Source organism: Vitis vinifera, chromosome 4 (assembly GCF_030704535.1).
Source record: "Vitis vinifera cultivar Pinot Noir 40024 chromosome 4, ASM3070453v1".
Lineage (NCBI taxonomy): Eukaryota > Viridiplantae > Streptophyta > Magnoliopsida > Vitales > Vitaceae > Vitis > Vitis vinifera.
The window spans coordinates 9,910,353-10,033,181 of NC_081808.1; the positions used below are offsets into that span (position 1 = coordinate 9,910,353).

At 31.9% G+C, this 122,829-nt stretch overlaps 2 protein-coding genes across 2 annotated transcripts; both read left to right on the forward strand.

Annotated features, from left to right (window-relative positions):
* Positions 1-72,526: 72,526 nt before the first annotated feature.
* LOC104879076 (uncharacterized) lies at positions 72,527-95,326 on the forward strand. The gene is made up of 5 exons (XM_010650569.3): positions 72,527-72,613; positions 74,563-74,605; positions 79,798-79,859; positions 80,932-81,031; positions 94,584-95,326. Exons 2-5 carry the CDS (start codon positions 74,575-74,577, stop codon positions 95,162-95,164), a joined length of 774 nt encoding a protein of 257 aa, XP_010648871.1. The 5' UTR covers positions 72,527-72,613; positions 74,563-74,574; the 3' UTR covers positions 95,165-95,326.
* A 15,661-nt stretch (positions 95,327-110,987) lies between these two features.
* Positions 110,988-120,934, forward strand: LOC100251247 (protein LEAD-SENSITIVE 1). Its single transcript, XM_002264592.5, has 2 exons — positions 110,988-111,280; positions 119,904-120,934. Exons 1-2 carry the CDS (start codon positions 111,187-111,189, stop codon positions 120,710-120,712), a joined length of 903 nt encoding a protein of 300 aa, XP_002264628.1. The 5' UTR covers positions 110,988-111,186; the 3' UTR covers positions 120,713-120,934.
* The last annotated feature ends 1,895 nt before the right edge of the window (positions 120,935-122,829 follow it).

Below are 122,829 nucleotides of genomic sequence, written 5' to 3' on the forward strand. Positions count from 1 at the left end.
ATGGAAAGCTCAGAAACATGAAGAACCAAAGCTTTGAAGTCCTTTGCCATAAGCAAATCCGGAATGCAAGGAGGGGAAGCAAAGAGAAATCTGCCATGAAGCATTTTTTTATGACAGTCATGTCAGCCACTTTTGGAGCACTTCCTGAAGTCCAATTTATGCATGCTATATGTTGTTTCAAAGATCAGGAAGTCAACAATCCAATGCTTCAAACGGTGCACGATTCGGAGTTGAAATGAAGGAGTTACAGCCATTGCAAGCAGATCACTCCAAGCTGAAGGAAGATTTTTGCACGGCTGTGAAATCAGCCTTTTGTTGCGAGAATTTCGCAGCCATTTTGCACAGTGCACGGGTGTTCTCCTGAAGCTTCCCGATAGTTGCGACCGACATTGTGAGATATTTTTCTTTAGATTTTTTGATATCTAAATCTCCATTTTATTCTTGTAACCCACCAATTATAGGATTCCTTAGTTATTAAGTTTGGAAAAGGGGTGAATAACCTCAGATATTTTGTTTTGTAATTTTCTTTATATATAGCTCTCGGGAGCTTGTTCTCGAGAGGATCATGTAATCCAATGGGATATAGATATATAAATATATAGAATATACAGAGCCTTGCTCTGTTTTTTTTCCTTCTCTTTCATTTTCATTTTCTTGCTAGCCAAACATTCTCTGAGGATTTTTTTTCAGAAGATGAGAGGCTAGGCTTTTCGTCTCTTGGAGTGAGGAAAGCCGGGTAAGTTTCCACATGCATAAATTGGAAGTTTTGTTGTTTTAGTTTTTAATGAAGAGAAAGTGTGACCCGTTAATGGTTTTTATCTTTTTAGTTAACTTAAAACGCCTTTAAATCACCTGGGCTAACACTTGGTAAGGCAAGTGATCTCCGTCCATGGAGATTCACTAGTTTATCTCTTACGAGCTTTTGGGAGGTGACTTGAAGGTAGGATTTTCTAGAATAGCCAACACTTGGTAAGCTTTTGGACTCCAAGGAGACATCCATTAGTTATCTTTTGCGAGCTTTTGACGGGTAATCCAAGGTTAAAGATCACCTTGAATGGCAAGTGCTAGGTGAGAGGTATGAGCCATTGCAAGGTGCATCAGTGAGAGGGATTTAGTGTTTGAACCCATTAATGGGAAGCATTTGTATCGCACCGGTTAGAGAATTAACTATATGTTAATTCTCTAATGCGAGGAAAAGAAACAAGTGACCGGAACTCTCTTTTTTTGTAAGGAATCTGAGCCTAGTGATCTAAACTCCAAGAAACACTTTTCTTTGTAAGTAAAATCAGTTACTATTTTTGGTTAGTTTAAAACCAAACCTTTTTTTTCATTCAAATATCTTTATGTTTTCTTTTAAAGCTAACCTTGAAATGAAAAGGCACCAATTCAGCTTTGAATTAATATCATTTGCAAAGTGAAAACCCATCCCAGTGAACGATCCTAGAGCCACTATGCTATAGTAGCTTTGTCTTTGCTACCCTAGTATATGGTGTAATAGGTTATAAATTTTGTTGATTACTCCCTCAATCAAGGAGCACCAGCTGGACACGAATCAGCTGATACACCAATTGGGCACGAATCAATTGGCCTCTCTACTCGTGGCCTATCTTGAGGGGGCATATAGAAGTAGTCACAATTTCTGGTGTATATCAGCTTTAGTAGTTCCAACTGCAATAGTATATTGAATGTAGTCTACCAAATATCTTTCTGTTAGTATTCCTTAAGAATAGTTCAGCTTGAATATTGCTGAAATATAGGATATAGTTATTGTTTTCTGTTTTGCTTCAATGTATTATTTATACGATTTGTTTTTTTTTTATTAATGAAAACAGAGTTCACACAATTATCAACCTCTTTAAAGCTTATGGAATCAATCGAGAATCTTCGGGAGGTGCAGAACCAATACACCATAAAATAAAGGGTCATATGGGAATGAACTCTTTTAAAATATATCGAGAAACACCTATAGGTCCAAATCCAATACATGACTAGAATGACGAATCAGTTTAAGGTCTAAGGAAAAGACACCAAGAAGAACCAATCATTTACATTACTCCTTGCATATTTGTCTATTCTTAGATCAAATAAATAAATAAATAAACTGTTTATGTGATTCTCTAGAAATCTTATTTAGAGTAGTCATTGAAGTGGTATGCGTGGCAAATATGCGTTCTTGATTATATGGGCTATCAATTTCGAAGTAAAAATATAAATTCTAAGTAAAATATACATAAATGATGTTATTATTAAAATAAATTAGTCGACGATAGTGTCGGAAGGCTCTCCATTCAAAGATTTCTTTATATCTCTCTTGCATCTGACATAATTGATTCTTGAAAATCACTTTGAATGTTTTCCTTATGGTGAGGTGATTCAATTTGATCCATTATGTGTAGATATTTTACTGGGTTAAGAATCATCAAAGTTATAAATTTAGTATGGAACTCGAATTCTATATGTGCAATTGAGCTATACTAAGAATTAATCCTATTCAAGTTTACATATAAACCTACGCAAGACTCTATATATATTTAAATAATGTTTAGTCCATTGCAAGATCTATTTTCTTTCTTTTCATCCAAGTCTTGATAATTACTATTTCAGTAATGAATTCTACATCTTATCGGACAAGTTTGCTTCTAATCAAACTAGGTTCATTTCTAAGTACATCTACTAAATTTTCATGAATTATATTCAATATCTTAATCAAACATGACCAATCCCAGATGAGGCAATTGAACACTATGCCATAATTGTGTGTCTTTTCAAAATAAAATAGTTTTTTTTTTTCTTCAGAAATGAATAATGGAAAAAAATCAAACATTGATGTTGATTACCATTTGGAAACACGGAATTACAAAAATTTAAAATCATTTCATAAGTCTATTCAATACCTGTGCAAAAAAGAAAAAGCAAACCCTAACGCTACTACTTCAAAGGAGCATGCTTTTTTTGTGTGATAATCATAATTTCTATATCACTTCTTTGTTCATTTATAATATAAATGATTTAATTGTTTTTTTGCTTTACAATTTTATTAGATATTTAAGGGTGCCATTAATGTAACATTAGAGGGTTTTAAAATTATCCATTATTTTTTAAAGTTACATATAATAATTGATATCATTTAATTAATATGGTATTTAGATTGTAATATAAGATTTTAATTTTAGTATTTGATGCATATGGTATTGAAGGATTGAAAAAACCATCTTTCAAATTTCAACATGTATGACTTCCATTCCCAAACAAATGAATCACAAAAAGGTAGAAGGAAATGAGTCCTTTAGATTTACATTAGGAAAAATTAACACATTTCTATTACCTTATTTTATCAACCAAACATGACCTAATTTTAACAAACATTTAAATGAAATTCACCATGATTCAAATTTCGAGATATCAATTAGTAAAATATTGTATTTTTCCTTTGACTTTCTTATAGATATCGAAATTTATAGAAATAATTCATCATGATTATCAAGTAATTAGTATTCAAGGAGGAACAAATGAAAAAAAAAAAAAAAAGGAAGAACGTCTTGCTAAAGGGGACTTTCCTAATGGTATTTTGTTCTAGTGTGAGAGGTAAAATAATTGCCTAGTTTAAAACTTATGGTAAAAAATGGAATTTTATATTTTTTTTATTGTAAGCATCACATTTTTATTGTTATCTTTAATTGTTATGTAATTAAGCGGCATATCACGACTGCAAGAAAAAAAGGAAAAAAATTGCCCATAAATATCTTCCCTAAAATTCTTTTCTTATCATATCATATGGTATTAATAGAAAAGTATCTCTTACATTTTGGATAATAAATAAAAGATTTTCTCCCAAATTTTCTCTCATATGTGGGAACATTACACTATATAGAAGCCCAAATCCAGATGGATTACTTACGATTCTTTGGGATTTAAAATTTAAGTACAAGAAAATAGTAGAAGAACAAAGATATCCTTTAGTTGAATTCTTAGATCTAATTCTTAATGTTTCGCATCTAATTCTCAAATCTAAAAATCTAAACTTATATTCTCAATAAAAATCCCTTTGTGTCATTTAAATTTGACTTATAAATAGAGAAACTTGTTACCATTCCACTCAAATCCAAATTTAGCTAATCTTCAATAATACCATGGGGCAAGTTCCAAAACCATTGATTATTTTCCTCCTAACACTCATTGTGTGTTCCTATTCACAAGCTCATCGAAATCTTCGAGAATCACCTGGAGGTCCTGACCCAATACATCATGGAATTGAGGATCCAATGAATAGTGAAGCTTATGGAATCTATCGAGAATCTTCCGAAGATGCAAACTCAATACATCAGAAAATAAAGGATCATATGGGAGCGAATGCCTTTAAAATATATCGAGAAACACCTACAGGTCCAAATCCAATACATGACTAGAATGACGAATCAGCTTAGGATCTAAGGAAAAGACACCAAGAAGAACCGATCATTTACATTAATCCTTGCATATTTGTCTATTCTTAGATCAAATAAATAAATAAATAAACTGTTTATGTGATTCTCTAAAAATCTTATTTAGAGTAGTCATTGAAGTGGTATGCATGGAAAATATGCGTTCTTGATAATATGGGCTATCAATTTCGAAGCAAAAATATAAATTCTAAGGAAAATATACATCAATGATGTTATTATTAAACTAAATTAGTCGATGATAGTGTCAGAAGGCTCTCCATTCAAATATCTGTTCATATCTCTCTTGCACCCGACATAATTGATTCTTGAAAATCACTTTGAATGTTTTCCTTACGGTGAGGTGATTCATTTTGATCCATTATGTGTAGATATTTGATTGGGTTAAGAATTATCAAAGCTATAAATTTAGTATGGAACTTGAATTCTATATGTGCGATTGAGTTATACTAAGAATTAATCCTATTCAAGTTTATATTTAAACCTACGCAAGACTCTACATATATTTAAATAATGTTTAGTCCATTGCAAGATCTATTTTCTTTCTTTTCATCTAGGTCTTGATAATTACTATTTCAGTAATGAATTCTACATCTTATCAGACAAGTTTGCTACTAATCAAACTAGGTTCATTTCTAAGTACATCTACTAAATTTTCATAAATTATATTCAATATCTTAATCAAACATGACCAATCCCGAATGAGGTAATTGAACACTATGCCATAATTGTGTCTTTTCAAAATAAAATAGTTTTTTTTCTTCATAAATGAATAATAGAAAAATTAAACATTGATGTTGATTACCATTTGGAAACACAGAATTACAAAAAATTAAAATCATTTCATAAGTTTAATCAATACCTGTGCAAAAAAGAAAAAGCAAACCCTAACGCCGCCACTACTTCAAATGAGCATGCTTTTTTCGTGTGATAATCATAATTTCTATATCACTTCTTTGTTCATTTATAATATAAATGATTTAATTGTTTTTTCGCTTTACAATTTTATTAGATATTTAAGGGTGCCATTAATGCAACATTAGAGGGTTTTAAAATTATCCATTATTTTTTAAAGACACATATAATAACTGATATTGTTTAATTAATATGGTATTTGGATTGTAATATAAGATATTAATTTTAATATTTGATGCATATGGTATTGATGGATTGAAAAATTCATCTTTCAAATTTCAACATGTATGACTTCCATTCCCAGACAAATGAATCACCAAAAGGTAGAAGGAAATTAATCATTTAGATTTACATTAGGAAAAACTAACACATTTCTGTTACCTTATTTTATCAACCAAACATGACCTAATTTTAACAAACATTTAAATGAAATTCACCATGATTCAAATTTCGAGATATCAATTAGTAAAATATTGTATTTTTCCATTGACTTTCTTATAGATATCGAAATTTATAGAAATAACTCATCATGATTATCAAGTAATTAGTATTAAAGGTGGAACAAATGAAAAAAAGAAAAGGGATGTCTTGCCAAATGGGACTTTCCTAATTGTATTTTGTTCTAGTGTGAAAGGTAAAATAATTTCCTATTTTAAAACTTTTTGGCCGACCTTGGATTCACTAAGCTAGAGCTATTCCATCTTCCCTTCATCAGAAGATGAAGTTTATCCATGATGGGCAGGTTATTATAGTACAGTCTACCAGGGACATGATTTCATCCTCTGAGCCAGTATTGCAGATCAGTCACAGTGGTGATGATTTTTTTGCTGACAAGATTCACATTCGATGAAGTATAGACCCTTGAGATTCAATATTTTTACATAGATTTCGTGGCCATGTCATTTGACTAGCATTGTAGTGCCTTTGTTCTTGATATGATGAGGGACATGTCCTTTTTACTTGGTTTTGGGTTAGGATGATGCCAGCATGGATCTAGTGAGTTTTTTTTACTATAGTTGATCATGATACTCCTTTATGTCTTGGTTTTGTTCCTACTGAGGCCGATTACAGATACATGGTGTTTTTGCGCAAGGAGAGACTCAGAGCTTGATTGCTCCACATGCTATTTGACTATCGTATTCGCCCATACAAGATGAGCTTAGTAGATTATTTGATTAGGGCACCAGAGGGCACTGCATGGTTGATGAATCTAGATGGAAATCGATTCTCGGAGCCGGCCAATGTAGAACAACTAAAGTAGTATTATGTTTGAGACTATGGTCGCAGGATGGGTGGCCATCATTTTGGTTAGCCGCATACCTTGTTATCCCCTTTTGACATACAGACCATTGTTAGCCCATTGAGCCTCGCATGTGCATCAAAGTCTTGATTTCTTATTACCTTGCTTACACTTCTATACCAGGATAGGGGCCCTTTAATGTATGCATGCTTCATTTAAAATTTTCATGAGCTTTGGGCCTATGGGCACATCTTTCTCTCATTATTTTTCCTACCATCATACTATTGCATTCTATCATATCTCATTGGTTGTGTTCTTCATTTTTTTTTGTCTCATTTGCTACTTGTTCTGCTTCATTTTTTCTCCACCCTGGGCTCTGATTCTTCTTAGTTCATTACATGGAGAAAGGTCACATCATTTCCACTATCTAACCCATGGACACTGATTTAGAGATCCTTAGTTTGAGAAGGTCATCTTGTTAGAGAGAGTTTATGTTACTTTAGCACTTGAGAGTGTGTCTATCTATTATTGATATCATATTTGGGGACTATTTTGTTCATGTTCCGGGTATGTTCAGTTGTATATATGTAAAAAAGAAAAAAAAAACACGTGTATGTGCATAGTATTCTTCATCATTGAGCATGTATATTGATATCCAATGGTCATTTTATCGAGTATGTTTGTTGGTGAAAGTTTGTATGTGAGCTTTCTGAGATCATTTTTTATTTGTATTCACTTCGTCACATATTTTCTTTGAGAGTGAGATGAGTGACCTTCTCCTAGGGGCTCTGGGTCATTGTCCTTTCCATCATTACATTCATTGTTAATGTGACTTCACTTCATGTTTGATTTGGGTTGATCATCACTTTTTCTTCGTATATTCATTGTTCGTTATCATACTCGTCATTGCATTTGGTTCATCTCCTTCGCTTCACCTTCTTGTTTTTCTCTTACACTGACCTATTCCAGGTTTGATATTTCCCTTGCATCATTCTTACACATCTCATTATCAGTTTGATTTGCTTCATTGTCTCATTATTGATATTTTATTCACATTGGGCACCCTCAGGTCCATGGCTCACGAGCTCTACTATACATGTTGCATTTTATACACGAGGGCATGGATTCTTTATCATTGGGTATTTGGGCTTAGTTTCCCTTCATTTTAGTTACCCTATCACCCTAGCCTACGTTACATCCCATGTCTTAAGACCACCTTGAGGCCATGGGATCAGATGTAGTATTCGACAACCCCTACTTGGATAGGTGTTTGAGATTTGGTTGATATTTAGATACCATCATGCTTCTTCTTTTAGGAGATGCCTCTAGGATGTTTGGACCCAATTCAGTTGTGGATATGGATGACTGGGATTGCACATTTGATGATGGATGACCCGATGTTGTTTGATTTTTTCGATCTACCATACATCTGATGCCATACTAAGGCATATTTTTCTTTTGGTTGGGATTTATATATCTTCATGGAGTTACATGATCATCTCTACTTATGAGATACACACCGAGACGATGACCTATTTGTTATCTTATCATGATCCCCTAATGGAGCCTCTTTTGGGCCTTTCAGTCAGGCCCACACTTTTTGATATTTAGATGTGCTCATGCTTCTTCTTTTGAGATACGCCTTTTGATATGTGGATTCGATTAAGCTATGGACATGGATGACTACCATTACACACTTGGTGATAGATGATTTGGTGCCATATGATTTTTCGACCTACCACACATCTGATGCCATACTGGGACATATTTCCATTTTGGTTGAGATTTGTAGATGTCCATTGATTTGCATGATCATTCCTATTTATGAGATGCATATCGAGTTGATGATCTGTTTTTATTTTACGATGATTCCCTAAGGGAGCCTTTCTTGAGTCATTCAGTCAGGCTCATACTTTCTGATATTTTCATGATTCTTTGATGGAGTTATGTCAGGCGCATAGACTCACATATCATCATTTTAGTGGAATACATGTCAGATCCTTATACATCCCCATTGAGTTATTCTCAAGTCATCAGGATGGACCAGATATACTAGTTGATATACTAGGGCATATTTTCTTCGGTTACCCACATGGTAGGATGCGTCAGTTTCTGTACTGGGGCATATTTCCCCTTTTCTATTGTGGAGATGATTGTTTTCTCACTGAGCTGTTACCATTTTCTTTATTCCGCTGAGGGATATTTATTCACATTAATGGTCATGATATCAATGATTTATGCCGAGATGAGCTTGACCTTTGGGTTTTGACTGTCTCATTACCTATGACTCTTTAGTAGATCATTATGTTAAGGCAATGACAGTTGCCCTAGTGGACCTTTTTTCTTGAGACCTGCTAGTAGATTGTTCCTTTGAGATGATGACAGATTCCTCCAGCACGGTATCTCGAGTTAAAGGCATCTGGATTATTATGACACTTTGTCAGGCCTCGTGATTTAGTCAAATGGGTTGTGAGACTTTATTTTATAGTTGATTTGATAATTCTGAATCATCACCGGAGCATCTTTTGAGACTCATGGAGTCTTTTTCAGACCCTTTCAGTGGATTGAGAGTTGTGGCGGCACACTACACTAGCATATTCCCCTCCTCATAGCATATTCTCCTCGTAGCTAGGCGTTCAGAGTTGTTATCTCAGTTTGGCGTTCAAAGCCATCATTTTTTTTTTTTAGTTTAGCATTCAAAGCCACCATTTTCTTTAGGCGTTCAAAGCCACCATTTGCATAGGCGTTTAGAGCCACCATTTACATAGGCATTCAAAGCCACCACTTGCATAGGCATTTAGAGCCACCATTTGCATAGGCGTTTAAAGCCACCATTTTCTTTAGGCATTCAGAGCCACCATTTTCTTTAGGCGTTCAGAGCCACCATTTTAGTTTGGCGTTTAGAGCCACCATTTTAGCATAAGCGTTCAGAGTCATCATTTGCATAGGCGTTCAGAGCCACCATTTCAGTTTGGCGTTCAGAGCCATCGTTTTCATATGCGTTTAAAGCCATCATTTGCATAGGCGTTTAGAGCCACCATTTCAGTTTGGCGTTTAGAGCCACCATTTGCATAGACGTTCAGAGCCACCATTTCAATTTAGCGTTTAGAGCCACCATTTCAGTTTATAGGCGTTGAGAGCCATCATTTGTATAGGCGTTTAGAGGCACCATTTTCATAGGCGTTCAGAGCCATAATTTTCTTTAGGCGTTCAGAGCCACCATTTCAGTTTGGTGTTCAGAGCCACCATTTTCTTTAAACGTTTAGAGCCACCATTTACATAGGCGTTCAGAGCCACCATCATTTGCATAGGCATTCAAAGCCACCATTTACATAGGTGTTCAAATCCACCATTTTAGTTTGGTGTTTAGCGCCACCATTTGCATAGGCGTTTAGAGCCACCATTTTCTTTAGGCATTCAGAGCCACCATTTTAGTTTGGCGTCCAGAGCCACCATTTTCAGTTTGGCGTTCAAAGCCACCACTTACATAGGCGTTCAGAGCCATCATTTTCATAGGCGAACAGAGCCACCATTTGCATAGGCATTCAGAGCCACCATCATTTTCATAGGCGTTCAGAGTCACCACCATTTGCATAGGCGTTCGGAGACATCATTTTCGTAGGCGTTCAGAGCCACCATTCATAGGCATTTAGAGCCATCATTTTCATAGGCGTTCAAAGCCACCATTCATAGGCATTCAGAGCCATCATTTTCACAGGCGTTCAGAGCCACCATCATTTGTATAGGCGTTCAGAGCCATTGTCTCAGTTTGGCGTTCAGAACCACAATTTTTATTTTTATTTTTCAGTTTGGCGTTCAGAGCCACCACCACTTGCATAGGCGTTCAGAGCCACCATTTGCATAGGCGTTCAGAGCCACCATTTGCATAGGCATTCAAAGCCATCATTTTCATAGGCGTTCAGAACCACCATCATTTTCATAGGCATTCAGAGCCACCATCATTTGCATAGGCCTTCAGAGCCATCGTTTTCATAGGCGTTCAGAGCCACCATCATTTTCATAGGTGTTCAGAGCCACCATCATTTTCATAGGCATTCAGAGCCACCACCATTTGCATAGGCGCTCAAAGTTGTTGTCTCAGTTTGGCATTCAGAGCCACAATTTTATTATTTTTTTTTTAGTTTGGCATTCAGAGCTACCATTTTCATAGGCGTTCAAAGCCATCATTTTCATAGGCGTTCAGAGCCATCATTTGCATAGGCGTTCAGAGCCACCATTTTTCATAGGCGTTTAGTGTCACTTCCTATAAACCTCTTATTTATGGTATTTCTTTCCTTGTATATGGTTTATCTTGGAATTTATTGCATCATGTGCTAGGATAAAATTCTGGTCCTTTCTTAGTTCTTTGGTGTAGTTCATTTCATTCCACTCATTACTCGTGTTTCCACTCATGATCTCTATCGAAGAGGGGTATATTTGTAAACCCTCTATTTTGTCCTACTAGCACATGTCCTATTATGTGTCCGTTTGATACTTTACAATAATTCTTTGGTGACCCATTGGGCACCACCTTAGGCCCGCTTTTGCACCCTAGGCCCATTTAGATGCACTTGGCCCATTAGGTACACTCCTAGGTCACTTGACATATTTCTAATCACCCTACATCACTTAGGTCACTTAGATGTTTTTTAGGCTTAATTCCCTAAGATTAATTTCTTGATTGCTTGATTTTTGAGATTAGGTGAGTATTTGGCTTGATTTTGATTTTGATTACTTGAGATGAATTTTCGATATTTAATTGTATCAATTTGATATTTTGTTTTTTTAAAATTTTAATTTCTTATTGTGTTTTAGTTTAATATTTAGATTACTAATTATATGCATTTGATATTTATTTATTTATTTTTTGTATTCATTTATTTTTTTATTTTTAGAAAATTGCACGTGGTTAGTAATCTTATCTTATTGTTATTATTATTATCAATACTATTATTATTATTATTATCCTTATCATTCTTATAATTATTATTATTATTTTTATCATTATCTTTGTTATTTTAGTCCATTTTATTTTTTATTTTGTATTATATTATGCTTTCATTACTGTATTTACTAAAAAGAAAAAGAAAAAAAAAAAGAGCCAACAGAATGCATGGGAAGAATGACTTTTTTTTTTTAAAAAAAATTAAGAGTGGAAAATGGAGTTGAGAGGCAAGCTTAAAAGAGAAGATATATATATATATATATCTGGAAGGAGAGGTTTTCCAAGGAGCTGCATGGGAAAGAGATGGGAGGCATTTTCAAGATGAAATGGAGAGGTTTTCAAAGGAGGATATAAAAGGGAGACTTAGGGGAAAAGAAAAAAGAAAAAAGTCTGAGAAGAGAAGGTGGGGAGGTTTGGAAGAGGGACAAATTCGGGGAGAATGGAGATTTGAAGAGGAGAAAATAGAGAGTGGGAGAAGAGTAGGGGAGAGAAAGGGAAGTTGATTTTGCGGTGGTTTTGTTGGAGTTTTAAAACAAGAAACAAAGCAGCTTGGAGCCCAATTGTTCTTGTTGGAAGGAACATTTCCAGCATGTTTTTAGTATGTTTCATAGTGGTGGAAAAATGCGTTGTGAAAATTATAAGTTGAGGGGAATCTTGGAATTTTTTTTTTAATATGAATAGTATCGGCTCAACTCACCATCAACAAGGCAGCCACCTTGCACCCTGAGCCCCACTTTTGCATGGCCATGCATGGTCACCCTCCAATGCGCCACTCAAAGACCACATTTCATCCTTTTTTAATATTCTTCATCTTTGATATCAAAACTTAATTTTTCAAAATTCCATTTTTTTTTAAATTTAAATTTCCAAAATTTCCATTCTCGAAATTCCAATTTTTTAAATTTAATTTTTTTTAGATTCCATTTCCAAAATTTCCAAAAGTCCAAACTTATTTTTTTAAGATTCCATTTCCAAATTTTCATTTTTAAAAACACCATTATTAAAATTAATTTTCCAAAATTCTACAACTCACAAAATTCCGCAATTTCATTTTTTTTAATACCATTTTTAAATTAATTTTTTAAATTCCCAAAAGTCAAAATCCCAAGGTTTCGTTTTAAATACTTTCCTCAACATTTATTTTTTCAAAGTTCCACAATTTCATTTTTAAATACTATCCTCAAAGCTTTATTTCCAAAGTTCTCAAGTTTCCAAGATTCAGAATTTATTTTTTAAGTTTCTATTACCAAAATTCCCGAATTCCCAAATTTAATTCTTTAAGTTTCCGCTACCAAATTTTCCAAAACTAACTCTAAAAATTCAAGGTTTCTAAAATTTCGAAAATTCCGGATATAATTTTTTTAAGTGTCCATTTCCAAAGTTTCGAAAAATTCTGGATTTATTTATTTTTAAGTGTCTATTTCCAAAGTTTCCAAAATTTCAAAATTTTCAGACTTAGTTTTTTTAATGTCTATTCCCAAAAGTTTCCAAAATTTCAAAAAATTATGAATTTATTTTTTTAAGTGTCCATTTCCAAAAGTTTCCAATTTAAAAATTTTCAGATTTAATTTTTTAGTTTCCGTTTCCAAGGTTTCCAATTTCAAAAATTCCAGATTCGATTTTTTTTTTTAAAGTTTCTAAAATTCCCAAAATTTTGAAAATTCCAGAATTTAGTTTTTTTAGTGTCTATTCCCAAAAGTTTCCAGATTTTCAAAAAATTCCAGATTTATTTTTTTAAGTGTCCATTTCCAAAGTTTCCAAAATTTCGAAAAATTTCGGATTTATTTTTTTTAAGTGCATATTTCCAAAGTTTCCAAAATTTCGAAAATTTTGGACTTACTTTTCTTTAGTGTCTATTCCCAAAAGTTTCCAAAATTTAAAAAAATTCCAAATTTATTTTTTTAAGTGTCCACTTTCAAAAGTTTTCAATTTCAAAAATTCTGAATTTAATTTTTTTGTTTTCCTTTCCAAGGTTTCCAATTTAAAAAAAATTTGGATTCAATTTTTTTTTTTTTTAAGTTTCCAAAATTCCCAAAATTTTGAAAATTCTGGATTTAGTTTTTTTTAGTGTCTATTCCCAAAAGTTTCCAAAATTTCAAAAAATTCCGGATTTATTTTTTTAAGTATCCATTTCCAAAGTTTCCAAATTTTCGGATTTAATTTTTTTAATTGTCCATTTCCAAAGTTTCCAAAATTTTGAAAAATTCCGGATTTATTTTTTTTAAGTGTCCATTTTCAAAGTTTCCGAAAATTTGAAAATTCCGGACTTAGTTTTCTTTATTGTATATTCCCAAAAGTTTCCAAATTTTCAAAAAATTCCAAATTTATTTTTTTAAGTGTCCATTTCCAAGAGTTTCCAATTTCAAAAATTTCAAATTTAATTTTTTTAGTTTCCGTTTCCAAGGTTTCCAATTTCAAAAATTCTGGATTCAATTTTTTTTAAGTTTTCAAAATTCTCAAAATTTTGAAAATTCCTGATTTAGTTTTTTTAGTGTACCCAAAAGTTTCCAAATTTTCAAAAAATTATGGATTTATTTTTTTAAGTGTCCATTTCCAAAGTTTCCAAAATTTCAAAAATTCCGAATTTAATTTTTTTAATTGTCCATTTCCAAAGTTTCCAAAATTTTGAAAATTTCCGGATTTATTTTTTTTAAGTGTCCATTTCCAAAGTTTCCAAATTTTCAAAAATTCCGGACTTAATATTTTAGTTTCCATTCCCAAGGTTTCCAATTTCAAAAATTCCGGATTCAATTTTTTTTTTTTAAGTTTCCAAAATTCCTAAAATTTTGAAAATTCGGATTTAGTTTTTTTAGCGTTTATTCCTAAAAGTTTCCAAAATTTCAAAAAATTCCGGATTTATTTTTTTAAGTGTCCATTTCCAACGTTTCCAAAATTTCAAAAATTCCGGATTTTTTTTTTAAGTGTCAATTTCCAAAGTTTCTAAAATTTCGAAAATTCTGGACTTAGTTTTCTTTAGTGTCTTTTCCCAAAAGTTTACAAAATTTCAAAAATTCCGGATTTATTTTTTTAAATGTCCATTTCAAAAATTTTCCAATTTCAAAAATTCCGGATTTAATTTTTTTGTTTTCGTTTCCAAGGTTTCCAATTTCAAAAATTCCGGATTCAATTTTATTTTTAAGTTTCTAAAATTCCCAAAATTTCAAAAATTCCGGATTTAGTGTTTTTTTTAGTGTCTATTCCCAAAAGTTTCCAAAATTTCGGATTTAATTTTTTAGTTTCCGTTTCCAAGGTTTCCAATTTCGAAAATCCCGGATTCAATTTTTTTTAAAGTCTTCGAAATTCCTAAAATTTCAAAAACTCCTAATTTATTTTTTTCAAGTATCCGTTCCCAAAATTTCCAAAAATCTCGAAATTCCGAATTTAATTTTTTAAGTTTCCATTTTGATGGTCATTTGGTAGAGATTAGAGATTACATGTATAGGGTCCGGTCATGACTAGAAATTCTATCTGTTCGAGTAGGAATGCGACTAAATTTTAGTAAATCTCAGGGTTGTATATGTTGTATGCTTGTGCTTATTGAGTGTCCTGCTTTTGCAGCGCATGACTGGGGACCTCAGGTACGCATCATTGTTTTGATTGTCAATTTCCTAAGCATGCCGAATACCAACTAGAATTGCACGAGTCTTATCATCCTTGTAGCCCGGGGGAAATTGACTAATCTTTGACCCATATGCTCCAATGTACCCAATTCACTAGTAGAGACCGAATCTCTGGCCTAGAAAGGTGCTACCTCGCATAAGGTACCTTCCTAATAAGTAACCTGATCCTCGGACCCAGAAATCTAGTTTTGCAGACTACTTTTTCCTAACTGGAGTCATTGAGGGGTTTTTGTTCTTACTTAATTTTCCCCATTTCAAAAAAATAAAAATAAAAAGTAAGTGGCGACTCCAAACAAAATCGTTCCTCATTAGGGACCGATTTTCCAAAACTAGAAAATCGCTTTTTCTCCACACAATTTTTTTTTAAAAATCACGAGTTGCGTCAGTCGATGGATCGGGGGAGGGTTCACAGATTCATGTTGATCCATTATGTGCAGATATTTGACTGGGTTAGGGATAATCAAACTGTAAATTTAGTATGGAACTTGAATTCTATATGTGCAATTGAGCTATGCTAAGAATTATTCCTATTCAAGTTTATATTTAAACCTACACAAGACTATCTATATATATTTAAATAATGTTTCGTCCATTGCAAGATCTATTTTCTTTCTTTTCATCCAGGTCCTGATCATTACTATTTCAGTAATGAATTCTACATCTTATCAGACAAGTTTGCTTCTAATCAAACTAAGTTCATTTCTAAGTACTTCGTATACTAAATTTTCATGAATTGTATTCAATATCTTAATCTTACATGCCCAATCTCGGATGAGGCCATTGAACACTATGCCATAATTGTGTGTCTTTTCAAAATAAAATAGTTTTTTTTCTTAAGAAATGAATAATAAAAAAATCAAACATTGATGTTGATTATCATTTGGAAACACAGAATTAAAAAATAAAATAAAAATCACTTCATAAGTCTAATCAATACTTGTGCAAAAAAGAAAAAGCAAACCCTAATGTCACTACTTCAAATAAGCATGCTTTTTTTTGTGTGATAATCATAATTTCTGTATCACTTCTTTGTTCATTTATAATATAAATGATTTAATTATTTTTTTACTTTACAATTTTATTAGATATTTAAGGATGCCATTAATGCAACATTAGAGGGTTTTAAAATTATCTATTATTTTTTAAAGATACATATAATAAGTGATATCATTTACTTAACATGGTATTTGCATTGTAATATAAGATATTACCTTATTTTATCAACCAAACATGACCTAATTTTAACAAACATTTAAATGAAATTCACCATGATTCAAATTTCAAGATATCAATTAGTAAAATATTGTATTTTTCCTTTGAGTTTCTTATAGATATCGAAATTTATAGAAATAACTCATCATGATTATCAAGGAATTAGTATTAAAGGAGGAACAAATGAAAAAAAAAAAAGGGATGTCTTGCCAAATGAGACTTTCCTAATTGTATTTTGTTCTAGTGAGAGGTAAAATAATTGCCTAATTTAAAACTTATGGTGAAAAATGGAATTTTATATTTTTTTATAGTAAAAATCACATTTTTATCCTTATCTTCAATTGTTATGTAATTAAGCGGCATATCATGATTGCAGCAAAAACAAGAAAAAAATTCCCTGCAAATATCTTCCCTAAAATTCTTTTCTTATCATATCAATATGTTATTAATAAAAAAAAGGATCTCTTACATTTTGAATAATAAATAAAATATTTTCTCCCAAATTATCTCTCATATGTGTGTGCATTACACTATATAGAAACCCAAATCCAAAAGGATAATTACTTACGATTCTTTGGGATTTAAAATTGAAGTAAAAGAAAATAGTAGAAGAACAAAAATATCCTAGACTTGAATTCTTAGATCTAATTCTTAATGTTTCCTATCTAATTCTCAAATCGAAAAATCTAAACTTATATTCTTGATAAAAATCCCTTTAGTATCATTTTAATTTGACTTATAAATAGTGACACTTGTTACCATTCCACTCAAATCCAAATTTAGCTAATCTTCAATAATACCATAGGGTAAGTTCCAAAACCATTGATGGCTGTCATCCTGACAGTCATTGTGTGTTCCTGTTCACAAGCTCATCAAAATCTTTGACGATCACCTAGAGGTCTTGGCCCAATACATCATGACATGGAGGATCCAATGAAAAGTGAAGCTTATGGAATCTATGAAGAATCACCAAAATGTTCTAATGCAATTCATTCTAAAATGGAGGATCAAATAGGAAATGGTACTTATAAACCTTGTCGAGAAACTCCAGATGGACCAAATCAAATACACAACAAAATGGAGGGTCAAGGAAGAACGAACACTTATGGAATTTATCGAACAACTCTAGAAGGACCAAATCCAATACATAACAAAGTTGAGGGTCGTTTCAAAAACAATGCTTATGACATCTATCGAGAATCATCAGGAGGTGCAAACCCAATACATCATAAAACAAAGGGTCATATGGGAACGAACACTTTTAAAATATATCGAGAAGTGCCTATAGGTCCAAATCCAATACATGACTAGAATGACGAGTCAATTTAAGGTCTAAGGAAAAGACACTAAGAAGAACCAAACATTTTGTGGACCCTCCCTCGATCCACTGACCGACGCGACTCGCGATTTAAAAAAAAATAATTGTGTGGAGAAAAAACGGTTTTTGAGTTTTGGAAAATCCGTTCCCGATGAGGAACGATTTTGTTTGGAGTCACCACTTACTTTTTATTTTTATTTTTTTTGAAATGGGTAAAATTAAGTAAGAACAAAAACCCCTCAATGACTCCAGTTAGGAAAAAGCAGTCCGCAAAACTAGATTTCTAGGTCCAGGGATCAAGTTACCTATTAGGAAGGTACCTCATGCGAGGTAGCACCCTTCTAAGCTCGAGATCCGGTCTCTACTAGTGAATTGGGTACATTGCAGCATATGGGTCAAAGATCAGTTAATTCCCTCCCCCCCGGACTACATGGATGACAAGACTCATGCAATTCTAGTTGGTATTCGGCATGCTTAAGAAATCGACAATCAAAAGAATGATGCGTACTTAAGGTCCCCAACCATGCGCTGTAGAAACAAGTTAGTCAATAAGCACAAACGTACAACATAGCAACCTCAAGATTTACCAAAATTTAGCCGCATTCCTACTCGAATTGATAGAATTTCCAGTAATGAATGGACCCTATACATGTAACCTCTAATATGCACCAAACGACCATCAAAATGGAAACTTTAAAAATTAAATTCGGAATTTTGAGATTTTTGGAAATTTTGGGAACAGATACTTGAAAAAAATAAATTAGAAGTTTTTGAAATTTTGGGAATTTTGGAAACTTGAAAAAAAAAATTGAATCTGGGATTTTTGAAATTGGAAACATTGGAAACGGAAACTAAAAAAATTAAATCCGGAATTTTCAAAATTTTGGAAACTTTGGAAATGGACACTTAAAAATATAAATCCGGATTTTTTTTTAAATTTTGGAAAATTTTGGGAATAGACACTAAAAAAACTAAATCCAAAATTTTCAAAATTTTGGAAACTTAAAAGAAATTGAATCCGAAATTTTTGAAATTGGAAACCTTGGAAACAGAAACTAAAAAATTAAATCCGAAATTTTTGAAATTGGAAACCTTGGAAACGGAAACTAAAAAATTAAATCCGGAATTTTTGAAATTGGAAACTTTTGGAAATGGACACTTAAAAAAATAAATCCAAATTTTTTTGAAATTTTGAAAACTTTTGGGAATAGACACTAAAAAAAACCAAGTCCGAAATTTTCGCAATTTTGGAAACTTTGGAAATTGACACTTAAAAAAAATAAATCCGGAAATTTTCAAAATTTTGGAAACTTTGGAAATAGACAATTAAAAAAATTATATCCGGAATTTTTGAAAATTTGAAAACCTTGAATTTTAAGAGTTTTGGAGTTTTGAAAAATTTGGTAGCGGAAACTTAAAGAATTAAATTTGGGAATTTGGGGATTTTGGTAATGGAAACTTAAAGAATAAATTCTGAATTTTGGTAACTTGGGAATTTTGGAAATAAAGCTTTGAGGATAGTATTTAAAAATGAAACTGTGGAACTTTGAAAAAAATAAACTTTGAGGAAAGTATTTAAAATGAAATGTTGGGATTTTGACTTTTGGGAATTTGAAAAATTAATTTAAGAATGGTATTAAAAAAAAATGAAATTGTAGAATTTTGAGAGTTGTGGAATTTTGGAAAATTAATTTTAACAATGGTGTTTTTAAAAATGAAAATTTGAAAATTTTGGAAATGGAATCTTAAAAAAATTAAATTTAAAAATTTGAAAATTTGGAAAATTTATTTTGAAAATAGAATTTTGGAAATTTAAATTTAAAAAATTGGAATTTTGGAAAATTATTTTGAAAATAGAATTTCAGAAAATTAAATTTAAAAAATTGGAACTTGGAAAAATAGGAATTTCGAGAATGGAATTTCAGAAAATTAAATTTTAAAAATTGGAATTTCGAAGAGTTGGAATTTCAAGAAAGGAAATTTTGGAAAATTAAATTTTTAAAAAAATTGGAATTTTGGAAAATTAAGTTTTGAGATCAAAGATGAAGAATATAAAAAAAAGGATGAAATGTGGTCTTTGAGTGGTGCATTGGAGGGTGACCATGCATGGCCATGCAGAAGTGGGGCCCGGGGTTTAAGGTGTCTGTTTTGTTGATGGTGAGTTGACCTGACACTATTCATATAAAAAAATTCCAAGATTCCCCTCAACTTATAATTTTCACAATGCATCTTTCCACCACTATGAAACATTATGAAACATACTGGAAATGTTCCTTCCAACGAGAACAACTAGGCTCCAAGCTGCTCCGTTTCTTGTTTTAAACCTCCAGCAAACCACTGCAAAATCAGCTTCCCTTTCTCACCCTTGCTCTTCTCCCACTCTCTGTTTTCTCATCTTCAAATCTCCATCCTCCCCGAATCCATCCCTCTTCCAAACCTCCCCACCTTCTCTTTTCAAACTTTTTTCTTTTATCTTCTCCCCTAAGTCTCCCTTTTATATCATCCCTTGAAAACCCCTCCATTCCATCTTGAAAATGCCCTCCCATCTCTTTCCCATGTAGCTCCTCGGAAAACCTCTCATTCCAGATTTTATTTTATTTTCTTCTCTTTTAAGCTTGTCTCCCAACTCCATTTTCCATTCTTAGTTTTTCCAAAAAAACCCTTCTTCCCATGCATTCTGTCGGCTCTTTTTTATTATTATTATTAAATACAATAATGTAAGCATAATATAATACAAAATAAAAAATAAAATGGACTAAAATGAGGACAATAACACAAAATAAACATAAAATGAAATAATAAAAGCATAATATAAATAATAATAATAATAATCATAATAATAATAATAATATTAACAAAGATAATGATAAAAATAATAATAATAATTATAAGAATGATAAAGATAATAATAATAACAATAAGATAAGATTACTAACCACGTGCAATTTTCTGAAAATAAATAAATAGATGAATAAATAAATAAAATAAGAAAAATAAATAAATAGAAAATGCATATAATTAATAATCTAAATACTTAACTAAAACACAACAAGAAATTAAATTTTAATATATATATATATATCAAATTGACACAATTAAATATCAAAAATTCATCTCAAGCAATCAAAATCAAAATCAAGCCAAATACTCACCTAATCTCAAAAATCAAGCAATTAGGAAATTAATCTTAGGGAATTAAGCCCCAAAAAGCATCTAAGTGACCTAGAAGTGTACCTAATGGGCCAAGTGCATCTAAATGGGCCTAGGGTGCAAAAATGGGCCTAAGGTGGTGCCCAATGGGTCACCAGAGAATTATTGTAAAGTATCAAACGGACACGTAATAGGACATGTGCTAGTAGGACAAAATAGAAGGTCTACACATTTACATTACTCTTTGTATATTTGTCTATTCTTAGATCAAATAAATATATAAATTGTTTATGTGATTCTCTAGAAAGCTTATTTAGAGTAATCGTTGAATTGATATGTGTGGCAAATATGCGTTCTTAATTATATGGGCTATCAATTTAAAAATACAAATATACATTCTGAGTAAAAATATACATAAATGATGTTGTTATTAAAATAAATTAGTCGATGATAGTGGTGGAAGGCTCTCCATTCAAAGATCTCTTCTATTTCTCTGGCATTTGACATAATTGATTCTATAAAATCACTTCAAATATTTTCCTTATGGTGAGGTGATTCATTTTGATCCATTATGTGCAGACATTTGATTAGGTTAGAAATCATCAAAACTATACATTTATTATGGAAATTGAATTTTATATGTGCAATTGAGCTATGCTAAGAATTAATCCTATTTTAGTTTATATTTAAACCTACGCAAGACTCTCTCTCTCTCTCTCTCTCTCTCTCTCTCTCTCTCTCTCTCTATATATATATATATATATATATATATATATATATATATATATTTAAATAATGTTTAGTCCATTGCAAGAATATATATTTCAGTAATGAATTCTACATCTTATCAAACAAGTTTTCTTCTAATCAAACTAAGTTCATTTCTAAGTAGTTCATCCACTAAATTTTCATGAATTGTATTCAATATCTTAGTCTCACATGACCAATATCGGATGAGGCCATTGAACACTATGCCATAATTGCGTGTTTTTTCAAAATAAAATAGTTTTTTTTTCACAAGAAATGAATAATAGAAAATGAAACATTGATCTTGATTATCATTTGGAAACACAGAATTAAAAAAAAAAAAAATCATTTCATAAGTCTAATCAATACCTGTGCAAAAAAGAAAAGGCAAACCCTAACGCCACTACTTCAAATGAGCATGCTTCTTTCATGTGATAATCATAATTTTTGTATCACTTCTTTGTTGATTTATTATATAAATGATTTAATTGTTTTTTTTTACTTTACAATTTTATTAAATATTTAAGGATGCAATTAATGCAACATTAGAGGGTTTTAAAATTATCTACTATTTTTTTTAAAGATATGTATAATAAGTGATATTATTTAATTAACATGGTATTTGCATTGTAATATAAGATATTAATTTTAATATTTGATGCATATGATATTGATGGATTGAAAAATTCATCTTTCAAATTTCAACATGTATGACTTCCATTCCCATACAAATGAATCATGAAAGGAAGAAGGAAATGAGTCCTTTAGATTTACATCAGGAAAAACTAACTCATTTATATTACCTTATTTTATCAACCAAACATGACCATATTTTAACAAACATTTAAATGAAATTCACCATGATTCAAATTTCGAGATATCAATTAGTAAAATATTGTATTTTTCCCTTGACTTTCTTATAGATATCGAAATTTATAGAAATAACTCATCATGATTATAAAGTAATTAGTATTAAAGGAGAAACAAATGAATAAAAAAAAGGATGTCTTTCTAAAAGGGACTTTCCTAATTGTATTTTGTTCCAATGTTAGAGGTAAAATAATTGCCTAATTTAAAACTTATGGTGAAAAAGGGAATTTTATATTTTTTTTATAGTAAAAATCACTTTTTTATCTTTATCTTCAATAATTATGTAATTAAATGGCATATCATGATCGCACAAAAATACAAAAAAAATTCACTTCAAATATCTTCCCTAAAATTCTTTTCTTGTCATATCATATGTTATTAATAGAAAAGTATCTCTTACATTTTGAATAATAATTAAAATATTTTCTCCCAAATTATCTCTCATATGTGTGTACATTACACTATATAGAAACCCAAATCCAAAAGGATTACTTACGATTCTTTGGGATTTAAAATTTAAGTATAAGAAAATAGTAGAAGAAAAAAAAAATCCTCTACTTGAATTCCTAGATCTAATTCTTAATATTTCCCATCTAATCCTCAAATCGAAAAATCTAATCTTATATTGTCAATAAAAATCCCTTTAGCATAATTTAAATTTGACTTATAAATAGAGACACATGTTAGCATTCCACTCAGATCCAAATTTAGCTAATATTGAATAATACCATGGGGCAAGTTCCAAAACCATTGATGATTGTCTTCCTAACACTTATTGTGTGTTCCTATTCACAAGCTCTTCAAAATCTTTGACGATCACCTAGAGGTTCTGACCCAATACATCATGACATGGAGGATGCAATGAAAAGTGAAGCTTATGGAATCTATCAAGAGTCACAAAAAGGTTCTGATTAGGAAAAGGTACTTATAAACCCTATCGAGAAACTTCAGATGGACCAAATCCAATACAGAATAAAATGGAAGGTGAAAGAGGAACGAACACTTAATGAATTTATCGAACAACTCTAGAAGGAACAAATCCAATACATAACAAAGTTGAGGGTCATTTTGGAAATAATGTTTCTAACATCTATCGAGAATCATTATGGGGTGTAGACCCAATACATCAGAAAATAAAGGGTCATATAGGAACAAACACTTATAAAATATATCGGAAAGTACCTACAGGTCCAAATCCAATACATAACTAGAATGATGAGTTAGTTTAAGGTCTAAGGAAAAGACACCAAGAAGAACCAAACATTTACATTATTCTTTGCATATTGTCTATTCTTAGAGCAAATGGATAAATAAATTGTTTATGTGATTCTCTAGAAAGCTTATTTAGAGTAATTGTTGAATTGATATGTGTGGAAAATATGTGTTCTTAATTATATGGGCTATCAATTTAAAAATTCAAATATACATTCTGAGTAAAAATATGCATAAATGATGTTGTTCTTAAAATAAATTAGTTGATGATAGTTATGGAAGGCTCTTCATTCAAAGATATCTTCATATCTCTCTTGCATCTAACATAATTGATTCTTTAAAATCACTTTGAAATGTTTTCCTTATGGTGAGATGATTCATGTTGATCCATTATGTGCAGACATTTGATTGGGTTAGAGATCATCAAAGCTATAAATGTATTATGGAAATTGAATTCTATATGTGCAATTAAGCTATGCTAAGAATTATTCCTATTCAAGTTTATATTTAAACCTAGGCAAGACTCTCTCTCTCTCTCTCTCTCTCTCTCTCTATATATATATATATATATATATATATTTAAATAACGTTTAGTCCATTGAAATATCAATTTTCTTTCTTTTCATCTAAGTCCTCATCATTATTTCAATAATGAATTCTACGTCTTATTAGACAAGTTTGCTTATAATCAAACTAATTTCATTTCTAAGTACTTTAGTTACTAAATTTTCATCAATTGAATTTAATATCTTAATGTCACATGATCAATCCCAAATGAGGCTATTGTACATTATGCTATAATTGTGTTCCTTTTCAAAATAAAATACTTTTTTTTTTCTTAAGAAGTGAATAATAGAAAAATCAAACATTGATGCTGATTATCATTTGGAAACATAGAATTAAAATAAAAAAAGAATGGTTTCATAAGTCTAATCAATACATGTGCAATAAAGCAAAAGCAAATCCTAATGCCACTACTTCAAATTAGCATGCTTATTTCGTGTGATAATCATAATTTCTGTATCACTTCTTTGTTCATTTATAATATAAATGATTTAATTAATTTTTTTTTTACTTTACAATTTTATTAGATATTTATGGATGTGATTAGTACAACATTAGAGGGTTTGGAAATTAACTATTATTTTTTAAAGATACACATAATAAGTGATACCATTTGATTAATTTGGTATTTGTATTGTAATATAATATATTAATTTTAATTGGATGCATATGGCATTGATGGACTTAAAAATTCATCTTTGGAATTTGAGCATGTATATGACTTCTATTCCCATATAAACTAATCATGAAAGGTAGAAGGAAATTAGTCCTTTAGATTTACAACAGGAAAAACTAACACATTTCTATTACCTTTTTTTGTCAATGAAACATGACTTAATTTTAACAAACATTTAAATGAAATTCACCTTGATTCAAATTTCGAGATATCAATTAGTAAAATATTATATTTTTCCTTCAGCTTTCTTGTAAATAACGAAAGTTATAGAAATAACTCATGATGATGATGAAGTAATTAGCATTCAAGGAGAAAAAAATGAAAAAAATGAGGATGTCTTGCCAAAGAGGACATTCCTAATCGTATTTTGTTACAATGTAAGAGGTAAAATAATTGCTTTGTTTAAAACTTATGATGCAAAATGGAAATTTATATATTTTATGGTAAAAATTATTGTAAATTTGTGGTGAATGACCACATTAAGTTACATTTAATTTCACATTGAAGTTCATTTATGGACTTCATTTACTCATTTTAAAGATGAGTAATGGGAGATCATTTGGGAAGCCTGTTAGGATATTGAGTCTTGTTTATATGTTGGCACTTTTGTTCATCTTAATGTTTATCCATAGAAGTCTTTTTAGATAGTGACTTGCTTTCCATTGAAGTTCAAGGGTTGTAGTTCATCCAACCAGGAAGTCACACATACATTTAAAAAGGTTCAACATGTGGCATATTAGGTTTCTACAAGTTATAAAGAGATTCAATATTTATTTCTCAAGTTAAAATAGTTTTTATTGAATTTTAAAAGGGAAAAAGATATGTCTCATTGCATATCTTTATATTCCTGTTTATGTTTTGATTAATTATATTGATTACCTTTGATTGATTTGTTGGGCTGTTATTAAGTTTTTTAGGGTGGTTATTTTGGTGGTTATTATTATCCCCATCATATTTGAGTATATCTTTTGGATATTAATAATTATATTATTTTATCCCTAACTAATGGAATCAATTAAACATAAAAATCAGATTTTTATAAGTAAAGTTTTGGGGTTTACCCTTTTTGAATATTCAGGACTTCTTTAAAATTTCTTAAGATAAAATTGGGTATAATATATAAATATTTATTTAATTTTTCAAATCACTCATTCACCTCCCATTTAGGTGTTCTTTATTGGACTTTTAGTTTTTTCAATTGATATCAGAGCGAGATAAAACATCCATTCTTTATCCTATTGATTAAAAATCCAATTTTTATTGATAATATTATTTAAAAATCAAATTTTTATTGATCACATAAAATAAAAATCAATTTTTTATTGATCTTATAAGTCTGATATGGAATAATCTAAAAGTAGTACACCTTTGAATAGTCCTCCCTATTTTAATGGGAATAATTACTCCTGTTGTAAAGCACAAATGATGTTTTTCCTTAAAATGCAAGGTGAAAGGGTATAAAATTCAGTTGAATATGGATGAGGTCCCTCATTGATCCTTAATGCTTAAGGAAAATTAATTGGAAAACTCAAACCTAAACTCAAATGGGACAAAGCTGATAATGAAGGTGGTGAAACCAATGTGAGGGCTTTATTTAGTATTTTTTTTTAATGGAGTTTGTCTAGATGAGTTTCTCATAATAGCAAATTGCAAACGTGCAAAGGAAGCATGGGATATACTTCAAGTCACTCATGAAGATTCGTTTGCTATAAAGCTTTTTAAATTACATATGCTTGCTACTAAGTTTGAGAATATTAGGATACATGAAAATCATTTTTTTTTCCTTTTATTCTGAACTAAGTGATATAGTTAACTATTCTTTTAACCTTGAAGAACCTATTCCGGATCCTGAAGTAGTTAGAAAAATATTAAGATCTTTCTTAGAGAGATTTAAACCTAAAGTCACTACCATAGAGGAGAGCAAGGACATCGATTCCATGAGAGTTGATGAACTTATAGGCTCCATATAGACTTATGAGATGACCCTACCTAGCTCTCAAAAGCTGAGAGACTACCTTTAAGGCTTCCGAGAATGAAGAAAAAAACATTGAAATGCCACATGATAAAACTATGGATGAATTGGCACATATGGCTAAAATAATAAAAAAAGGTCATGAAATTCAATATAAGGTTTTACAAAAACCAAGAATCTGGAAAAGGAAAAAGACCTAATGAACAATCATCCAATGAAAAAGGAAAAGGTTTCTTCAAAGGTAAGAAATTCGAATAGTTTAACTATGGAGGTCTGGGACATTATGCTCATGATTTTCTTAGTCCCAAAGATATAAAAAAAAAGTCTATACAATCAACATTGTGTGACACAGAGTCTAAAGAGAGTGCTTCCACTATTGGCATATTAGATCTAAGCAACAAAAACAAAACCAATTTTTTAAAAATTGATCTTTTAGGGTTAAAGCACTAACCTTTAGGTTAGGATGTTCCTAAATCTTAAATTCCAAATGTTGAAGACAACCTTAAAGTTGTTGGAAGTCTCGTAAACCTAGGATCTTTCACCCAATACTCAACCTTGTTCTTGGCACACTTCTGGTAGGAAGAAAAGTATGGTGAAGGCTATGACTCTCTTTCTCTCTAGATGGTGGAAGACAAAAGTTATGGAAACCCTAACCCCTAAGGGGTATTTATAGGGATCCTAACTAGGCTTAAGTGACTTAAGCTCACATAGGCTTAGTTCACTTAATCAAGCTTAAAATGGGTCATAATTGATTAATTAACCCAATAAGACAAGACCTACTAATTAATCAACTAGCCCAATCCAAAGACCTTGTTCACTTACCCTTGTGCAACCTTGCATAATTACCAAAACACCCTTATCCATAAAAGTGAACCTAAAGCTAATCTGACCCTCATAATCCATGCTAACAAGGTATATGAGCTCAAAGCAAGGACCATTGGGACCCATAGGAGTATTGGATCCCTCATAATCCATTTTTGAAGTTGATTCAACATTCTACTACAGAAAATCAACTAAACTTTAGTATCCTATGTAAATAACAACGAGACATTAAATGCTCAGGTTCGTGACCTGCTATCTATTGTGTTCTGTCTTCCTATGAACTAGTGTCCATAGTCTAACAAGGTGAAAGCTATCAGCCTTTCAAGACTACCTATACTATTCTTGAGTTATAGATTCTCCTATTGTGTATTCAACTGACATATCTTAGCTTTAAAAGAGCCTATATCAAGTTTCACTTAAGGAAATATTATAACCATAGTTTCCATAAACACACCTCCTTAGGATCACCCAAGTGGACACACTATCTCAATCCCATGAGATATCATGGTGTCATTATTGAGAATACCTATTGCCATCGACTTTCATCAATAGTGACTCGATCCATAAGGAATATATGATCAGCTTATAATCTCACCCGTAGGTCAAAGCCATTATTAACTTTAGCACAAGCTTAATATTCTCTCAAGGTTGAGAGACAACATAATGAAGTAGCTTGGTGAGGTCATGACTACTTGATAGCCTTAAGTCATGACTCACTATAGGTCATGTCCAATGTGTAACCATACACACTAGTGCACTTACCATGGGAAACCCATCTCGATAGCCAAGACCAGTCATCCCTTTAATTAGGAGGTGATGCACTACAACCTTTAATGGGTTGCCTAAATCTATGAACCAGTTGTGAATAAGTCATCTATTTGCAAGGAACCCATGACTTAGATATTCTATACAATTCCTAATGCACCTAAGTCATATTCAATGCAAAAGAAGTAAGTAAGAGCTCATAAAGTATAATACATGGAATAAGGATAGATAAAAGTAGAACTGGAACATCATTAAATAAATACCAAATTCCAAATGTATTACATCATGTCATGTTTTTAGGGGCTCTATTATAACATTCACAACTTCTAAAGACGCAAGGTACGATCTCAATGACTTGTTAGCTTTTGTTGCATCTATGGAATCTGTGCATGATAGTGATTGTGATGGTGATAGTGATAATGAATTTACTTATGAACAAAGGGTTGAACTCTTGAGTAATCTTATTGTTGAGCAAGAAAGACTAATTAAGAGTTATATGAAAGATCATGATATCTTCAAAGGTCGTAAAAACAAGATTGATATGCTGAATGTTAAAAAAATTAATTTGCTTGAGAACATTAGATTTCTTGAATCTGAGCATCATTCTCTCTTTGAGAAGAATAATTCACTTACTCAAGAGATTAAGAATAATAAGCTTTTTTCCTCTATGAATGAAAATTTCATCCTGGAACTAAAGTGCTTAATGAAATACTTGACAAATGCAAAACCCATGGTGATAAAAGAGGTTTAGTGTACATTAATAAAGATGAAACTCCCTTTAGTGGATAAACTATGTTTGTCAAAGATAAAGATGAAACCCCTAACCAAACATAATCTCCTAAAAAGACATCACTATGCACACACTGTAAGAAAACTGAACACACTCAATTTAGATGTTATACAAGGTTCCTTGAAAAGTTTGAAACTCAAATAAATAGGCTCATTAATTACTTCAATTCCCTTAAAAATAACATCTTTAATAATAGGAAAGGGAATAAAACTAATAAAAGGCCTAGAAGTCAACCTAGCTTATCTAAGTCGCCATCTAGGACTAAACAAGTTTGGTTGAGAAATGATAGAGCTAAATGTCAAGTTGTGTTCAATGCTCTTAAAGCCAAATCTTCTAGTGAGTGGTTCCTTGATAATGGCAACTCTAGACACATGACAAGAGAAAATACCCCTTTATTTTTATTGAAAATTACAATGGTGGGATTGTTACTTTTGGAGATGGAAGCCTAGCTCGAGTAAAAGACAAGGATAGTATAGTTGTCCCTAGTTGTCCTAAATTAGATAGAGTTTTCTACATTGAAGGACTCAAGGCAAACCTCCTAAGCATTAGTCAAATGTGTGACAAAGACCATAAGGTGAATTTTTGCCAAGACTTATATGAAGTAGTAAATAAAGAAGGAAAAATATCATCATAGGACATGTGGTTGTGGATAACTATTATGCCATTGTAAACCTTCTATTTTTTCCTCTTAGCACATGTGACACTAGGTGTTTTTACGTACTCTCTCTTGACTCAGTTATCCCTTGGTGGCCCGTTGACACTCATACAGTTTACTCTTTCTGAGCCACCTTTTGAGACTCTTTGTTGAGGGGCTTATCTAGAAGCTCACTGTGACTCCCTTGTACCATTTGAGGGTTAGAGATTCAGGTTAAGAGATTACAGATCATAGAGATCTAATTGTTAGAGACCTTTCATTATTTATAGGCACTCTTTGGTGATAAAAGACTTATTGTCACACCAATCCCGTTATCTCATTTATGGATTCAATTATTTGAATTGTTGGTTGAAGATTGTAATCCCTTTGGAGGGATCGGAGGATTTACTAGGGAGGAATAGGTAGTTGTTGCGTCGAAAACATGGATCAAGTTATAGGTACTAGAGAGTAAGTCTTTAGGGTAAAATGGCCAGAAAATTTGTCACTTGATTTCGATTAGTGGATTTCAATTTATAGGTTTTAGGCCTCTTGGTTTTTTATCTCCATGGTTTGTGGGAGTTTTCCTCATAAAAATCTTCTGTCTCATAGTCTATCTCTTTATATTTGATATTAAATTTGAATTGCCTAGAATAGGTTAATTTGTTTTAACCTAATTATTGGGATTGAACCCCAAAAAACAAGACATGATGTAACAAAGTTAGACTTAACTATTCTCTTGCTATACCTTTAGTATATCGACATTGACTTGACCATTCAACCTATATCTCTTACATTGTACATGACTTGGATGCATTAGGAGTTGTACAGAAGATACAAGTCATGGGTTCCTTGTAAGTAGATAAATTGTCCACAGTTGGTTTATGGATTTGGGCAATCCAATAGAGACTGTAGTGCACTACCTTCTAATTGAAGGGATGACTTGTCTTAATTGTCAAGATGGGTTTCCCGTAGTGAATGTACTAGTATATGTGATGCACATTGGACATGACCTATGGTGAATCATGACGCAAAACTATCAATTGTCATGATTAACCAAGCTACTATAATGCATGAACTCTCAACCTTGAGAGGATATTGAGTCTATGCTAAAATCAACAGGAGGCTTTAACCTATGGGTGAGACCTTAAAGTGGTCATATATCCCTATAGATTTTTTCACTATTGATGGAGACTGGTGGCAACAAGTATTCCTGATAGAGGTACCATGATATCACATGGGATTGAGACACTATGTCCCCTTGGGTGATCCAAAGCACATAGTATCATGAAATCTATGGCCACGATAATTCCTTTAGTGGAATTTGACATATGCTCCTTGGAGCTAGAGTATGTCATTTGATCACATAATAAGTGAGATTTGTAACTCAAGGATTTGAGAGATAATCGAGATGATCTTGATAGGTGATAGCACTACCTTGTGAGATTACGGACACCAGTTCATGGGGAGTCTACATGCAGTGGATAGTAGGTCATGGACTTGAGCACTTGGTGTCTCGTTGTAATATACATACGGTATTGAAGTGCAATTGGCTCTTTGTATTGGGATGTTGAGTTAATTTCAGAATTTGATTATGAGAGAGCCCGTGCTCCTATGGGTGCTAATGGTATCTACTCTGAGTTCCTATTCCTTGTTAGCACAACTTATGAGGGTTGAATGAGTTTTTAGTTCACTTTTGTGCATAAGGGAATTTTGGTAATTATGCAAGATTGCATAGGGATAAGTGAGTGGCATATCTGAACTGGGCTAATTGATTAATTAAGCCTTGTATGGTTAATTAATCAATTAGTAACCTTGTTGGGCTAGATTAAGTGACCCAAACCCATGGTAGGCTTAAGTCACTTAAGCCTAATAGGGAACTTATAAATACATCTTTAGTGATTAGGGTTTCCAATTTTTCCCATTCTCCCCTTTATTCTAGAGAGAGAACCCTAGACTCCATCCTTGATATCTCCACCATCTCAGTGCCTAAACATAAGGAAGAGTCATTAGGTGGAAAATCATGGTGTTTACGAGATCCATTATGACTTTGGAGTTATCTACATCTATTGGAATTGATCCATGAACATTCAGATCAAAGGTATGTGGCTTTGTTCTCTAGATCTATGTTTTCTATGGTATCCTTATTGTTTTTGAATGTTTGTCTATCTATTGCGATAGATCTAGAGAGCCCAAAGGATAGTTGCATGCACCCTATACGATCCAGGGCATGAGAGTAGAGTAATTTGGGGTTCCCAACAACTGGTATCAAAGCCCTAGGGTAGGTTCTAGCATGTTAGATATGTTCTAGGGTTTGCTAACTCTGTTTTGCAAGGTTGTTTTATTCATTCCATGGCCCAAAGGGATGAATGAATGAGATGCTTTTATTTATTCAATTGAATGAATGTCAATAGGATGATTATAATCATCATTGATTGTTATTTGTTCATTTGAATGAATATGAATGGATATGATATGTCTTTTGTTCTCTAGATTGGGTTGTACACCCCATAAGGGGTATAAGATTTTTATTTGGTTGTAAAATCATTACTTTTCAATAGATGGGTTGTAAGCTCCATCAAAGGAGCATATGAATTTTTTATTGGAGTAAAAATTTCAATTTTTTATATCCATCTATGGTGACCCAAGAGAAAAGAAGGAATCTTGAAAGTTCTTTTTGAGATTCTATGGTGGTTAAAGAAAAAAAACATTCTTGGAAGTTCTTGGTATGAGATCCATGGTAACATAGTGATGTTGACTTGAACTCAAAAACGGGACTATCTCCTAGTAATTTCTCAGGGCAAACCACATATGGATTTGAAGCTTAGAAAGTAAAAAATCCAATGGTTCAAGTGGATTGCAATTTGGAGTTGAAATGAGGAAGATATGGCCGATAGAAGCAAGGTTGCGCAAAGTGCATGTTAGCATAGTGATGTTAACTTTGAGCCAAAATTGTAGCTACTTCAAGTTTCTTTGGGTATGTTACCTATGATTTTGAATCTTAGGAAGTCAAAAATCTAATTCTTCAATGGATTGCAATTCATAGTTGAAATGAGGGAGATATGGCCAATCAAAGCAATGTTGTGCAAGGAGCATACTGTTATGGGATTGCATATGGGTCCAATTCCTTTTAGTTGTTTGGACTGAATTTTGGGCCTCTTCTTGGGCTTAATTTTTGGTGGAAATTAGGCCTTTTGGGTTTTCTATTTTCACTAACCCTTTTTTAGTTGCAGGGTTATTTTTGGTAATTTGGATTTTATTCAAATTTTAATTACCAAAAATGCAATAGGATCCCTAAAGGTCATGGGAAATTTTTTATTTAATTATTCCCTTATTTTTATTGTATGCTCTTGATTAATTGCATATGTGACCTCAAGATATTTTGGCAATCTTAATTGGAAATAAATTTTCATGTTTTTTTTTCAAAATTGGAAAACTTATTTAAATTGAATGTGCATGGTTAGAATTTTTTTTAAAAAAAGAAAATATAAGTTGGAAAAAGGATTAAGAGCTTTCTTACCTTTTTAAAATTAATTCTTAGAGATTTTAATTTTATTTAAAATCTTCTCAAATCTTTAAGATCACTAAGAATAAAATATTTCTTTTAAGGAAAAACTCTTGTTTTTCCAAATCTTTATAAAATAGTATTTTTCCTATTTTGCATAGGATTCCGATTTAAAGAAAATAATTTAATTTTGCAAATTTATGATAGATGATTTATAATTAAGAATGGTTACCAAAATAAGTATTAGAGGCTAAATATATATATATATATATATATATATTTGTATTCTTAGTAAGTTTTCATGAGAATATATTTTTCAAGATTATCTTTTTAAACTGGTTGTCGCTAAAAATATTATTATTTCTTTAGAACTATCTGTTTATTAAACTTTAGGTTTTTCTGTTCTTTCTCGGTGAGAGAATGAAACCTATACCTATAGTTGGTCCTCCAAACTCTCCTCTCCATAGAGAAAGAAGAAACCATTCTATTTGGATAATTCAATGATAAGGACTAAGATATCAATATTTTTAGCACAGGAGTCCTAGTTTAAAAGTAAATAATGAATTTGGAAAATCTCATGATAGAGAATTTATGATAAGTAGATTTACCAAAATAACTTTAGAAAGTTTTAGCAATTTAATGGAGATACAAAATATTTTGAAAATACTTTCCAAAATGAATTGTTTAATTCATTTTTAGAAATAAACATTTTTAGGAGTTTTTCATAGAGAATATTTTATCTAATAAAGAATTGCTGAAAGGTTCTATTTTTTTGTAGTATTTAATGGAAAATTTATCATGGAATTTCCATGAAAATATTTGTTAAGTTGGAAAAGTGTAAGGAATAAGGAAAGTAAATCTTATGAGGATTTTTTAATATGAGAAGCAAAAGTTCCTTTCATTGATAAGTTGCTCTCAAGATTATTCAAAATCTCATAAATTAGTAATTTCTTTATTACATAAGAGTTTCCAATTTGGAAAATAAATATTTTAAAATTTTTCATTAGAGATAATTTATCATTAAAAGATAATTACCAAAAAGCTTAGTAATTTGATGGAAATAAATTTCTTTGAAACATTTCCTAGATAAAATATTTATTAATTTGAATTGTGTATGGATGGAAAATTGTATGAAAATAGATTTTAAAATTTTGAGAGTGGATATTTTATCAAAATTCTTTTTTAAAACTACTCTCATGAAAATTTTAAATTTTTCATGTTAGTATTCTCCTATTACATTAGGTTTCCAATTAGGAAATAAATATTTTTGGAAATTTTCAAAGTCAATAATTTATTCATCAGGGAAATTACTAATTGTTTTAAAATGTTTTTATTTATCTCAAAAGATTAAGTGGGAGAGGACCTTAGGCAAGCCCATGACCTCCATTATCGAGTCTATCTTGATTTGGGTTCATCACCCCCCCCCCCCCCCCCCCCCCCCTCCCCCCCCACTGTGGATTAACCCTAAGAATCAGGAGATATGGACTCTCCACATGAATGAGACTAGATATGTCTATAGTAGGAGTGACCACCCCCGTAGTGGGGTTCTTTACTTGGTGACATTGATAGTTCAAAGATAATGGTTATACACTTGACATTGGATATGAAGTGGTAGAATCGCTCCACACAGTCCCACTTGCATAGTCCATGGGCCAAATAAAAGGTATGCTGATCTTGCCTTTATATATACCTTTAATGTTAAGGTAGGGAGATCAATATGAGAGAGTCTCAAACTAGTAATAAGGTCACAACCTACCCCATGCAGGCTTGTTAATTAGGATATTAGGATACTTTGCAAAATGATATATAGTTAGAGAGCACTACATTTTTTCTAAATTAATTACCAAATACCATGAATGCTCAATTACGTCACATGCTTGGTTATATTCTTTGTTATAAATATCATGTTGGTTCTATTATCACTCTTCTTCTCACAATAGGTCAAGCCCAACTAATCAATTGGACTAATTTTATTTTGGATACAGTAACTAATTACATAGAAACCAGTTTAGGTAGAGCTAGTTATTCCTTATGAACTAGCCTAGCAAAAGGAAATAGACATTGATTTAAACATTCAACTCATGTCTCTTACATTGTACATGACTTGGGTGCATTAAGAATTGCACAAAAAATACAAGTCATGGGTTTCTTGTAAGTAGATAAGTTGTCCACAGTTGGTTCATGGATTTAGGCAATCTAGTAGGAACTGTAGTGCTACCTCCTAATTGGAGGAATGAATTGTCTTGGCCTTCAGGATGGGTTTCCCATGGTGAGTGTACTAGTGTATGTGATGGACACTAGACATAACCTATGTTGAATTATGACGCAAGGTTATCAATTGTCATGATTCACCAAGCTATTATATTGCATGGACTCTCAACACTAGTAGGAAAAATGCATGTTATGATGCTTGATTCCTAAACGCTTTTAAAATGTGTCAAGGAATTAGGCCAACCTTGGCGCTTGTAGAATATTTATAAACCTTGTCACTTCTAAGACAGATGTACTAGATTCAATGACGTTTTTTAAGTTGGCGCCTTTTAGAAGCTTCATGGTTGGAAATTTAGAGTAACATTGGCACTTTTTTAAGTGTCATTGAAATGAAGAGCAACATTGTCGTTTTTATTAAGTGTCATTGAATTTGCTGATATATATTTCATTATTTTTCCTGCCCAAACACATTACACTCAGATCCCCACACTTGCAGCCCTAGCCCACGACAATCTCTCGAAGAGTCAGCCACCAACAACCACCAATCGATGGGAAAATGTTGCCAAGACATTGAAGGTACTCTTATTTCTTTTATTATTAGTTTGTTTGGTTACCTAGAAAATGGAATAAAATATATTTAAATCATATTGAAATTTTTTTAATCTAAAATCTTGAATTGGTTAATCCAATTATTTCAATTATATATAATTTATTGGTTTTTATGGTTGATTGATAAGATGGTGAAAGGGATATGGAGAAAGCAGGGGGCCCACTCCTGAACCCTAGCCCTTTGAACAATCCATTATTTGGGTTTTCTCCATCATAGAGAACATGCAACACACTGATTTTCTTTAAACATATCTATTTATGAACACTTATAGGTGGAATTGAGGCATTCCTTTATTGAACATCTTTATTAGCCTTTGGAAAAAATGCTTTTCAAGATGCTTTTCAAAGACTTTTCAAGTAGGAGGGTATGAGTGTGGTTACTTGATTGTGTTAGCAAGAATGGTAAGTATTTTCTAATAAAAATTTGCTTTGTATTTTTCTACGACCCTGAAAATATGAAACCAAACACAACCAAATTTTAGAGAGAAAGGTGAGGGTAGAGAAAGAAGGAATAAGAAAAAAGGGACAACATTGGAATTTGGTCTGGTTTTTTTTTTTTTTTCATTTTTTTTCTTGGATAAATCTTGTTTTTAATCTCCCCTGGTAAATTCCAAAAAAATTTAATAGGATAATTTTTGTTTTGTTTGTTTTTTTTTTGGAGGTTGGGCCTTTACTGTTAGGTTTTTTTGGAGACGTCTAAATTGGTATTTCAATTTTGAAATTTAAAATTGATTTTCCTTTTTGGTACTTTTAAATGAAATTGCAATTAAATACTTTATTATAATTAATATTAATTTAGAATGAATAAACTATCATTAATGTATTTTCAGTTTAAATCAATGAGAAATACACATAACACTATGGCAAAAATATTTTTTTAAAATAATGAACTAGAGAAAATATTTTGTGAAACATGAATTTTGGTAAAACAATAGTAGAAAATTACAGAGATGTGTAGTTAACAAAAGAAAAAAAGAAAAGGAAAAAAAAAAATGAAATTTCAGTAACTTTTATGGATTTGGATTACTAAAGAAATCATTAAAATTACACAATTTTGATAGAAAAAAAATCAATTAAAATTAAGCTACAACATTAAGAATCAGAGTTGTTTTTTAGGGTAGTCTGATAGATTGTATAAGTTCAAATGATAAGAATTGTGTGGTTTGTATTCATTTTATTTTAAAAAATTATATTAAGAATATTTGAAGTTAATAAGAATTATACATTTTTTAAGGTGCAAAATTTTTTTTTTTGTCATTAAAATGCCAACAAATAATTTCATTTTTGCCCAAATTTCAATAAATAAATATTTTTAGTAGTAAGGATACATTATTATTCAATAACTCATGTTTGACTTTTTTTTCATTAAGTGTGGTCATTTATTGTTTTGTTCCAGCTTTTCAGATTCCATTTGGAAAACAAATGATATTCCAATGGATGATTGAATATTCCTATGATAGGTCACTAATGATTCCTCATGAAACTTTCTAGTCTTAATTATATACCATTTACACTTGTGAAGTATTGTATATTTACTTATATTGAAAAAGAATAGTGAACAAAGGCTATGAGAAAAAAAACCTTTGTTGACGGAAATACCACCTAGGCCTATCAACTATCGCTTTTATTTCTAAACATAAAAAATTTCAAAATTTTGCTATGGCTTATTGAAAGACAAAGATGTTTAAATAGACAATTGATGCATGGTTATTAGGAGAATCCACTAACAACTTTCCATATCTAGCTATCCCTATTTTGTGCGTTCCTTCATTCTCTACTGATGTGGTAGAGAAAGTTATAGAGGTAAGTGAGAAATCACAATTGGTAAGGAAAACATCTATGGTACAAAAAAAAAGGGTATACCAATGATGAAGAACCGGAGGAACTATAGTCTTCTTTAACATCCATCATTAAGAAAATGCCACCATCTCCATCTATTGTAAAAAACAGAAATGGAAAACACAATGAGAAGGAAACAAACCATAATGGCTTAAATGCGAGGTATGAACTCCTTTATAAGGTTGTTGGTTTAAGGGTATGGAAACAAAGGACTAACCCAAAAGACACAAACAAAGAACATAATGAATAGTAAGAAAAACTTATCGGTTGAGACGTGACAAACACGGTCCTTGAAATAGATCCACCCTCCTCGAAGACGAACTTGGTGCACTAGGGTACCAATGGTCTACCTCCAAGATTCAATAGCCAAATCTTGCCTTTGGTGCACTCTGTAAGTGAGACGTGTACAGCTCGGGTTTTGAAAAAATTCCTCCAGATAGATGTATAAAGGCTCTCTAAAAAACTCTCTAAAAAATTAGTATTTGTATTTAGAGAGTGAGGGGTGACCTACTTTTATAGTTCACTAACGCAGTCCCAACGGGACTCTACTTGTAATCAGAACAGGACTTAAAGTGAACAGGATTCTACTTATAACTGGAACGGGACTCCACTAGCACAATCCCAATAGGACTCTTCCAAAAAATAAAAGACTAATAGAATAAAATAAAATAAAAATATATTTTTTTTGAATTTTTGTATAAATTAGTTGAATTCGCTAAAACATTTTTTCAGATTTACATTCCTCCTACAATCCCCCATAGAGTGTAGATGTGAAAAGACAAAAACAATGGAGGAAAAAAGAATCCCATGCATCAGTACTTGTGCCCAAAGGTTATGAACCAATCTTAGGACAAATAAGTATTGAATCACAAAACACAGTGAAAATAAATTTCTATGAACCAGTGTTTCTTGATGTAACTTAAGGGAATTTTATCCACATTGGTTTTCTCAACTTCACGACAAGTTGTACAAAACGGGTTGACATAAATAGGCCATGTGCCTTGCCTGGATATTCATGAGAGCTCCAAAGAATCTGTCTAAGTTCTCATAGGAAGCAGCCTCACCTCCACTCTCATATAGGTGAATCCATCAAGTATGTTTTGCATTAAACATACCATCCATAAGGAATATGGTATTCATTAAGAGTAAACACTCAACCTTAGTCAATGCAGAATACGCTCTATCTACACCATAGGGATAGACTCTTATACATTTAAAGTTGATAGAGCACCTCAAGTCAACAAGTGATTTGTTATTACCCATATGAACCTACTTCATGGAATTTCCATTCTAATAGGTAGGGTTACTACCACTCTTGACTTCTATAATAGGCATAAGCCCCATCTCCCTCGATGTTTCTTCCACTAGTTTCTTATTTAGTGGTTTGGTAAAAGGATTGACTAAATTCAACTCTGACTTCACAAATTCTAGGGATATAACCCTTGATTCAAGCAGCTGCCACACAATATTGTGACTTAGGCGTATATGTTTGTTCTTCCCATTAAATATTTTACTCTTAGCCTTAGCAATTGTAGCTTGGCTATCACAACGCATAGACATAGACGGGGCTAGTCTTGTCCATAAAGGGATATCTGCTAAGAGGTTTCTAAGCCACTCAGCCTCAGAACTTATCTTTTCTAAGGCAATAAACTCAGCCTCCATAGTAGATCGAGCAATGTAAGTTTGCTTGGCAGACTTCCAAGAAACTAAACTTCCACCAAGAATGAAAACATATCCACTAGTGGATTCCATCTCATCTGAATCTGAGATCCAATTTGCATCACTAAATCCTTCAAGGACACTTGGAAATCCACTAAAGCACAAACCATAGTTAATGGTGCCTCTCAAATACTTAAGGACTCTACGAACAACAGTCCAATGGTCCTGATTAGGACTTTGGGTGTTCCGACTCAATCTACCTATTGCATAAGCAATGTCAGGTTTGGTACAATTCATTAAGTACATTAGGCTCCCTATGATCTGAGCATACTCTATTTGGGCAACACTATGTTCCATATTTTTCTTTAGTTGTGAGTTGGGATCATAAGGAGTTGACATTGGTTTACAATCAAAGTGTTCAAACTTCCTTAGGATATTTTCAACATAATGCTCTTAAGAAAGTTTAAGCCCATTAGGTGTTCAAGTTATTTTAATTCCTAGAATCATTTCTGCCTCTCCTAGGTCTTTCATATCAAACTTAGAACCTAAGAATTTCTTGGTCTCCCACACAACCTCTAGGCTAGTTCCAAAGATCAGCATGTCATCAACATAAAGGCAGATGACTACACATGTGTTATCCTCATACTTGTTGTAGATACACTTATCAACATCATTAATGGAATATCCATTAGTTACTAACACATGATCAAACTTGTTGTGCCACTATTTGGGAGCTTGTTTTAACCCATATAGTGATTTAACCAACTTACACACATTTTTCTCTTTCCCTGAAACTACACAACCCTCAAGTTGATCTATATAAATTTCCTCTTCCAAATCCTCATTCAAGAATGCAGTGTTGACATCCATTTGGTGTATCAACAAATTATGAATGGAAGCTAGAGCGATCAATACTCTAATTAATGCTATTCTAGTCATAAGGGCAAAGGTGTCAAAGCAATCTACATCTTTCCTTTATTTAGAGCCTTTGGCAACTGAACAAGTTTTATACTTCTCTATGGACCCATCTTGTTTTAACTTTCTTTTAAAGATCCACTTACAACCAATCGTCTTTGCACCAGGAGGTAAATCTATTAACTCCCATGTATGGTTATACATGATTAATTTGATTTCACTGTTAATGGCCTCCTTCCAGAATGGTGCATTAGGAGAAGTTATAGCTTCTTTGTAGGATCTAGGGTCCTGATCTATTAAAAAAATGTAGAAACCATCTCCAAGGTTTGTTTCTTTCCTATCTCTTTTACTCCTTCTAGGTTCAAATTCAGAAGGTTCAATAGACTTGTCTCTACTTGTTTTCTGAACTTGTTGTTCACCATTCAGTTTCATAGGAAAGATGTTTTCAAAGAAATCTGCATTCTTTGTTTCTATTATAGTATTGACATCTATAAGATTGTTTTCTGACTTAGTAACAAGAAACCTATATGCCGCACTATTCTCAGCATAGCCAATGAACATTGCATCAAAGGTTTTAGGACCTAGTTTTTGTTTTTTAGGTTCAGGGAGAAGAACTTTAGCTAAACACCCCTACACTTTCAAGTATGCTATATTAGGTGCATAACCCTTCCACAACTCATAAGGAGTTTTACCAGTTTTCTTGTAAGGTATTCTATTTTGAATATGAAAAGCGGATAGGATAGCTTCCCCCCACAAGTTCAAGGTTGCTCCTAAACTTACCAACATTGCATTCATCATTTCTTTTAAGGTCCTATTTTTCCTTTCTACTACTCCATTAGACTCAGGGGAATAAGGAGGAGTAGTTTCGTGAATGATCCCATGATTTTCTTAAAAAGAATTAAAGGGTTTGGACTCATATTCTCCTCCTCTATTAGTTCTAAGCATTATAATTTTCTTACTTAGTTGATTTTCCACTTCATTTTTGTACTTGATGAAAGCATCTCTTGCTTCATCTTTGTTTCTCAAAAGATATACCCTTGTATACCTTGAGTAGTCATCTATGAAAGTTATGTAGAATCGTTTACCACCTCTAATCATTGTATTTTTTAGGTTTCCTAAGTCACTATGTATTAAACTTAGTAGATTTGATTCTCTTTCAACTGATTTTCAAGATTTCTTTATGGTTTTAGATTTTACACAAGATTCACATTTTCCATGGTTTTCTAAGGGCAGTTTAGGGATTAAACTTAATTCAACCATTTTCTTCATATATGAAAAGTTCACATGTCCTAGTCTACCATGCCAAATATCACAAGAACCAACTATGTAAGCAAAAGAAGAAAATGCATTATTGTTGATAATATTATAAACATTCAACATAAATAAACCCTAATCACAATAGCACTTCCCACTAATTGTATCATTCTTGGTTAAAACTATTTTATCAGAGTCAAACAAGATCCTTATTCTTGCTTTTCCAAGCAGAGATACTGACACCAAGTTCTAGCGAATATCTAGCACATGAAGAACATCACTGAGGGCAAGCACTTTTCCAGAGGTTAGCTTGGGGAGTAATTTCCATTTGCTAATCACTGGAATAGATCTAGAATCACCTAAGAACACTTATTCATTTCCTTCGTTTACAGTGGTATAGGAAGTAAATGCACTTTTGTTCCCATAGATGTGTTTGGTAGCCCTAGAGTTTACTACCCAATCCTTCATATTGGTGACCATGCTCACCTCAAAGGAGACTACAACTAAGATTACTTTTGTCTCTGCCAGATTTGCCTTTGAATTGAACTTCTCAATTTTCTTCCTATGGCAACATTGAGTTGTATGGTGTCCAAACTTTCCACAGAAATTACCTTGTTTTTTAATAGTTGGGTTATGAACCTTGTTTGATGCATTGGGCTTGGTCCTAGAGTTTTGTTTTTTGGACCTATTATTTTTGGGTTTAGGTTTTTCTTCTACTACATTAGCCTTAGAAGACAATTCCTTACCTTTCTCAATATTGTCCCTATTTCGATTTTGTTCCTCAATCCTAATATAGATTATGACATCCTCTAGGGACATCTATTTCCTTTTATGTTTTATGTTATTGTTTTAGTCTTTCCAAGACTCTAGAAAAGTCTCTACTAAATAACCAGCCACAAAAGGTTCGGATAATTTAATGTCTTTAATAGCTAAGTCATTAATCAACAAGTGGTAGTCATGGATTTGAGATGATACATCTCTATCCTCGGTCATTTGGAAATTTCTAAAATTCCCTATGGCATATTTCTGAGTTCCTGCATCTTCAACAATATATTTTTTATTCATTGCATCCTAAATTTCTTTTGCAACTTTAAATTGACAATAAATATCAAAAAGTTCATTAGAAAGGGTACTCAGAATAGCATGCCTAACTTGTTTATTTCCAGTTTCCCAGGTTAGTAACAAATGAGAACCATCTTCTGGTTTTGGATTAGTCAAAATGTGTCCCAAGTTCACTACATCAATTGTAGAGAAAACCCTTTCCTGCCATCTCTTAAAGAATGTCCCATTGAAGGGATCAATTTTAGAGGTGTCAGGACAGGTGTGAACTAGAGAAGCTTCCATTTGGATCTATTTCAAGATTGTTGGTTTAAGGGTATGGAAACAAAGGACTAGCCCAAAAGACACAAACAAATAGCAGAATGAATAGTAAGAAAAACTTATCGGCTGAGGCATGACAAACACTGTCCTTGAAATAGATCCGCCCTCCTCGAAAGCAAACTCAGTGCACTAGGGTACCAGTGGTCTACCTCCAAGATTCAACAACTAGATCTCACCTTGGGTACACTCTGTAAGCGAGTACAGTTCGAGTTCTGAAAAAAATCCTCCAAATAGATGTATAAAAAGCTCTCTAAATAACTCTCTAAAAAATTGGTATTCGTATTTAAAGAGTGAAGGGTGACCTGCTTTTATAGGCCACTAACACAGTCCCAATGGGACTCCACTTGTAATCAGAATAGGACTCAAAGTGAACGGGATTCTACTTATAAGTGGAACGGGACTCCACTAGCATAATCGCAATAGGACTTTTCCCAAAAATAAAAAACTAATAGAATAAAATAAAATAAAAATAATATTTTTTTAAAATTTTTGTAAAAATTAGCCTTTCAAATTTACATTCTTCCTAGAAAGGTTTGGTTTTCTTGAACGGTGCTAGCGATTACATTAATCATGTATAATAATGTTGCCTTTATCAAATAATATCATGAAGAGAATCTTGTAATACAAAATATTTCCTAGTTAAGTGAATTACTATTATGTAAATTGAGACTTTCTGATTTGATTGTTCTTGCCTAAAAGATCTCTTTGTTAGCTTGTTGGCCTTGATCTTGAAAGCGTACATTCCTTGTTGACTTATCTATTTTATTTATGGACTGATTAGGTTGTTAGGATCATCCAATTTTGTTAAGAAGAGTACTTATGATTCACTCAATGACCTTATTATCTTCACTTAGTTCATTTGTTTTTCATTTTTGTAGGTTTGGTTTACAAGAGATAAAATTTGTGAAGGAATTGGTAGAACAAGAAGAGAAGGCCAATGTCAGGCTGCTAAAGCTTCTCATATGTATTGTCTTATAAGATCTCTTATTTCTACATTTATTTTGTCAATGCATTTTGATGTTTCTACTTTTTATCATGGCTAGAGTTTTGCTTGTGCTTGCTTGGTTATTTATTGTAGTTTTTATCTTGGGTAAGTGTTACACAATGAAGTACTTTTTTTCCCTTTTTTTTTAATGTGACAAATTTATTGTGAAAGAAATTTACCTATGTAATAATAAATAGCATAATGTTTCATTGTAATTATGTTTAATATCATACCAAATTCTTCTTGTTTTTAGTTTTAAGGAATTTTTAAGTTTAATGTCATGTCCATTTATAAACCTCTAATGGAGGATTAAAGAAGTAGTTTAGTCATTTAAAATATCAATTGAAATTCTGATATTGTTTACAAATCAAAGCCTTTGTCAAGACCAAATTAGATTAGATTAGCTTGCTAAAAGAAGGAAATTGAGCATAGGAGAGTACACAATGGTCCATCCAATTGGGATCATAAAGAAATGAAAAGGAAAAAATAACATAATTTAAAGTGCCTAAACAATAATCAACTTTCTTCCATCCTATCTATAAAATCAAGAAAAGACAAATGTCTTTCCCTTAAAAATTTTAAAATTGCCAAAATAACTTTAGGAAGATATCTTTAAGTTTCATCATAATTGACTTTTCCTTTTTCAAAGACTATCATTCTTCTTTGTCTAAATATACCAAAAAATATGTAGCATAGTTGGATTAGAATTGTCTTCATTTTCTTCTCTATAAGCTGTCAATGAGTTTTTAATAAAATGAGGCTTGACCTAAGATATCCCAACCAATGAGAACACTGACACCCATCACAACACAATGAAGCCAAATGGTATTTGCTAACTCTACTTGCATATATAATATCAGTTCATGAGTAAATGACCTTTATTCCTTAATTGGTCTATTAGTGTAATAAAATTGGTTACCAACATTTTGCACCCTAAACATGGCTAGTTTTATAGCCATCTTGTAAAAGTTTTTATTTATTTGATAGGTGACTTACCTTATGAAGCCTATTTATAACCTGAAGTCACCAAAGACTCATTCTTTAATAAAGAACTTTCTGGTCTATAACTGCTTTTGAGTTTTGACACATCCATGAAATTGTGTCAAACACATATCTTATATTATTTCTTTATTTGTATTTTCTATTTTTATTTCTTATTTTGGGAAGCCTCTAGCCAGTGTTTGTTAACCTACAACATGTTTCCACTTTTAACTTTCATGGAATATCATTATATGACATGTTCACCAATATGTGCATTAGGTCTGTCTTTTTTATTGTTGAAAAGGAGTTTCATTACAACTCAGTCCTTTTATTGCTTGAAAAAGAGTTTTTTTATATTTAATCCACTTGAATGGTGAAAATTTTTGTAAACAAAAACTTTTGGTCTTACATGTTTTCATGGAAATATTATATCAAGCCCAATGACCGCTTTTCAATCACTTGGTTGTTTAAAAGAATTGATAAAATAAATAAATAAGTATAACATGGACTTAAAAAAAGAAAACATTTTCATCTATTTTCAAGAATTTCCCTATGTCCATAAAGCTTTTGTATTATTTGTTTGGTAGAGAAAAAAATGAGATATAATGGAGTTATAAATTTAAAAATAAATTGTATAACATATTAATGAGTATGATTTTCATTTATTTTTCAAAAGCAAAAATTGAGAAGAGAAAGTGAAAGCAAGTTTGAATAGTTTAAATTAATTTTTATAAAGATTATAATTTCAATTATGCTTATTAGTTGTTGCATGTATTCATTAAAGGGTTTGTTTTTTTTAAAAAAAAAAAAATTTGTGCTTTGTTTATAGGTTGCAAATGAAATAGATAGTCTTCAAGCTTCCAAAAGAACAAAAATTATGATGTCAATGAAGGCAATTCCAAAAATCATGAAGATTACTTGTACTCATTGGGAGGTTGAGCTAAACTTTTGCATATCATGGTTTATTTTAATAGTTTTTGTTCTAATTTTTGTTCATATATTGAAGGAATTGACAATTCTTATTGGAACAATTTGTACGTAATTGTATTATTAATTATTCAGACAGAGTTTTTGTATATCAATTTTTGAAAATTTGAATTAGTAAAATTAGTATAATTTTATGGTGTATAATTGTTTTTTCTTTTATTTAATTATCTATAGGAAATCCACTATTTAATAACAAAATATAAATACTATTTTAATAATAATGATAATAATAATAATAATAATAATAATAATAATAATAATAATAATAATAATAATAATAATAAAACAATGACGCTCTTATAGGTGTCAAGGTTGGCAATTTTACAAAAATTACTTCATTAGAAAATGCTCAAAGATGACACTTTTCTAAGTGTCATTGTTAACATTAGTGAAAGAATGGTGCTTTTGAGAAGCGTCATTGAAAGCAATGATCAAATATTGAGTTTCTTAAAAGTGTCATTGTTGATTAAAACATACAATTATAGATTAGAAGACAACTCTTTAGGGAAGCATCATCTTTTACCTTTCTTGACCCTTAAAAAACGTCATTGTTTCCATTTTCCTTGTAGTGCAACCTTGAGAGGATATTGAGTATGTGTCAAAATCAACAACAAACTTTAACTTATGGGTGAGACCCTAAAGTGGTCATATATCCCTATGGATTGAGTCACTGTTGATTAAGGATGATGGTAACAGGTATTCTCCATAGAGGTACCATGATATCTCATAGGATTGAGACAGTGTGTCCCCTTAGGTGATCCAAAGCACATGTAATCATGAAATTTGTGGTCATAGTAATTCCTTTACTAGAATTTGACATATGCTCCTTGGAGCTAGAGTATGTCATTTGATTGCATAATAAGTGAGATCTGTAACTCAGATTTGAGAGGTAATCTTGATAGGTGATAACACTACCTTGTTAGACTATGAGCACCAGTTCATAGGGAGTCTGCGTGCAATGGATAATAGATCACAGACTTGAGCACTTGGTGTCTCATTGTAATATACATAGGGTATTAGGGTTTAGTTGACTCTCTATAGTGGGATGTTGAGTCAATTTCAAAATTTGATTCTAAGGGAGCCAATATTTCTATGGGTCTTAGTGGTCCCTGCTCTAAAATCATATTCCTTGTTGGCATGGTTTATGAAGGTTAGATGGGTTTTTAGTTCACTTTTGTGCATAAGGGTGTTTTGGTAATTACAAAAGGTTGCATAAGGATAAGTGAGTGGTATCTCTAGAGTAAGCTAATTGATTAATTAGGCCTTATATGGTTAATTAATGAATTAGTAACCTATTTGGGCTAGATTAAGTGACCCAAGCCCATGGTGGACTTAAGTCACTTAAGCTTAATAGGAAACCTATAAATACCCCTTTAGAGGTTAGGGTTTCCAAGTCTTTTCCATTCTTCTCTTCAGTATAGAGAGAGAACTCAAGCCTTTATCCTTGAAATCTCTACCATCTCAGTGTCTAGACACAAGAAAAAGTTATCAAGTGGAAGATCATGGGGTTTATGAGATCCATTACGACTTTAGAGTTATCTACATTGGTTGGAATTGATTCGGGAACATTTAGATCAAATTTATGTGGCTTTATTCTATAGATATATGTTTTTACGGTATCTTTATTGTTTTTTAATACCTGTTTATCCACTGCGGTAAATCTTGAGAGTCCAATGCTTCAAATGGTGTGCAAATTGGAGTTGAAATGAAGAAGTTATGGCCATTTGAAAACAACTGTGCAAAGCTGAAGGGCCATTTCGAGATGATTTCGAAATAATTCAACTTATGAATTCGAAATCCAATTCGAAATTACCCTAATTTCGAATTCACCCATTGCCACTTTGATGTTTCACCTCCTCTACCTCGGTAATTGCATCTAGAGCACTCCATCCACCCTAAGTAGGCCTCTACACGACTAGAAAATCACCATTTTAATTTTTTTTTAGTCGTTTTTAGGTAATTATTTTGTAATAAGTGGCAAATGAGAGTGTGCCACATGTTAGGTAATTGATGATATTATATAAACTCTCTTAGTTCTAAGTTTAAGAAATCTTGGATCTTTTTCCGGAGAGTTGGACATTGAAGGTGGAAGAAGACGAAAACTTTGGTTTGTTTTCTTATTCTTCTTTATTAAATATATTGTTTTTAGTTTCTTTTTATTCAAATTATGGATTTTTACCCTATTATAGATTGTGAATGTGACATCACCCCCATAAGAGGCTAAGAAGCCAACTTAGGGCTTGAAACATGAAAACCTAAGGGTTAGGAAACCTATAGGGACAATGGGTAAACTATTATAGCAATGAGATTAATTATTGATTGGGTGACAATTTATCAATTTTTTTTCTTATCCTTGTGAATTAGTTTAGGGAATGATACGATAGGTTATTACCTAATACTAGTGATTCTTGGTAATTCTTGATCATTAGTTATCCTCGTTTTTCCTATCGTTATTTGCCCCAAAACAAAGCCATAAGAAGTAGGAAAGGTTAAAAAGTCAAATCTTAACTGGTAATCAATCTCATTTATTTAATGGTTTTAGGAATATATTTTAAAAAGGAAAAATTAGGTTTCAAATGCATTTTTGAGTTATAGAACTCAACTTGATCGTGAGCGGCCAAGGATCCTAAAACCCTAAGATCATATTACTTAAAAGACCCTTGTTTTCTCTAATTTCTATACCCTAGGTTGGATTATGGAAAACCCCAAACTTGAATCAATCGAATTCAAAATCAATATTCATTTTGTTATTAATTTAAATTCTTTTACTTAGTTTCACATTATTCACATATTGTTTTTCACTTTAGGATTTAAACAAAAGCAATTCATTTATTCTAGTATTGACAATTTCCATAAGTCAGTCCTTGAGGACGATACCCAGAGTACTACAAAAGTCGTAGTGACTCTTTCTCTAGTTTTTCTTTACCAGAGTTGCTATGTAAAAAAGCTAAGTATTTTAGTACAACAGAGAAGTTCGGTCAATGGGTATTTATGGAGATTTAGTGATCATACATGCGATAGTTTTGGTGATTAAATAATTCAATGAAAACATGGCTTTGTGTGTGATGTTTGGTGGAAGAAATTTTTAGTGGAATTGAAGTTCTTAGCGACCACATTTGGTATTCTTTTTGTGGAAAGTGGGAGCACGCACATGGGGATCTAAGGGGTTGGAATTGGAAAGAGATCTCCAAGCTGCAACAAAAGAGATCTCCATGTTGGAACCGAGTGGATCACCCACACATTCTCCATAGGGGAGGAGTCACGCATTATTAAATAGAAGAGCCACGCAAATGGATTGGAGCAACAAGCCGCCATCAAAAGGGGAGCACACACCAACCATCAAAAGATAGCAGTCATTCGAGCGCACCATAGGAAGTATGCATGCACATCCATGGTTTGAAATATCAATAAACACAGATATATTGGTATTTGGATTTTGCGGATATATTGGAAATATCGGTGGATATTTTGACAAAAATATCGATGATGCAAAAATTATTCAAAATTCATGAAAATATTTGGAAAAACTTGAAAAATGATAAAAATAGGTAAAAAAAAATACACATTCTAAAGTTATTTTGTAAGTGTAATTGATATATGTATAATTAAGGAGAAAAATACCTATAAGCTAAGATATATCAATCTTAATATATAATTTATTATTTATCTTATCAAATTAATTTTAATTTATAAAATATTAGAATATCATTATTATTATTTTTATATTTTAGTATTTTTTGAATAAATTTATATTTTTAATATTTTAAAATAAAGACATTCAACATTAAAAGGATAAATTTAAAAAAATTTAAAATGAAATGATAGTAATTTTTTAAAATACGATTAATGAGATAAATGATGATATATTTAATATTAAAATTATAATTTATTTAATTCAAATGCATTCAATAAGGTAACATAAATTATGATGTATATGTGATTTTTTTTAATATTTAATTATCATATAAATTATATATAAAAAAGACTTATTAAGAAAATTGTAATGTTATTTTTTATATTTTTATTAATCAATTAAATTAAATTTAAAAATAAAATAGTCAGATTTTTTTTTAATAATAGACTAAGAAATTTAAATTGAATATATATTTACAAAAGAAGTGTTGGCCAAGTGGTAGCCAAGTCTTGACTTCAACCCTTTTGACCGGGTTGAAGGCTGAGTGGGCTTGTGAGACTGAGCTATGAGTGGGCTTGTGGGAGACTGGGCTGTGAGTGGGGCAATATAAAAAATCGAGAAAAATCCTGAAATATCGCTAATATTATCCCGAAATGTCAAAGCATGTGCACATCAACGACCTCCATACACGGGGTAAGTTCATGTTTTTTTTTAAAAAAAAAACTTTTGTTTTGGTTTTCACCTATTTGATCGGGTGTGGTCTGTGACATAAACCAGATAAGACACTGATGTGACCAATTACAAAGATACGGTCTATGCAGAAAAAGAAACTGAGTTGTTGTGACGCTCAGACCGAGTGTCATCTGTGATGAAAAGCAAATAGGACAACGACATGACTAATTGTACAAGTGCAGTCTACGTTGAAAGCAATACTTAACTTTCATGATCGATCGCATCGGGAGTCGACTGTGATGAATACTAGATAAGACAACTACGTGACTGATCATATAGAAGTGGTCTACATTGAAAATGAAACTGAGTTGTCTTGATTGAATGAACTGGGTCCCATCAATGACGAAAACCAGACAAAACAATGACATGATCGATCGGGTCTACGCTGAAACCAAAACAAAACTATTAGGACATTTTTTACTGGGTGTGATCTGTGATGGAAACCAGATAAAACAACGACGTGATCGATCGTAATACAAGCACATCACTTGAAATGGATCATCGAATTGAAGAAGTGAATGAGTTCATCTAGCTTTTATGATCAATTGGTCTAACTTTGTAATTGTTGGTTTTTCTTATTGTACTTTTATACTAAAATTTGTGAGGAACCCTATGGGTTTTCTTAAGTGTGTTTTTTTCTTAATTATTTTTAAATATTTTGAATTGAACAAAAGGCCTTCTTAGTGTCAAAAGTACTATTTTAATGACCGAGGTTCTATTTTAGCTCTTTGTGGATGATCTATTTTGTTGTTCAACTTTCATTTCTATCAACTTGAGATATATTTTTTTGTTGGAGTTTTTAGATCATATGTGGTTGAAACATTGCTCTTGTAGACTCTATTATGTAACTGGAAGATGGTTGTTATTGAAAATGAATTGAATCTCTATGTAATATATATATATGTGTGTGTGTGTGTGTGTGTGATTTTTTATTTTTTATTTTTTGTTGCTATGAAAAGATTCTTAATTTCTTTGACAAATGCAATAAAATATACTTGGGTTTGATTGCCTTCAGGGTTACACAAAGACTAACAATTCAGTTTAGTTCATCAACCCATATTTATGAACTTATATTCTAGACTTTGATGTGTATTATGTGATGTTGTATGTTGGAAATAAAACAATCATACACAAGAAAAGACACCCTAATTTTTATGTGGAAACTCTTCATGAGATGAAAACCATGGTTACCTTCTTGGCTAAAACTCCAATTTGATAAAGAGAAAAACTTCTTGTAAACAAAACTTAAGTTTGGAAAATTTTCAAAAATTGGATTTGATTTGCTTTCTATAAATTAAGTGGATATTTTTTAGTTTGAGTAGTAAATTATGTGTTTATTGGTATACACTTCATGTCGCCTATTTTTTAAAATAAGAAAATATAAAAACTTTTCAAGACTTACATTGAAAAAATAATGGTTTTAAAAATTATTTAAAAAAAATCTAGGTATCCAAAAATTTGATGTGACTTCAAAGAAAAGTGAAAGGTGGAAGAATCCCAATCAAACCGTGAGTACTCGATAAGGCTTTAAGTTGTGGTGTAGCTTCCCCAAAGTGAAAAGAAATCTCATCTTGAGGGTGAGTGCTTTGATGTGTGCAATTGTTTTCAATTTCTATATCCATTGTGTATTACAAAAATCTACAATAAAACTACCTATTGCAATTTTATTTGGATTAACTAGATTAGCTCATTTATAGGATACTTGAAGCATAACTTTAAAAAATATTAATTATCACTTGTCTAACTTGCATAAATCGAGATAATTCAAACATTTTATACATTTGGTATCAGTTTGATATGAGATTTTTACAAGTGGTATTAGATTTAACTAATTTATGTGGTACACTTTTTCACCATATACTATAGATGATGTGTTTTTAGCATATAGGAAGTAAAAGTAGGCACATTACATTTTTATGACATTGAAAAAAAATAATAATCAAGGAACATAGTTTCTAAAGGTGTGTCTTAGCTGCAATTAGGCATAGTGCATAGTAACTTCTAAGCTATAATGCCTTGGCTACCTAGTCACATGCCTTGCTCAAAAGGTGTACATATTGCTTTATACCTGAACATCCCTTCCCCCTTCCTAACCCCATCCACATTGGCACCTTAGTTTTTTGTTTGTCAAGTCTTTAATGAGAACATCTACTTCCTCTCCCATGTAGATTAACATTTCAGCTGCTCTCTTTAACCAATTTAGGACATTTGAGAAAAACAATTAGACACACTTCATTTTTGTAATATTGAAAAAAAAAAAATTCTAGGAAACATAGTTTCCAAAGGTGTCTTAGGTGCATCTAGACCTAACGTATAGTGACTTCCTAAATGTGATGTCTTAGTTTGCTCGATCACGTGCCTTGCTCGAAAGTCGCACGTGTCATTTTATCATCTTTTCACCTAGACACCCTTCCCCCCTCTCTAACCCTACCTACACTAGTGCTTTTGTGTTTGAGAGTCTTCAGTGAGAAAATCCACCTATAGATCAACAATTCAGCTTCTCTCTTTAACCAATTTATGGCATCTAAGAAAAACAACTTAGGGCTTTTGAGTAAAAAAAAAATAGGGTTTTCTTGCTAGTGAGATCATATTTAGAGAAAAAAAATCCTTCATAATCAATGGCCACTAAAGATTGGCCGGAACCACTTCCAAAAGGATGGATCTTGTAGAGAAACACTAAAGGCGAGGTAATCTAACAACTTTATTGAATTCATCTAGGGTTTTTTTACTCATTTTTTCCTAAATTTTTTGCCATACATGGCTATTGGAATTGATATCATGAGTTTTAGTATATGTTTTCATTGACATTACTTAAGCCAATTTCAATTATTTATGCTAGATTAATCCATTATGATTGGTGTATTTACTTATTTATTTATTTTAGATTTCTTTCCTCTTTTCATTAATTGATTGATGATTTTTGTTTCTAATTTATCATTTAAATATCTTTTGGTTGCTAGTTGATTTAGTATAGTACTTAGATGAGGAAATGAATAGAAAATAAAAGACAGAAGAGAAGAAAAGAGAAAATATTCGAATATAGTCCACTTTCTTTTGTTTACACATGGAAAGTACAAGAAAAATGCTAGGGTTGTCATTGGTTTACTTTAAGGAAATAAAATAGGTTTTATACCCAAGTTTAATATACTTGAATGTGATCTTAAAACACATAAAATTTAGGGTAATAACAGAAAAAATGATAGTATTTGTTTGAAAGAGAGAGGGTTTAACATGAACCAAATCTTCTCAGTAATAGATTTGGAATGATAGCTTCCTCTATTGGTTCAAATTCCTAGTTAGCAAGTCTTTAACTTATCCATAAACTTCATTTAAATTATTAAAAATAAACAAATAAAATTCTAAGACTTCTTCACAACCATAAAGTTAGGGAGGAAAATATTGTATAAGCACTTGTAACTTGGTTTATAATGTGTCATCTAACTTGTGAAAATCATTTCCTTTTAAATTTCCTTAATTTTTTGAGAGAAACTTAGGTGGTTTTCATTTTGCATTTCCATCTTTTCCCTCATCACTTAGAGATTGAAGAACAAGAGTTGATGAAACAATTTTTAATTTTCCTTCATTTCCTATTCATTCTTTTTCCAAAAAAAAAAAAAGATATATAGGTATTGGTTGATGGAAACATTTTTTCCCTCATCACTTAGAAATTGAACAACAAGAGTTGATGAAACAATTTTCAATTTTCCTCCATTTCCTATTCATTCATTTTCCAAAAAGAAAAAAAAAAGATGTATAGGTATTGACTGATGGAAAAGAAAGAAAAAGAAAAAAGGTTGAGAGCTAATTAAAATAATAGTAGGTTCTGGAAGCTTTTGAGGGTTCCATGAGAGATTATGCATACGAGGTAAATAAATATTGCCTAAGATTTTGTTACTTAAAAATCTTCGAAACATTAATGAATCTTGTTAACCATATGCCCTTGGTATAATATATGACATGAGACTATGGTATGTTATTTTTATAATGTCATGGATTTATTTACTTAAAAGAGAAATATGTTTGTCATTTTCTTATGATTTCAAGTGATAATTCACAAGCCAAGTTTGGTATGGATTACCACTTACTTTTAGTGGATCAAACAATTGATAATTTCTATTCTTTACACCTTTGAATTAGATTTGCCATCGTATGAATCTCTTCAAAATGTTACCTTTCAGCTCTTTTGTTATGGTTGATGTTGACAACTAATAATTATATCCATTATGTATTAAAAAAAAATCTACAAGAAAACTACATATTGCAATTTTATTTGGATTAACTAGATTAGCTCATTTATAGGGTACTTGAAGTATATAGTTTTAACAAATATTAATTATCACATATCTAGCTTGCATAAATTGAGATAATTCCAATATTTTATATATTTGGTATCAATTTGATATGAGATTCTTACAAGTGGTATTAGATTTAATCAATTTATGTGATACACTATTTGCCCATATACTATAGATGATGTGTTTTTAGCATATAGAAAGTAAAAGTAAAGACATTACATTTTTGTGACATTGAAAAAAAAAATAAAAAAAATCTAGGAACATAGTTTCTAAAAGTGTGTCTTAGGTGCAATTAGGCCTAGTGCATGGTAACTTCTTAGCTCTAATGCCTTGGTTGCCTAGTCACATGCCTTGCTCAAAAGGTGTACATATTGCTTTATCCTTCTTCTCATGTTGAACATCACTTCCCCCTCTCTAACCCCATCCACATTGGCACCTTAGTTTTTTGTTTGTCAAGTCTTTAGTGAGAACATCTACTTCCTCTCCACGTAGATTAACATTTCAGCTGCTCTCATTAACCAATTTAGGACATTTGAGAAAAACAATTAGACACACTTCATTTTTCTAATATTGAAAAAAAAAAAATCTAGGAAACATAGTTTCCAAAGGTGTCTTAGGTGCATTTAGGTGTAATGCATAGTGACTTCCTAGATGTGATGCCTTAGTTTGCCAGGTCACGTGCCTTGCTCGAAAGTCGCACGTGTCATTTTATCCTCTTTTCACCTAGACACCCTTCCCCCCTTCTCTAACCCTACCTACACTAGTGTCATGGTTTTGTGTTTGAGAGTCTTCAGTGAGAAAATCCACCTCCTCTCCCATGTAGATCAACATTTTAGCTGCTCTCTTTAACCAATTTATGGCATCTAAGAAAAACAACTTAGGGCTTTTGAGTAAAAGAATTTAGGGTTTTCATGCTAGTGAGATCATATTTAGAGAAAAAAAACATCCTTCATAATCAATGGTCAGTGAAGATTGGCCGGAACCACTTCCAAAAGGATGGATCTTGCAGAGAAACACTAAAGGCAAGGTAATCTAACAACTTCATTGAATTCGCATAGGGTTTTTTTTTACTCATTTTTCCTAAATTTTTTGCCATACATGGCTATTGGAATTGATATCATGAGTTTTTGTATATGTTTTCACTGACATTACTTAAGCCAATTTCAATTATTTATGCTAGATTAATCCATTATGATTGGTGTATTTACTTATTTATTTTTTCTAGATTTCTTTCCTCTTTTCATTAATTGATTGATGATTTTTTTTTTTTCTTTCTAATTTATCATTTAAATATATTTTGGTTTCTAGTTGATTTAGCCTAGTACTTAGATGAGGAAATGAATAGAAAATAAAAGATAGAAGAGAAGAAAGGAGAATATTCGAATATAGTCCACTTTATTTTGTTTACACAAGGAAAGTAGAAGAAAAATGTTAGGGTTGTCCTTAGTTTACTTTGAGGAAATACACTAGGTTTTATACCCAAGTTTAATGTACTTGAATGTGATCTTAAAACACATAAAATATAGGGTTATAATAGAAAAAATGATAGTAATTGATTCAAAGAGAGGGTTTAACATGAATCAAATCTTCTCGGTAATAGATTTGGAATGATAGCTTCCTCTATTGGTTCAAATTCCTAGTTAGCAAGTCTTTAACTTATCCATAAACTTCATTTAAATTATTAAAAATAAACAAATAAAATTCTAAGACTTCTTCACAACCATAAAGTTAGGGATGAAGTTGATGTCTACAGTAAATCTTCAAATCCAAATACAACCAAAAGGAAAAATATTGTATAAGCACTTGTAACTTGGTCTATAATGTGTCATCTAACTTGTGTAAATAATTTCCTTTTAAATTGCCCTTTTTTTTTTTTTTTGAAACTTAGGTGGTTTTCATTTTGCATTTCCATCTTTTCCCTCATCACTTAGAAATTGAACAACAAGAGTTGATGAAACAATTTTCAATTTTCCTTCATTTCCTATTCATTCTTTTTCCAAAAAAACAAGAAGAAAAAAGGATATATAGTTATTGACTGATGGAAAATAAAGAAAAAGAAAAAAGGTTGCAAGCTAATTAAAATAATAGTAGGTTTTGGAAAGCTTTTGAGGGTTCCATGAGAGATTATGCATACGAGGTAAATAAATATTGCCTAAGATTTTGTTGCTTAAAAATCTTTGAAACATTAATGAATCTTGTTAACCATATGCCCTTGGTATCATATATGACATGAGACTATGTTATGTTATTTTTATAATGTCATGGATTTATTTGCTTAAAAGAGAAATATGTTTGTCATTTTCTTATGATTTCAAGTGATAATTCACAAGCCAAGTTTGGTATGGATTACCACTTACTTTTAGTGGATCAAACAATTGATAATTTCTATGCTTTACAACTGTGATTTGCCATCATCTGAATCTCTTCAAAATGTTACCTTTCAACTCTTTTGATATGGTTGATGTTGACAACTAATAATTATATCCACTATGTATTAAAAAAAAATCTACAAGAAAACTACATATTGCAATTTTATTTGGATTAACTAGATTAGCTCATTTATAGGGTACTTGAAGTATATAGTTTTAACAAATATTAATTATCACATGTCTAGCTTGCATAAATTGAGATAATTCCAATATTTTATATATTTGGTATCAATTTGATATGAGATTCTTACAAGTGGTATTAGATTTAATCAATTTTTGTGATACACTTTTTGCCCATGTACTATAGATGATGTGTTTTTAGCATATATAAAGTAAAAGTAGACACATTACATTTTTGTGACATTGAAAAAAATAAATAAAAATCTAGGAACATAGTTTCTAAAAGTGTGTCTTAGGTGCAATTAGGCCTAGTGCATAGTAACTTCTTAGCTATAATGCCTTGGTTTCCTAGTCACACGCCTTGCTCAAAAGGTGTACATATTGCTTTATCCTTCTTCTCACGCTGAACATCCTTTCCCCCTTCCTAACCCCATCCACATTGGCACCTTAGTTTTTTGTTTGTCAAGTCTTTATTGAGAACATCTACTTCCTCTCCCATGTAGATCAACATTTAAGCTGCTCTCTTTAACCAATTTAGGGCATTTGAGAAAAAAAATTAGACATACTTCATTTTTCTAATATTGAAAAAAAAAATTCTAGGAAACATAGTTTCCAAAGGTGTCTTAGGTGCATCTAGGCGTAACGCATAGTGACTTCCTAGATGTGATGCCTTAGTTTTCCAGGTTACGTGCCTTGCTTGAAAGTCGCACGTATCATTTTATCTTCTTTTCACCTAGACACCCTTCCACCCTCTCTAACCCTACCTACACTAGTGTAGTGGTTTTGTGTTTGAGAGTCTTTAGTGAGAAAATCCACCTTCTCTCCCATGTAGATCAAATTTCAACTGTTCTCTTTAACCAATTTATGGCATATAAGAAAAACAACTTAGTGCTTTTGAGTAAAAAAAATTTAGGGTTTTCTTACTAGTGAGATCATATTGAGAGAAAAAAAGCATCCTTCATAATCAATGGCCAGTGAAGATTGGCCGGAACCACTTCGAAAATGATGGATCTTGCAGAGAAACGCTAAAAGCGAGGTAATGTAACAACTTCATTGAATTTTTCTAGGGTTTTTTTTACTCATTTTTCCTAATTTTTTTGCCATACATGGGTATTGGAATTGATATCATGAGTTTCTGTATATGTTTTCACTGACATTACTTAAGCCAATTTCAATTATTTATGCTAGATTAATCCATTACGATTGGTGTATTTACTTATTTATTCATTTTAGATTTCTTTCCTCTTTTCATTAATTGATTGATGATTTTTGTTTCTAATTTATCATTTAAATATATTTTGGTTGCTAGTTGATTTAGTATAGTACTTAGATGAGGAAATGAATAGAAAATAAAAGACAGAAGAGAAGAAAAGAGAAAATATTTGAATATAGTCCACTTTCTTTTGTTTACACATGGAAAGTAGAAGAAAAATGCTAGGGTTGTCATTGGTTTACTTTGAGGAAATACACTACGTTTTATACCAAGTTTAATGTACTTGAATGTGATCTTAAAACACATAAAATATAGGGTTATAAGAGAAAAAATGATAGTAATTGATTGAAAGAGAGAGGGTTTAACATGAACCAAATCTTCTTGGTAATATATTTGGAATGATAGCTTCCTCTATTGGTTCAAATTCCTAGTTAGCAAGTCTTTAACTTATCCATAAACTTCATTTAAATTATTAAAAATAAACAAATAAAATTCTAAGACTTCTTCACAACCATAAAGTTAGGGATGAAGTTGATGTCTACAGTAAATCTTCAAATCCAAATACAACCAGGAGGAAAATATTGTATAAGGCACTTGTAACTTGGTCTATAATGTGTCATCTAACTTATGTAAATCATTTCCTTTTAAATTGCCTTATTTTTTTATTTTTTTTTTAAACTTAGGTGGTTTTCATTTTGCATTTCCATCTTTTCCTTCATCACTTAGAAATTGAACAACAAGAGTTGATGAAACAATTTTCAATTTTCCTTCATTTCCTATTCATTCATTTTCCAAAAAAAAAAAAAAAAAAAAAAAAAGGATATATAGGTATTGACCGATGGAAAAGAAAGAAAAAGAAAAAAAGGTTGCAAGCTAATTAAAATAATAGTAGGTTCTGGGAAGCTTTTGAGGGTTCCATGAGAGATTATGCATACGAGGTAAATAAATATTGCCTAAGATTTTGTTGCTTAAAAATCTTTGAAACATTAATGAATCTTACTAACCATATGCCCTTGGTATCATATATGACATGAGACTATGGTGTGTTATTTTTATAATGTCATGGATTGATTTACTTAAAAGAGAAATATGTTTGTCATTTTCTTATGATTTCAAGTGATAATTCACAAGCCAAGTTTGGTATGGATTACCACTTACTTTTAGTGGATCAAACAATTGATAATTTCTATTCTTTACAATTGTGAATTAGATTTGCCATCATATGAATCTCTTCAAAATGTTACCTTTCAACTCTTTTGTTATGGTTGATGTTGATAACTAATAATTATATCCATTATGTATTAAAAAAAAAAAAAAGAAAATCTACAACAAAACTGCATATTGCAATTTTATTTGGATTAACTAGATTAGCTCATTTATAGGGTATTTAAAGTATAGTTTTAACAAATATTAATTATAACTTGTCTAGCTTGCATAAATTGAGATAATTCCAATATTTTATATATTTGGTATCAATTTGATATGAGATTCTTACAAGTGGTATTAGATTTAATCAATTTATCTGATACACTTTTTCACCACATACTATAGATGAGGTGTTTTTAGCATATAGAAAGTAAAAGTAGGCATATTACATTTTTGTGACATTGAAAAAAAAACTCTAGGAACATAGTTTTGAAAGGTGTGTCTTAGGTGCAACTTGGCCTAGTACACAATAACTTCTAAGCTATAATGCTTTGGTTGTCAGGTCACATGCCTTGGTCAAAAGGCGTACATATTACTTTATCCATCCTCTCATCCTAAACACCCCTCCCCTTTCCCTAACCCTACCCACACTAGCACCTTAGTTTTTTGTTTTCCAAGTCTTTAGTGAGAACATCCACCTCCTCTCCCATGTAGATTAACATTTCAACTACTCTCTTTAACCAATTTAAGTCATTTGAGAAAAATAATTAGACCCATTGCATTATTGTAACATTGAAAAAAAAAATCTAGGAAACATAGTTTCCAAAGATGTCTTAGGTGCATTTAGGCTTAACGCATAGTGACTTCCTAGATGTGAGGCCTTGGTTTGCTAGGTCACGTGCCTTACTCGAAACTCGCACGTGTCATTTTATCCCTCTTTTCACCTAGACACCCTTCGCCCCTTCCAAACCCTACCCACACTAGCACCGTGGCTTTGTGTTTGAGAGTCTTCAGTGAGAAAATCCACCTTCTCTCCCATGTAGATCAACATTTCAGTTGCTCTCTTTAACCAATTTAAGGCATCTAAGAAAAACAACTTAGGGCATTTGAGTAAAAAAATTTAAGGTTTTCTTGCTAGTGGGATCATATTTAGAGAAAAAAACATCCTTTATAATCAATGGGCAGTGAAGATTGTGTGGAACCACTTCCAAAAGGATGGATCTTGCAAAGAAATGCTAAAGGCGAGGTAATCCAACAACTTCATTGAATTCGTCTAGGGTTTTTTTACTCATTTTTCCTAATTTTTTTTGCCATACATGGCTATTGGAATTGATATCATGAGTTTTTGTATATGTTTTCACTGGCATTACTTAAGCCAATTTCAATTATTTATGCTAGATTAATCCATTATGATTGGTGTATTTACTTATTTATTCTTTCTAAATTTCTTTCCTCTTTTTAATTGATTGATGATTATTTTTTTTCTAATTTATCATTTAAATATCTTTTGGTTGCTAGTTGATTTAGTCTAGTACTTAGATGATGAAATGAATAGAAAATAAAAGAAAGGAGAAGAAAAGAGAAAATATTCGAATATAGTCCACTTTCTTTTGTTTACACAAGGAAAGTAGAAGAAAAATGCTAGGGTTGTCATTGGTTTACTTTGAAGAAATACACTAGGTTTTATGCCCAAGTTTAATGTACTTGAATGTGATCTTAAAACACATAAAATATAGATTTGGAATGAGAGAGAGTTTAACATGAACCAAATCTTCTTGGTAATAGATTTGGAATGATAGCTAGGACTATTGGTTCAAATTCCTAGTTAGCAAGTCTTTAACTTATCAATAAACTTCATTTAAATTATTAAAAATAAACAAATAAAATTCTAAGACTTCTTTACAACCATAAAGTTAGGGATGAAGTTGATGTCTACATTAAAATGTCTATTGTAAATCTTCAAATTCAAATACAACCAAGAGGAAAATATTGTATAAACTCCTGTAACTTGGTCTATAATGTGTCATCTGACTTGTGTAAATCATTTCCTTTTAAATTGCTTTAATTTTTTGAGAGAAACTTAGGTTGTTTTCATATTGCATTTCCATTTTTTCCCTCATCACTTAGAAATTGAACAAGAGTTGATGAACAATTTTGGAATTTCCCTTCCTTTCCCATTCATTATTTTCCCAAAAAGTGGAATATACAGGTATTGACTGATGAAAAAAAAAAAAAAAAAACGGGTTGCAAGCTAATTAAAATAATAGTAGGTTCTGGAAAGCTTTTAAGGCTTCCATGACAGATGTTATGCATACGAGGTAAATAAATATTGGCTAAGATTTTATTGCTTAAAAAATCTTCAAAACATTAATGAATCTTGTTGACTATATGCCTTTATAGGTGTTGGTATTATATATGACATGAGATAGTGGCTTGTCATGTTGAATTCTATGGATGTATTTACAAAAAAGAGAAATATGTTTGTCATTTTCTTATGATTTCAAGTGATAATTCACAAGGCATGTTAGGTATGGATTACCACTTACTTTTAGTGGATCAAACAATTGATAATTTCTATGCTTTGCAAATGTGAATTAGATTTGTCAGCGTATGAATCTCTTCAAAATGTTACCTTTGAACTCTTTTGATATGGTTGATGTTGTTAGACAACTAATAATGATTGACTTTGCAATGATTTTCTTTTCCATGTTTGGATATTTTAGTATGCATTTAATGTGGAGACTGGGCAAAAATTTCATACAAAGAAGGATCTCCTCCGATATGTGCATTATGTGGAAACTAGACTTTCACTTTCTAAGGGTGAGTTGGATCTTATCATATCTTTTTCTTCCATCTTTGCTCTCTCCTCTTATAGTTTAGTGATTCTGCTGTAACATCAGTCACATGACTTCAGAAAAAGAAAGTATCTGCACTTTATATATCATGAAATTTTATGGAATTTATAGACTAAATAAACACTGATTTTTCTTACTTCAATCCAACATTATATAAGAATGTGGTACGTACTTAATATTCCCATCACCTTTGAGGTGCTATAGATGATGCTGGGTTCATTGTGACAAGATTTCTTAGGGTCTGTGGTAAAGGGGAGAGGGAAGTGTCCTTGTCAGAAAGGAGCGTGCATTGTGCTCAAATAAATAACTTTTGTCCTGAATTGTTTCAATATGATTAGGTTATCTTTGTGCTGAATTGCTTTCTAATGTGATGTAGATAATAACAATTTTAAAGCCCATCTTTCTGATGAAACTGAGAGAGAGTCAGACGAAGCTTCCCAAGTTGGTGAAAGTAATGAACAAGAAGCTCCTGATGATGAAGAAGAAGCGCCTGATGATGATGAATTCAATTGCGAGGTAACTTTTGATGATGAAGAATTTAGTTTGGAGAAAGCTCTTGCTGAATATGAAGGCCACTCATACAAAGGATCTGACAAGGAAGGCACTTCAGTACAACCTTTTGATGATGAAGAATTTAGTTTGGAGAAAGCTTTTGCTGATTATGAAAGCAGTTCATGCAAAGTATCTGACAAGGAAGGCACTTCAGTGCAACCTTTTGCTGACAACACTCTTGATCCGATTACTGTAAGCAATGCCCAGAACATAGAAAAGGAGGCTCATGATGGAAAGAAACTTGTTGATGCCCAAAATACAGCTAGTAATATGGTAAATGATACCCAGAAGAATCAACTGCATGGGAAAGAGATAAAGACTCGAGGGCAAAGAAAAAGGAGGAATGAACCTCGGAAGAAACTTAATATGCCTCCAAAGCAATTTCGTGGATGGGAGTCTCTTAGGAAGTACCCTCCCCCAATTCATAAAATGGATTGATTATATCCAGACTTTTCCTTTTGTGCCCTGACTGTTTTGGCTAGTTTGTGTTTCATTTCCAGACAATTGCAATATCATTTCTTCAGTGTGAGTTGTTAGAGACCAACTTCTTATATGACAGTTTGAGGGAACTGCAATGGATTTTGAAATCAAGTGGAGATCGATCGAGGAGGATGCTGAGATTACCATGATGGTAGCACAATGGCAGTTATATGATTTTATGAACAATTAGTACCAGCAAGCTTGTTTTAGAACACCCACTACAAGCTTGTCTTCATCCTCTTAATATCACTACATATATGTAATTTTCTAAGATTATTTTTACTAAGAATTATTTTAAAAAGCAAAGAACTATAACTAAACAATTTTAATAGGAGTAATATTACTATGAGATATATATTGAATGTTTAATTTGGAATGGCTTGAAATTTAAAATCATTTTAGGCCGGAAACGAACATGGATTAATTGTAAAAGTTTGATTAAATTAGGGTTTTGGAAAATTTTATTTATTGTAGTCTTTAAAATGGTTGCAATGATCAATGAAATTTAGCTTCTTTTTTTTTTTTTTCAATTTCAAAGGTTTTTGTTAATGTATTGCTTTAGGTTAACAATTTTGCTTCAAAGATTACTAGTTTGAAACTACTTCACTTCTACGTACTAGAATTTTTTAGCTTCAAGAGCAAGTTTGATGACTCAAGGAAGTAAAACAAATTAAGGTAAAAATGTACCTTTGGACTTGGTTAAGTAATGATAAAATTAATAATTGAATTTATTATTACAAAATTAGTTCTTTACTTTTTTATTGAGCTTGTTTAAAAACTTTATTTGTGTTATACCTATTTTACAAGTGGTTAGAATAAGAAACCCTACAAAAATTTTAAAAGTGGTTAAAACACAAAACCTTAGATTTTTTGTTCTTTCTCTCATGATTATTTGAATCTCACATGGTATCAAAGCGCAACTGATTTTAATGAAATCCTTGATTTATGATTTCATTGAAAAAAGTTTAATTTCACACATAGTTTAATCACATTTTAATGGAATTCTTGATTTATTTATTTTTCGTCATGTCTAATAGTAGAATTTCATCATGGGTGATTACATCAGTTTTTCCTGTTTGATTATAGTAATGATTTTGTATCTGTTTTCTTTGGTTCGTATATATTTTATTTTGTTTGGTGATTATTTATTGTTTATTCATCATGATTGGTGAAAGAGATGATTCTCTTCAATCTATTAGTGTGAGATTGGACGAAAAAATTATTCGTATTAGAGTTATGTAATAAAAAATATTCTAAATGACAAAACAAATGTGGGGTTATATTGTTGGTACTCTTTGCAAACCTAGGAATGAAGATGATGAAAAATATGCAGAATAGTTAGATGTTTGGAAAGTAAACAATTTGAAAATTATCATTTAGATCAACAACTCTATTGAGAATTCAATAGGTACACAATTGACGAAGTATGAAACTACCAAAGAGACTTGGGAACATTTGAAAAGATTATATATGCAATCTAATTTTGGAAAATAGTATCAATTAAAGGTTGATATTCAAGCCCTTGAACAAAAAAACATGAGTATTCAGGAGTTCTATTCCACTATGAATGATCTTTGGACTAGTTAGCTCTCATGGAATCAACAAAGGTTCAAACTTTTGCACCTTATATTGCTAGTAAAAAGGAATAACAACTGGTTGAATATTTTTTATGACCCTTCATAGTAATTTGAAGGCACTATGTGGGACAATTTTGCATCACAACCCATATCTCTTTGTTGATTCAATAGTCAGTGAACTATTGACTGAGGAGAAAAATCTTAAGTCTCAAGTTGGAAAATGAATTCTCTTTGCATCTCATGCATTTGTTTTGGTAGCTTGTATAGGTAGAAAGAAGAAACCTTTTAAGCCACATTCCAACAATCCAAATAGGCCTTACTCAAGGGTTTCCATGGATGAATGTAGCTTGTATAGGTAGAAAGGTCACTAAAAGGCTTAATGTCCTAAGATCTTGAATAGAATCGTGCAACAATAACCCTTTCAACAATCGTAACAAAATTAGTCTAATATTGACCAACATTTTTACAAGCCTCTATAACCTAATACAGCAATAGTTGTTCCTCTATCTAACTTTTTAGATTAATTTGGAACTACGCTATCCTTTAATCCCATGGTAGCTGCCCTTAGTGAACAATTCCATAAGTTCGTCACCACACAACCACATGTTATGTTTGCCTCTTTAATTAGGTTTATAGCCCTCAGTTCTTCAAGTGTGTCTTCCTCCATATAGGTTTTATATTCTAGAGCTTATTATGTCACTTGATTCTTTATCTTTTGCTTCTTTATCTCTTATGTCTGCATTGTCTATCATGACTACTGATGACACTTTATGCCTTTAGCTAGTGTTAGATTTGTTAATATGCCTCATTTGTCTCTTTAGGTTATGGGATCATCTTTAAATAAAAACAACCATATCTTCCTCTTCAACATCTAGATTGCCATCCCATTCTACTTCCCCCACGATCACCATTTTAAGAACTTTATTTTTTTTTTTATTCATTAGAGTATTTTAAGGATTTTTAGTGAAATTATTTTAGGTTTATCGAAGTTGTGAAAGCATATCAAGAGAAAAACATCCAAATCCCTTCTTCTTCATGTAGATCCAAAACTCATTCCTCTGTACTCTTTTATTCTACCTTCAATGCTTTACTCGTCTTTCTCAGTGTAATATGGAGATTTTTTATTAAAAAATTTGGAGTTCTTCTAGGTAGTGAAAACATCTTTTAGAGGAAAACATCTAAATCCTTCCTTCCTTTCCGCATAAAGATGGCACACTATTCTCCCATTTTATAGGGTTTTCTTACAATTGGTGCCAATTATAAAGATTTTAGATAGTTGCTTTTTTTTTCACCAGTTATTTGGATTCCCATGTTTTGATACTCTATTTTATGATATTTGCACAAGTGGCCTTTAACCCCCTTGCTTTCAAACAAAAACAATTCTCTTCAAACAAATTAAAATTTTTCTAACATATCTGTTCACAAGAATATGCATTTTCTGCATATGTTTGCATGCAACAACATATGTTTTCACTAACTTATAGTCATGCTTTTCTTCACCTTTAGCAACAAGTTTTTGTTGCGGCTATAAATGTATTTTCTTGTAGTGAAAGTCTTATGACAATTTCATAGTTTTCTTGTCGTATAAGCCCACTAAAAAAATCTACCTAGAAACAAAAAAAATTCAAAATGTGTATTGAAGATATATTAATTAAAATGCTATTATAATATGATATTTACATATATGCTCCTAAGTTTATTTTAAAAAATTGCAAAATATACTATGATAAATATTTATAAAATTTTGGTGTGTTTAGTATAGTAAGAACAAAAATAATAATTAAATATTTAGTTGCCCCTCATACTCTTGCACAACGAATGTCATTTATCCTTAAAAAGAGATTCACTTTATTAGCTTAGGTCAACTTTAGGCTTGGGTTAATACTCTAAATCATAATTAAATAATGTTTCTTATCCTTAACTCTTGTGAACAATGGGAAGTCCTTTTTAAATTTATCAACTCTAGACATTATTCAAACTAGTAGTGTTACTACTACCCTAGTATTCGTAACTTTACAAAAACCAATGTAACTTGTTATATCTTTTCTCATAAAGTATTTTGAAAAATGTAGTCTTTGTTTAATTTGTAGCGAAAATTGAAAGAATGAAATGTTGGTTTTCAAAATATTTTTTATTTTTTAAAATGCTTTCCTTTATTGCTTAAATTGGAGGACTAGATTTTAAATACTTTCTAAAAGATAAAATATTTTCAAGAAATATTGTTTAAAGATATTTGTACAATCATTTAAAAAAAAATTATTTAAAAGGTTTTAAATAAGTGAAAACACAAGGGTACAAGCCTATGGAATTTGGAAAATAAATTACTATAATAAGTATTAGTTTTCAGTATAAATATCTTTGCTACAATTTTAATTTCTTGGCATAAAATTCACTATTTTCTAGGAAAGGCATTTTCACCACTAATAAAAGGTTGAAAATACCTCCAACACAAGCATTGACTTTTTTCTTATTTTTCCCTTTTTCCCACAAATTTCGATCACTTGTCAAACTTAGGTTTTCTGGCACAAAGTTGCTTTTTGTCATGAATGACGTGTTGTCTCTTACAATAATGCAAGACTATTTCTCGTGCAAAAAGTTCATATTTTTTCCACAATCAAAATATAACATATTGTGACAAAAGGTGACTTTCAATGACAAAATAATTAATGAAACAGAAAATGGACATGAAAAAATTTTCATTAAAGTATCTAGTTTTTATTTATTTATTCAAACCAACATTTTTTATCATACTAACTAAAAAAAACACAAATTCAAAGATAAAGTTTGAAAAAAGTTCAAAAAAAAAATCTAAAAACTAGTAAGTTGTCTCATTATTAAAGCACACAAGGTTTTTCTTTTTAAAGGAAAATATAATCATAGGGAGGTGCTCTTGATAATGTGAAATTATTAATTTAAATTAAAAGTGTACTCATGATTAGTGTTTTAAAAGGTTATTGAGACCTACTCCTTAAGGTTTAAGTCTCATGCTATTTGGGCCTAAGCCTAAAATGTCTAAAGGCTTTTGGTATATATCTCATAAGAAGTTTAAGCCAAATTTTTCAATGAGTTTTAATGGGTTCTATTGTCATCTATGCCTTTGTGAGCTTTTGATATAAAATTCATGAGTTTTGTATTAGGTCTTAACTTGGTTTAGTCTTTCATTAAATAAGTATTAATTGACTTCCAATTAATGTTTTAAAAGGAAAGGAAAAGAAGAAAGAATAGGAAAATATTGATTCCCTTAGTGGTTGATTTTATAAATATAATCGTTATGACTGGTGGACACAGAAGAAGAATGAGTGCATAATAACACCAATATGGAGGATAATATAGCCATTAGATATAACTATGTTCCTTGGAGGATCTTATTAGTGATAGCAAAAATAATGTTGAAAACTATTTGATTAAACCATAAGAACGAGCTAAATTTTTTGAAGAAAGGAAAATGAAGTAAATGAGAAACTATTAACAATGACAAATAATTAATTTTTTTCATTATGAAGTTTGTGTTTTTTTATTAGTTAATTTTCTTGTGGCTTTGTGAGTATTAATATTATGATTTTTTTTCATAATTATTTATTATTTATTTGTTTAAATTAAAGCTTACACCTCATTCTACATTAAGGCTTACCCCTTACCTCATTTGGGCAAAACACTTTAAGATCAATTTTAGCCTTTTAAAATACTATTCATGATGTACCAAGCTACTTGGGGATGAATATGTACTCCAAACTATATTATCATAATTTTTATGTTTATCAATTATATTAAGATTTTTCTTTTAATTTAACTTAGATATGATCATGAATGAAAATCAATAAATGAGATACATGCACTACAATAAATATCACTTTTGGCCCTGAATTGTTTTACCATAAATCCAATTTTTTGGCAAAATATAACTTTTAGTTAGAAATTCACTTTTGTCACTAAAAATGTGATGCAGATAATTCTCATGAGATATATGACACTTTACCATGAACTTCACTATTTGCTACCAAATTGATCGTGGTAAAATGTTACTTTTCACCATGAAAGTACGCTTCGTTGCTAAAAATAATTGAAATTATTTCCATGCAATATATGACATTGTGGCATGAACTCCATTTTTTTCCATAAAATTATTTGTGGTCAAATATCACATGAATAATTGCCACATAATAAGTGATATTCTACTATGAACATTATTTTTTGATACAAAATATTTATGATTAAAAATATATAAACAAGAACTTAAATATTTCATTTTTTTGTTGAATTTTTTTCCATAATCTTATTTGTAGTATAAAATTATCTTTTATTTTAATTAAGTATGCCCCATTTTTCTATAATAAATTTAAAATTAATAAAGTTATTAAAAAATTAATATTTAAATATTTAATCATTTGTAAAAATATTATACAAAATAGTCATTAATTATAAAAGAAGTTTTTTTATTAAAGCATAAGAAATAGTTTGATATTGATGAAAATGAAAAAAAAAAACTATATGATTTTTTTTATGTGAGTTTAATAATTCTAATTTTGAAGATATAATTGAAATTTATAAAAATATATAAAATTTGAAGAATACATGTTATTTTAAATTTTGTGGCAAAAATTTTATTTATAGTTAAAAATTGTAATGAGTATATAAAATAAGAGAAAAAAACTTATAAAAAGCAAGTTTCTCATAATTTGACATAGACATTTTTTTTTCTTCTAATTTATGTTAAATATTACATTTTTTTCAAAAATTCCTTTACTAAGAATTTTGACGTTTCTTATATTTTAGTTCAAATGGTGTTACATTTTCTAAAGATTTTATCTTTTATTTTTTTTTTAAATCTCATTTTTTTTTAAGTTTTAACTCATTCATTCATATGAACACTAATTGTTGTTCAAGATGAATATAAAAATAGAAATAATGTTGAACTCAATTAAAAGTTTGTTATATATACTTGAATATCAATTGGTTCATAGAAGAGATGATCAAAGTCTCTTCAAAATGTGGTGATGAAGTGCAAGTCATGAGTTCGAGTCACAAGAATTACTATTCATCTTTAAAGAAATTATATTGCCACGAAACAAAATTTGCAAAACTTTTCTTAAAAGAGCGGCATTTTTTGCCACAAATATTATTCATCACTAAAAATAACTTTTACTAACAAAATTTTTTATTAGTAGTTAAAATTAATCATGGACTTATTGCAACAACAATGCCATGAAACATCATATTTATTGATTATGATTATATATATACTTTTAAACTTCTTTGTCGGAGGTAAACCACAAGGAAAATACGGTAACACTAAAAAATACACTTTGTTTACCTTAATTAGGTGCAAGTTTCTTCTAACTAAAACACACTCTTTTTTACATCCTTAACATGGAATCCTCATGATCCTTAATGATTTTCACTTCAATCCCCTTTGAGATGTAGATTGGCTAACCATGTCTTTTCACCAAAAGAACTTTCTAGAATTTTTTTTATAAGGATTTTTAGAGTTTTTTGAGATATTAAAGATTTTCACAAAGTAATGATAATCAAACTTTCTACTACTCCTAGGTTATGAAAATATTTGTCTTTTTATAGGCATAGAAACCCTAGATAGAATTGAATATAAAGTCTAACAAAGTAAAAAATTGAGACCAACGAGAAAATAATTTAAAAAATAACAATAATATAATTTGACACAATACCCAAGGAGAGCTTGAACAATGTCAAGGGAGGGCTTCATCTCTCTAAGGCACTTAAGCATTGTTGTTGGCATGGGTCAGTCTTTCTATTCTTTGAATTTCATCACATTTTAAGTAAGCTCTAATGCTCATCTTTAGACTTTTTAAATCAAACTTCAAATTTAATTTATCTTTCCTTAATCAATGTCTAGATTACATATTCATCTCACTTCATCTTACTATCATAAAACTTTAGTGTTCCTCTAAAGCCAATAGGTTGCTTAGAATTACTTAGGAATAACATATATATATTGTTTTTTTTTTTTTTTTTACATCTAGTTGTACTGACATACTAATATAAATAACAAAAAAAATAGGTCCAATTCTAAAACTAATTATATGGTGTTATCATATCTTTTGAGTGTAGTTTTTTTCTATAAGTGTTTCTCATTACAAAATCAATCCTTGAAATATCATTACAAAATCTTTAATGTAAAAGTAATATTTAAAATCTTTAAAATGATTTATTTAATAAGGAAAAGATTAAGAAATGAATTTTTTATTGTCTCGTTATGATTGCATAGTACAAAAATGTGAAAAAATTTAAAAGAGAAATACAAAAATATAAACTAAAAAAAATCTAAACATAGAATGGAAGAGGGCCAATGGATCAAAAATTGTTTGTTCTTTTCTTGGGGTAGTTACCATATACTTACCATTAGTTTGATTGGTGGTAAAATTCTAAATCTTAAGTAAAAACCTAACAAAAGTATTGGGCACCATGTGTTTTCTTAAATGTCTTTTTACATTATACTTTAGGTAAGAGACTTTATTATTAAACTTTAATCACTATGTAATCTCAAAATCAATTATGTTACTATTCCATTTCATTTTCAGAAACATTATATGACTTTGTGACACATCTTGATCAATCTCTTCCCAATAACATCTATTGTCTCTTACCATATTTAATGAGGTGAGTAGACACTTCAAGAACATGAGCTATAATTATACATGTGGAAATGACTTTATTATTAATTATGGAAATAATGCCTATAACTTCTGTATACTTCTAAAAATGTTTTTTTAATATTTATAGAAAACCAATAACATAAATTGAGTGATTTGTAAACCTAATTTTTTTTCTTTTGACCTTTAATATTAACCTAGATGCATGAATTGAAAATCTCAATATTTTTTATACTTATACTAATGAAGTTATAGGTTTGTGTCATTTATTTTCATTTGTGTTGATTTTTTTTATTGTAAATATACCTAATGGAATTCCATATTTTCCCCAAAACTATATTCATAGATTGGATCAATATAACCTTTTGTTTTAAAACATGAAAAAATTCAATTGCAATAATTTTACACCATATGTGAAAAAAAAAATTAAAAAAAATAATAATATTCTCATTTATGGTCAAAAGGTTCACAAAGTTGAAAATGATGGAACTAAAATTGAGAAATTTGGAATTTAAACAAAAAAATAAAATAAAATAAAAGTAAACCCACCAAATTTAAGAGGTAATAATGAGAAAATAGTATTAAATCAATGTAAAAAAACAAAAGGGTCAGTTTGCCCTTTTTTTGTTTTTTTTGCCCTAGCCGCTTTTCCTTACTCTCTTTTTCATCGACTCCTCTCCACATCCATTTTCTCCTCTGATGCCCTAGCCTCTTTCTCACCCCTTTTCCTTAACAATCTAAGTACAAATCTCTCTAATTTTTTTTTTTATCTCTTTAAAGCTCTCTCTATGATATAACCCCTATACAATTTGAGGGGCATTTCCTAATGTTATGTTTATTTTTTATGTTTCTATTACTTGTTTCAAATCAACAACCTAAATCGTTGTTTTTTTATGTTATTTGTTTCAGATTAACAACCTATATCATTGTTTTTTATGTTTCTATCACTTGCATGTTTGAGATCAACAACCTAAATCAAGAGTCTTATTGGATCTAGGTATTTTAAACAAAGGATTACCTAAAATTTAAGGGTTTATAGCATCTAGCATCTACTTTTATCCATTCAAATTTTATTGTATCTTTGTGGTGTATATTTAGATGATATTTCTTATCTTTTCTAGAATGAAATCAAAAGCAATTTTCAATTTTTTTTTTTCATTTTTTTGTTTTAGATTTTCCATTTTGTGTGGAGAGGCTCATTGAAGAATGAAAGTGATTGACATCTTATTTTCCTAAAATATAGAAACACCTTTTTGCAAGATGATTGTCTTTTTTTTTTTTTTTACTCAATATTTATTTTTATACTTCTATTACTTGTTTTTTTTTTTTTATCAATAACTTAATTCATTCCTTTTTTATGTTACTTGTTTTTTATTAACAACCTAAATCATTTTTTCTTAGTGTTGATGTTACTTGCATGATTTTCCATGAGGTCTTTCTTCTATTTTTTATTTTTTTTTTATTCTTGGTTTTCTCTTACAGTACCATTTTTTAGTTTTTATAAGGAAGCAAAATTTGGGTATGAAGATAATGTATATTTTAAATTGAAAAAGTTATTAGAAAGTTGAAACAAATTTTGTTCCTTATATTAAAACTATATTTGGGTTTGTTTGACAAGATTTGATTTTTTTTGTTTCTTGTTTTCAACATGTTATTTTTTTGTGTATTTAAAAAATTATAGTATTAAAATGTGTGCTAGAAGGTTTTTTTCATTTTATGATTGAAAATACTACTTTAATTATTTAAGGTTCTATTTTACAATTTTTTTTGGAACATTTTGTCTTTGTTGTATACATCTATTTACAAATTTTAATTTTGTTTTCTATGTTATATATTTGTTTTTGCTTATATTAATAAAATTTATTAATAAAATAATTTTTAGTTATTGATAGAACAATACTTGAAATAAATATTATTGTGGATTTGTTAGATCATATGTTTGAGAAAATGAATTCAATAATGTTTAACATAACTTTCTAATTCACCAATTTGCCTTTATAAATTCTAGGACTATGTGATGTGAGAATGAAATCATAGTTATCATGTTAAGTGTCATGACTGCATGTAGTTAAAAAGAATAAACTATCAATCAAGTTTTAGATATCATAAATTTAGAAAGTCTTAGTTTTATATTAGCATTTCATATGATTTAATAATATTCAATAGCTAAAATTAACATTAAGCAAAAAGAAAAAAAAATAATATTGTTTTTTATTGCATGTTATCATTGCAATTGCATATTAGCATTAATATGTGTTTTCAATTGTTTAGATATTAGAATTTCATGAGACCTTAATGTTGGTTCGCTATAATCATCTGTAAGTGAAAATGAAATATTGATGTTTTTTGTTGAATGTTATGGCTATATATTTTTCTAAAGAAGACATGCTTTCAATATCATGACCATCAAATTGTATGTATTGTGCATTGTCAGTTCTAGTTTTCTTGTAGTGAATAGATGCATGTGAACTTTTACTTATAATGAATGTGTTTGTGGAAATTCACATGTCATATCAAATCTATTGTTGTTTTTGCTTTCTGATCTCTGTATCTCTCTTGTAATTTTTTTTGGCATTATCATTAGTGATTATGTTATAAATTTGTTTTCCTTTTTTCATTGAACATTTCTTTATGTCATCTTCAATTAATTTATTTTTTGTGACATTCTAACTTTTATTTAATTGGTGTAGGAAAGAGGAGTTATGAAAGGTCTTGAAGCAAACCCCAATTCAGGTATGCATGTTACATCGACAATTTATTTCTATTGTGGATATAGAACATAGTTCATGTAGTTTTCATTCTAAGGAATCAATTCCTCATGGGTATGTCTTTAATTGTATTTACTCATGTAGGGGGAAAAAACTCTTCCACTTCTTGCATATTACCTAGTATGCTAGTCTAAAATCCCCATAATTTTGCATTAACTTTTACCATATAAACTTATACTCAATGTATAGTCCGTTTTTTATGTTTCATGTCATATTCTCCTATTTGCGTTATGTTAATTTTTATAAAAGAGAAAAACAAGAACTATTATCTTAATTTTTCAATTCTTACGCTTCCTTTTCAAAGGATGTGTTGTTTCCACATGTTAGGAAGATCGAGATAAACCTCAATGGACCCTACAACTATTGAAAACAAATACTATAGAAGTATGCTTTAAATAGAAGTTGAAAAATTTAGTCTATCACCTTCACCTCTTAGTTATATATATATATATATATATATTAATATTGGAAGTCTTTCAGAATTAACTATTATAACAACTTAGGCGAAGATGCTTTATTGAACCATGGATTTCATAAGTTGGAATATTATTTCCTCATATTTTTTATAATACATAATTTATGGGCCTAATTCATGAAGTAAGCTTAGTTTATTGTGAATGTAATTGTTAGGACACTTGATCTAATAATACTTATTTTAAATGTAAATGTTAAGACTATTGCATCAAGAATACTTGTGCACAACTAACCTATAAAGTAAATTAAACAAGGTATGAAACTTACAAAATGGACAACCGATAGAGGCATGGGTTTGCCTTATTCAATGATCAAGTAAGGTCAAAGAATGAAACTTCAAAGAAGCATTGGCATTATGGAATGTCAAATAATGTAGTTATATTTTGCATTATACTCTTAGGCTACATAAGAGATAGTCATTGATTCCTACTTTTCACTGTTTTTATACCTTGGCTAGATATTGAGCAAGAAAACTTGTTGAGGTCATGTATTACTAGTTTGAGATTAGTTCAACAATAGTCAAATCATGATGGAAACATGACATCATTTATATATATATGAATAATATCATTTTTAAAGTGAAAACACTTTTAACTTTTCTTTTTATTTTCTAGATTTCATAATATCAATAAAAAAACAACTAAATATTTAGCCATTTTATGTTCTAAAAAAACTTTTCACAATATCAATTTTGAAACAAGAGAAAAACAATGTTCTTTCTCATGAAGAAAGTATGTTGTTTTGTAGGTAAAGAAAATGTATCAATGGATTGGTTGGTTTTTCCAAACTTGATTAGTTTGTCTCATTTGGTAGCTCAACATTTGGGTGGTTAGTTCATAATCAAAATAGGTTGAAGGTTTAAATCATATTGAAAAGAGAGATAGTTACTTTAGTCTAAATATGAAAACTTTGTTCCACTCTAAGGAATGACCTTTAACTTAATTAGAATTTTCTTAGATTAGAAGCCACTATCATTTGATGGGATCCCATTATTCGTAATTATTACTACCTATATAGTATCACCTCCATGGATTAAGCTCAAGGTTAGGATATGCTAGCCCGCGCTTAAGCCCATCCTTTAGGCCTAGTTGGTTTTTTATGTTAGGTCATCATGGGTAGGCATGGACCTAAACTTGACTATCTAGCCTAAGGTAGTGGACTAATGTTAATACCTTCACTGCTTATGATGTAGAACATGTACACTGGCAAATGTGCTGGCACCATTCACCCTTAGCATATAGGAAACCATGTCAAAACTTGAATAAGAGGAGTTTGTTGGAGGTTGAGCATATTAGTTAGTTTTTAAGGCGTGAGACATGCTATTACACACATAGCCCAAGACATGACACAACATGCATCATGGCATGTAGGGCTTTATGTTTGCATGACTTAATTGGGCCTAAATAAAAGAAAAATAAAGAAACGGATTTTTAGTGGTTTAAGAATTTTCCTTTCAAGGGAATAGTCTAAAGAGAATTCTCCAAATAACTACATACATGAAAATTATAAAATTTTTCTACAATTAATGTTATGTTTTCTAGAAAATAATTATGCATGTTGAAGAATATATGATATCACATCGTGTTAGAATTGAAATCACTTAGAATGCTCCTTAAAGGAGAGGGAACGTTAGAGGTGGCCTAAAGCATGAAGAGAAACATAACTTAACATAAATTGAGATAGTTTAACAAAGGTTGATCACATGATTTGGATTTGGACATATGGAATGTGTTGCTGCAACACATGGTCAAAGCATGACATGGTAGCACAATACCCATCATGACCATTCAACATAGCATACAACATGGCATAAGGAGCCAATTCATGGGTGGCTCTATTAAAAATGAATTCGGCATAGTCGATAGTTTGAGATTTCTCTTTTAAAAAAACACACTTTAAGAGGTATTCTTAAGACTTAGCATATAGAAAAGATTTATTTTACAATTATTTATGATTTTACAAAAACCTTATGCTTACTCAAGCATATGTGATGTCTCCTCCTATAAGAATGGAAATCACTCAGAATGTTCTTTAAAAGAAGGATGTGTTGAAATCACAAGATGGAGATTTTGGGGGATGACAAAGCAAATAACCTAAAATAATAAGACCTAGCTAAAGGGTATCCTAAGGCAATGACAAAGCCTTGATAGGTTAGCATGAAGGCATAATGCCTAATGCAATGGATAGACATGTTGTGAGCACAATGTCATGGTTGACTATAACTAGACATAGGGTTATACCAATATAAGGAAATAACCAAGAAGTATGGTGCATAACACAATAGTCACAAAACATAAGGAAAAAACATGTTGGAAACCTTGACATGAGTTACAACATATAATGGACATGGACTCAATGCCATGTTGCAAATGACCAAGTCATGGTATAGAAAATGATTTGACATAGAAAGTATGGCAATATAGGGATTATTCATGGTTGGTATATATGCATGTAAGCCTTGACATAGATAAGTGATAGGATATTAGTGTAGCCATAGTGCATTGACATGGGGACAAGAGTACTATGGGCTAATAGCATAATGCATCCACAACATATGTAGGCATAATAGAATGCAACCTTGACATTGGTGGAAGAGTAAGCAAGGGATTTGCTATCATGTTAAGAGCTTGATACCTAGATGACAAAAGAGGTATTGCAAGATGAGTAGATAATTACCTATATATCTTGGAAAATCATAACATGGCCTAAAAGACATGCTAAAAACATGCAACAAATGAGGTCAAGCACATGGTAAAGTGCCTAGAAATGTTAGGAGTTACTAAGATTGTGTGCATTGGATGAAACTACCTAGACATATGGGTGATAATTGGAACAACACTTAGCCTAAGACAGTTATAAGGCATGGTAGAAACATGGGCTTGCAAGTAGCTAGGTTGATGAAAAGAAGTCTATCGAGACATGTGTCATGAGCTAAACACATATCTGAGAGGGCCATGAAGGTAACATGCAAAAGTGCATCAAGTGATAGGTTGCACGATCCAAGGAAGACGATATATGGGCTAAAAGGTAGCATCACTAATGGTCCTATAGGTAAAAATACTAGAACATATGACATCAATAAAGGGCTTTAAGGCAACTACTAGACAAACAGAAATACAAGAAGCACAACGCCTAGATATAGGTATAGGAAATAAGGCTTACTCTCCCAAACTTGGGGAAAAAGTAGCCCACTCAATACACAATGTTAAAAAGTAGGCAAATATGGGGGTTGATTATGGCTTAGTGAGGATAATTGCTAGTAAAACCTCCTTAGACACTCATATATAAGTAGATTATTGTACTTGATTTGCAAGAGAGATAAAAGTGAGTATTGTCTAAGCCTAGGTCATGTTTACTTGTAATTATTTGAGTAAGATATAATAGAAGTGTGTATGGGGATTTTATCATGTTTTCCCCTTATATTGGCTTGTCACTTATTTCCATCTTATAATTCATTAGTCGAGAACCTAATAGGATCTTAAATCATTTGTCTTAAGGGGTTTAACCACTACATAAGCATGGAAAATTTATATAAAACTTTGTTCATAAACCAAGTTTGACCTAACCTACCAGAGAATTTAGCTTGGCCTTAAGTGACTTTATCCATTATCTTTAATCTCTTAACTCATTCAAGGAGCTGAAATGAGCTTATTTGTGTGAGCTTGCTTAAGCATATCCAATAAAAGCTATTATATCATATTAATTTAGGGTTGTATGCTCAACAAAGTAGAGTCATTTAATTGTTTATCTAGTAGCTAGTATTAGTTACTCATCCAATTATATTTAAGTAAAACTTTTATAAACTCTAAGGACTAGTGGTGAGCTTATATGGATAATTTTTTTTTCTTGAGAATAAGTATTCTTTGATATCATGGTTTTTTTTTATCAACTTTGTAATTATTTCGTGTTTCCCCATATTTTCACCTACCATAATTAAAGTGTCAATTTTCTACCTAGCTAAAAGCATTATCCTCGCCTATTCAAAGAACAATCATAGTCATCAATCCAATAATTTTCTGTTTGTGTAGAGACCAAAATATCTTTGTTTTTGTGTTTGTTTTTGCTTGTATTGATTTAATATACTACCAAAATCAATTCTAGCCATTGATAGAGATCACTCAAGGTGGATTTTTTTATGTGATTTATTAGATGAATCATACATTTAAGAAAAAATATTCAATTAATATAGTTTAATGGAACTTGCCAATTTACCAAATACCCCTTGTGAATTATGATAGTTTGTGGTGTTAAATTGGAATCATGGTCATTATGTTGAATGTTATTGTTATATTTAATTAGGAACAATCAATTAGAAATCATTTTCTGCATATATCATCAATAATTAGTAGATGTTTATTTCTACACATTTTATAAGATTTTAGTATCAAATAGTTAAAAATGGTAATAAGTAACAAAGAAATCTTGGTCATCCTATTGAATTTTGTGATTTTTTAATTTAAAGAAAATTTTTCAATAATGTCATTATTGCATAATATTTAGTATATGTATCATGGTCACTATTTCTAGTTTACTTTTAGTTGATATGTGTGCAACTAGGTTTCACTTTAAATATGTTTTTTTTTCTCTCTCATATCTCTCTCTTTTTCACTCTTTTATAGTTTTTTTTTTTTTTTTTTGGTACCATTAACTAAATTGCTTTTTTTTTTTTTTCAATTTTGTTAGGTGAAGATTGGCCAGATCCACTTCCTAAAGGATGGGTCCTGAAGAAATATCGTAATGGCAAAGTAATCCAATAATTTCATTTTATTTCTTTATTAAGTTTATTTTCTTCTATGATTTTATATATCATCCATGCCTATGAGGATTGATTTCATCAATTATGGGATTTGTGTTCATTTGTATTAAATAAAGATTCTATTGTCCTCTTAGATACCATTTTTTTTCCTTTTTTAAAGATTCTATTTCTCTTCTAATTAAGTTTTTCAATAATTCATTCATTATATAATTCTCTTGTTATAATCAATTTTTTGGTCTTTCCCTTTAAAGATTGAGTGCAAAATAAGAAAGGTAAGAGAAATAAGGAGAAAATGAGAGTATCCTCCATTTTCCCATGTTTACACTAAGAAAATCAAATTTGAGTTTACTTTAAGAAGTATATTGGGTCTTATCACTTAAGGTTAATTCATTTGAACGAAATTTCAAAACACAAAATCCATGTCTATAAGAGAAAAATGAGAAATAAACAATTGAGAGATAAAAGTCCAATTCCAATAAAATCCTCTTAGGAATGAATTTGAAATGGAACCTTCCTACATTTATTTTAACTATAGTAATTGGTTAACAAGTATTTAAACCATCTATAAATTTCATTGTAACAAAACATAAATAAATTAACATTTATACCTTAATTGTAAACAACTTATATCATGTTCCATTATGTTTCATCTAACTTGTCTAGAACATTTTACTTTAAATAGAAAATTATGATTTTTCAACTTTTTGTTATTATAAGTGATAATCCACAAGCCTAGTGGCCTTATGATTTAAAAAATTATGACGTACCAATTATTTTAGTGAATCAGATAATTGTTATTCCATGCTCTACAACTATGAGTTATCTTTTTTCATTGGATTCACTTTAATTCTTTCCTTTCAACTCTTTGGATATAGTTTGTGTTTGATGGTGAAGTTAGCAATTCAATCTAGAGGAAAAAGATTGATAGATTTATTTATGTATTTATTTTGGTTAGAAGGTGTTGATCTTTATGGGATTTTGTGCACTAATTACACTCCTATTTATCATCATATTAACTAACTCTTGGAATGCATAATTAAATTTTTATTTGGGTGATGTAGTATCGAGCACATAATGAGAGGACTGGGCAAACGTTTCATACCAAGAAGGATCTCCTTCGCTATGTCCATTATGCAGAAACTATACTTCCTCTTTATAATGGTAAGTTTTGAACTTTGTATACTTTTATATCCATTTATTATTTAACTTTGTTCAAATATTATGCATTTAAAGGATCATGAGGTGGTTATACATATACTCTAGTTTAGCTCATGATTTAATGTGTTTGTGTTTCCATATTTACTTTCTTGCTTTCTTTTCTTAATGATTCTTTTGTAATTTTAGTCACATTAGTTCTTTATGGACGGTTAAAAAGTGATTTGTGTGGTATAACATATTTAGATACTACAATGTTTTGTTTGTGTTTATCATGTCTCACTCATAAGTCAATTACACAAGTTTTCTTCCATCAAAGTAATATTATTATGTATAAGTGATATTTAAAGGTTACTCTTTCATTAATTTGTGTTGTCACTAATCAAATTTATATCACATTAAAACCATGTTTTACATTTTTTTAAATATTTGTTCTAAATCACTATTTACTTTTAAAAGTTGTACCAAACACTCTAATAGTTTTTCTTGTCATGTTGATAAGTTTTAAAAGGAGTTGCAAAAGTATCTTGCAATAGCTCTTAGTAATTTTATTCAAAATTTTTCTTATGAAGTGATACATTCCATGTTAAAAATAAAAAATAAAAAAAATGAACAAAGAAAAAATGGTATCCACAAATGTCAAATAAAATGAATGACCAAGGTGTAGTCATCTTGTAAAAACCTTAATATAGTATTCGCTAATTGATCTTACCTCTATTAACTTTCTTTCATTTGTATCATAGGGAGGGGATCAAGAATCCTTGTTTTATAGAAACTTTATAGGAAATTGTTGTTAAAAAACTATATAAAAATAATAATAATAGAGAGAAAGAAAATTGAAAACACATAAAGCACACCACAATTCTCATGGTTTTCCTAAAGCTTGCATAATTGAGTGAAGATGATGAAGAACTTTCATTGTTGTTCAAGGAGATTATAATCTAGAGTTCTTGAATTCTTAAGGCTCAATTACACCCAAAAAGGCTCTTGTTTTCTAATTCCTAATTACTTAGGAATATTCCATACAGAAAACTAATTTCTTAATTATAAAATATACATATTCCTATAACAAAATATTTTAAACAAATATATTATAATAGAAAAATATTAAAGGCTTACAAATGGACTCGAATGAGAATTTAAGATACTTTCTCACAATCTCTACCTTAACTACAAATTTCAAGTTCTAGAAAAACTCAAAAAGTCTTCAAGCCCCAATTACACCCAAAAAGGCTTTTTTCTTTCAATCAAAATCCTTTCTTATATTTTTTTTCCTAATTACATAGGAATATTTCATATAGGAAACTAATTTCTTAATTATAAAATATAGGAATCTAGGCACCACAACTTGTACCCTTGTATATTATGTGCACACCCTTGCACTTCCATGCCCTTGCTCTAAACTTACCATCATTTGCATGACTATAAGCAAGATGATAAAAAAAATTTAATCTATATAATTAGTAGAGGAACTAGACCATATTTCTTTAGGAGTCCTATAGCCAATAGAAACTAAAAGAGCTCTCATAAGATAACAAGAAGATATATTCTCTATACTAAAAGCATACACCATTATCTCTTTGAAAGAATTATATTTATCCATTATGGAAAACTATTTTATTGTGGAGTATGTCCAACTATGCAGTGTGCATTCATAATGCATTCCTATTTGCTTCTTGATTATAACTTTTCATTACTTCAACTTCTTAAAAACATTGTTCTCATATTTCAAGATATAAACCTTGACCTTTCTAAAGTAGTTATCAACAACATATATTTTTCACCACCATGTGATACAATCCAATAAGTGGCCTCAAATATCTAACATACATTCCAAAAAGTGTTGATAAGAATTTGGTAGAGAACATATCAAAATTATGACACCTTAGTCTTCATTATTAATTCTAAGATCATTCTTCCTTAGATCCATAAGTTTTATTGAACTCATCAAGGTAATCTTCATTAGATATACCTTTCTTCATTTCGAGAGCGAACTATTTCTTCAAACACAAACAATTTATAAGAGACTTTGTCATATACAAACTTCTCATCTTCAACCAAAGCTCAATAAGTGTATCCTCTTTTACAACTTTATGAAGTACCTCATTACCCAAGTGCAACAAATATCTTCATGTGCTTTCTCCATAAGTATATCCTTCTCTTCATCAAACATTGTTGTTGGTAGAGTCTATCTACCTTTTAATATTTTAGATGATCCTTGTTGAATAAGTAAGGCATCTAAGGCACATATCTTTATGCACTATAAACTAAAACTATTTCTTGTATCAAACTTCCTAACCTTGAACTTTTCACCATTCTATGTTTAATAACCTTTTCCATAGTACAATTTTTTAATGAAAAAACTATGACAAAAAGGCAATAATACTCAAAAGAAAATATGATGATAAAAATGGAAAACACATCAAGCAAACAGTGATTTTTGTAGATTGTCCTAAAACCTACATCTACAAAGAAAGATAATGAAGATATTTCACTATTATTAAAAGTTATTACAAGTTTAGAGGTTGCAAATCTCAAATCCCTAACTATACCTAAAACATTCTCTCCTTTACTCAATTTTTTTTTATATATATAATTACATAAGAACATCCCATGTAGGAAATTAATTACCTAATTATAAAATAAACAAATTCCTATAAGAAAGTCTCATAATATAATACATGTTTTATATAATAAGAGTGTCCTTAACATGAATACATCCTAGTGAGAAAATATGAAATCTAAGATACTTTCTAGCAAAAACTAAGGTAAGACATTTTTTTTTCTTTGTTATAATGATTGACAAATAAGAAATGCAATTGGAAACCTAATGCAAAATCCATGTGGGGCCAACCATTGGTTTAATAAGTTCTTATATAAATGTGTTATTCTGCATATTTGACAAACCAATCATTTTCTTTAGATATTTTCCCAAATTTAAATTCTAGGGGAATTTTCTTTATATATATATATATATAGTTGTTCCATTTCTTCCTTTTCTCCTTGATCAACTATGATGAAATACATTACATGTCAACTCGAGTTTTTTTAGGGTTTTATGAAGGTTAACAAACAAAGGTTACCTATAAGTCCTAATGTTTTAATAAGTAATTTATTCTTTTACAAAGGTATATTAAAGAATGAACAAGACTTTTAGTTATTACTGTTGAATATAATGTATTTATAGTGTATAATATTTCCTTGTTAATATAGGTCACATGTATGGTAGTTAGGATTCCTAGCCTTGTATATATATATTTCTCAATTGTAAGTAGATATCACATGAATGAGAATTAAGGTTTTTCTTCTTTCTCTCTCTCTCAACATGGTATCAGAGCCAAGGGAGAAAACCTAATTCTTTCCAGTTTCCCGTGTCATCAACTCCGGGAAACCTTCCCGTAACCGTGTTTCATTCCGGTCACCTTCCCCATCTCCAAATACTTTCCGGTCAGTCAGATCGTCGTCAGAAAACACTCACCGCCGGCAAACTTTTCCGACGAACTTTTCGACGACGTTTTTTTTTTTTCCGACACCGACCATACCAGAAGGAGCGCCTAGAGGAGATCTCCAACTTTTGTGAAGGCACCGGAACCAGAATATCATCCACGCGCCGGCCACGCGCAATTTTCCTGCCAGCGCGTGAGGGCTTTCCCGGCCACGCGCCTCCTCCTCCAGCCTCGCCTGACGCCGACTAGCCTTCCTTCATCCCTGGTTCTACCATCCGAGCCCTGCACGTACCTCTTTTGGGGTTTTTTGCCTCCGCCAACCCTCCAAACAATTTTTCCGGCGAGCTTCGGCTACTTTTTCTCCATCCTAATCCCTGCACGTGCCTCAGGAAGTGTTCTTCTACCTTTCCGATGGTGCCACGCCGCGATCTGAAGCCGTCTCCCTTTCCAGTGGTGCCACGCCGCGATCTGCAGCCGTATTAGGGCTCTCTTTGATCCAAATATACTTCATTCTCCAGATAAGTAGATATGGCTACTAAAACTTCCATTTTTTCCTCTGTTATATCTGGATCTCCTATGATTACTTCGGAGAAATTGGTTGGCAGTGACAATTATCTTTCCTGGTCTGCCTCTGTTGAACTTTGGTTTATGGGTCAAGGATATGAGGATCACTTGATTAAACAGGAGGCAGATATCCCTGAGGTTGACCGCGTACAGTGGAGGAAGATAGATGCACAGTTATGTAGTGTATTATGGCAATCGGTTGATCCCAAGATTCTTCTTCATCTTCGGGCCTACAAAACTTGTTTTAAATTATGGACTCAGGCCAAAGGATTATACACGAATGATATCCAACGTCTTTATAAGGTGGCTTCTGCTAATGTCCATATCAGCCAACAGGACTTGGATTTATCTACTTATATTGGCCAAATTGCCTCTCTTAAGGAGGAGTTCTTGATTGTGATGCCTCTTACTCCTGATGTTGGGGCTCAACAAACACAGCTTGACAAGTTCTTCATGGTTCTTACTCTTATTGGCCTCCGTCCGGATCTTGAGCCTGTCCGCGATCAAATTCTTGGTAGTTCATCAGTTCCGTCCTTGGATGATGTGTTTGCTCGCCTCCTCCGTATCTCCTCCACTCAGACTTTGCCATTTGATAGCACTTCAGATTCTTCTGTGTTAGTTTCTCAAACTAGCTCTCGAGGAGGCCGCAGTGGTACCCGAAGTAGAGGTCAAAGTCCTCATTGCACCTATTACAATAAACTTGGCCACACTCGCGATCGTTGCTATCAGTTACATGGACGACCTCCTCGCACTGCCCATGTGGCCCAATCCTCTGATTCTCCGTTGCCTCAGCCTCCGAGCTCTTCCGCATCTCAGGCTTTTGTTGCCTATGTTGCCCAGCCTGGTAATGCCTCTACCTGCCTTACCCACACATCTTCTCTTGGACCCTGGATTCTAGATTTTGGAGCTTTTGTTCACTTATCTGGTAATAAGGATCTTTTCTCCTCTATTACTACTACCTCTGCTTTACCTACTGTTACCTTAGCTAATGGTTCTCAAACTGTGGCTAAAGGTATTGGTTTGGCCCTTCCTTTGCCTTCTCTACCTCTCACTTCTGTCCTTTATACTCCTGAATGTCCTTTTAATCTTATTTCCATCAGCAAAATCACTCGTACTCTTAATTGTTCTATTACTTTTTCTAATAAATTTGTAACCTTGCAGGACCGGAGTACGGGGAAGACGATTGTCATAGGACGTGAGTCTCAAGGCCTCTATCACCTCACCTCAGATTCATCTCCTGCAGTTTGCATTTCCACTGATGCTCCTCTCCTCATTCACAATCGTCTGGGCCACCCTAGTCTCTCCAAGTTCCAGAAGATGGTCCCTCGTTTTTCCACTTTGTCGTCACTTCCGTGTGAGTCATGTCAGCTTTGGAAACATACTCGTGTCTCATTCCCAAAGCATTTGAATAATCGGGCAAAGTCTCCTTTTGAGCTTGTCCACACTGATGTTTGGGGTCCTTGTCGGACTGCGTCTACTTTAGGATTTCAGTATTTTGTCACTTTCATTGATGACTATTCTCGATGTACTTGGTTATTTTTAATGAAAAATCAAGCTGAGTTATTCTCTATTTTCGAGAAATTTTATGCTGAAATCCGAACCCAGTTCAATATTTCTATTCATGTGTTACGTAGTGACAATGCCATGGAATATTTTTCAGCCTCATTTACTTCGTTTATGTCTCATCATGGGATTCTTTATCAGTCTTCTTGTGCTCATACTCCTCAACAAAATGGGGTAGCTGTACGCAAGAATCGACATTTTGTTGAGACAGTTCGTACTGTTCTCCTCCATAATAATGTTCATTTTCGTTTTTGGGGGGACGCTGTTCTTACCGCTTGTTATTTGATTAATCGTATGCCCTCCTCTGTCTTACACGATCAGATTCCTCACTCCCTTCTCTTCCCTGACCAACCGCTTTATTTCCTTCCTCCTCGTGTCTTTGGTTGTACTTGCTTTGTTCATATTCTCACTCCTAGACAAGACAAGCTTTCTGATTCGTCCCTAGCAGCGGAAATGGCAATGGCACCATCTGATTCGGGGTTCGATCCCCGGCAACGGCGCCATTTGATTCGTGCCCAATTGGTGTCTCAGCTGATTCGTGTCCAACTAGTGCTCCTTGATTGAGGGAGTAATCAACAAAATTTATAACCTATTACACCATATACTAGGGTAGCAAAGACAAAGCTACTATAGTATAGTGGCTCTAGGATCGTTCACTAGGATGGGTTTTCACTTTGCAAATGATATTAATTCAAAGCTGAATTGGTGTCTTTTCATTTCAAGGTTAGCTTTAAAAGAAAACATAAAGATGTTTGAATGAAAAAGGTTTAGATTTAAACTAACCAAAAATAGTAACTGATTTTACTTACAAAGAAAAGTGTTTCTTGGAGTTTCAGATCACTAGGCTCAGATTCCCCATACAAAAAGGGAGTTCCGGTCACTTGTTTCTTTTCCTCGCATTAGAGAATTAACATATAGTTCCTTCTCCAACCGGTGCTATACAAATGCTTTCCATTAATGGGTTCAAACACTAAATCCCTCTCACTGATGCACCTTGCAATGGCTCATGCCTCTCACCTAGCACTTGCCATTCAAGGTGATCTTTAACCTTGGATTACCCGTCAAAAGCTCGCAAGAGATAACTAATGGATATCTCCTTGGAGTCCAAAAGCTTACCAAGTGTTGGCTATTCTAGAAAATCCTACCTTGAAGTCACCTCCCAAAGGCTCGCAAGGGGTAAACTAGTGCATCTCCATGGACGGAGATCACTTGCCTTACCAAGTGTTGGCCCAGGTGATTTAAAGGCGTTTTAAGTTAACTAAAAAGATAAAAACCATTAACGGGTTACACTTTCTCTTCATTAAAAACTAAAACAACAAAACTTCCAATTTATGCATTTGGAAACTTACCCGGCTTTCCTCACTCCAAGAGACAAAAAGCTTAGCCTCTCATCCTCTGTGGAAAAATCCTCAGAGTTTGGTTGGCTAGAAAATGAAAATGAAAGAGAAGACAAGAATATATATGAAAAACAGAGCAAGTGCTCTGTTTGTTGATTCTATATATTGGATTACATCTATCTCACATGCCCCCTTTTATAGTGGATGCAAGAGAGTTTATATAGGAAGGTAATTTACCCTTCCTTGGATACTTCCTAGCTAAGGAATTACATGAGTGGCTGAATACAAGGAGAAAATGGAAATTTATACAAAAATATCTGAAGAAAAGATCTAAAAGAGTCGGTGCAAAAATATCGGGAAGCACTAAGGACCATTTCACAGGAGAAAATGGTGTCTGCGAGATTTCGCAGGCATTCAAGGAGGGCTGCGAAATCACTTCGCAGCAACAAGCTATCCTCGCAGGGCTGCGAAGTTGGCTTTCATCTTGTGGTGTTTGGCTTCCATCGCGGCATGAGACTTCAGGGGAAATCCAAAGCACTGTGCAAAAAGGCTGCGAAATTCTCGCAACAAAAGGCTGATTCCGCAACACTTTGCAAAATGCTTCCTTCAGCTTGGAGTGATCGTCTTGCAATGGCTGTAACTTCCTCATTTCAGCTTCAAATCGTACACGGTTTGAAGCGTTGGATTCTTGACTTCCTGAGCTTTGAAATGGTATATAGCATGTAGAAAATGTACTTTGGGAAGTGCTCCAAAAGTACAAAAGAAGACTGCAGCTGCTGTCCTCTGTTTTCTTCACTCTGTTTTCCTCTTCTCCAGTGCTCTTTCCTTGCACACTTTGAACGACTTTGGCAAAGGGCTATGGAGCTCCAAAGCTTGGTTATTCATGAATTTGAGCTTCCAAAAGCTTTGCCATAACTTGTTCAAGTAGCTCCTCCATCATTTGGCATGCTTGAATTGATTCATAAGCTGATAAAAACATGTAAACTTGCCACAAAATGGTTAAAACCAATTACTAAGGACCTTAATGAATTAATTGGGTTAAATGAATATGATTACTACTCAAAGGTGCTTAAAACCATTATAATTAGGTCTACAAAATAGCACTTTTTGGTAGTAATCACTTTCCGTCAAAGCCATGAAGTGCCTCTTCTTGGGATATTCCAGACTTCAAAAGGGTTATTGCTGTTATTCCCTTGAGACTCATCGATACTTTATCTCCACTGATGTCACCTTCTTTGAGGACTCACCATTCTTTTCCACCACTTCTGAGTCTCTTCCTATTTCTGAAGTCTTGCCTATTCCCATTGTCTTTCCACCTGATGATATGCCTCCTCGACCACTTTAGGTTTATCATCGTCGCCCTCGTGTCGTTGCTCCTCTCCCTTTTGTTGAGGCACCTGCTAACTCACTTCCTATCCCTTCAGCTTCCCCTGCCCCGGCTCTGCCTTCTTCTAATGACTTACCCATTGCTGTTCGGAAAGGCACTCACTCTACTTGTAATCCTCATCCTATTTACAATTTTTTGAGTTATCATCGATTATCTTCACCCTATTCTGCTTTTGTTTCTGCTATATCCTCTATTTCTCTTCCAAAGAGCACCCATGAAGCTCTTTCCCATCCAGGCTGGCGACAGGCAATGGTGGATGAAATGGCTGCTCTGCACTCTAGTGGCACTTGGGATCTTGTTGTTTTACCCTCTGGTAAATCTACTGTTGGCTGTCGTTGGGTTTACGTAGTTAAGGTTGGTCCTGATGGTCAGGTTGATCGCCTTAAGGCCCGCTTAGTTGCTAAAGGCTATACTCAGGTTTATGGTTCTGATTATGGTGACACATTCTCCCCTGTTGCCAAGATTGCTTCTGTCCGTCTACTTCTCTCCATGGCTGCTATGTGTTCTTGGCCTCTTTATCAGTTGGATATTAAAAATGCCTTCCTTCATGGTGATCTTGCCGAGGAAGTTTATATGGAGCAACCTCCTAGTTTTGTTGCTCAGGGGGAGTCTGGTTTAGTGTGCAGGTTACGTCATTCTCTATATGGCTTGAAACAATCTCCTCGAGCATGGTTTAGCCGTTTTAGTTCTGTTGTTCAAGAGTTTGGCATGCTTCGCAGTACAGCAGACCATTCAGTTTTCTATCATCATAACTCTTTGGGGCAGTGTATTTCTCTAGTTGTTTATGTGGACGACATCGTCATTATAGGCAGTGATCAGGATGGTATTCAGAAACTAAAGCAACATCTTTTTACCCACTTTCAGACCAAAGACTTGGGGAAACTCAAGTATTTCTTGGGAATTGAGATAGCTCAATCCAGTTTTGGTGTGGTCCTTTCCCAAAGGAAGTATACTTTAGACATCCTGGAAGAAACCGGTATGTTAGACTGTAAACCGATAGATACACCTATGGATCCGAATGTCAAACTTGTACCAGGACAGGGGGAGCCTTTACGAGACCCCGGGAGATATCGACGACTCGTAGGTAAATTGAACTATCTCACCATTACTCGTCCAGACATTTCTTTTCCTGTGAGTGTTGTTAGTCAATTCCTACAGTCACCATGTGATAGCCATTGGGATGCTGTAATCCGCATTCTTCGATATATCAAAAGTACACCAGGCCAAGGTGTATTGTACGAGAACAGAGGTCATACTCAGGTTGTTGGTTACACAGATGCAGATTGGGTTGGCTCACCCACAGATAAACGTTCCACTTCAGGGTACTGTGTTTTTATTGGAGGTAATCTAATATCTTGGAAGAGTAAGAAACAAGATGTAGTGGCTAGATCTAGCGCTGAAGCCGAGTATCGAGCTATGGCTTTGGCAACATGTGAACTCATATGGTTGAGACATCTTCTTTGAGAGTTGAGATTTGGAAAGGATGAACAGATGAAACTCATCTGTGATAACCAGGCCGCATTACATATTGCATTCAATCCAGTCTTTCATGAAAGGACCAAGCATATTGAAGTTGACTGTCATTTCATTAGAGAGAAGATCGCATCAGGATGTGTTGCTACAAGTTTTGTTAATTCAAATGATCAACTAGCAGACATCTTCACTAAATCTCTCAGAGGTCCTAGGATTAAATATATTTGTAACAAGCTTGGTGCATATGACGTATATGCTCCAGCTTGAGGGGGAGTGTTGAATATAATGTATTTATAGTGTATAATCTTTCCTTGTTAATATAGGTCACATGTATGGTAGTTAGGACTCCTAGGCTTGTATATATATATTTCTCAATTGTAAGTAGATATCACATGAATGAGAATTAAGGTTTTTCTTCTTTCTCTCTCTCTCAACAATTACATTTATCCATTATGTTGTATTTTTTCTTACTAACTTCTTAGGAGTTCAATAAAATATTTCATCTTATCTTACTATTTTCCCAAATGATCAATTTGATCTTATTTATTGGTAGATCACCAAAAATGACCCTTATCTAGCCACATGTTAAGGAATTAAGATGAAGTAGTAAAATATTTCACCAACTTTTAATGTGGTAACAAAATTGTTTATGTATCTTACTTGTGTCCTTTTATAGATGTATATGATATACAACTAGTTTGGCCAAATTACCTTGACTATTCTATTATACAAGCTAGTAATTCAACCTAATCTTAATTCAATGGATATACTTTAATTTATGGTATTTTTTCCCAACTTTCTATAGTATTTGGAAAAAATAATTATTTAAGTAAATGGAAGGTAATTTAGTAAGATTAAGTCAAATCTTTTTATAGTTTCTTACTTGGTATTAAAATTGTTAGAATTACATCATCTGCCACTTGTTGGTTCTTTCATGTTTTGGAAATGTAAGGATTATTATATGCATAAAACACATGAAGAATTTCTATTATTCTTGGCTTTATCTTGTCTTTAGAAAAAAAAATGATGATTTCTATTTTTTTTTTCCTTTTTTTCTTTTTTGACACACAATCTGCTCATTTTTTGTTGTTTTAATAGTGAATAGAAATTCATGTTGTTATATTGTTATGGTATGTTTAATTTAATTTTCATTTCTCTTTATACTATTATACAATATCTATCATATCTATTAGTTGTAGCCTAATAGAGTTTTTTAATGTACCATTAATTAGCAACTAAGAGCATTTTCCTTAAGAAAATATTTTTTGTTATGTTTCTAAATCTTCTATATTTTAATAGTTAAGTGTCTTGATGATGATGCGTCTTAAATGTTTAATCACAAAAGGGGAAAAAAAGTGTGGAGTCAAAATAGGCAATGCTTGTCTAAGCCAAAGTAAAATTTGAAAACTTAGGTTTATAGGTTTGTAAAAGATGTAGAAGTATTAAGAAATGAATCAATATCTTAGTTCGTTAATTAGAGTCTAGAAACTCTAGGGTTGCTAGTGCATGTAAGTAAAAAAAAATATATAATTAAATTAGGTTTTTTATGAATATTTGCTTGTGGTAGTGAGACATTATTACCCTTTTCTTTTTTGTGAAATTTCTATTTAAAAAAATTAAAATTAGTGAGATTCTAAGACACTTTTATTTCTGTTTCGGCATCCTCTCTCATTTTCTATTTTAATTTTAATTTTGCCCATTGATACAATATAATCATAGTTCCTCTACTTAAATCCTAAACAAGTAAAATCCTAGTCTAATTATTTGATTATGAAAAACCACTTAAGCATTGTTCTATATCATATCTACCTTTTTCTTTTTTCAATTTACATTATTTTTCCCTTTTTAGTTTTCTTTCTCTTTAAGACACAATTTTTTGGTCAAACATGTTTCCAATGAATATACTACCTATGTGTCAACTATTATTTAGAACTATTTCCCAACTAGCTTTAACAACTTCAATTTGAATAACTTTAGGGTGTTAAAAGATTGATTATATATAACAACCCGCAACCAACCATGTGGATATTGGCCATTCAGGGTCCAAAGAGGCCCTCACGGCTTTAAAACACGTTTACAAGGTTAAGAGGAGTTCACATGTATATAACCCTAGTAACTTTCTCTCTTTTCCAATGTGGGATATCACAAACACCCTCTCATGTAGACACAACATCCTCATTATGTCCCACAAATTGCAGGGTCAAATAAACGAACACCCCTTATAAACAAACTCGCACACTAAGGTTGGGGATCGGCTCGCACACTAGGGTCGGGGATAGACTCTAATACCATTTTCAACAACCTACACCCAACCATATAGATACTATACACTTCGGGCCTAAAGGGGCTTCACGACTTTAAAACGAGTTTACTTGGTTAAGAGGAGTTCATACATATATAGCACCTCGAACTTTCTCTTCTATCAAATATGGGAGTTCACATTATAACTTATAGCCAACATGTACTCCCTTATAAAATCCCTTTAGCAACTTTTGTAGGCTTAAAAAGATTTTTTTTTTTTTCTTTTGGATATGCACAATATTTTAATTGTTTTAAATTTATTTGACCTGTAGGGACCTAAATCTAGAACCTTCTTGGATTATTTAGTCCAAATGCTTACAACATTAATCAATTCTTAAGGTTTTTATAGAACCTATAAAAAAATGATTTAATTTTTTCATTTTTTTCTTAGATAATATCTCAACATACATACATACATATGAAGTGGGTTTTTGAAATCATATTTGAGTTGAACTTTAGAGACAAAAAGAGACATTAGATGGGGATATGGAGGTGCACATACATAGCAAATGGGTGTTTAAACTCATATTTAAGATAAATTTTGCAAACACAAAGAAATGATTGGAATATGGAAATGTTTTTACCATAGAAACATAAGTTGAGAGTAAGAAGAATTATGGATTTTCTAAATACTATACTATGAAATTTAATTATTTACATCTGTATTATACATGATCATTTTTCTTTCTTATTTACAACATTGCACAAGAATTTGCTCCTTAGTATTCCCACTTTGTAGTACCATAGATAATATTGGCTTCAATATGAGAAAAAAATTTAAGAAGGTTTCAAGAGGAACTAACTCCTTGTTTAAATGCAACTAATCATGGTGTCCAATATTGATGTATATGAAGAAAGCATAATGAGATGACTTTTAAGAGTAATAAGACTATGGCACTTAAGTTAAATTTCTTTGTGTCAATTCTTTATTTTATGGGGGTCGAACTCCTCTTCCCTATCCCCACCTTCATCCCTCTCCTAGCTCTACCTTCCCTTTTGCTTTTGGAAATTTTGAAGATAGGTTGAATCCTAATTATTTTTTGGCTTGTTAGTCATTTACGTAATATGTTATTGCTTAAATTTTGGCTTATGGTGGAAGCAACAAATTTTTTAATTTTCTAGGACAATGAGATTATCTTATTTTGATTTTGTGAAAAAAAAATATTAGTTAATAATTTCTTTAAGATTGTTTTTTTTCCTCCCAATATTGCTCTCTATTATTTGTTGTATATATATACTTTTTTTTCTCTCTTCCTCTAAGTGAAGATTTTGAAAACAAGTGGAGTCCTAGGTCTTTTTTAGTTTTATGGTACAGCTAATGTGTTGTAACTTGCATAGCATGTCACTATACTCAAATCAATCATTTTTAGGTGAATTTATGGGATAATCAGGGTCTATTACTTCATTCTTATTAAAAGAAATTTATTTGCCTATATTTATTAAGATCATTTTTTTTCTCCTGAATCGCTCTATACTTCATCTTGTAGAAAGGGATAATAAAATCAACCATGAAGCCTTAACTAGCCATGGTCCACCCAAAGCTATTGGCCATCATAATGAAGGTGTGTCATACAAAATTTCTGATGATGAAAGAAATATGGAGTCTGATGATGATGATGATGATGGTATGTATAACGGTATTGATTTCAGCCAAGGTATTTGGAGCGTTGACGTTGAGATTATTGAACGCAAATTAGACCGTACTATTGATAGTGGTCTTATTTCCACAATTGATGTGCAAAATACACTAAGTGAATCAGTTAATGATACTGACACTTTTCTAGCATTAACAAGTCATGGTCCACCCAAAGCTACTGATCATAATGAAGGCAATTCATACAAAATTTATGATGATGAAAAAAATATGGAGAAAGCTTCTAATGATGAAGAAGGTAATATAGATAGGGGGTTTAATGGCGGATGGGGCATGCTTGTTGAGCTTGATGAAGGAAACTCAGAAAGCACTATTGAGAATGGTCTTAGTTCTGTAACAGATGTGCTAAATACATCAAGTGGTTCCAGTAGTGATACCAATAAGGTTGCTAGCAAAGAAGAAGATGAAAATTGAAGGGCCACAAAAATAGAAGACCTCGACATCAAAAGAATGTGAAATGCCTTAAAAGTGTTTCTAGTGACTTTGTTTTGTTATGACAAGTGTTTTAAAGATTTTACAAATTTATCATGACATTTTGTTTTATACCCTATGTTTGTTTTAGCAATCGTGTTTCATTTCCTTAGTATAATCATATTTTAGACATTTTATTGATTTATCATGCTAGACATTTTGTTTTGTACTCTATGTTTTAACAATCATGTTTCATTTCCTTAAGTTTTATAGAAATAATGGGTAGACTTTACTATTGTTACGATAGCAACATTTTTTAGAACTATACTAATTCTAAAATTACCATTATGGTGGCATTAGTGGATACAAGTTTGTCTGGATTATATTTATGAACCTACTTTTCCAATAAGATTTCATTTACACACTCTTAATTTTATAGAACATTCTAAGTATTTAGAAAAATTCCAGGAAATTTCTTAATAAAAATAAAATAATACTAAAACAAAAACTATCCTTATATAACATAGTTCAAATCTATATCTAGAATAAGTCAAAATCACTTTTTCCATGTTCGTCTTTAGTTTTAAGACCACTAGGTCAATTCAAATGGATATTTTGTACAGGTTTTTGGTATCATATGAGTTTCTCGTCTAATTTAGGACTCTAGTGTTTATTAATATATATTTTTCACTATTTTTGGTGTGGATCCTAGGATAAAATAGTAGAAGGAGAATGAGTTCATCATTGATGTCATGCTGAATGTTATAAATTTATTTAGTTTTTTATAAGACTTTTTTCCAAAAAAAAATTTGTAGCAAAAAGTTAGTTTTTTCATGGCAAAAACTATTTTATAATGAAAATTTTGTGGCATGGTCACGGTAACAAGTCTTTTACTAATTTGTTTTAGTCGCAAATGAAACATTTTATCACAAAAAGTAAAATATTTGTTGCAAGAGGTAACATTCTAGCATGAAATAAGTTTTATGCAAAAAAAATCTTATTTTTCCACCTTTTTGTAAAGTTCAAATCCATGAACCTTTCTTCTGTTACCACATTTTATAAGAGACTTGTGGCATCTCATTAGGAACTAATTAATGTCCAAAGTAATATACTAAACTTTTACACCTTAACTTTACACATCCCAAGTTAGGATTATTTTCCATATTCATCAATGAAAGAGTAAAAATATTTAGAAAACAAAGAGTTCAAAACAAAGTTCATAAAATTACCAATATTTATTTTCATTTATGAAATTATTCTCTTTTAAAAATGAAAATATTCAACGGAAAAAAATTAAAAAACATTAAATGAAAATAATATTTCAAGTTAGGGAAATCTTTAATTAAAATTAATGTAGTAGTTATATGAATTGAAATATAAAGAAAGTTGAAAATTCAACTTTGGATGAACCAAAAAAATTGAAATTAGAAATAAAGTCTAAATAAAAAAATGAGAAAATGTTTTTTAAATTTTTTTAAATTCTCTATTTTGATTTTCTTTACTTACCTGTTATAGTTTTTAATTAATAAATAAATTTTTTCTTTGGATTTAAAAATAATGAATACAAGACAGGACAACAACATAACCGATCATACAGATGTGTTCTACGTTGAAAACAATACTGAACTATCATGACTGAATGAACCAGGTGCTATCTATGACGAAAATAAGACATGAAAATGACATGATCGATCATACAGGTGCAATCTACGCCAAAAACAATACTAAACTCTCTTGACCGATCAGATCGGGTGCCAATTGTGATGAAAATCAGATAAGACAACTACATGACCAATCATACAGATGCGGTTTACACCAAAAATGAAATTAAGCTGCCATAACCGATCGAACCGGATCTGATTTATGATGAAAACCAGATATTAATTATGATTTATTTTAGTTTAAGTTTGTTTAGTTACTTTATTAATCTAATTGATTTTATGTGAAAATTTAATGTCTTTAATTTTGATTCAATTTATTTTTTAACTTAGATGTGTTTATGATTGTAATTCATTAGTTTAATTAATCATGTTAGATAAAGTTCATGTTTTTAATTCTGATTTAGTTTAGTTTGAATTTATTTTTTAAATATGGTTGTGTCTGTGACTTTAATTAATTAATTCAAGTAGCCCTATTCAATAAATTTCATGTTTTTAATTCTAATTTAATTTAGTTTTGATTTATTTTTTTAGCTTGGATGTGTTTGTAATTTTAATTCATTAGTTTAATTAATCTTGTTAAATAAAGTTGATGTTTTTTTATTATGATTTAGTCTAGTTTGAATTTATTTTTTAATTTGGTTATGTTTGTGATTTTAATTCAATAGTTTAATTAATCCTGTTAGACAAAGTTTATGTTTATTTATTTTATTTTATTTTTGTCTAGATGTGTTTGTGTGTTTAGTTGATCTTATGCTAGTTTTTTTATTGTTGTTCTCATTTTATGTGTTTGTTAATTTTGATAGATATTTTCGTTAGTTTGTTTGATCTAAATATTAATAGTTTATTGCTTTGGTAGTTCTTTGTGAAATTTAATCTTCAGAGGCCATTGGAAAATAATGATGGTTAGTCCCTATCTCACGACTTTAGTTTGCTTGATGTCAAAAACTGTACTTTGTGATTTTGCTTTCTTTTGTTTTGCTTGATATTTTGTTTCTTATGTTTTGTTGTTTTCAAATTAATTTCTTTCATCGTAAAGAAAATTATTTTCTCGAAAGATCCCTTTGAAAATCAATTTCAAAAATTCATTTAAAATCCTTAGTGTCAAATCTCTTATTTAAAAAATATGCAACTATAACTCATTTAGTTTGCACCCTTTTATTTTCATTAAAAGTCACGTTTTGAGTGGAACGTGAATCCAAACTTGTAGTCCTAAATAAATGGGATAATTCTTAGCTTTAATGAGTTTATCAATACACATACAAGGTTGAAAATTCATAGGCTAAATTTGTGTATAACAATTGGAGACTTGGCTTCACCCCTACATAAAATTATTTTTCAAAAACCTTTTATTGTTAACTTGTTGGATTTACAATGCATTTAAAATAAAATTTTGATTTGACTTACTTGGGATGTTCATGAAATTTTTGGAATGTTTATATGATGTTGTTGACTTCTTGAACTTTGAAAAACCACTTAAATTCCAATAAGGGAACACCCAGAAGGGGGTGAATGAGTGATTTAATTTTATTTTTAAAAAATATTTAAAATATTATGCCCAATTCTTTTATCCCAAGAAATTTTCAGGATTATCCTAGATATCCAAAAAGGAGTTCACCCCAAATCTTGAATGATAAAAACTTGATTTTTATGTTTAAATGATATCCTCTTATTAGTTAGGGATAAAATAATATAATTATTAATATTTGAAATATATATTAGAGATGTTAAGGATAATAATAACCGCCAAAATAATCAACCTAACAAACCCAATAACAAAATAACCAATCAATCATAAGTATAACAATATCATCAATCAAAATATAATCAATAATAAAAAAATATGAGATAAGGTAAAAGATTTTTACATGCAAAACTTCATAAATGTGAAGATAAAAAACCATGAGGTCTAAGACTTATCAATCTAAATCCATTATTCAAAATCAAGTTACATAAATTTACCTGGCTACTTTACCTTAAAGACTTACTCTCCAACACCTACAATTTGATTCACGTCCGCAATGCAATAACTCCTTATTACTCCCTAGAAGATCCTTCGATCACTCCAAAGGGATTAAGATCTTCAACTCAAGATTCAAATAATCAAATACTTGAATGAGAGATTAGGAATGATGTGACAATTTAGGCTTTCCCTCAAGGAGTCCCTCTCTAAAGAATGAGAGGTCTCTCAACAATTTTCAAGATCTCTATGATCTTTCCAAAAACTCTAATCTTTGATCATCAAGGGGCTATAAGACATGTATTTATAGGAAAAAAACACAAAGAGTCTTGGTATCTTAAGTTTTTGAAATAGGTTTAGGTGAAATTCATCCAAAATTTGTTTATAGACTCGGTAGGACTATCATGTCCTCTTGAGTGGATTTACACCACTTGAGCTGACTGACAACTTGAACATCCCTTACTTCTTTTGAAAAATTATTTAAAAATATTTGAAGTATAGAAATTATACTGAATCTTTTTATACCTCAAAGAAACCTAATATGCTACAAGTCAAACCTTTTTAGGCGTATATGTGACTTCCTGGTTGGACAAATAGTAACCCTTAATCTTTAATAGAGAGTAGGTCACTATTTAAAAAGAATTTTATGGCCAAACATTAAAAGGAACAAAATTGCCAACAATTACACAAGACTCAATGTCCTAACAATCTCCCCATTTAGCAATTTTGTGACAAAACATTATTACATAAACTTGCTCAAACTCTTATATTAGAGTTTACATAACCAATGAGGAAAATATCGTGATATATCACCGATATATCGTGTATCGGAGGGTATCGACACGATATTTCATGGAGAAATATCGGTCCGGCGATATTTTGGGATAAATCTCGAGAAATCGGCGATATCTCGCGATATATCGGCTATTTGGTGATAAATAGTCGATTTTTCCCGATGTATCACATGGTCTTTCCCGATATATCACATGGTCAACGCGGGTCAACGGAAGTCAAACGCGCTACAGTGAAGTCAATGTGCTACAGTGCCTTCTCCTTTTGCTTCTGAGGGGATTTGAACCCCAAACCAAAAGGTTTAGGGTACACTCTACTTACCATCCGAGCAAACTTGCCCTTGTTATATATTGTGCACTAAACTTATATATACTTAAACTCATTATATAAAGAAAATATTAAAAGAATATTTTAAAGAGCAAATTAATTATAATTATTTTATAATTAAATACAAAATTTTATTTTAATTGATTACCAAAAATATAAAAATTATATAATTTTCTTCATAATTTTTTAATATCATTAATAATTAATTAAATATTAAAAAATTATATATATATATATATATATATATATATATATATCATAATTTATTTTATATTGTTTAATACAATTCAATTAAATGGATCATAATTTTAATATTAATATATATTTTAAAATTAGACATATTATAATCAAATATCATAATATTAGATGTAATTTAATAATAAATGTACACTTATAAAATTCATATTTTAATCGATGCATATGATATTATTATCAAATATGATAAATCATGTTATACATATATCAAATTTTTCAATAAAATAACTTTAAAATGTCTATTATACTTCTAATTATATTATTATGAGGTTTTTCTTACATTTTCATGAGTTTTTAACAATTTTAAGTCTACCGATATTTTTTTCCAAAATATCCATCGATATATCTCCAATATATCCGTAAAATCAAAATACCGATATATCCGTGATTACCGATATTTTCATCCTTGTACATAACACACATTTGGGAATGCTTTTCACCATCATTTCTAAAATTAAATTAAAATTAAAATTAAAATTGATATTTTGACCTAATTCAAAATATCAATTTCTAAAAAGCTATTTCTAAAAAAAATAGTCTTTCAAAGATAAATATAATATCATGAATTTTAACTAAATCACAAACAAATAACATACTTTCAAATAGAAAAGATCAAACATGAATTTTAACAAGGAGATTTCGGTCCCAAACAAACCAATATGATTTCAAGAATAAATAAATAATTAAACACCATGAGTGGTAACAAGAAAGTAAGTTAAAAAAAAACAAAAAACAAGCTTTAAAAGATGAGCAACCATTTTTCTAAATATCATGCATATAAACAAATAACATGGATCTAAAAATAACATTAAGATTAAATCTTAAGAAACATCGAACTTTAAAAAAAGAATAACAAGGTCAATGGACTTAAGTCTAAAAAAATAATGCCTACCTCAAACTAACATTAAATTTATAAACTAAAAACATCCAAATAAACATTTAAAAAAAAAATCTAACATTAATTTTTCAAACTAACACATCCATAACATATTTCAAAACATCTTTAACATTAATCTTTCAAACTAACACATCCAAAACATTTTATTTTAAATATCCTAACATTAACCTTCATCAAAATAAAACTACCAAAGCATTTTTTTTCTAAGAATCTAACATTAACCTTTCAAACTAAAAACATCCAAATAATATTTTAGAAAATGATTAATATGAAATTCAAACACCAAATCAATTTATCTAATGACCCGAAATTTATAAAAGTGCCTAAACAAGTTATGAACTATATTAAATTGAAACAAAATAATAAAAAAAATTCAAATTTAGAATCAAATTTATTAACGAACTAAAACTACAATAGCACCTGGACTAAATAATAAATTAAACTAAACTAAACTTAATTAAAACTTTTCCAAACTAAGAATGCATCCAAACTAAACCTAATCAAAATTCTAACTCTTCCTCCTAAATTAATGAATTTAAATTAAATCGAAAACAAAATTCCAACCCTTTTTTTTTCAATCTATATATAATGAATCAAAGTCTAAACTTACCTTATAAAACAAAATACGTGTGGACTGTATGGTGGTCTACTTTATTGGTCATGTGGACTATCTCAAAGATGCAACCACCTTGATTATGGACTTATTCCCTCTCATAAAGTATCCATGCTCATCTTGGGGCAAGGTATTGCATAAGCATTTTTGTGTCTTCCATCTCTCTTCTTCATTTTAAGCCCAAGAAAGTGGCCATGCAATGAAGGAGTTAGGCTTGAGGCTTATGAGATGGTAGAAAGTGTTATGTCCACTAGCAAGAGGAGTTGCTGTATTCATGAGGCAGAGGAGTTGCTGAGTAGGATTGTGTTAGGATTATCTCATTTTTTATTTAATTATCTTATTTTAGGATAATAATAGCAATCTGAATTGTTATCATATTGAAGTATTAAGAGTTTGGTTAGGAATAGTGTTTATCCTTATCTAGGTGATGAGTGGTTTAGGGATGTTGGAGTTGTTTAACTTTGTAAAGCTATTTATAGAGCTTCACGGCATATCAATGGGGGACAATCAGAATATTATATAGCAATTTGCTATTGGGAGGTCTGGTTTTTCCTCGAATTAAAACCATATTTATTCTCTTGATCAGGTCTGTTACAACAAAGAATCACCATAGCTCCTCGTGGCAAACGTGCTGGAAGCCGTGTTCGAGGTGGCCGTAACAACTTGGTATCAGAGCAGGTCATGGATGAATCACGCATTGATCGTTTGGAGACAAAGATAGGCTCTATAGCAGCAGGGCAAGATAGGAAGTTCTGGGAGTTACAAGAAACACTGATGCAAGCGATAACGTCAATGAATACCCGATTAGATCAAATATCGGGCAACCAAAGTTTGGAACGAGGAGAGAGTTCACACGATGGTGGGGGGTCTCAGTGATTCAATTATAGAGGCCCTCGTGACTCCACTGAGTCTTATGGTGCTGTAATTCCAAGGGTCACTAAACTTGATTTTCCTCGCTTCAATGGCAGTGAAGATCCAACGAGTTGGATTTGTCGAGTAGAGCAATTCTTCGAATTTCAGAAAATTGCCGAGGAAGAGAAGGTTCCGCTAGCGACGTATCATCTAGAAGGCGAGGCACAATTGTGGTATCAAATACTGAAGGAAGAAGGGGAAGTTACATGGCTCACGCTCAAGGAAGGGCTGAATTCGAGGTATGGGCCAACGGAATTTGATGATTTTTTTGGAGATCTTACAATGCTCAAACAGGTTGGTTCAGTACGGGAGTATCAAAGCCAATTCGAGAAACTCCTCAGCCGAGTGGGGAAGTTAAATCAGTCTCAACAGGTTGCTTGTTTCATTGGTTGTCTGAAGGAAGGTGTGAGGATAGATGTTCAAGCCATGAAACCACCAACGTTGTCTGCAGCAGTAGGTTTGGCTCGACTCTATGAGGTTAAATATCATAAGTGATCCAGTTTCAACCTTGAGCCAAAAAAGACTGTATCAACGAACTCAACAGTCACCAGTCGCCCACTTTCATCTACTCCCGCCATTCGAAGATTGTCACCAACGGAGATGAAAGAACGTAGAGATAAGGGTCGTTGCTTCAATTGTGATGAAAAGTTTGCCCTTGGGCATCGGTGTAAGAAGCTTTTTTTGATTGAAGGATGCTGGCCAGAGGAGGATAGCGGTGACGGAATTGGAGATATCGAAGAAAAGGAAGACAACGACGAATTGGAAATTTCCTTGCATGCCATGGCTGGTTCCCCAGCTCCTCAAACCATGCAAATCCATGGGGTCATCAACCAACAATCATTGATTGTGCTAATAGACTCAGGGAGCACCCACAACTTTATTGAAGAGAGGTTAGCAGAAAAATTGGGATTGACATGTAACAGGGAAGAACGATTTAATGTCAAGGTTGCATGTAGTGAACGGATCTCATGCAAAGGAAGGTGCATTGGAGTGCAAGTTCGGATACAAGGGGTTACTCTTGATATAAACTTCTATCTCTTACCGTTAGAAGGATACGAGGTGGTTTTAGGAGCACAATGGCTTCGAACTTTGGGGATGATTGAGTGGGATTTCTCTAAATTACTCATGAGATTCCAATATGGTGGGAAAAGAATCTCCTTGTAGGGGATGACTAACCCACACAAGCAGATTAATGGGAATAAGGTGGAAAGAATACTTAAGGGGAGCAAGCATGGTGCTTTTATACAATTTCACGCCATTGCTATGGGAGAGAAGGAAAAAATGGCCGACACCCTCACAGATCAGAAACTCATTAGCCTCATCAATTCTTTCCAGAATCTTTTTAAGGAGCCCAAGGATCTACCACCATTACGAGTTCATGATCACTGTATTCCATTGGTACCCGGAAGTGGACCAGTTAGAGTAAGGCCATATCGGTATCCACACTTTCAAAAGACAGAGATAGAACAACAAGTGGAAAAGATGCTCCAGTCTGGTATCGTGAGGCCAAGTAACAGTCCATACTCATCACCCGTTTTGCTTGTAAAAAAAAGTGATGGTTCATGGAGAATGTGTATTGATTATCGAGCACTCAATCGCATCACAGTGAAGGACAAATTCCCAATTCCGGTTATTGATGAACTCCTAGATGAGTTGCATGCCGCAAGGTATTTTTCTAAATTGGATTTGCTTTCTGGTTATCATCAAATACGGGTCCATCCTCCTGACATTTCGAAAACTGCTTTCCGCACTCATCATGGGCATTATGAGTTTCTTGTGATGCCATTTGGACTTACCAATGCGCCATCCACCTTCCAATCTTTTATGAACAACATTTTTAAAAGGTACCTTCGGAAATTTGTATTGGTGTTTTTCGATGACATTTTGATACATAGCAACTCTTGGGAAGAGCATCTGCAACATGTCAAATTTGTTTTAAACATCTTACGAAGCCATAATCTGTTCTTAAAGAGGGAAAAATGTCAGTTTGGGCAAACACAAATCAAGTATCTGGGACATTTGATAGACGTAGAAGGGGTATCGGTGAATCCGCAAAAGGTGGCTGCTATGATGGAGTGGCCGAAACCCAAGACTCCAAAGGCCCTTCGAGGATTTTTGGGGCTTACAGGTTACTATCGAAAATTCATTCGCAATTATGGGAAAATTGTGTCGCCACTGACCAACATGTTAAAAAAAGATTCTTTCGCATGGACTTCCGCATCGGAAAGGGCCTTCCAAGATCTTAAGGAGGCGATAACTCAAGCACCACTGTTGGCTCTTCCTAATTTCGCAAATGCATTCGTGGTAGAATGCGATGCTTCAAGGAGTAGGGTTGGTGGGGTTCTAATGCAAGAGAGACAACCCATTGTTTTTTTCAGTCAAGCGCTGCAAGGGAGGAACTTACTACTCTCTACGTATGATAAAGAAATGTTGGCCTTAGTATTGGTTGTTCAGAAGTGGAGGCCATACCTCCTTGGTTGAACCTTTATAGTGAGAACCGATCACCGTAGTCTTAAATTTTTATGGGAGCAGAGGATCACAACGTATGCTCAACAAAAATGGTTGTCCAAGTTGATGGGATATGATTTTCAGGTTGAATACCGAAAAAGAGCAGAGAACTTAGTGGCTGATGCACTCTCAAGAAAGGAAGAAAAGGCAGAATTGGTGGCAATTTCCATCCCCGTTCCGAGATGGCTTGATACCATTTAAGGAGGAGGTGCTCACTAACTCGAAATTGCAGTACCTTGTCAAGCTTGTTCAAGAAGGGGAGGCAGTTGGTCCATGGGAATTCAAGGACGGAGTATTATTTTTTAAAAGTCGGATTTATCTCAACTCGGATTCTTCGTTACTTCCGATTATCATCCAAGAGTTTCATTCAAACACTCATGAGGGCATACATAAAACACTACAAAGGATCCGATCAGTCTTCTATTGGGTGGGAATGAAGAAACAAATACGAGACTATATTCGCCATTGTGATGTGTGCCAGAGACATAAGACAGAATGTACCAGCCCAGCCGGTCTTCTCCAACCTTTGCCGATTCCCACTAAGGTGTGGTCTGATATCTCAATGGATTTTGTGGATGGATTGCCCACTTCAATGGGTAAATCAACCATTTTTGTGGTTGTGGATCGACTTCCCAAGTACGCCCATTTTATCCCCATTTCTCATCCATACACAGCTCAGAGTGTAGCCAAAGAATTTTTTGATCATGTTTTTTTATTGCATGGGCTGCCTGAATCGATAGTCTGTGAAACTGACCCTGCATTTACAAGTAAGTTTTGGGAAGAGTTGTTTCGCCTTAATGGGACTAGCTTCAATTTCAGTTCTGCTTATCACCCGCAAACGGATGGGCAAACAGAGGTAGTGAACCGCACATTGGAGATGTACTTGAGGTGTTTCTCTAGCCCTCGACCCAAGGAGTGGACTAAATGGATTGCCTAGGCTGAATATTGCTACAATACGAGCATCCACACAACCACCAAAAAGACCCCATTTGAGGTTGTGTATGGCAGGCCTCCATCGAGTTTACTGTCATATGTTGCAGGCACAGCTTGAAATGAAGCAGTAGAGAAGGAATTGATAGCACGAGATGCGATTTTGAAGGAGCTTCGTGAGAATATTCGGTTAGCACAGTCAAAGATGAAGCTTTATGCGGATAGGAAGTGCAAGGAAAGATCATTTGAAGTAGGGGAGTGGGTGTATTTGAGGTTACAACCTTACCGCCATTCATCTGTGGCCTTGCGTCGGAATTTGAAGCTTTCCCCCCGATTCTTTAGCCCTTTTCAGATCACACAAAGAGTTGGTGAGGTTGCCTATAAGCTTAATTTGCTGGAAACTTCTAAGATTCATCCGGTGTTTCATGTTTCCAACCTCAAGCCGGCACTAGGTGGTAACAACCAACAGGGTACTTCCTTGCCAGAAATGGATGGGAGCAGTGGTGTTGTGGGTCCTTTCCCACAAGCTGTTTTGGATAGGCGAACTCGAAGAAACAAAGATGAAGTTTTGATCCATTGGCAAGGGTTGTCACCAGCAGAGGCTACTTGGGAAGATGCCCGCACAATGAGGCTTCGTTTTCCTGATATCACCCTTGAGGACAAGGGTCGAATTTAAAGGGGTAGGAAATGTTATGTCCACTAGCAAGAGGAGTTGTTGTATTCATGAGGCAAAGGAGTTGCTGAGTAGGATTGTGTTAGGATTATCTCATTTTTTATTTAATTATCTTATTTTAGGATAATAATAGCAATCTGAATTGTTATCAGATTGAAGTATTAAGAGTTTGGTTAGGAATAGTGTTTATCCTTATCTAGGTGATGAGTGGTTTAGGGATGTTGGAGTTGTTTAACTTTGTAAAGCTATTTATAGAGCTTCATGGCATATCAATGGGGGACAATCAGAATATTATATAGCAATTTGCTATTGGGAGGTCTGGTTTTTCCTCGAATTAAAACCATATTTATTCTCTTGATCAGGTTTGTAACAACAAAGAATCACCATAGCTCCTCGTGGCAAACGTGCTGGAAGCCATGGTCGAGGTGGCCGTAACAAAAAGCATGGGATTACATTGGCTTTTTGGTTTTCTTTAGTAGGCTGAAATCGACCTTGCTCTCCATTTTCTTTCATTGAACTTTGTGATAGAAGTCATGAGATCATTATCATGGGGAATGGTATGGGGGTATGACATAGAACAAGAATTGGGTAGAGAATTGAGTGCTTAATCTGAAGGCATTTGTATCAACAAACACATTCTAACGATCCTAACTATAAAGGTAATGACCCTGAGATCCTCTTGGATATCTCATAAATTGATACAACTCTTTAGAAAAAAAGGTATTCCACAGTATTTAAGACATATCCGAAAAAGAATATGGAAAGTAATGAGAAACCAATCACCGATCTCACCATGCCTATCAAAGTTTGATATCTTCTTTCCATTACTCTATAATGGAGTTCAAGGTGCAACAAACTAGGATGTAATCTCATGCATTCGGAAAAAATCAAATGTACTAAACATATTTCCTCGATATAATCGAAATAACTGATATGTTTACTCAATAGGTTATATGATCCCACCTTAAATTCAATTAATGTATTCAAGGCATTGGACTTCCTATGTACATATTTAAACCTAGAGTATTTATGCAACAAATGATAAAATTTCCATGCATAAACATAGAAAGGTTTATATATGATAGTATGCACTAATTCCAAACATTCCTTGGTTCTATATCCTTTAAAAATAAAGGATCTCTTGGTTATTTTACTATCTATATAGGATTTGCTAACTGAAATATCCTCTAGAATAAAAAAGATTCAGACTTAACCAGTCTTTAGATCCTATTTAGATTAACATGACCTAGGCATTAGAAACCAAATGTTTGATTAATGTTAGGTTCATTCTTAAGATTTGATTATTCTCATTTCTTGGAAAAATGATAATACAGTCAACATAAAGGAGAAAGATATTACCTCCCACTAACTTGCACAACTATCCTTGCAACTAAAGTTAGGTAAGTATAATCTCATCATGTAACCTTGTCACTTATTGAAAACTTGTAGAGAACTACAAATAGTAAGTCTAGAATCTTTTCACCACAACTGGTGAAATCCACCATTACATATTCAACAATGAGAACATTATGTGTACTTTCCTTTTTCCTTAGTTATATCAAGCATTCCTTTTCAATATCCTTTTTCCTTAGAAATATAATTGGACGTTGTTTTGGTGTGTTAAAAGTATATTTTCCAATTTTAAAAATGGTGTCATCTTTTAAACCAAGTAGGCAACCATTAATAGTTGTAACTTGTTGTAATCTTCATAATTTTATTCATAAGTGGACTCAACATGATATCATGTTTAGACAATGGGAGGGAGAAGATTTTGAAGTTAGAGATGCAAAAGACACTACAAGTGAAACAAGTCATATAATGAATTTGTCTAATAAAGTAGCAGCAGCTATGGCATCTTATTGAAATCGTATTTCTCAGCAAATGTGGAATGCTTATGTTAATAGTTTGTAAACATTGATAGTTAAATAGTTTCTCTAATGTTTAAGAGTATGGAAAATTATGCAACTATTGTAATTCACTTGAACTACTTTATATGCATCTTTATGCTTTTTTTGCTTATTTCTTTGGTAGCTACTTTTAATTCATATTTTATTTATTTTGCCCTAGAAAAAAAAATTAATTGAAATACTTATTTGACTTGTATCAAAAATTAATATTAAAATTATTTTCATCTTATAGTAATTTTTGTTTCATTACAATAAAAAAATGTTTCATAATTTTAAAACAAAAATCATTTATCTTTAACTCATACATAATTGTAAATTTATTTTTCTTTGTTTAATAAGACTTAACTTGAATTTTATTTCATAATAATATAAATTAAATTTATAAAAATTTTATAAACTAAAAATAAAACATTTTTTTAAAAAAAATAATACAAATTCTTTCATCCAAACAAGTTTTTTGTTTTTGTTTTTAAAAACCATTTTAAAATATCTTGCCAAACACCCTTGTTTTTTTTTTTAAAAAAAATTAAAACTATTTTTTTTCTCTATTTTAAAAACAATTTTTAAAAAAATGAGTTTTAAAAAACACCACCAAACAAGACCTAAATTTGTATTGGTATGTTACTATAACCATAGAAGATTTGTTAGTCATGTGGTCTAAGGATGAAAATATCGGTAATCACTAATATATTCGTACTTCAATTTTATGGATATATCGGAGATATATATTTTGATATAAAATATCAGTGATGTAAAAATTATTGAAAATTTTAAAAATATTAAGAAAAACTCTAAAAAAAATTATATAAGTAAAAATAGTCATTTTAAAGTTATTTTTTAAAAAAAAAATTTGATATATATATATATATATATATATATAATTTATCATATTTAATAATAATAATTATGATCCATTTTAATTTAAATATATTTAATGATATTTTGGAGAGCAAAATGTTGAGTTTTGAATGGAAGAGGACAAAGTGCAAAACATGTAAAAGGTTAGGGACAACTTGCATGTAATCCAAAAAATAAATAAACATCTTAATAAAAAAAATGTGAATAAAACACAAATTTTAATTGAAAATATTTTTTTTATCCCTAATTATTAAAAAAATAAATAAAAGTAAGAAATATTTGATTAAAATGAATAAAATAATCTTCAAATTGTGAATCTAACATTCCTCATGTTTATCCTTGAAAAATAACTCATTTTTTATATAAATGTCTTTTACTATTTCAAATATTTTGAGATAAATTTTAAAAGATAAAATTATTTTTACAAGAAAATAATGAGAACATTTTTATCTAAATAAAGTCATAAAATGGTAGGAAGTCAAATTTACAAAATCGGGTTTTCAAAAACCCTATGATAACCCTAAAAGTAAAAGCATTTTCAGGTATGAACGATTTGCTTCCCATTGAACCATGAAACCCGCAAATTCGGAACGGATGGAAACAGACTTCTTCCCCACCTCAACTAATACATGCCCATATTTAATGCTAAGTAAAACTGTGAAACTAATCTGACAATAAATAAATGACCACCATTAATAGTATATAGAGCTATTTTGATAATAAAAGTTAAATTTGTTTCTTAATTTGGGTTATAAAGATAAAAGTGAATGAACTACTTCTTCAATAATTTGATTGGAATTAAGTGGAATAATATAAAGCTCCAACATATAAGTAGAGAAAATTAGAATTGTAATATCATCTCATGTTATTAATTTCAGACACGTTTGGTTATGTTTTTAGAAAAAAAAATAATAATAATAATTTTAAAAATAAAAATTAAAAAAAATTTAGAAAACATGATCAAGTAAGTCCATATTTTTCATTTATTTTTAAAAATTGATTAAAATAATTCATACTTATTCTATAGAAATAGTTTTCTATTTCACTTTATTTTTAAAGATTATTCAAAAAGAACAACAGTCGTTAAAAATTTTTTAAAATCAACTTTCTATTTTTAAAAACAAAACTATTTTTAAATTACATGGTCAAATAAGTTCTTCTATTTTGAAAATTTGATAATAGGACTAATTTTTTATTAGTTTATATTATATGTTTAAGAAATATTTTAAAATTATAAATAATAAAAAAAAACCTTAAATTATACCATTTTAATAATTAAAATTTTAAAAAATGATTATAAAAGTTTCTACCACTTTGTATTTTTCAAAACAATAAGGTTATGTTCCCGAAAAAATGAATGGAAAAATAATGGGAAAATAATGAAAAGAAATAAATATAAATTTAAAATTAATAAATTATTTTTACATGTGACAAATTTATTTAAGATATTTTTTAATTATATAAAGATTATAAAATTTAAAATTTTATAAAATTTTAATTATATGTATATATTTTGATGAAAGTACGAGAAAACTATTTTCCTTCTTTGTATACAGAATTTCAATTTAAAAAAAGACGCGTGGGATTGAGGTGAGAGGGAGAATCATGAAAAAGTAGAAGCGTAGAAGCGAAGGAAGCGACTGCCGACGGGTGCATATGGTGACCCAATGAACATTTATTTTATCCGATTGAGATTTGCCATTTGAGGCTTGGGAGTTGGGAGCACTGACAGAGATGGGAGTGCTGTCAAATAAGATCAGCAGAGAGGAACTCAAGCCTGGAGATCACATCTATTCATGGAGGACCGCCCACCTCTACGCTCATCATGGTCTGTAACCCCCTCCTCTTTTCGTTTTCCTGCCTTCTTCTCGGCAACCAAATGGAGGTTTTTTTGACTTCCAACTGAACTGATGTTAGATTCATGCTTTCTACAATACTATCTTCTTGTTATTATGCGATATTGGAGTATTTCACATGGATTACGAATTTGATTAGTGGGTGATTAAACAATCCAATGTAGGATCCATATCGATTGATCCTTCACACAACAGCGCCTGCTTGACTATTATGGGATTCTCGAAGAATCCCAGTTCAATTTTTTGTTGGACAAGTTGATACGGCTCTGTATTTACTTGATTTTTGCATTCCAGATGTGAAATGTTCCCCATTTGTTTCAGAACAGTGACTTGGCCCCCATCGATTATCTTCTACCTTCTTGGGAAAAGACCCAGAATTCTTGCACCACATTAATTATTTAGGCCATTTAATATTGAATTTATGTTTACTTGATTATTGCATATTGAAATATGCCTCATTTATTCATTGATTATCTTCTTTCTTTGGCAAAGGACACAGAATTTTCTGGAGTCTAAGTATGATTCATTGAGAAAGAGCTCATTGATTTGACCCTTGAATGGGGTTTACTTCATCAGTCCTAGAGTGTTTTTATTCAGATAGGAGAATTTTCCCCATTTTTGGCCCATTAATTATGCTTTTGCCTGAAGCGATTCTTGCTCAATCTGGATCTTGTAAATATTATGAAAAAGGAAAAAATAATAATAATATCAAATCTGGCCTTTAGGAATTGGCTAATTTGGCTTTTTCTGCTTTGTAAGAACACCGGAGATGTACAGAGTTTCATGAACTATCACGGGGCTCTAATTTGTCTTATGCTGCTACTTTGAAACTGTAGGGAGAGTAACTGAGTAGAGATCTAGACACGAAATAGACTTTTCAGAAAGTGAATTTGTCTTATGAAGAGAATGAATTTTGCATGAATGGTATTCATTGGTGTAGAGAACTGTCAAATGGTTCCTTTCTCTTGGCAACTGATGAGACTGCTAATGGTTCTTAGGCCAGAAATCTTGTAGAAACAATATCTACGATAAAGTGGTGATTACTGTGTTGATCATGGTTTCTTCTTTCATGGATGATGTATTTGGGGATAGCCTTATCTTGTTATTTATCTTACTAGCATTTAGTTTTAGATGACAATGAAGGAAGTCCATTATGAATCCAAATTCTACATAGGAATCTCATGTTAAATCATATGAAGAAATTATGCTTGACATTTCTATAGAAAGGGAACAAACCTAAGTCCATTGTGGGTGCTGAAGGAGTATGGATCTTCTAAGGCGATAGAGGATAAACCACCTTTCTGTATTCTCTCTGTGATGGGAGGCAGGAGGGGGAAACGATCTGTCTTTTGAAAAGTGAATTGAATTTTCAAAAATACCCTGATGAATTCCTTAAATATCAATTTCCTCTATGCCTTAGGGACCATACCCTTTGGATATTGGGCCATATGTGTCTTAGGCCCATCATCTGAGACACATATGGTATTGGGCTCTACACATAAGGTGGCCCATACTTTACAACAAATAGAAATTAAATATGTATATGCGAATAGCTTAATCATGAACTATGCTTCATATGTGTGAGTCCATAGTTATTCTAACAATCTCCTACTTGGACCACATATATTACCGAACAATGTTCATGATAGTACTTTATTGAGCTCATCTTTGCTATCCTATACAAATATCCTTAAACAATTCGGCCTACTAATTATGCTAACACAGGATTAAAGCGGCCTTCGTTAATCACAATATAACTAGACCCATCAATGATCACAACATTAACAAAATTAGCAACATAGATCAAGTATGGATGTATAGCATGGAAATTACATAGAATGTGATATTTAATGTCTATTTCCAATTGGTCCTACTTTATAACTAAAAATAGTCAAATTCCACTTTCAACACTTGATGCTAAACTGATTCTGAAAGTCATCATTTCAATTCAGAGTATTCAAACACTATAGTCTTTAACATCAAGGTCTGTACAAATAACACAAACATAACAATACTTCAAGAAAACAAACACAAAACCTAAATACAAACTCCCACTATACTAGCACATCATCAATATGTACAATACCCATATGTGTGACATGCTCATGATATACTTTGGGTGGCAAACCCTTAGTGAGCGGATCCACAATCATGGAGTTTGTGCTTATGTGTTCAATTGATACTTGAAGACTTTGAATTCTTTCTTTCACAACCAAGAACTTGATGTCAATGTGTTTCGACTTTGACGAACTTCAGTTGTTCTAGAATACAATTTTGCGGCCTTGTTATCACAATTGATTCTCAGTGGTTTCTCAATCCCATCAAAAATTCGTAACTGAGTGATAAAATTCCACAGTCATATCCCATGGTTTGATGCCTCGTAGCAGGCTATAAATTTTGCCTCCATAGTGGAAGAAGCAATAAGTGTTTGTTTAAGACTTTTCCAAGAAACTGCTCCTCCTGCCAACATGAAGATGTAGCCTGAAGTGGATCTCCTGCTATCAAGACATCCCGCGAAAATTGGAGTTCAAATATCCCACGATTTCTAAATGACTGGATCTTCGATATGTGAGCATATAATCTTTAGTTCTTTGTAAATACTACATAACCCGTTTTGCCTTTTTCCAATGATCCATACTTGGGTTACTCAAATATCTGCCCAACATTCCAACAATGTACGCAATATCTGGACGCATACAAACTTGTGCATACATGAGACTTCCAACTGCCGAGGCATAGGGAAACCTCCCCATATCCTTCTTCTCAAATTCATTTTTCGGACATTGGTGCAAACTAAATTTGTCGCCTTTTGCCACAGGTGTGTCTCCGGGTGCACAATTGCTCATGCCAAACCTACTTAACACCTTATTGATGTAGGATTTTGTGATAGCCCAAGTATACCTCTTGAACAATCCCTATAGATTTGTATACCCAGCACAAAAGATGTATTACCAAGATCCTTCATGTCAAATTTGCTAGATAGAAATCGTTTGATTTCATGCAAAAGTTCCATATCACTACTTGCAAGTAGAATATCATCTACATATAGCACCAAGATAATGAATTTGCTCCCACTTGAACTTGAGATATATGCATTGATCAACGGTGTTCTCCTTAAAACCAAATGAAATAATCACCTAATCAAACTTTCGGTATCATTGTCGGGATGTTTGCTTTAAACCATATATGGACCTTTTTAATTTGCATACAAGTTGCTTTGAATCATTAGACACAAAGTTCTCCGGTTGCACCATGTATATTGTCTCATCAATGTTACCATTAAGAAACGCAGTTTTAACGTCCATTTGGTGCAGCTCTAAATCATAATGAGCCACAAGTGCCATGATGATTCTAAAGGAGTCCTTTGACGAAACCGGTGAAAAGGTCTCCTTATAATCAATGCCTTCTTTTTGAGTGAAACCTTTTGCGATTAGACGTGCCTTATACCTAATAATGTTGCCTTTTGAATCCCATTTGGTCTTAAAAATCCATTTACAACCAATCGGTTTTACACCTTCAGGCAACTCTACTAGGTCTCAAACACCATTGTCTTTCATTGATTTCATCTCATCCTTCATGGCTTCTATCCACTTTTCAGAGTCAAAACTTTGTTTGACTTGACTAACTGAAATTGGATCATCTTCCAGACTCATGTCAAATTCATGTTCCTGGAGATATACAACATAATCATCTGAAATTATACTTCTCCTTTCTCTAGTGGATCTCCTCAGTGGCACTTGTACTTGAGGTTCTTGAGTTACCTCTTCATGAACTTGAACTGGTTCCTCAACTTGAGTAGGAGGAATTTCAGGTGTGTCTTCAATCTCTGTTATTGGTTGTACATTCTGGATAGTGTTATCAAACATAATATGACCATGTCCAGTTGCAATAATAGGAATACTAACAGATTCCTCTTCAAAGACTACCTTTCTTAATGACTCTCTCCCACTTAACTCAACATCCTCAATGAACTTAGCATTGCCCGTTTCAAAGAAAGACCTAGTTGAGGGATCATAAAACTTGAAACCTCTCGACCTTTTAGAATACCCTACAAAGTAGCAGCTCATAGTTCTGGAGTCCAATTTCTTTTCATTTGGCTTGTAAGGCCTAGCCTCAGTTGGACAACCCCAGACATGTAAATGCCTAATACTGGGTTTCTTACTAGTCCATAACTCATATGGGGTTTTGGCTACTGCTTTGCTTGGGACTCTGTTCAAAATGTAAACTGTAGTTTTGATGCCCCAAAGTGATTTTAGTAAGGTGGAGTGACTGATCATACTTCTCACCATATCCTTAAGAGTACGGTTTCGCCTCTCTGCTACACCATTTTGGCTTGAAGTCCCCGGTAGGGTGTACTGAGGAACAATACCACACTCCATCAAATATTTGGCGAATGGCCCTGGATGTTGTTCACCGAATCCGTCATATCTACCATAATATTCACCTCCACGATTAGATCTAACGGCCTTTATTTTCTTGCTTAGTTGGTTCTCAACTTCAGCTTTAAAATTCTTGAACACATCCAATGATTGAGATTTCTCATGAATCAAATAAAGATAGTCATAGCGTGAGTAATCGTCAATGAAAGTGATAAAATATTGTTGTCCATTCCAAGAAGGGGTAGGAAATGGACCACAAATGTCCGTATGTATCAATTCCAAGACGTCACCACACCTGTTGACATCCTTTTTCCTCACATTTGTTTGTTTACCCTTAATACACTCTATACAGACTTGAAAGTCCGACAAATCAAATGGATCAAGAATTCCTTCTGACACAAGCCTTTGAATATGTTGATTTGAAATATGACCTAAATGCCTATGTCATAACATTGATGAATTCTCATTTGTTAATTTTCGCTTAATGTCATAATTACTTAAATGCAAGGTTTCATTACCATTAGAGGCTTTTATGTTCAATTTGCATAATTTGTCTGTTAGACTACCAGTACTAATAACATTTGAATTTAGATAAAGACTAACCATTCCATTTCTAAATGAACGATAATATCCACATTTGTCCAAACATGAAACATAAATTAAATTCCGTTTAAACGACGGTACTACAATAGTCTCTTCTAAATCTAAAGTACATCCAGAGTCTAACTGTAATCTAAAAAGACCAATAACCTTCACTGCAGCCTTGTTGCCATTTCCCACATAGATGTATCTTTCACCATCAATTAGCATTCGACTCCTTAGGCAACCTTGCATCGTGACACTTATGTGAGTAGTTGCACCCGTATCTATCCACCAAGTGTCAATAGGCATTATTGCTAAATTAATTTCTGAATAAACAAGGTTGAGAAGTGTACTTTTCTTTTCACACCAAGCAGCGTACTTGGTACATGTTTTCTTCATATGACCAGCCTTCATGCAAAAGAAACAAGTGATCTCCTTATCTTGTTTCTTCTGCACCTTTTGCTTAGATGCCCCAGAAAATGCAGTTTGTTTTCCTTTATTGTCCCTCTTTCTTTTCTTGCTGGTACCATATCCCTGAGATGTGGAAACCAAGTGAGCACTTTCTATCTTCTCTTGTTTCAATCTCTCCTCCTCTTGTACACACTGAGCAATAAGTTCATTCAAAGTCCATTTTTCCTTTTGTGTGTTGTAACTAATCTTGAATGGATTGAATTGTGTAGGTAGAGAGATTAAGACCAAGTGCACAAGTATGTCTTCTGACAACTCTAACTTTAATGCCTTGAGTCTAGTCACAAGATTGGACATTTCCAATATATACTCCCTTATATTATCTTTCCCTTTATACCGCATGGAGACAAGCTTACTAAGAATAGTGCTTGTCTCAACCTTTTCGTTTGTAGCGAATCGGTTTGCTATCTGGTCCAAGAATGTCTTGGCTCAGGTCTCCTCAGGCATTGCACCCCTTATAGCTTCTGAAATTGAGTGTTTCATTATCATTAGACTCATGCGATTGGATCGCTCCCATTTTTCCATAGCAACCCTTTGCTCAGCAGTGTTAACACTAGTAAGGTCTGCAGGGCGATCCTCTCTTAATGCATAGTCCAAATCCATGCACCTGAGCACAATTATAACGTGCTCCTTCCATTTCTTGAAGTTTGTGCCATTAAGCATAGGAATGTTATTAACATTAGCAGATATAGAAGATGTCGAATTCATAACAATAAAGCTCATAATCAGCCATAAAAAATATCATATATATATGAATAAATAAAAAATTTAACATATATATATATATATATATATATAAATGCATGTGGGCCTATTACAAGATACCAAACAACCTTCTCCGATCGCCAAATGACGCCAAGAACGGCATCGCAGGCCAAAATGGAGACGACGTTTGCGGGAAAGAACGTCACGGGCGTCGCTCTGACTGGCAGAAGGGCATCGCAGGCAGAAAACGGTGCGAAATCCACCGGAGATGTGATCTAGAGACGGCATCGGCGGTGCAAGCTTCTAGGATCGCCAAACCGGCGCTAAAACAGCCCATTTGAATGGAGTCACGACGTCGCAAGTAAGCCAGCGGCTAACGACGTCGCATGGAATGCCAGCGGCTGACGGCGTTGCATGGAACACCAACGGCTGACAACGTCGCATGGAATGCTAGCGGCTGACAACGTCGCATGGAACCGCCAACGGGGACGGCGTCGCATGGAACGCCACTTTCCCGCTTTCAAGCAGTCAGAATTTTTTTTTATTTTTTATTGAAAGGCTTGTTTAGGACTCCAGTTTCCCATGGCATGGAGTCTTCCAGTTCAGTTTTTTTTTTTTTAGAAGATTGTGTGAACTTTTCTTATTTATTAATTAAAGAAGTATGTTTGATTTCCGTATAAGGGTTTAGATCAAACCAAACCCCAACAACCCCACCCAAAAGATGATTTTGTAGGATTTAGAAAATGAACCCTGAAAAATTCCCAGATTCTGTCAAGTTATTCCTTGCCCTAATATGTCATATGGGAGAAAAGTCATGTATGTTTGAATTAACAGGCATTTCGAAATGATTCAACATTTGTGGCTCTGATACCAATTGAAGGAAATCCATTATGAATCCAAATTCTACATAGGAATCTCATGTATGAAGAAATTATGCCTGACATTTTTATAGAAAGGGAACAAACCTAAGTCCATTGTGAGTGCTGAAAGAGTATGGATCTTCTAAGGCGATAGAGGAGAAACCACCTTTCTGTATTCTCTTTGTGATGGGAGGCAGGATGGGGAAACGATCTGTCTTTTGAAAAGTGAATTGAATTTTCAGAAATACCCTGATGAATTCCTTAAATATCAATTTCCTCTATTGCCTTAGGGACCATGCCCTTTGGATATTGGGCCATATGTGTCTTAGGCCCATCATGTGAGACACATATGGTATTGGGCTCTACACATAAGGTGGCCCATACTTTATAACAAATAGAAATTAAATATGTATATGCAAATAGCTTAATCATGAACTATGCTTCATATGTGTGAGTCCATTGTTATTCTAACAGACAACATTTTTGAAGCTTGCATATACTGTTATGATGTATTCTCCTTAAGACTTTCTGTTTATCTGTTCATCAAAGTCCATTTTTTTTCCTTTTCTAGCTAATTCCCACAGATATACAAGATTTTGATCTATATGAAGATCTACTGGGGAAAAAATTATTTTTCTTCTTGAGCCCCTTCATCAAAATCAGCTCTGATATTTAGGAAACTTATCAATACCAGTTAAATATCTGTTGATGCTTTTTCCAGTGTCTGTTATTTATGAAGTAAAATCTACATCTGACTGCCAAAAACCTTCATCACAAGGATGACAACCATATCCCCAATTTTCTACTTTGTTTCAGAATGAGCTCTGAAACATAGATGCGTAGCTCTTTCATAGGCATGCCTTTTGCTGACATTATAATATTGGGTGAAATTTACTAGACTACATGTAATGCTTATTTTAAAGCAAGAGAGATTAAATGGCCCATAACAAGCTGGTGAATGCATAAAAGATTGATGGTCAAGGAGTTTCAGATTACTTATAGAATCAGAGGATGATAGGTCAAGTGGTGCGTTGCCTCTGGATTGTCACGATGTCAAGTTGTACCAATGAATTGGAGGAAATTTTTAATGAAGCTAGTACAGGACCAATCGAGTCTTATGATAGAAATTGTGGGTGGTGAAGAGATAGGAGGACCAATGAGGTGAATGGGTAGCTTGGATTAGAAGGTGATAATTTTAAGATGAATGAGCACCTTGGACTAGAAAAAGATTGTATAGAAACAAATGCATTTATGAAACAAAAGAAGCAACACTTACAGGAGATCATGATGAGAGCGATTTGTTAAATGAAGGATATTCACTGGACAAATCTAAAATCTCATTCCTTCTTTTTTCTTTTCCTTTTCTTTGCATGTGAGATGATAGATGGTTAAATTGATCAACTTACTGAACTAATTGTTACTTTTCAAATTGCTTATTTCTACTCTACTCAAGTACTTGGTAAAATTACCCACACAGAATTCTTATCCTTTTTTTTTTGTGTCCATTCTCCCTATGGAAAACTTTTTATGGTTGCCCCTTCTTGAATATTTTGACTTTTCAATTCAATATTTGACCACAATATGTCTTCCATTTAACACAGGGATATATATTGGGGAAGAAAAAGTGATCCACTTCACTCGGGGAGCAGGCCAGGAGATTGGTACAGGAACTGTGTTAGACCGCATCATTGTCAGTTCATCTCCTTCTCATTCTACTGGCAATCCATGCCCAAGATGTGGTGATCAAGCAAGGCTAGATGGTGTCATATCTTCCTGCATTGACTGTTTTCTTGCTGAGGGGGATCTCTATCTCTTTCAGTATAGTGTCTCACCTGTAATTTTTCTTGCCAAAGCTCGAGGAGGAACCTGCACCCTTGCTGCTTCTGATCCACCAGCTGATGTCATTCATCGTGCTTCCTTCCTCCTCCAGAATGGATTTGGTGACTATCACATTTTCAGGAACAACTGTGAAGATTTTGCAATCTACTGTAAAACAGGTTTGCTTGTGTTCACTAGCATCAGTGTGGGCCGCAGCGGACAAGCTGCATCCTTCTTAGCTGCTGCTAGCGCTGTTGTTTCTTCACCACTTAGATTCCTGACTACCAGCTTTAGTGGTCTGGCTGTAGTAGGTTGTGCTATGTATTGTGCTAGTCGAATTGTTTCTGATATTGGAGTACGTCGTGATGTGACTAAAGTACCAGTTGAGAGACTTGTTGCCGGGTCCAGCATAGATGAATCTGTAATGGCCAACGAAGACTCTACAACTGAGACAGGCAAGGAAGACTCAGCAAGTGAGACAGGCAAGCAAGAGACTACAACCGAGACAGGCAAGGAAGACCCTGCAGCTGAGACGAGCAAGGAAGATTCTGCAACTCACATAGTGAAGGAGGTAGCTCCTGTTGTTTCGTAACTGTGGAAAATGTGCTCTTGATTACGTTTTGGCTTGTTCCCATCAGAAGTGTGGTCACTACATTTGTTCTGAAGTAACCAGCTCTTCATATTAAGGATTAACATTGTCCGTTTATCATGAAGAGTGTTTAAGACTTTGTTCTTTTTATTTTTATTGTGGTTTGGTGTTGTTTCTCATATATATTTGGGTGTATACAAGTAATGATTATGTCTTTTGGTTTCACTCTTTCTTCTTTTCCTCCTATATTTCCACAGAAATATTTCATTCAGGTTCTGCTTCTAATAACTTTCCACTGGATTATAGCATGTGTGCCTAGAAGAATTACCAACTTTGTTTATTAATGGAAAATTTAAAGGGCTTATTATTCTTCCTTAAGATCAAATTTTCATGCATTGTTTTTTATTTATTAATTTATTTTTAATGAAATGAGGTGGGCAAAGGGGATTTTGAAAAAAAAAAAAAACCCGTTTTTTTTAATATTTATTAAAATATAGGGTTTGTTTGGCCATGTTTTGATAAACTTGTTTTTAATTTTTTTTTATTCTTTAATTTAAAAACCATTTTTAAAAATAAGTTTAAGAAAAAATGGTTAAATAAGCTTATGTTTTTATTTTGTTTTTAAAATTTGGTGAAAACAAGTCTTACTTGTTCTTTAAAAATTATTATTTATTTTACTTTATTTTTAAAATTTATTTCTAAATAACAACTATCATACAATATTAGAAATTTTTAAAAATAGTTTCTTATTTAAAAAAAATTAAAAAAAAAACTGTTTTTAAATCACACGGTCAAACAAGTTCATAGTATTTTCAAAACTGTTTTCAAATGTATTTGTTTGATTTTGTTCTCCCTTCCCTTTTTTAAATTTTTTGAGATAAAGTTGATTTTCACCCGCCATGCTTCAAGTTTTGCTGCATGAGAACAAGACATCCCAGGTCAAACTATTGTCACATTGTAGTTGACAATGTGCATTAATTTTTGGGGAATTTATGTAACCATACACCAAAGGACAAAATTTTGCCTTTTGGAAACTTAACTTTTTACTTTTCAAATTCAATGGATTTTGTGAAAAATAAATCACCTTTCATACACTGTAATAGTGATATTGAGACCCTTCCAAAAATACCCTCCTATAATTTGACATCTCTCCTAGTTGGATAAGTTGCTTGTTGTCCACTTAAGCCAATGACATGACTCAGTTACATGTCATCAGCCACCTAGACATTCCACATGGATTGATGTTTTAAACAATATTTACCCCCAAATATCTTCTTCTTTCTTCAACCAAACCCTAACACCAAAAACCCATGTTCTTTCTTCTTCGTTCACAGGCACAACCCATCACAAGGCGAAAGGATCCATAAAAAATCTGGTAGGTTCTCAAATCGCGATAACCCATCAACCCCAAACGAACCTCCAAACTTGATCTCTTATTTTGTTTCTCCTCCATCACCATAAGGAAGACGACATCTTCATTTTCCCACCAAACATCAATCTGAAAACAAAAGTCCAAGTGCGAACCCCTTAACAAAGGCCAGGTAGACAAAAAAAAACCCATTTCCTTCTTCTTATTTCAGGAGTGACAGTCATTTTTCTCCTGGTTGTACTTCCTATTTTGCTTTTACATCGAAAAAGGAGAAAGAAAGAAATTGAGAGAACGAGATAACGAAGAATAAAAATATTGTAGTTGCATTTAACTTTTAAAGCAAGGGTTTTTCCAGGTGATATATATATATGTTATTAAATTTTGTAATAACTTTATATTTTGATTTGTCATTTTGATTCTTTGAGATTTGAATAATGTCATAGTTATGTGATTTGTGCAATTTTGTGATTTAAACTTGATTACATTGCATATTTCTACATGTTCAATGTCCATTAATATTGTATCTAAATTTATATTTTAATTTATTTAGGGTTTATTTGAAATGAAATATGGCTTAAATTTTGATAAATGATGGGAAAATGAGATGGTGGTAAGCTATATTGATTTTGTTTTATTTCTGAATTGTTGTGTTTGTGTTGTATGTGGTTGTTGGGAAGAATACGGAAAAGAGAAGAAAAATATGAGTATTACATGTGAAGGGAATACAATTTTTAGGAATGTTCAAACAATT

What these genes read in the sequence shown, in the direction of transcription:
- LOC104879076 (XM_010650569.3), top strand. Translation starts at nt 74,575, where the DNA reads ATGAAAGGTCTTGAAGCAAACCCCAATTCAG. An exon ending in AGAAATATCGTAATGGCAAA is followed by an intron (nt 79,860 to 80,931) that starts GTAATCCAATAA and finishes TGGGTGATGTAG; the next exon opens with TATCGAGCACATAATGAGAG. An exon ending in TATACTTCCTCTTTATAATG is followed by an intron (nt 81,032 to 94,583) that starts GTAAGTTTTGAA and finishes TTCATCTTGTAG; the next exon opens with AAAGGGATAATAAAATCAAC.
- LOC100251247 (XM_002264592.5), top strand. Translation starts at nt 111,187, where the DNA reads ATGGGAGTGCTGTCAAATAAGATCAGCAGAGAGGAACTCAAGCCTGGA. An exon ending in CCACCTCTACGCTCATCATG is followed by an intron (nt 111,281 to 119,903) that starts GTCTGTAACCCC and finishes CATTTAACACAG; the next exon opens with GGATATATATTGGGGAAGAA.